General features: G+C 39.0%; 7 protein-coding genes and 1 non-coding gene across 13 annotated transcripts in view; 5 read left to right on the top strand and 3 right to left on the bottom strand.

Annotated features, from left to right (window-relative positions):
* Positions 1-45,518, top strand: part of LOC117985426 (uncharacterized) — a 77,904-nt gene extending 32,386 nt beyond the window's left edge. The window contains exon 2 of the mRNA XM_034972141.2: positions 42,855-45,518. Coding sequence (XP_034828032.1) covers positions 42,858-44,504 — 1,647 coding nt within the window. The 5' untranslated portion in view covers positions 42,855-42,857 and the 3' untranslated portion in view covers positions 44,505-45,518. The remainder of the gene's footprint in view (positions 1-42,854) is intronic.
* On the top strand, positions 24,628-24,700 carry TRNAS-CGA (transfer RNA serine (anticodon CGA)). The gene has a single exon. It is a non-coding gene; the product is annotated as a tRNA-Ser (tRNA).
* Positions 45,519-55,638: 10,120 nt separating the features above from the next.
* LOC117985430 (apolipophorin-3-like) lies at positions 55,639-59,741 on the top strand. Its single transcript, XM_034972147.2, has 4 exons — positions 55,639-55,799; positions 56,500-56,709; positions 58,812-58,970; positions 59,532-59,741. The coding sequence occupies exons 1-4, from the start codon at positions 55,758-55,760 to the stop codon at positions 59,679-59,681; spliced, it is 561 nt and encodes a 186-aa protein (XP_034828038.1). The 5' UTR covers positions 55,639-55,757; the 3' UTR covers positions 59,682-59,741.
* A 1,176-nt stretch (positions 59,742-60,917) lies between these two features.
* LOC117985304 (transmembrane protease serine 9-like) lies at positions 60,918-88,726 on the bottom strand. The gene is made up of 15 exons (XM_069500638.1): positions 88,611-88,726; positions 88,095-88,155; positions 87,050-87,206; positions 86,067-86,239; positions 84,778-84,885; positions 84,131-84,270; positions 83,723-83,831; positions 73,102-73,229; positions 65,838-65,901; positions 64,305-64,461; positions 63,657-63,829; positions 63,026-63,133; positions 62,246-62,385; positions 61,263-61,371; positions 60,918-61,114 (listed from the first exon to the last, which is right to left on the bottom strand). The coding sequence occupies exons 1-15, from the start codon at positions 88,659-88,661 to the stop codon at positions 60,993-60,995; spliced, it is 1,800 nt and encodes a 599-aa protein (XP_069356739.1). The 5' UTR covers positions 88,662-88,726; the 3' UTR covers positions 60,918-60,992.
* A 1,154-nt stretch (positions 88,727-89,880) lies between these two features.
* Prestin (prestin) lies at positions 89,881-136,981 on the bottom strand. Of its 5 annotated transcripts, none has more exons than XM_069500893.1 (18): positions 134,598-134,784; positions 119,267-119,501; positions 113,597-113,697; positions 112,446-112,607; positions 111,121-111,266; positions 109,985-110,048; positions 109,107-109,186; positions 108,232-108,396; positions 107,424-107,528; positions 106,550-106,683; positions 105,665-105,827; positions 104,896-104,976; positions 104,035-104,198; positions 103,188-103,268; positions 101,954-102,077; positions 99,971-100,156; positions 92,460-92,586; positions 89,881-91,767 (listed from the first exon to the last, which is right to left on the bottom strand). In XM_069500893.1, exons 2-18 carry the CDS (start codon positions 119,323-119,325, stop codon positions 91,622-91,624), a joined length of 2,088 nt encoding a protein of 695 aa, XP_069356994.1. In that variant the 5' UTR covers positions 119,326-119,501; positions 134,598-134,784; the 3' UTR covers positions 89,881-91,621. The 5 variants fall into 5 exon arrangements, with proteins under 5 accessions (XP_069356994.1, XP_069356995.1, XP_069356996.1 ...); XM_069500894.1 differs by having other exon boundaries at positions 134,621-134,777; XM_069500895.1 differs by having other exon boundaries at positions 134,661-134,777.
* Positions 127,185-129,441, top strand: LOC117985427 (uncharacterized). Of its 2 annotated transcripts, XR_004673980.2 has the most exons (3): positions 127,651-127,793; positions 127,961-128,086; positions 128,617-128,757. XR_004673980.2 is itself a non-coding variant. In XM_034972143.2 (2 exons), exons 1-2 carry the CDS (start codon positions 127,356-127,358, stop codon positions 129,424-129,426), a joined length of 1,248 nt encoding a protein of 415 aa, XP_034828034.1. In that variant the 5' UTR covers positions 127,185-127,355; the 3' UTR covers positions 129,427-129,441. The 2 variants fall into 2 exon arrangements, 1 of the variants encoding a protein (XP_034828034.1); XM_034972143.2 differs by lacking the exon at positions 127,961-128,086 and having other exon boundaries at positions 127,185-127,793; positions 128,617-129,441.
* Positions 127,835-129,991, bottom strand: LOC117985428 (uncharacterized). Its single transcript, XM_034972144.2, has 3 exons — positions 129,709-129,991; positions 129,440-129,543; positions 127,835-128,533 (listed from the first exon to the last, which is right to left on the bottom strand). Exons 1-3 carry the CDS (start codon positions 129,989-129,991, stop codon positions 127,916-127,918), a joined length of 1,005 nt encoding a protein of 334 aa, XP_034828035.1. The 3' UTR covers positions 127,835-127,915.
* Positions 135,755-141,994, top strand: LOC117985431 (mitochondrial fission process protein 1). The gene is made up of 4 exons (XM_034972148.2): positions 135,755-136,154; positions 136,889-137,016; positions 138,181-138,278; positions 140,293-141,994. Exons 1-4 carry the CDS (start codon positions 136,103-136,105, stop codon positions 140,468-140,470), a joined length of 456 nt encoding a protein of 151 aa, XP_034828039.1. The 5' UTR covers positions 135,755-136,102; the 3' UTR covers positions 140,471-141,994.
* Positions 141,995-144,179: the final 2,185 nt, after the last annotated feature.

The raw sequence follows: 144,179 nt of genomic DNA, 5'->3' as shown, positions 1-144,179 counted from the left end.
AGTCGCGAGCATAAGCTAATCTAAATATATAAAAGGAAAAGGTGACTGACTGACTGACTGACTGAATGACTGACTGATCTATCAACGCACAGCTCAAACTACTGGACGGATCCGGCTGAAATTTGGCATGCAGATAGCTATTATGACGTAGGTATCCGCTAAGAAAGGATTTTTGATAATTCAACCCCTAAGGGGGTGAAATAGGGGTTTGAAATTTGTGTAGTCCACGCGGACGAAGTCGCGAGCATAAGCTAGTCATATATAAAGATCTATCAACAAGCGATAAGGCACGTTGAGTGTTGATTCCATAATGAGTAAAATCTGCCAGTTTTCTTTCTCGGAACAGCTTTACAAGTAAAACAAGTCACTGCCGCTTATTTTGTGTTTTTGCCGCTGACTCGAAGAATACTGGCGACCATACATACTACTTATTATAATATATGTAAATGCTACTTAGCTACTTTTTGTATTATTTTACTTATATGATTAATAATTGTTCCATGTAAATTGTGTGAATGTGCATGTAGTGTTTGCTTTCAAATGATTTTACATACAACGTCATGTAATTTAACTTTACGTACCTACGTAATTTAAGATCGTTTTTGTAAAAATCGCTAGCGAACCTTTTCAATAAAAAAAAAATTAAAAAAAAATGCTACGCATCGACATCGATATATCTATCTGTTTGTCTATAATATATTAATATTGCTTTGAAAGTTGAAAATTCTTATTATTTGTTCATGAACACATTCGACAAAGAGTTAGCTTGCGTCCTGAAGATAGACATAAGAAATTTTTATGCCGGAAAATCAAAGATATCTCAATTATTTATTTAGGGCCGGTTGTTTCAAACCATTGGTCTTCGTAAGATACGTTCGTTAAAATTTAACAGACGTAGACAAATTTTAACATCTGATAATTTAAGAGCGTTGCTTCATTGTACAAAAAACTGTTTGTCATTGTTATTCTGGTTACGAAACTAACCCTAAAAATTAACTTACTTTTCCGTATCCTTTTTTATTTCATTTTATATTAAATTATATAGTTATTGATATTGCTACTTCGCATTTTAAACACTTTTTCTTTTTTTAAAATTATCTTTCATCTTCAAAAAAACTACCATTAAAAGCATTGAATTCAATTGATTCCATTATAATTTGTAAATAAAATATTCCGTTTGTAAGAAGTATGAAGTTACGAACTGATTTGACGATCACCAATGGCGCCAGCACTGGTTAACGTAAACGTAACTTTTTAACGAACGTTAGCGCTAATAGATGCTGAATCAACGCTTTTTTTTTCTTACGTTCGTTAGCGCCATATTTAAAGGTTACGTGTCCGTCAAAATTTGTTGAAACAACCGGCCCTTAATGACAATCTTATCCTACGTGGACTAAGTCTCAAGTCTACAACTATTAACCGTTTCTTTATTCCTTAGAACTTAGGGTTTATTATTGTGTGATTTGCAATGGTGCCAACATGTTACTCACGCGTCAAGTTACTATGAACGAACACTCGATACGTCACAAACAGCCGCCGTGAGTCGTGCAGTGACGCGGACGTGCTAAGGAATTTTAATAGACTTTTATAAAAGGATGATGATGATCTAAACAATATAGTTTTTACATCACATAATTACCATGATCTCACCTGGAACCGGTTGGAACCGGTTATTTGATCAGGGAGCTCGTCTAGTTCATTGGGGTCTATTAGGTCTGGAAACATGAGAATTTGCATGTTTATTTAGGTTTTCTCTATAATGTAAGCCCCACTATGAAAGGTTTTTTTAAAAATTCATTATATGTATACGCTTGACCACAATCACACCTGATGGAAAGTGATGATGTGGCCTAAGATGGGACGCGTTTACCTAGAAGATGCCTATTCACTCTTGTCTTGTTTTAAAGATACCCGGGTTGTAATTGGTAGGAAACACATATCGTGGAAGAGTATTCCAAACCTTAGCCATACGTATGAGGAATGATGACGCAAAATGTTTCGTGCGTGTAGATGGGATGTCGACGACATAAGGATGGAAACTCGCCCGATTTTCAGCAATGGCGCCCGAGCGAAGCCGGGATGGATTAGTTAGTGTTTCATATGGGAAGAAAAAGATAAATAACCATAACATATTTTTATCATTTACTAATACCCTTGAGAGATAATATAACATAGAAACCGCAATAGCTCAACCGGTAAAGGAGCGGACTGAAAACCGAAAGGTCGACGGTTCAAACCCCGCCCGTTGCACTATTGTCGTACCTACTCCTAGCACAAGCCTGACGCTTAGTTGGAGAGGAAAGGGGAATATTAGTCATTTAACATGGCTAATATTCTTTAAAAAAAAAAAAAAAAACCGGATTTGAAATATCCGTAAAACTCTGTCTTAAGTCCAAGCAAAGTCAAAGTGCGCTCTATAGATCTCACCCTGTCATCATAAAGGTATGATTCCGAACCACGCTGCACGCAGCAGCGCTGCCGCAACAGTGCTGTCACCAGCTGTCACAGTCCTGTCGCGCCACTACTGGTCCCCATACAATCTCCGATACATTCCGAGCTAGGCAGCAACGTCGAACATTGCTGCCTAGCTCGGAATGTAATGTCATATAAGCTTATAGAGATTGTATGGGGACCTGTAGGGCGATTGTCTAAAACCTGCATCAATCATTATTACAATCTCAATTGTTCTGATTGGCTGAATTTGTGCGATTCGTGTTGCAACAATGCATTGTAGCCAATAGTGAGCGAGCATTAACCAATCAGAGATGATTGCGATCGTGACATTGTAGCTGTCAAACAACCGCGGTAGGGCCACAGAAGTGGCGCGACAGGACTGTGACAGCTGGTGACAGCACTGTTGCGGCAGCGCTGCTGCGTGCAGCGTGGTTCGGAATCATACCTTAAGTGCCGTGGTGCCGCTACATCATGAGAGCTGTATGACCATTCACCGTAAGAAAAATATTGACTTACTTACTTACCTCTTTCCTGACTACCAATGAAAATACAACACCCAATATTTCTATAAGCGGTAATAACTTATAATCTTTATTAGGTTTTAACTTTTATGTCATATGGCCTAGGTAATAAGGTTGTTAATCTATTGGCTAATAAATTACAGTTATCGGCCCACTTTGGTTGCTGCCTCCGCGACCAACAACGGCTGTCTCGGAAAACTTCTCTAATAAATATTATATTAGACGCGATTTCGTCCGCGTGGATTTAGGTTTTTAAAAATCCCGTGGGACTCTTTGATTTTCCGGAATAAAAAGTAGCCTATGTCCTTTTCCGGTCTTAAACTATACCCATGCAAAAAATCACGTCGATCAGTTGCTCCGTTGCGACGTGATTGAAGGACAAACCAACAAACAAACACGCTTTCACTTATAAATGTTATCATCATTCGTATAGTAGGTGATTAATGTAATTTATATAAACAGTGTGAATAAACTATGTTTTAAATAGTCAAAACAGTGTTAATTTGAAGCAACATTTTTTTGTTTATCTAGACCTTGTAAAATAATAATAATTAAAATGTGATTGTGTAACTCTGTTGAAAACAAACAAAAAATACGATAAATTATTTTTATAAACACATTAGTATCATGTATAATATTAATTTCGTATAATGTAATTTTATTTGAATTTTGTATAATTTTTTTATTAATTATATTATACATCTAAATACATAAAACGAGAAGCTGACTAACTTATCGATCAATGCACAGCACACACTACTCGACGGTACGGGCTCGAAAAAAATCGCGAAGCTTCCCCAAAATACGCATTTTTACACAACCTTTAGGAGAAAAACCAGTTTTATTCGATTGATATAAAACCTACGTTCAACGTTTAATACACTAAGTGATTACGGTACTATTTTATGGTAATAGAGCACATAGAATTTTATATATAAATATTCATAAAAAGCGTGCAACAAATGCGCTCAGGCAACCCAGACTTTTTAATACATTTCGCCTTTGTGATCCCATTTCGCCTTAATAAAGAGAAAAAAATATCATAGGAGGCCTTTCTAGTCGTAACTATCGTAGGCAAACTGACATAACGTAATTTTAATAATAAATAAATAAAATAAATATCTGCATAATATATTAATGACATTTTAATATCTACGTTTATTAGGTACAGTCGATGTATAACATTAACATGCCTAATTTAAATTGTAAAATTAAAATTTTGCATTTTCGCTCTTAATTTAACGACTTCATATTATATTACTTAATATGCATTGAAAATATTATATTATGTATAAGTATAACAATTATTGTAAATCAAAAAAGAGGAGCAAAGGTCATCAAGCATAAAAAAGCGCGCCTTCCTAAAAATAACAATGACCTTGGATACCCATTTTTAGGGTTCCGTAGCCAAATGGCAAAAAACGGAACCCTTATAGATTCGTCATGTCTATCTGTTTGTCTGTCTGTCTCTCCGTCCGCCCGTATGTCACAGCCATATAATTTTTTTCTAAACTGAATAGTTTGCGCGAGAGACACTTCCAAAGTAATAAAATGTGTGTGGTCCCCCCCCGTCCCCCCCCCCCCCCCCCCTCCCTGTAACTTTTAAAATAAGAAAATGATAAAACTAAAAAAAAAATATGATGTATATTACCATGCGAACTTCCACCGAAAATTGTTTTGAACGAGATCTAGTAAGTAGTTTTTGATGATTTTATCGTGCAAAATGTCGATAAAATACGATTGTAGTACGGAACCCTCAGTGCGCGAGTCTGATTCGCACTTGGCCGGTTTTTTTAAATAAATCTACATAATAATATATCTAAGAATCTATTTTATTCTGATGGCTATATTTTAACAAACCACATTGGGTCTAAAAAAAATTACTAATTAATGAGAAAAGATTGAATATTTAATAAATAATAACATTGAATTCAAGATTCATAGCTAGTTTTTAGTACATTGATATAATAATTTATCTTGTTATATAAATCATCTTATACAATATTTTATAAGTCTTTCGTAATATAATTACAATTCAAAAGTTTAAAACTAAATTTAAAGTAAATACTTGAATTAATAAAAATATAATCTAAACCACAGCCAGTAGAGATAAGTCATCATCATATTTTATTTATATAATATTATGCGTTAGCTAGGGGTTGATACATAGATAAATATAAAACTTGGCCAATTTACCTTCATATGTATTTTTAGCTCCAATACTTGTGTAGGTAATAAGAATTATTATTACTTCTAAATCCATGCTTTGGATATTTACATACTTACTATATTTACTATTATAACCTGTTCATTTAAGTTTAATATGAAATTCTTACTGATAATCGATACATACTCGCACCTACCTAATATTACTCAATTATTAACAAAGAAGGAACTGATTGACATTATAACAAACTTAATTAATTACTGCGATCAATGTATAAAATAAAAATAATTTCGATCCAAAATGAATGCCCTATATGCAGTGGCGTGCAGCTCATAGAGGCATAAACGCACTGCTTACCCTCATTGTAATAAATCAATGCTTATTTTTCATTATAACCTGCCGTAAAATAAGTTTATACCTAAATGCATACCCTGGCTTGAACTCCTGTGCACGCCACTGCCTATATGATATATACCTACCTGATAAAATCTATTATAAAATAATGTAACACGTAGCTTGCATGTAATTGTATAATAATTATATATTATTTAGCATGTATGTATTATTAATGTACCTTCCTAACTTTGCAATGCCCTAACGGGACTTCATGTACCCATGAAAGCAAATGAATGAATAAATCATCTAGCTCATCATTTATTAATTTAGTGCATTGTGCAAGATGCGCTGACGTGACAATGCCATTTTGATAACAACTTATCATTTATCATACATAACATCTTATCAACTATAAAATATAAACATTATAATCCAAGAATAATTAATAAGTAAACTGTTTTACATACATATAAGTAGATTTTGCGATTAGATATATACATCCTTTTAGTTTAATGATGTTTGATATCCGGCAAAAATAAGTATTGTTGTGGAGAATTACCTATTTACATCATACAGTCGCAGGGAGCCGCTGGATTCAGGCGGCGCAAGACCGTGACGTGTGGAAGTCACTACAAGAGAGCTATGTCCAACAGTGGACGTCTATTGGTTGATGATGATGATGATGATGATGATAAATTAATTACATATTACGTTAATCCTTATCAACGGTTACATCGTATCGTTCTCGACATAATAATGAGCTCCTGTCTGTGTTATCTATTATACTTCAATAACGTAATGTCTAAACAATGGAGCTTACTAAGTTACTAAGCTTTCGACTTACGTAACAGCCCTCGTTGCAGTACATATAGATGTATAATGCACTAGATGATTGTTGTAGGTTACTTACTGGTTGTTATAACCTATCAGACTAGCGCTAGCTTTGTGAAAGCTAGCGCTAGTCTGATAGGTTATAAATAGTTATATATAATATAATAGCTAGCTAACTAGTAGCTTATTCCGCGTTTTCGTCTACGTGGACTACTACGCGTGAAATAGCTGTTATTGATACAACTTTTAACTTAATTACTTACCTGCTATATATTAATTACACCGACGGTTACATTGTATGGGTCTCTTGCCTCGACATAATAATGAGCTCCTGTCTATGACTGTTATCTGTTATACTTCAATAACGTAATGTCTGAACAATGGAGGCTGGAGCTTACTAAGTTACTAAGCTTTCGACTTACGTAACAGTCTGCGTTCAAGTAGATACCTATAGATGCTTGTTGTAGGATACTTACTGGTTTGTATGACCTCTTTTTCACCCCCTTAGGGGTTGAATTTTCATAAATCCTTTCTTAGCGGATGCCTATGTCATAATAGCTATCTGCATGCCAAACTTCAGCCCGATCCGTCCAGTAGTTTGAGCTGTGCGTTGATAGATCAGTCAGTCAGTTACCTTTTCCTTCTCTTTATTTAGATCGACGGCTACATTGTAACGGTCTCTTGTCTCGACATAATAATGAAGTCCTGCCTCTAACTGTTACTGTTAGTTAGTATGTTATACTTCAATTAACATCTGAACAATGGAGCTTACTAAGTTACTAAGCTTTCGACTTACGTAACAGCCCGCGTTGCAGTACATATTATAGAAGCTTGTAGTAGGTTACTTACTGGTTGTTATGACAATAATTCATACGAATAAGCGCTAATAGCCTAGTGGTTAAGACTTTAGACGTTGGCTTTCAAAGTGGGGGGAGGGGGGGGGGGGGTTTGGGGGGTGATCCCGGATATGCAACTCTTAACTTTTCGGAGCCATTAAATACAGGAAAAAATCGCGAAGAAACCATTATGAGAGGAGACTCGTGCTCACCAGTACGCAGGCGGATGGCAGTGCGGAGGAAAAAGTACTGGGCTGATTTGACTGAAATTTGGAATCGAGATAGATTATACGCTGGATTAACACATAGGCTACTTTTTATCCCGGAAAATCAAAGAGTAATCAGTTCATTAAGTTAACAAACATTATAAGGCACTGTGTACAAGCTTTAATTATTGTAGGTTCGATTTTAAATACAAAATGATTGAAGAAAAGTGCAGATTTTGCAATTGGTAAATATTTGGGTCATGCAAAGAAATAAATACCTACTATCACATGTTACTTAATTTTAATCCTTTCAAAATTATTGTTTTAAAAGTGCAGTAACGAAACCTACTTACTTTAAAAGAATTTAGAAAGAGGGAGCCAGCGCGTGCCAGACCTTCATTATTTTAAAAAGCTGAAAGTTTCTCTGCGTATTGTCCCCAACACTGGGAGGAACGTTTGTTTGTATGGATCATTGTGGCTTTGGGAGATAACAGGTAATAAATGTATAAAAAATCATACGTCAAAGTATGGCATGGCAAGTAACGGCAACCCCCTGCCAGATACCCATAAATCTTAAAACTTTAAGGCTGAGATCTATAGAGCGTACTTTGACTTTAACTTTAACTCTATCTTAAGTCTAAGCAAAGTCAGAGTGCGCTCTATAGATTTCACCCTAAGGGTGTTGCCACGACAATAATTGTCTGGCAGGGGTTGCCACGACACTAAGTGTCTGGCAATGCGTGATTTGATTTGTAATACTATTCCGAAGAAAATGTAAAAAAAATAGACTTTATACTTTGACGTAAGATGGTTTACACCTATCCCGATTCTCTAGTCTCTCTCTAAACTAAATTTAGAGTATCTGCATCCTTTTCTTTTTACTAATGCTAAAAAAGGAACGGAACATGACTTTCACATTTAAAGACTCTAAATTTTAGTGCACAATACAAATTTAAACAGTAGGTTCGCGAGTGCGTGCTAAAATCACGGGTTTACCATCTAAAATTTAAATTTAGAAATGTCAAACTGCTTCTGTCCTTTTCATATTACAATAGTAAGAAGAGGGTGCGAATACTCTAAAATTAGGTTGTGCTTAGAATCGGTGCCATTACCTGCCTATCTCCCAAAGCCACCATGATCCAAACAAACGTTTCTCCCAGTGTTGGGGACAATACGCAGAGAAACTTTCAGCTTTTATAAAATTACGAAGTTCTGGCACGCGCTGGCTCTTAACCCATTACATTAAAAGAATTGTGTCATTGTGTTTTGTAACTTGTAAAGTTGTAATACAAGGTGAGGTGAGGTGAACAAGAGCGGAAGCATTTTTTTCTCATGACTGACTGACTGACTCACGAGTTTTTGTGTCGACCGTTAGGTTCTCTACCTAATTATTATTATCAATTATGCTCCAAACTAAACAAATTCGTGGTTAAGATATCGGCCTCCTAGTCAGGGGGTCCAAGGTTCGATCCCGGGCACGCACCTCAAATTTTTCAAAGCTACGCGATGGAGGAAAACATCATAAGGAAACCTGTATATCTGAGAGTTCTCTATTATAGTGTTCTCAAGAGTGTGTGAAATATGCCAATCCACATTTGACCAGCGTGGTAGATTATGGCCAAATCTCATTCTGAGAAGAGACCCGAGCCGTTGATCATGATGATGATGATAATGCTCCAAGTACCTTTAAAAGTAGGTCAATGACTTTTAAAAGTTTTAAAATCATATTGAAAGTTTCATCCTCATTTCCTCATGGAAAGGCCTATGTCCAGCGGTGGACGCAAACAGGCTGATGGATTGGATTGGATCCTCATGTCCATCGATGGATGCCCACTGTTGGACATAGAGGTCTGTTGTATGAATCGCCACATAAAACGATCTTGTATCACTTAAGTCCAGTTACTCTAGGGCTCCTAGCGACTCGTTTTTCACCCAGTGGGGGGTCTCCAATTGCTGTTTCTGGTGCGAGGTCGCCATTCAATCACGTTCTCACACGTCCTTTTATATTTCAGCCTTTACAAATAAACAGTAATTCTTTTTAACCTTGAAAGTTCAATAAATAGCGATAAGTATAAATCTTTTACAAACTAGTTTCGGCGTAAAAGTAACACACGTACAAACATCCGCTTTTATACTACAAGTAGGATATTATGTCTTTCAAGGTGTCATTTCAAAACGGCTAAATATGTTACGTCAGTTACGACCAAAATGACCATTTCCGAAAATAAATCGATCTAGTCTGTCTAACGAAAGCTAAGAGTGGAACTATTCAGCGATTTTAGGGTTCCGTACCCGAAAGCCTCCGCTGTCCGTCCGTCTGTCTGTCAGCGGGCTGCACCTCATTAACCGTAATAGATAGAGTTGAAATTTTCACAGAATGTTTATTTTTATTGTCGCTATAACAACATGGCCGCCATGAAAATATAAAAATAAGAATTTAAAGTATTATTTAATGTACGATGGTTCAGAACCCTTGCAACTCGCACTCCAACTCGCACTTGACTGGATTTTTTTTATTTTTGTCGCCATTTTCCACGCTCTTCTTTATATTTAACTAGCAGATGGTTTTAACTGCTCTCTCCCACTATACAATAATACTTAGATACTTAATAACTATGAGCTAATAAAATGCTTGGCTCACATAAAATAAAAGTATATTACAAATAACAATCATTTGAATTACATAGGCACGAGTTAAATAATGTTAACGCGGCAGGGCTCGTGACGAGCTCGCTGTCTTGCGTGCGTGCACGTTGTCGAACATGGGAGTACTGAGGGGCAGACGGAGGAGCGGGACGCGCCTGCGGCGGTCACGGGGAAATGCTTGGCGGCACCCCCGCGCCCCACTGTCGCGTACAATGCCTACACGTTGCCTTACATCTCCCCCCTATAGTCCTGGTGGTAGCATGGTACCAATAGGACTAGCACCTAACTTACGGGGTCGGCCCCGTTTACGCTTTTCCTGAAGCGGCGCTTGGATGTGACCAACGAAGGGAGTAAGATCAGACGAGTGGTACTTACCAATAACCTCCTGATCGCTGATTTTCTCCAGCTGGAAAGTAGCAGGACCGCACACCTGGCGCACGCGGTACGGGCCGTCGCGACGCGGCAGTAGTTTCGGCGTTTGCCCTCTGGCAGCGTCGTTGGAGCCGTGGGTCTTCAGCAGGACCAAATCACCCTCCTTATACAAAGGCGCCGGCCGTCGCCCATCATCTGCGTACTTCTTTGATTCCGCTTGCGCGCGTTCATGCACATCTCTGGCTTGGGCTAGTACATTAGCCATCTTTTTCAGGTAAGGCGTAAAGCTAGGGACGAAATTGTCTTCTTCTAAAATGGCGCGGACGTCGGTGGTGGCATCGCTAGGAGCTCGGAGTTCCCGCCCGAAGGTGAGATAAGCAGGTGAGAATCCGGTACTGGCAGTCACAGCTGAGTTCATCGCAAAGCGGATAGCGGCGAGGTGAGTATCCCACGAGGTGTGATCTCGGCCGACTAATATAGCGAGCTGTGGCTTGAGGTCTCGATTCTTCCTCTCAATTGGGTTACTTTGCGGGTGATAGAGTGGGGTAAGTGCCTGGGTGACTCCCATGGCGTGGCACGCCTGCTGCATCACGTCACTGATGAATTGGACTCCGTTATCGGAAATCACCCGGCGGCTCGTCCCGTACCTAAAGTAAATTTCGTTGATGAGAATTTTAGCACACTCTGCGCTCGTAGCAGCTTTAAGTGCGAACAGCTCGACCCACCGACTACATACATCTTCTACTATAAAGATCCAGCGATTCCCTTCTTGGGTCTCAGGGAGAGGACCAAACAAGTCGATAGATATGACTTCGAACCTTCTCGCCGTAGCTGGCGTCTGTACTAGGCCAGCTGGTTTCCGGGTATCCACTTTATATCTCTGACAGGGAACGCATCGCTTGATGTAGTCAGCTACCTGGGCTCTCATACCTGGCCAGTAGTATCTGGCTCTCAGACGTTCCAAGGTGCGCTCGACACCAAAGTGACCAGCGGTCGGTGCGTCGTGTAGGTCGGCGAGGGCGCGCGCGCGCTCGTGCTGCGGCACCACGAGGCAGGGCTGCTCGACGTCCTCGTCGTCGGCTGAGCACCTGTACAGAATGCCGTCTGACATGACGTAGCCTTTGTCGGACCACACTCGCGCTTTAAAGGGATCGTTCGATTCCATGTCGTCTATAACTTTCTTGACTTCAAGATCTTTCATCTGGTTCTCTCTGATATCTGCTGGGTTTCGCGTGGGCATATCCACGATAGTATAACAGAAGTCGCACGCATCATCGTTAGCGCACGATGGACGCGATAGTGCATCGGCGATAACGTTCTTTTTACCTGGTGTATAATTTATCTCAAGATTATACTCTTGTAGCGACAGCGCCCAGCGTGCTAGACGACCACTCGGCGATTTCAAGCTCATGAGCCATTTCAGCGGTTGGTGGTCGGTCATCACACGTACTGTCGATCCTTCTATGTATCCTCTAAATTTCTGCACTGCCCATACGACCGCGAGCGCTTCTCTCTCCGTCGTCGTGTAGTTTTTCTCGGCACTATTGAGTAGGCGGCTGGCGTATTCGATTGGACGCTCGTCAGGCCCCTCCCCTTGCATCAAAGCAGCCCCGAGGGCGTAGCCACTACTATCAGTGTACAGCGAGTAGGGTTTTGTGCCATCAGCTTGTCGTAATATAGGTGCAGTTGTAAGTTTTACCTTTAACTGTTTGAATGCATCTTGCTGGTGTTGCTCCCATCGCCAGGTGCTGGCCTTCTTCAGCAGATCCGTCAGCGGTTTTGCTGTAGCAGCAAAGTTAGGGATGAAACGCCGGAACCAACTTGCGGCTTGAATGAAGCTCTTGAGATGCTTAAGATTTAGTGGTGGGGTCATGGCTGCGATGGCGGTCACTTTCTGGCAGTCCGTGGACAAGCCGCCTGGCACTATCACATGCCCCAAAAATCTTATGGAGTCTCTAGCGAAACAGCTTTTCCCTCGATGGACGCGCAGCTTGAACATCCGCAGGCGTTGAAAAACAGCCTCCAGGTCTTCCAGGTGCTTCTCGTATGAGTCTGAAAGTAAGCACAAATCATCAAGGTAAGCCCATATATTGATATCCTGTAGGTTGGATTTAAAACGGTCCATCAACCTTTGAAAGGTAGCGCCCGAGTTCCTCAGACCCATCGGCATTCGTTTGAACCTATAAGTCCCTAACGGCGTGACAAACGCAGTCTTATCCCGATCTTCAGGCTGTACTAAAGCCTGAAAGTATCCCGAGCGAAGGTCAAGAGTTGACATGTAGTTGCTCGCCTTTGCCTCGTGAAGGATATCTTCCATCCGAGGAAGTGGATACCGGTCGGGTTCGGTGACTGAATTAAGCTTCCTATAGTCTACGCATAAGCGCACTCCTCCATCTTTCTTTCCTACTAAAACAACGTTTGCAGCCCATGGTGATTCGCATTCTTCTATTATGTCCTGCTCGAGTAACTTTTGCAGCTCCTTTTCTAATATCTCCTTCTTACCTGCAGACATTCTATAGGGTGGTGACGCAATAGGTTGTTGACCCTTCTTCACCTTAATGCAGTGCATAGCGTACTCGGTAGGCGGGCCGTCAGCTGCGAACACGTCGGCATACTTGGACAGCAGCTGATCCAGCTGGGACCTCTGGTCACTAGTAAGCTTAGTACCCTCTTCATCTCTAAGGTAGACAGACTGATCATTATTTAAAGCGAGAAGTTCATCATTTTGCGATGGTGAGTGGTCATCGTTTTTAGATGGTAAGTGGTATGTAACAAAATCATACTTGGTACTCGGAGAGTCACTAAAGTACCAGACTTGTTGAGGCGCATCAACTATTATGCCTGCCTGAGTAATAAAGTCAAGGCCGAGTAAAGTTCTAGCATCGGCAGCATCAGGTAGTACCATAAAGGTAATGGGCAAATCGCGGCCTCCCAATTCGAGTTCTGTGTGACCGGTGAAAATTCTACTCACCCGGCGAGTCCCATCAGCGAGTCTCACTGATCGTTGCGACTCGTAGAACTGCACCCCTGCATCCAGCAGGATGTGATGCAGTCCCGGGCTGGCGATGCAGTGCGTCGCTCCGGTATCCAGCATGGCGACGCCTGCTCGGCCCGCGGCGCTCACCCGCACCACGGGGCGAGCCGGTGCAGAAGTAGGTTCGTTGACTTCTGAAAAGCTGTGAAAATCCACTTGTTTATCGCCTGCTTTATTATTGTTACTGGCAGCCCTGCAGGTAGTGCACCGAGATCTCACTACCCCTAGCTGGCCACATCCATAACACCGCAACGCACTACTATTGTCGCTCTTAGAGCTTGATTCAGATTTTTCTTTCTCTTTGTCTTTTAACCTACGGCATTCTGACACTACATGCCCAAAAATATGACAAAAGCTGCACTTGGGGCGACTTTGCCGTGGTTTAATAGTTACCTTGTCAGCGTGACTAGTACTAGGCAAACTTTCCATATTATTATTATGAGAAGAGTTCTTTGAAACAGGTTTACTACTTACGTTTACTAATTCTTCTATGTTTTCTTCGACTTCCCTAGCCCTACGTAACAACCCCTCAGTACTTACGCATTCCTCACGATTCAACCGTTTACGCACGCGTTTATGTAAAAGTCCATAACACATGTCTACTTGGATGTGGTCCTCGAGGTTGTACGGAAGTTTCGAAAGCGCCGCACGAGTGCGCGCGACGAACACGTCGGCACGCTCGCTGTCCTGTTGCTCGGCGGCGAAAACGTCACGGAAGATCTTGTATGGAGCTCGTGGTGCGCCGAACATGCCTCGTAGACACTCTATCGCAGCGGCCCACGTGGTCGTTGTTGCCTTCACGCCTTGCCACCAGACAGCTGCCTCACCAGTGAGAAGCATGGGTAGGCCTCGCAGAGCGTGTTCATCGGAGACGTTAGTGCAGTCCTTATACACCTCGACTGCATCGATGAAAGCTTCTAGCACGTCGGGATCGCGCGGCAAACTCCCCGCGAAGCGAGCCGAACACTTCGCGAACGTCCCGCATGGCGGCGGCGCGGGCGGCGTGCTGATATTTCCACCCGAGATCCCTCGGATGAGTGCGGCGAGCTGGCTCTCCGTTATCATCAGTGCAGAAGGCGACTCCCGGGTCGCGCTTCCGATGAGATCTTCTACTTCTTGCTCCCGGTCATCCGGGCTGGCCATCCCTTCGTTTTTCGACTCCGTCCGGGTCTTGCTGCGCGTCGTCATCGCGTCGTAGTAGGGTTAGGTAGCGATGTGTCGCTTCACAATCACCCAAAATGGCCGTTGGCTTCCCAGAAGCGCGACGGACCTCTCGTACGCGATGTAATTAACTCGACGCGATAGGTATCCCCGTTCGTTACGTAAAACGTCTATTGAGTTGACCTCACTTTAGCACGGCAGTGTTCATGGATCGTAACAAAATGTCCGTTGACGTTGGCCACAAGTAGCGCGACGGAAAAAATCGAACGAACGCGATTCCACGAAACCACACAAAGGTAGGTATGTATGTACTCCCGATTGAATGTTCTTTCCTCGTGCCCCACGTTGGGCGCCACTATGAGCTAATAAAATGCTTGGCTCACATAAAATAAAAGTATATTACAAATAACAATCATTTGAATTACATAGGCACGAGTTAAATAATGTTAACGCGGCAGGGCTCGTGACGAGCTCGCTGTCTTGCGTGCGTGCACGTTGTCGAACATGGGAGTACTGAGGGGCAGACGGAGGAGCGGGACGCGCCTGCGGCGGTCACGGGGAAATGCTTGGCGGCACCCCCGCGCCCCACTGTCGCGTACAATGCCTACACGTTGCCTTACATAACTTAATTTTAATTTGCGATCAATAATATTAATATTTATTTTTTCTGTTTCAGGTAAGCAATGACGACCAGTGAATAATCTTATTTCTTCGGACAGAGCCTTCGTATAATTATGATAGAACTTCACTTACAGGTAAGTTCGTTTAGTCATTAATTTATTTATGAAAACCTTAACCTAACCTTCTTTAAATGAGTAAGTACAGTGCGACAAGGCTCTCTTGGCACTTGAATGACATTGACAGGGGGGCGCTGTTGGAGAACAAAGGCTTAGAATATTCAAACAAGAACAAAGGGAACACTTGACGGCAACGTTAGTTTCGATTTTCACCACGCGCCAAGATAGCCTTGTCGCACTATACCTAATTAAGAAAGTCACAAAGGGTCTTTATAAACATAAAGATAAAATATAAATACAGTAGAAACTCGATTATCTGGACTACCAACCGAAAATTGTTCGGCCAAGTGCGAGTCAGACTCGCGCACCGAGGGTTCCATACTCGGGTATTTTTTCCGCCATTTTGTACGATAAATCAAAAACTACTAAATGCATAAAAATCTGTTTTAGAATGTACAGTCAAAGCCCTTTCATATGATATCCCACTTGGTATAGTTATCTTACTTTGAAAATTGAAAATACTATTATAGTGAACTACATAATATGCACAAAACCCGCTTTTCTTCATACATTCGATTATCCGGATTTTCGATTATCCGAATCCCTAACGACAACAATTAGTCCGGTTAATCGAGTTTCCACTGTAACTACGTACAAAGTACCCATACTAAAATACAAAGTTTACACAGTGAACTTTAATTTAAGTTTAGTGGGACTTCTCATATTTTTGTGACGCAAGGCGAACGGTAAATGCGAATGCATTCGATCGTTTATTATATACACGAAGTAAAAGCAACAAAACAAAACAAAACAAGATGTTGAACGCGAGTCAAGAGTCTGACTCGAAACGTTACAATGTTTTTATCTATTTTTGATCCACGTGGGCCGTCGTTATGAATAATTGGGTCGGTACAGTTGCCATCAAATAACTGCTGCGCGATTGCGGGAGGATGACAGCTACAATGTCACGATCGCAATCATCTCTGATTGGTTAACGCTTGCTAACTATTGGCTACAATGCATTGTTGCAACAAGAATCGCACGAATTCAGCCAATCAGAACAATTATTGAGATTGTAATAATGATTGATGCAGGTTTTAGACAAACGCCCTACTGGCTACATCAACTAATATTTAAATAATGAAATTAAATGAAAATGGAAACAGAATAGAAAATGAAAATGAAATGAAGTGATAAATATTTTATATAGGCCAACTAATGCTGTCGTCCTATCTTTTTGTGCATGAGTAGGTATGTATTTCTATAGTACGCGACAGGTGAGTACAATCGGGGTATGAGGCGGCCCTGGACTCCCCGCACACCACCACGCCACCCGCGCTATCCCGCACAGGGGCTGTGCGGGTGTGCGAGGCGTCCCCACCTCGATCGTCATCTCGAACTGTCACGTATTATATGGTCGCTATAGCAAAAATAATAAAAAAACTAAAATGGCGAATGTCAATATGACAGCCATGCAAATAAAACAAATAGTGTATATTAAGATATAGGTACACTATTTTTTTTACGATGGTACGGAACCCTTCGTGTGCGAGTCCGACTCGCACTTCAGATTTTTGCTATAATCACGATAATCCGAGTAACTGTAGGTAATTTAGCTGACTGTACCTACAACATGCGCCAGTTACAGACTTCGTTGAGAAAAACCTAACCAGTTGACATCGATATAAATGACAAGATGGTCAAGCGAATAAAAATTTTCACGTTTTGGAAACAAATAAATCAGCGCCACCTCTTAGATATTAATGAACGACCCGTTTGAAATCCAGACGTCACTGAGGTTGCATTGGTGCTAAAGCACCGCTGAGTCGGTGCCGTTTTGTTTGTTCAATAGCCCTGTCCATACGAAGTAATATATAAGTCAATGCCAGTTGACAATCACTTAGCTGCTTTGGTATTTCCTGTTCTAAACTTTTTTCTTTTTATTAGGTTTTGCAATATTTGCACTTATTGTGAGTAACTTTTAGTAGGTAATAATATTATGTTTTCTAAATGCCAATTATTATGTATCGTAAAAAACTCTAATTAACCTTAAACATCTGCTATTTGTATATCGATTTCCTGTGTTATCATTATTACAGTCTCCATTGTTCTGATTGGCTGAATTTGTACGATTCTTGTTGCAACAATGCACTATAGCCAATAGTGAGCAAGTCAACTAATCAGAGGTGATTGCGATCGTGACATTATACTTACCGCAATCGAGCAGGTGTGTTAATTGAACTTCAATCAAGTACCTACTCTTTAACGCTTTATGTTGCGAAGAAAGCTGATATCCTCACTTATCTAAAGAGCTGATCTTTATCTTTTCAAATGTCCCAATAAAATTGCGCTCCCACTTATGTTTTTTTTGTTTTATTTTTTAAAAGAATATTAGCCATATTAAATGACTAATATTCCCCTTTCCTCTCCAATTAAGCGTCAGGCTTGTGCTAGGAGTAGGTACGACAATAGTGCAACGGGCGTGGTTTGAACCGTCGACCTTTCGGTTTTCAGTCCACTCCTTTACCAGTTGAGCTATTGAGGCTCTGTTTAGTGTGATAGCAGTCTAGCCAACGACCTGAATACGTCTTTGAGCCAAACGCAAGATTCTTCTTTTTCCTTACCTTATCCCACGCTACGTGGGGTCGGCACAACATGTCTTCTTCTTCCACTCACTTCCGTCATCCACCCCCTTTACACGCATATCCTCTTTCACCCAATCCATACACCTTTTCTTTGGTCGTCGTCTCTCATTTTTCCTTCCACGTGCATATTTGACATTCTTCTAGTGACATGGCTTTCTAGTTTCTTCCCTCCGCATTATATGTCCATACCATGCCAGCCTGTTACCCCTCATCTTTTCTACCACTAGCGCTACTTTCAAACTTACCCTTATATATTCATTCCTTATCTTATCTTGCCACACATCCATCTCATTATTCGCATTTCAGTCGCATGTACTCGCCTTTCATCCGTCCCTTTTACCGCCCAACATTCTGAACCATACAATGTGACAGGTCTAACGACTATTATTTAAATTTTCCCCTTATTTGCGGGTCGCATATAACACTTGTAACACCTGAGTCAAGCGCGAGATTAAGACGTAAAAAAAACTATCTACAATTTCGAGTACAAAGTTCTCAGCAGATCTTTAAAACGCCTAAGCGTTATATAGATCTGCTGCATAATTTCAGCGCTACCAAGAAGCTGTTGGTGATCAAGGTTATGTATGTATGCTCGCGACTTTGGCACGTGCTATTATAACGCCATTCTATCCTAGTGACACACTTGGCAAACAGCTCTTCGCGTGTTGCAAGATCTAGTAGCACGTCGTTTCGCATCCTAAGCTTCAGCAACGGTATATGACTGATATGAATTCACTGATGCTTTCAACAAAATAAATACAAGTGGACAGTGGTTTTTGTACGATACACCGATTGACTGGCCAAATAAAATAAATCCTAATCTAATCTGGATTCTAACGTACACTACCTAATTGCCATTGTAAAAAGAAAATCGAGAATACTCCCTACTTAGATAAGGATAAAAGGGATATTTTGCTTAATCTTAACTAATAGTCCTGATTCACTGACAGGTAGTAGTGAGAAAGTGTGATCGCAATCACCTCTGATTGGTTGACGCTTGCTCACTATTGGCTACAATGCATTGCTGCAACAAGAGTCGCACAAATTCAGCCAATCACAACAATTGAGATTGCAATAATGATTGATGCCGGTTTTACGAAATCGCCCTAACCATAAAACTTCGCAAATAAGCCCTTCCTTAACTCTAACAAAGCTTAAAGGGCATTTCATAGGCACCTTGACGAATTGGAATACATTTACCAGCTGCCGAGAAATAAGTATGAATTTGTCAAGTGTCGTCATTTTGCTTTCAGTGAAGGTACGGTCTTTACGAATTGTCTCATATTTGCGTTTTTATACGCGCGCAGTTTTGTGAAACGTGCATCTCGTACGAGCGCGGATGTGATGACATATGGATCTGAGACATGGTCGCTAACTATGGGCCTCATAAGAAAGCTCAGAGTCACTCAACGGCGCTACAAGAGACCTATGTCTAGCTGTGGACGTCTATCGGTTGATGATGATGATGATGATAGTGATGCAGTGCCATAACTTACCACTATCACACTGAACTGAATACGCGTTCGATTTGTTGAAGCGCGAAATGTAGCGCGTAACAAAACGAGCGTAAAATGCGCAGAAAAAACGCTAGTCTGTAACCAGCTTTATCGTAAATCAAGTTATGTATTACGAAACCGTTGTATGCCGCCAAATCGCGATTCCTCGAATACCTACATCGCACATCGCATGTGCAGTTACAATACGCCATCTTGCAAAGATTTGCGGTCAAATTACAGCTCGAAATAACTTAGCATCCATTTATTACCACTCTGCTCATTGCCACTTCAGCTTCGTAACCCGTTTAATTATGTCGGTTACTCTGGTTCTCCTACGGATCATTTGATCACGTAGAGAAACTCCGAGCATAGCTCTCTCCATCGCCCGCCGAGTGACTCTGGGTTTTTAAGTGTTTAAACGCAAAAAAACTTAACAATTTTGTATTTTTATCTCTAGACTATAAGTATCCTAATTTAAAGTAACAGCTTACATTTGTTCAGACGTTCATGTTAATTTTTAAATCGGTGTGTTGGTATTTTCGTGGCTGGTTGTACTTTGTTTTCTTTTGTTTCATACGGTGGGTACGATTGACCTCGTTCCTAGCCTAATGAAGGTGTAGCAGAGGCTATTATACAATAGATGGGTATCTTAATGACAGAGATGCGTGGAAGCAATCAGCCCCACATCTACTTAGTTCACTAACCAAGTTAATTGTTAAAGTACAGAACTGCTGTTAAAACTTGAAAGATAGCAAGAAAGAAAAAATCGGCCAAGTGCAAGTCAGGCTCGCGCAACGAGGATTCCGTACTACAGTCGTATTTTTTCGACATTTTGCACGATAATTCAAAAACTATGATGCATAAAAACAAATAAAATTCTGTTTTAGAATGCACAGGTGAAGATCTTTCAAATGATACTGCACTTGATATAGTTATCTTACTACGAAAATTGAAAATACTAATTATTAGTTCATGACCACAATTTTTTTTGTGTGATGTAACTACAAATTCACGGTTTTCATTTTTCCCCGAATGACAGCTATAAGACCTACCTACTTGCCAAGTTTCATATTTCTAGGTCAACGGAAAGTACCCTGTAGGTTTCTTGAGAGTATGTATTCCTAAGTTCATTGAACTATGCCTATGGTACTTACTTCCTACCTAATAATGGGATTCCTCAAAGGGTGAGCAGCTACGGAACAGGTTATACAGTACAAAAGGTCAGGTGGCAATGACTCTTCAATACCGGAACTTTTACTATGACTTCGAGCTTTGCGGGGTGCACACATTGGTCATTTGACTTCTTTCTAGGAAAAGCATTTTCGAAGTAGTAGTAGGATAGGACAGACCTTAAAGGTGATTTAAAAATTGAAAATATACTTCGAATAAAAGTAAGTTTCTACATTTTTAAAAACCTAAATCCACGCGGAGGAAGTCGCAGGCATCAGCTAGTCACTCAATATAATTTGACACATTGTGAATTGTCTCATACCTCTACATGATATTAAAATTGTTAGCTTTTTACTAAAGGAGCGTTATTTAAGATAAAAAAAAGCCATCTTCAATAACCACAAACACTAAAAAGTTAAAAATAATTTAATTTATTACCCAATCTATTATGTATACAAGAGTTATTGTAGTTCTATAGTAATATTTTTTGGAACCGGTGCCAATTAGCCGCACGAACCGTCTATATACTCTTCATATTGTTTTGTGACTCCACATTGGCACCTTATTGGCACCGACATGTCGTTAATTCAAGATCAACCCGAGAGTTCTCTCACTATAGTTCACTCTGCTGCAGGTGCAAGCACAAGCACAGTCGGTGTGACGATTGATGTCAGACATTGCCAGACCCCTATCTGTTCATCATGTGGTCATGTTAGTTTTTTGCACGTCGCGTGTTTGAGCGACCATTGTTCGCCTGTCGGCCGCTGGCGAACTGTCGTGGACTCGCCAGACCACTGTACCGTTATGGAGACGAGGTTTTATTGCGACGACACTGATTCTAGATACCTATCAGCTGTACACCATCTCTAAACTAAACTAGACATCTCTAAACTAATATAACAGGTCTAAATTTTTTAGAGCCTCAATAGCTCAACCGGTATAGGAGTGGACTGAAAACCGAAAGGTCGACGGTTCAAACCCCGCCCGTTGCACTATTGTCGTACCTACTCCTAGCACAAGCCTGACGCTTAATTGGAGAGGAAAGGGGAATATTAGTCATTTAACATGGCTAATATTCTTTAAAAAAAAAAACTACATAATTATTGTTTTTGTAGTATTTGTTGTGACATGACACAGTTATTACTTCTTTGGGAACTAGTAGTAAAAAATATTGTGACTCATTGACTTATATTTTACTTCGTATGGACAGGGTCATTAAACAAGCAAAATGGCACCGACTCATTGGTGCATAAATGATGCACCAATGCGACCCTCAGTGACCTCTGGATTTCAAACGCGATGGCATTGATTTATTTGGTTTCTAAACCCTGAAAAATTTTGTTGGGTTGACCATATCTTGTCATTTATATCTCCGATGTAACTATAGGTATTATTTTTGCAAATAAAGATTATTTATTTATTTACAAAATTAAATTAAATTTTATTGTTATTTGCAGACAGTAATCCTCTCATTTCGAGAGGAGACCCGCGGGGTGATTACGTAAAACGTTGCAGTAGCGACAGCAACGTGATAGCATTAGCAATGCGACAGTACATTTGCTGTCTCTCTTCTTCTTCTTATTTTGTTTTGTGGCTATTGCTGTCTCTTTCTAGCCGCTGTTAAGAGTGACGTTTGATAGCAATGATCGCGAGATTTACGATTGTCGCAAGCCTGTCGCGAGATATATAATCACCCCGCCGTGCTCTGTAGTGAGCCGGCAATGGGTTGATCGTGATGATGACGAGTCGCTAATCGCTTCCTCGTCGGCGCGGCGCGGTGGGACAGCTGCCTCATGGTGTGGATGCGCTCGATTTACTTTACGTTACAAATATGAGAGAAAGTGCAATTCCTAACATCTTATTTCTTCCATCTCCAATACATGTGTGGTTTAACATAAAGAATAGTTGTTTATGCAAACAATCGTAATGTAAAGTGACTACTCTCTATACAAACATTGAGCGTAAACATGCGAGTAAGTCAACCACTCGGAACCGACTGTAGGGCTTATAATATTTCCTACTAGCGACCCGCCCCGACTTCGCACGGGTAGCTACCCGTTATATATTAAGGAAAATCTTGTATATGCAGCATGCGAAATGCACTTCCTGCCCTGCCACTGCTAAACATGCAGGAAAGGTAGCCACCAGGCAAGCAATACGCACCAACACCACGCAGCACCACACAAATCCCAAAACACACTCGACGCACGTTTCGCCCCGACACCGCAGCATCCTCAGGAGATGGAGACCTTACAATCCACAATTGTGGATTCATGTGTGGTTCATTGTATATCATGGACTTCCGCAAAGTAACGCCTGCTTCTATCTATATATTATAATAATAATTTATTTTACGATCAATGTTTCTTTGGCTCAATATAAATCAATTATTATAGCACAAATGTTGTACTTTCCTTCTTAAATTTAGTTATAAAACGAATTATACCTAACTACTTAATAAGAGATTATATTATACTATTTACTTACATATTACAGGAATGTCTTAGAAGTTACCTTCAGCAGTTGGGCCATTACGAACTATATATATATATAAAATTCAAAGTCCTGACTGACTGACTGACTGACTGACATAGATATCAACACACAGCCTAAACCGCTGGTCCTAAAGACATGAAATTTGGAGGGTCTATTCTTTATAAAGAGTAGGTATCCACTAAGAAAGGATTTTTCGAAATTCCACCCCTAAGTGGGTTAAATAGGGGATGGAAGTTTGTATAAAAGTCGGTCATTTTTCAAGTTATTTGCATGAAAATTGGTATTTGGGTTTTCGGTCACAAATGAAGAAATACGTGTTTTAGGATTTTTGGAAAATTCGCCCATAAGGGTGGTAAAATAGGGGATGTAAGTTTGTATGGGAAAGTTTTAATTATTGATATTATAATTGACTTGAAATTTGGAAAGTAGGTTTTTTCTTGAGGTTAGGTGTCAGCTAAGAAACGACTATGAGAAAATCCCTCCCCTAAAGGAGTGAAATGGGGGTTGGAAGGTTATATGTGTTATTCGGTGCTGTTCAGGGTGCGTGTCCTGATGTTATAATGTTTGTTTCTGAAAAAAATGCCATTTGTGTCCTGTAGGCCACGCGGGAGAAGCCGCGGGCAGAAGCTAGTACAATATATAAAAGGAAAAGGTGACTGACTGACTGACTGATCTATCAACGCACAGCACAAACTACTGGACGGATCGGGCTGAAATTTGGCATGCGGGTAGCTATTATGACGTAGGCATCCGCTAAGAAAGGATTTTTGAAAATTCAACCCCTAAGGGCGTGAAATAGGGGGTTGAAATTTGTGTAGTCCACGCGGATGAAGTCGCGAGCATAAGCTAGTCTTTTTTTATGAGATAGCGAGCAAACGAGCAGGCGGGTCACCTGATGTTAAGTGATTACTGCACATTTGCAGCACCAGAGGAACCGCCGATGCGTTGCCGGCCTTTTAGGAATTTGTTGGTCCGCCCTTTGAATAACCCCATGTTGTAATCTAAAGGGAACACCACCGATGTAGTTCTACTCATGTAGTGTAACTGCCAGTCAACGTCAATGAACCGAAGCGAAAAATTTCTGCTAAATTCTCCGCGCCTTTCGGAATGATTTGTCCTTAATTTTGGGCTATTAGTATTAGGCATACATAAATCTCTCGTTAATGGGCCTTACGTTTCTAATCGTAAAGTAACTGTCGATAGCCGCCTGAGGCGACAGACTACAATACTAATAGGGTTGCCACACGCACTTTGTAATAAAGTGTGTACCAACCACTTGGCACTTGAATGACATTGACAAGGGGGCGCTGTTGGAGAACAAAGACTTAATGACAAATATTTGTTAGTGCTGCTGAAAGCAATAAAAAGAATATATTTTTTATAATTTTTTAGTGTTTTACCTTTACACTTCAAGGAAATTACTAATTAATTTTAAACACATATCAAAAATTGCGTAAACAGTCGCTTCAGTACTGAGAGAACATACATATTATCACAAATTTCGTCACTGGCGGTAAGCGAAACCGTGGCCGAGTTGGTGAAGGCATCGGGCGCGAACCCGGAAGATGCAGGTTCGATTCCTGCCGGTTACGCAATTTTTGATATGTATTTAAAATTATTTAGTAAAAAGAATATACTTATAACATGGAAAATAATAAGTCGAATATATGACTTAGGTAGGTACTTTAATTTCACACATTTCACATTCTTTAAACTCATAAAATAAATGTACGTTACTAGCTGATGCCCGCGACTTCGTCGTGAAACCACGTGAAATCAGGTTTTTAAAAATCCCATTCGAACTCTTTGATTTTTCGGGATTAGCCTATGTCACTCTCCGTCTCCAGGTCTTTATCTATACCCATGCAAAAAATCACGTCAATTCGTTGCACCGTTGCGACGTGATTGAAGGACAAACTAACAAACCAACAAACAAACACACTTTCGCATTTAAAATAAGGGTACTGATTTACTTAAATTAAAAAAGGTGACAACCCTATGTACACTAAATAGCGACCGTTAGGCCTGATTCGCACGTGCCGACAAAAGCCACTAGGATATCTAACTAGTCTTAATTAAAAGTTCTAAATAGTTTCCTCAGCGGGCTAGTTGGGTGACCACAACATTTCATCTGCCGTTACTTGGAATTTATTAGCGTTTTCCGGCTAACTGCTTAGATAGTAGATACACATTACTTTGCGTGACTGCTTCATTTAGAAATGTATAAATAGTTTAAATACTAGATAAGTAATTTAGTGCCTAATAAAGAGTAGCTGTCGTTGAAAAAACTCTCACAGCAGTTCATATCATTTTTGTTAAAGAATATTAGCCATGTTAAATGACTAATATTCCCCTTTCCTCTCCAACTAAGCGTCAAGCTTGTGCTAGGAGTAGGGACGGCAGTCCACTCCCTTACCCGTTGAGCTATTGAGGCTCTTAAATTTATTTAAAAACTAGCTGATGCCCGCGACTTCGTCCGCGTGGATTTAGGTTTTTAAAAATCTTTGATTTTCCGGGATAAAAAGTAGCCTATGTCCTTCCCCGGGATGCAAACTACCTCTGTACCGAATTTCGTCAAAATCGATTGAACGGTTGGGCCGTGAAAGGCTAGCAGACAGACAGACAGACACACTTTCGCATTTATAATATTAGTATGGATATAAAAAACATGATATTTTAAAATTATTCTCTTTAACCCCATAAACTACCGCTATACAAAAAATTACATCATTTTATTACTATAATCCAAGACCCTATTAGATCTGCTGACTATAAGATGGAGCGCGCTTGAAGTAAGGAAAAACGAAAAACAATCATCTTGTGCGCTTTTAAGAATTTTTCAAAATATCTCTTATGTGGGCAGGTCATGCCTGTCGTAGAGGCGATGGCCGTTGGAGCCGGAAAGTCCTTGAGTGGAGACCGCGTTTAAGCAAGCGTAGTGTGGGACGCCCTCCAGCACGATGGACCGACGATATAAAGAGGCTGGCGGGAAGTGGCTGGATGAGTAAGGCCGAAGACAGGGTGTGGTGGCGCTCTTTAGGGAAGGTCTATATCCAACAGTGGACGTCCACAGGCTGATGATGATGATGATGATCTCTTATAGCAAAATGGGGGCTGGATCGGCTAGATGACTTTATCGTGTTGTATGGATGCGTTCAAGCAAGCGTAGTGTGGGACGCCCTCCAGCACGATGGACCGACGATATAAAGAGGCTGGCGGGAAGTGGCTGGATGAGGAAGGCTGAGGACCGGGTGTGGTGGCGCTCTTTAGGGAAGGCCTATATCCAACAGTGGACGTCCACAGGCTGATGATGATGATGATGATGATGATGATGATGATGATGATGATGATGATGATGATGATGATGATGATGATGATGATGATGATGATGATGTTGATGATGATGATGTTGATGATGATGATGATGATGATGATGATCTCTTATAGCAAAATGGGGGCTGGATCGGCTAGATGACTTTATCGTGTTATATGGATAAATATTTAAGGCGAAACATTTCTACTGGACAATTTTATGTAATAACATCTCGTTGTAAAATGTTTCCGCAAATAAAGAATCTTTGAATCTTTGAATCTTTGAATGGATACAGCATAGTAGATAACTCAGACAAGTACTGCATACCACTTCACCTCATTACTGCTTCGCCGGACTGTCTGCCCACGCGGCGTTGAAACGGGTTCTTAACCACTACAGTGTAGAAAGCATTCATCGGTTACCACTTGGTAGTTGGCACAGATACACTCAGCTTAGAGCTACGGTATCTCTATTACAACGTTATTGATAACTATACGTCATATTGGCGATCAATCACTTACGCAGGCGACCGTCGCATTGTCATCTGTTTATCTGTTTTACTGTTACGGTCGTCCCACTCCCACCGATAAGTTCACAGCACTCACCACTGCGCTAGAGAGGTCGTCAAACCGAAATAAATTTATATGACTCACACAAAGGACTAAGCTAAAAAAACTAATTAGAGACATCCTAGAAGTTAGTGATCAAGGAGACAAGTGAAGCTGTGAGATGGAAGACGTAATTAATGGCGCTGGCGGTGGGCCAAGAGGTTTGGAGTCCTAATGAAAGGCAATGAGAGCAACTGGATGCCACATTGTGGACGCGTTTATAATTATTTGTACCCTTCAATCAATCCTCTGGATGTTGTTGTGGCCGACACATCATTATTATAGATTCAATACCATCAACAACCGATAGACGTCCACTGCTGGACATAGGTGTATTGTATGGACTTCACACACCACGGTCTTGCGCCGCCTGAATCTAGCGGCTCCCTGCAACTCGCCTGATGTCATCCGTCCACCTAGTGGAGAGGTCTTCAAACGGTTGCCATTCCACCGCCTTGGGACCTTAACGTCTATCGGTTTTTTGAACTGTTTGTCCTGCCCATAGCCACTTCAGCTTCGCAACGTATACACTCATTGAAGACCTTAAAAACAAACAAACGACACCTAAAATGTGTTCCTTTTGTCCATACTTGGTATAAAATATTCATCTTTTTATCGCGCACCTAGTAGATAGGTATGTAGGTATGTACTATTGTAATCTTGCGCTAAGTTAGTTTGACGTGTAGGTAGGTATGTGTCATTTTAGAGCGAGTGCCCAAATATTTGCATAACATTGCATTATTATGCAAATTTGCAGCGAATAACAAGTGGGTTGCAGTTTTGGCAGGATTTTTAGGTCATCCATTCGTCAGCAGTGACTATTTTTAATAATGTAATCCGTGAGCATTTGTTTGTTTATCAAGCATGTTTTTTATATACTACTTAATGATAAATAATGATATGTTAAAAGTGGAGGAGACCACCGTGTTCCTGGGGATCACGTTAGATGCAAAGCTTCAATGGAACGCCCATATATCAACACTTGCTGGTAAACTCAGCTCTGCTGCTTATGCTGTTAGAAAGATTCGACAGGTAACTGACGTGGAAACTGCAAAAATTGTGTATTTTGCCTATTTCCTCAGTATTATGTCTTACGGAGTCTTGCTGTGGGGTAAAGCGGCAGATATTGGGAAAATATTCGTATTACAAAAAAGGGCAATACGTGCAATTTATAATTTAAAACCGCGCGATTCCCTACGAGATATATTTATGGAAATAGGTATTCTTACAGTAGCTTCCCAATATATTTACAATAATATAATTTTTGTACGACAAAACATTCACAGTTACGAAAAAAATCTGTGATCTCCATGATAGGCAAACTAGAAACAAAAATAAGCTAGCTACTCCTGCGCTCCGCCTCTGGAAGGTGCGAAAGTCATTTGTGGGAATGAGTGTAATATTTTATAATAAAATTCCACAAGCAATTTTAGACTTGCCTTTACACAAGTTTAAAAAATGTGTTAAAAGTATGCTCCTAAAAAAAGCATATTATACAGTCGCAGACTATGTAAACGATAAAAAAGCTTGGATTTGACTCGCTCCAGCAATGCACGGGGCTGCAATGGCTTGTATAGTACGGTATAATAACATTGTAAATTGAAAAATTAAAAAGAGCAACCGCCGAGTTTCTTGCTGGTTCTTCTCGGTAGGAACGGCATTCCGAACCAGTGGTAAGGTAAATTAAACCTGACTATTCATAAGCACTTTTAAAAAGTTAACATGAATAAAAAAAACATTCTATTCTATTCTATTCTATAATTATCGCGCGCATGCAGTTTCTCTTAAGAATAATAAGATATTTACCTATCACTATTTTGGGTAGTTCAGCAGGACCAATAAAAAGTCTTCAATGAATTAGTGATTTAATTAATTATATTCTATTACTTAGAATATAATTAACCTGCATGCCTGAGAGTTTTCCATAATGTTCTCAAAGGTGTGTGAAGGCTGTCAATCCGCACTTGGCCAGCGTGGTAGACTAGGTGTGACCTAAACCTTTCTCGCTCTGAGAGGAGACCCGTGCTCTGTAGTCGGCCGGCGATGGGTTGCTCATGATGATGATGATGATGATGATGATGATATACTATACCCATGTCAGTAGAATCAACAAGGACTCTAAAATAAAATGTCTGTAAAGGAAATGTTATGTAACCCAAGAAAGCCATGCTTATAATGGCGAGCTTGTTTGTAAGTTTACAATAATAATAAATCTTTTATGTGCAGCAATAAACTCGCCTTCCTGCCTTTAGCGTGCCTTGTCGGAAACCTGCCAACAAAACGACGAAGACCAAACCAGTAACGTGCGTCTTTTTGCTCATGTTACCCGTCTGACGTGTTTTCTGCTTACTGCCAAGGGGGAAGACAGCTCAAAGCTTCTATAGAATACTAGGTGGTGCCTGCGACTTCGTAAGCGTGGATTTAGATTTTCGAAAATCCCATGGGAACTCCTGGATTTTCCGGGATAGTCAAAGTCAAAGTCAAAATCAAATGATTTATTCAAAATAGGTAATAAATTACTCTTATTGATGGTCTGGTATGGTGTTAGATAAAAAGTAGTATATGCTACTCTCCAGTTCAACTATATCCATCCAAAAAATCAGGCCAATCCGTTGCTCCGTTGGAACGTGATTGAAGGACAAACCAACAAACAAACACACTTTCGCATTTATAATTGGGTATTGACACAGAGTATTGATGAGCCAATATGTCGCTCGGCTAATAAATAAATTTTACTTTTGATTTTATGTTGACATAAAATTAAAATTTATTTATTTCATCTAGTGTCTTGCTACGTTACGTTACGTCTACGACTGTGAGGCTGAGATCTATAGAGGGCACTTTGATAAAACGAGACAGATTTTTATGAGAGATATACGCCTATCTCGTTTTAACTCTGTCTTAAGTCTAAGCAAAGTCAGAGTGCGCTCTCTCTCATCTCTCATCTTACCCTCTACCACCAGATCTGAATACAGATTCTACTAAGAAGAGTCGGCAAGAGACTTGGCAGTAATTACTCTTTTCTTTTTAAATTTTCAATGTGATCCTCGTATAGACGATCAGACATTGACGTAGTTGGAAGTTGGCATGTCTGTAGATGTGTATATGTTAAGATTCTCAGAATAAGATGCGGGGCTGACAGAAAAACAAAATGCCGCGCCGCGCCGTATTCTAGTAAATGTGGTTTCAATTCACATCTCGAGGAAGCAGTTTTAATACAGTCATTCATAGCTTTAGCGCATTTACCTACATAAGGTTAATACTCGATATTATGCGGATTATTCTGTTATTTTTATGTTCTAGAATTCTCTAGTTCTCATCAATTTATGAATATATCCGGGGCATGCACCTCTATGCTCTAACTTTTCGGAGTTACCTATGTTACTTACTTTAACGGTGAAGAAAGTTATCGTGAGGAAACCTCCATACTTGAGAGTTCTCCATAATATTCTCAAAGATGTATGAAGGCTATCTTGGCCAGCGGCGTGTTGAACTGTTGTTGAGAGGAGACCCGAGCTCAGTAGTGAGTAGATAGGTTGATGATGATGACTAAGTTGTACATTGATATGGTAGTTAGTGAGTTTCTACCTTCCTTTTTAGGGTTCCGTAGTAAACAAGGAATCATTATCATCCAAATGGTAGTATAGGAACGTGAAAAAATTCACAGCATGAGTACCTATATATATTATAATCAATTTAAAAAGAAAACTATCATGGCTAAGTAGGGTTTTCACCACAGGTTAAGGAGTTATATCTGTTTTTCAGGGTAATTATTGTACGCAGATATTATGAGTTGCATATTAATGTATATTATAGTTTTATTGTATTTGTGATTGATCGTAATCCTATTCGTTACTAGTAGTAGTTTAGATTTATTGTTATACTAGCTGACCCAGCAAACTATTGACTACGGAACCCTACACTGCGCGTTGCCCGCCACGCACTTGGCCAGTTTTATACATAGGTATAGATATCGATTAGTCAATCGGCAAGTTGTTCTTTTCTTTGTGAGTAAAGATAAAAAATATAAAAGGTTACACAAGATGGCATGCAGCATGCGAACATGCGGTCGGGTGCAAGCCGCATGACAAGCGGCGTGCCCCCTCGTGCGTCGACCCCACCACTGTTGCATCCTACCGGATGATATTTTTATATACGTAACCACCTACCTACCTATAACATATATATATATATGTTTTTTTTTTTTTTTAAAAGTATATCAGCCATGTTCCATTCCCCTTTCCTCTCCGACTAAGCGTCAGGCTTGTGCTAGGAGTAGGTACGACAATAGTGCAACGGGCGGGGTTTTAACCGTCAACCGTTTCGGTTTTCAGTCTACTCCTTTACCAGTTGAGCTATTGAGGCTCTATATTAGGCACTATGGCAATGAATACGTTTTTCTTACACCATTTGGGTTTGGTTGGTTAGTTTTATCCGGTTTTACCTATCTGTAAAATGTAGCGAATACTAAAGATTTAAAAAAAATTTATATTTAAAAATTTATATTAAAAAAATCTTCTTTAGGCACACGCTTGTGGGAACTCTTTGATTTTCCGAGATAAAAAGTAGCCTATGTAACTCTCCATGGTCTTAAACTATACCCATGCATAAAATCACGTCGATCCATTGCTCCGTCGCAACGTGATTGAAGGACAAACCAACAAACAAACACACTTTCGCATTTATAATATGGGTAAAATATCAATAAGCCTGAAGAGAGCCAGGTCCGCCCGTGATTCGCTAACTCAGTGATATTGATAGCCACCGAGCTTATTTGACATTTATTTTTAGTCCATTGCGATTCTAGCACCTTGGGACCCCAAAGTCTATCAGTTTTTCAAACTATGTGCCCTGCCCATTGCCACTTCAGCTGCGCAACCCGTTGGCTATGTCGCTTATTCTGTTTCGATTCGATCACGTAGAGAAACTCCGCACATAGCTCTCTCCATCTCCCGCTGAGTGACTCTGAGCTTTCTTATGAGGCCCATAGTTAGCGTCCATGTCTCGGATCCATATTCCATATGCCATCACTGGCTACACGCACTGTTAGAGGACTTTGGGTGACTTTGGTCTTCAAGTACTGAGGAATTTCGGATGATAAGTCATCTCGAAGCTTCCTGAGCTCTCCATCGTCCGCCCATGAACCATGATATCATTTTGATCATTGTAAGTTCATGATTATGATTGTCTGAGCACACGTTAACCCCGACGTGGTTTGACGTCAGCGGAGATGCACGATCATCACGATTAGTGTGATCATCATTTCCTAATTACCATTTAAATTACCGATTCAAGGTTTTGGTTAGTTTTTATACTTACTACTAAAATGCAATGCCCATTGCCACTTCAGCTTCGCAACCCGTTGGGCTATGTAGGTTACTCTAGTTCTCCTACGGATCTCCTTCATTTCGTCTCGATCACATAGAGAAACTTCAAGCATAGCTCTCCATCTTCCGCCCATGATAATGATCATTTGATCATCATCATTTTGATCATTGTAAGTTCATGATCATGATTGTCTGTTTTCGGGGATAAAATGTAGCCTATGTCACTCTCCAGGTCTTTAACCATGCATAAAATTACGTCGATCCGTTGCTTCCTTGCGACGTGATTGAAGGACAAACCAACAAACCAATAAACCAACAAACAAACACACTTTCGCATTTATAATAAAGGTACTGATTTCGTTCCGTTTAGATCAAGTATTTTAGTACCTACCGTCACATACATATTATGTAGATAAAAGAAGTAAGGCACATACTTTTACAGTATATATATTTTAGCACCTACAGCATTTATAACAACATTAGCTGCTCTGTTGTTTCGAGGAAGCTGGTTTTTGCTCTATCGGTAATTATATGTACCTATAGCTATTTTTGTGTCCTTGAGGTTTAACTCTACAATTGAAATATTATTCATAAATTTGACGACCTCCCTGGCGCAGTGTGAGCGCTGTGGTCTTAATAGTGGGAGGTCCCGGGTTCGATTCCTGGCAGGGGTTTGGAATTTTATAATTTCAAAATTTCTGGTCTGGTCTGGTGGGAGGCTTCGGCCGTGGCTAGTTACCACCCTACCGGCAAAGCCGTGCCGCCAAGCGATTTAGCGTTCCGGTACGATGCCGTGTGGAAACCAAAGGGGTATGGGTTTAATAAAAAAACTGCCATACCCCTTCCAGGTTAGCCCGCTATCATCTTAGACTGCATCATCACTTACCACCAGGTGAGATTGCAGTCAAGGGCTAACTTGTATCTGAATAAAAAAAAAAAAAAAAATCATACCGTAGTTAGGTATATCTATCTACTAATATAATATAACGAAATAATACAAAAATGAAGCGCATCAGCATAGTACATGGTTGCATAAGATTCGAAAATTCAATACTTGGTCAGCTTCACCAGGTTTATTTGACTATTTTGTTTAATACTCACATAATATAAGCATAGACCACGCGCGCACACACACACACGCACACACACACACACACACACACACACACACACGCACACACACACACACAAATACACACATACATATATCTATCCATACACTTACTAACTCACACACGTTTGCTTGATATCGCTGATGATAATATTGTTAAGGAAGAGCGGTGTCTTCTGACACAGGAGTAGTTCGCCTACTCCTAAAAGAAGGCTCCAACCTCCTACAGCTACTGTAAACTCAAGTTATTTGAAATAAACAATGATATTAGAAGAAAATAGGTAGATACGTTATACGCGGACCGCAAGTGGCACGTTAAAACTAAGCTAATTAGCAAACCTGAGCTCAGTCGCCCGCTGTCGTCGCGCTATCGATGACGTCGTTGATAGTAATGTGTATTTTGTTTTCGTCTCCCAAAACAACCGAAAATGCCGTCGTGTGTGATGAGATTCTGCACAAACTACACAAGCAAGGTTTCCAAAAGTCAAGGAATCATATTTCATTCGTAAGTAAAACTATTTCTTTTATATAATTCGTATTTTTCACTTATTTAACAATAACAAACTCGTGCACGTTCGTGTAAAATGCAACTCATTGCAATTTGTACCTTATGTCACATGCCATAAGTACGTATCAAGTTATCGTTGTACGTATTTTAAAGTTTCCGATCAAAGAATATAAAATAAACAGATAGGTCTCTTCTGAGTATTGACAATTCAAATAGTGTGCATATTTCCTGTTTTAGGGAAGGATAAATTAACTATGGTCTAACATCTTTTTACGGTCCACTGCTGGGTCTCTTCATACAATGAGGGAATTTTGGCTATGGGTATGTAGATTGTGTAATAGTAAATATTTTCAAAAATAAAAAATATTTTCATTTCACATTTTATTCCTTTACCTACCTTCCCGCGGCTTCGTCCGCGTAAAATTTAGTAATTTTATTTCGACTTCTTTTCCATGTATGGGAGCCCCCTTTATTTAATTTAATTTAATTTTTATTATTTTTATTATAGCGGCAATAGAAATACATTCTGTGAAAATTTCAACTGTCTACCTATTACGGCTTACGAGATACAGCCCGCTGACAGATGGACGTACAGACAGCGGAGGCTTAGTAATAGGGTCCCGTTGGCACCCCTTGGGCACGGAACCCTAAAAACGAGCGGAACCGCGGGAAAAAGCTAGTTCGTAATATATTAAATACCACAGTATAAGGTTTTTATTTTACTATACAACTACAGTGTAGGCATAAATCGGCATTAGCCGAAAAGACTTTACTGTTTTTTTTTTCTTTGGAGTTTCTAGTTTACCGTCTCGTCCCGTCTCTTTTACGCTCGCATTATTAGGCATATATCCGTCCTTCTTCCACTCTTCTGTGCAGGACGAGGTAGTGCAAAATATAACCGTCTCTTTTTCGTGCGCGACTGAAGCTGAGGTTATTAGTTCACCGTCCTTTACTCTCTGTTGTGTGAGGTTAAAATACTATCTATGCGTTTATGTGTGTTGAGTCTTTCGGCGCTGACGCAGCGTGCCATTAATAAACATCGAATTTGATATAAGTAACCTATCTACCTCTTTTTCTTCTAATATCATTGGAAATAAACCATTAAACTATTAAGCTTTATCAGGTTTTACCTATCTGTAAAGTTTGGCGCATATGACTAAAAATTTTTTTAAATTTAAATTTTAAAAAAATCTCCTTTAGGCCACGCGTCACCAAGTCACACCTGATGGATGGTGTGGTGATGGTCCTAGGGTGAGATCTATAGAGCGCACTCTAGCTTAGCTTAGACTTAAGACAGAGTTAAAACGAGACAGAACTTTATCTCTCACATAAATCTATCTCGTTTTAACTCAAACTTAAGTCTGAGCAAAGTCAAAGTGCGCTCTACAAATTTCAGCCTTAGACTTAGACCATCTAAGATGGGACACGTTTACCTAGAAGATGCCTATTCACTCTTGTTTTAAAGATATCTGTAGAGATTACTTAAAACAACTAACAAAATATTATTATTTTGCTTCAGCCTCAAATATTACAACAAAGTTTCCGGAAAACAATTTTCCGGTTGACGTCGTCACTTATCTGATAACTCTCGTTTAGATTCAAGGAGCGTCCAATTTTCACGTAAATAAAACGATTCAATGTTACATTGTATAATAGACTAAGAGCCAGCGCGTGCCAGACCTTCGTTGTTTTATAAAAGCTGAAAGTTTATCTCCCCCAACACAGGGAGGAACGATCAGCGACTATGAAGTTTGGATCATGGTGCTTTTAGGAGATAACAGGTAGTAAAGGTGTAAAAATGATTTTAATTATTAAAAATATTTAACTGTTTCTAATATCTACTATTTTCTTCGGAATAGTATTAGAAATCACGTCATGCATTGCCTGATACCTAGTATGGTGGCAACCCCCTGGCAGACTCCCTTAAAGTTTGATAAATTATTATTGAAGTTTATTAAGGTGATCGTTTCTCCGTGTGTGGGGGGGCATCCATAAATTACGTGACGTGTTTTTTTTTTAATTTTCTGTCCCTCCCCCCCCCCCCCCCCTGATGAGATGTCGTGAGTTTTTATTAGACCCCCACCTCCATCCCCCAATCTCACGTGAGATTTTTCAAAATGGGTTTCTTACGTAAACGCGTTGGATTGTTATTATAAAAAGAAAAAAAAATTGCTTGGTGCTTTCATTTACGACTAGTTAAGACTAGTAATCAATATTGCTGAGAGTTATAAGTGTAATAAAAATTTAACAATAGAATACTTAAATCGTATTACGATCACGCTTAAGATTAAATCTTAAGCATGTACAATCTGGATTAAAAGGACCAAAATAGTATAATTATTTTTGTTTCAATCAGAAAAAAAATTGCGTGATATTTGCCGAGACCCCCCCTCTCTGCAACGTAAGATTATATGAGATTTGACTCAACCCCCTCCCCCCCTTAAACATCTCACGTAATTTATGGACGCCCCCTGTTGAGTTGGTACAATACGAAGGTCTGGCACGCGCTGGCTCTCTCTCTTTATAACATTGTGTATGGTTTATCTGTATTGACGTCCTGTCTAGCACAGCAGTTAATATGTCGCCTTGCAAATCAAAGATATTGAAAAATTTTCCGTTTGGTGAAGGTGAAAGGAACGCCTTTACCTTCCTTCGAATGCAAAGAGTTTCAAAGTTGTATCCTTTCTTCCAACTTGGCTGAGCAGCGTTCGGGAAGCTTCGAAATGTCTTCTCGTCTAAAATTCCTTGCTTGAAATCCAAAGTCTTCTGACAGTGCGTGTAGCCAGTGATGGCATATGGCATATGGATCCGAGACAATATGGTCGCTAACTATGGGCCACATGAGAAAGCCCAGAGTCACTCAGCGGGCGATGGAGAGAGCTATGCTTGGAGTTTCTCTACGTGATCAAATCAGAAATGAGGAGATCCATAAGACAAACAGAGTAACCGATATAGCTCAACGGGTTCTGCAACTGAAGTGGCAATGGTCAGGGCATATACCTAGTTCGTTGTTGTTTCGGATTGACTATGCTGCGTAGGCCCTACTGGCCGCTACAGCGTCACCGGGGGGGTTGGCGAGTGCGAAGCTCCGCCTGGGGGTGAGCCCTAGGGCTCGAAGAAATAATTCGAGAGGTCGGGGGGCAACGTCGTAAGGGCCTCCTGTGAGGCTTAGGATGACGTTGGGATGGGTGGAGCAGTCGAAAAACCGATAAATGTTGGGGGTCCCAACTCAAGGCGCTTGAATGGCGACCTCACGCCGGAAATTGCATATTGATCCCACTTGATGGACAGGCGACATCATACGAGTCGCAGGGAGCCGCTGGATGGCGGCGGCGGCGCAAGACCGCGGCATTTGGAAGTCTCAAGAGACCTACTTACGTCCAACAGTGGAAGTCTATCGGTTGTCGATGTTCCTTCCTTGCAATAAGAGCCATTTTGAGTTACCTTCCATGTAATCCGAAGAGATGGAAAGTATCTGTGTTTCAGTAAATCACTTGGATTAAAAGGAAAAGTGAAATATTTCTCATAGAATTTGATTGCTGTCTACATATTAATACTGCAGTCACACCAACATTCTAAACAACCTGCAACATCCTACAAAAAACATAAAATTATCATGCAACTGTAACCTCTAAACTTTAAGACACATGACACAAATTAGCATGCGCTATTTAGCATTTTTGATTAATGCGTGCGCACGACACAACCTGCAACACTGTAATAAAAACGCAAAATTGGCATGCAATTTTATTCATTAACCTCTTATACATAAGAGGTAAATTGGCATGCATTATTTAGCTTGATGTGTTTACTACGTAGGTCGTCGACCGTGACCGTTCCATATGAGCTATTCGGCAAAAGGCCACCTTGCATCTTTTAATAACTTCTATCATTTTATATATGGAAGACTACATAGTAGGTTTTACTTTAAATAAAAATTAAGTATATTTTGTATTATTTAATAGCTGCACTCAATAATAATATAATTTAAATATTTAGCACGTATTTTAAATTAAGTAAGTACTTAATTATAACTTTATAACTCAGAGGACACTCGTGATCGAGTAGGTACCTAGTGAGTCGAGGCCACGATGGTCGGGGGAAATATTTGATCATGATGTCTTGTCTTTGGAAGCAGCATTCGGATTGTCTAGACCCATAGAATTTAATGCTCTTCTATATTTTGCACATTCATCATCATTATCATTATCAACTCATAGCCGGCTCACTACAGAGCACGGGTCTCTTCTCAGTAGAGACTCAGGCATGTAGGTTTCCTCGTGATGTTTTCCTTCATCGATAAAGCAAGTGATAAATTCAATTGCTCAAAACGCACCTAACTCCGAAAAGTTAGAAGCATGCCCGGGATCGAACCCCTGACGTTCCGAATAGAAGGCTAACGTTTTAACCACTAGGCTATCACCGCTCGTTTACTTTTACAGGTAAATTACATGATCGAAATAACCCGTTCTCCGTAAAGTCTAAACACCGAAACACACACTAATAAGTGAACCATTCACAATTAGTCACGAAATACGAAATAGGTACCTACTTTCCTCGAAATGCAGTCATTATCGAATTACTGAGAATTTGAACTGCGTAATCAAAATAATTCAAATGGTTATGGTCATTATTTACACCGGACGACCTCTCTGAAGTCTGATATTAACAATAGTCTATCTTTGGAAGCAGTGGTGGGATTTTATGGGTACCTACCATTTAAGATGATTAGGTTCAATTCCAGCTTTGGACAGTTATGATACTTTATCTAAATATATAAAAGGAAAAGGTGACTGACTGACTGATCTATCAACGCACAGCTCAAACTACTGACAGATTGATCGGGCTGAAATTTGGCATGTAGATAGCTATTATGACGCAGGCATCCGCTAAGAAAGGATTTTTGAAAATTCAACCCTTGAGGGGATAATATAGGGGTTTGGGAGCATAGGCTAGTTAATAATACCTACCTATCTTTGGAAGCAGTGGTGGGATTTTTATAGGTACCATTTAAGATGTTTAAGTTCAATTCCAGCTTTGGACAGTTATGATACTTTATTGGGTATATTTTTTTAATAGTGATTTTTCTGTATAAATATTTAGTCTATTTCACTTTCGTTTTTAATTGTGCCCATGCAAAAAATCACCTGTTGCTCGCATTTTCTGTGGGTAGGTACAGTAACAGGTAATGATTGGTGAAGGAAACTTTCGTGAGATACCTGCATACCTGAGAGTTCTCCATAATGTTCTCAAAGGTGTGTGAAGTCTGCCAATTCACTAAACCCTTCTCATTCTGAGAGGAGACCCGTGATTAGCAGTTTATTCTGAGAGCAGTCAAGACTTCAGGAGACTCCGCACCGCACCGCACGCCACCGCAATCAATTCCACCCTCACCACCTGGGTGTCTGGTGCACTTCGACCGTCCCCTGTGCCAGATCCTTCTTTCCACGCACGTGCAAACTGTGGAACCAACTCCCATCGGCGGTGTTCCCATTAGATTACAACATGGGGTTATTCAAGGGGCGGACCAACAAATTCCTAAAAGGCTAGCAACGCATCGGTTCCTCTGGTGCTGCAAATGTTCATGGGCGGCGGTAATCACTTAACATCAGGTGACGCGCCTGTTCGTTTGCTCGCTATCTCTTTTAAAACAAAGACTCGTGATCAGTAGGGCGCAACGATGGGTTGATCATGATGAATTATGGTCCTTGGAAACAGCAGTCGGATTTTTATGGCTAGCAAGTTAAGTTAAGGAAACCTCCGTCTAGACTCTAGAGTATATTATATAGCCTAGAGTCGAATACTCTGTAGCCATGGACTTATTGCCCCCCTTCTATATTTTGCAGATTGCTATTCTTGAACTGTTGCGCATAAAAACAATTTACTATTATTTAAAATCAAATTGCTTTATAAATATTGATTTGATTGACGAAAAAATAGAGCAAGTTGCTTTATTATTTATTTCATTACGCCATTATGTTAATTTATTGTTATTCAATCGGCATTTTTTACACCGTTTGAGGCCTTGTCTTTCGCAAGTGGGCCGGAGTGCAGAGGGCGGCGTAAGCGCAGTTTAGCGAATATACAGTCGGGAAACTTTCATTTCTATGACGATATACAGCAGCAGCGATAGCCTAGTGGTTAGGACGTCCGCCTTCTAATCGGAGGTCGGGGGTTCGATCTGGGACGAACCTCTAACTTTTCGGAATTATGTGCGTTTTAATTAATTAAATATCACTTGCTTTAACGGTGAAGGAAAACGTCGTGAGAAAACCTGCATGCCTGAGAGTTCTCCATAATGTTCTCAAAGGTGTGTGAAGTCTACCAATCCGCACATGGCCAGCGTGGTAGACTATGGCCAGAATCCTTCTCACTCTGAGAGGAGACCCGCGCTCTGTAGTGAGCCGGTGATGGGTTGATCATGATGATGATGATGATACAGGACTGTAAGCAGCTGAACGCGGAAATGAACTCGTGAAAAACTTCTGTGTGCTTGAAAGACCGTTTGTCAAGTTGTGGAGACAACGAAAGAATCTATGGCATTAACTATTTGGTTCGGGTACTACATATCTCATTAATCAATGAAAATAAATTCAACAAAATATTAAAAAACTTTTTATTAGAAAAGGGCTACTATGCCGTAAATGATTTCCTAAACGACGAACATAAAAATAAATAATAATATCGGTCTCCCTACTAAGGTCTAAGGACCAAATTGCGACACCCAAACTGAGTATCCATAATACTTTGTACATACTTAATATGATGGAAATGCAATAAATGAAAATTGAAATTGAAATTGAAATCATAGGATTTATGAAACACTCTGTATATTATAATGTTTAGGGTTCTGTACCTCAAAAGGAAAAAGGAACCCTTATAGGATAACTTTGTTGTCTGTCTGTCCGTCAGTCGTGTCTGTCTAGAAAACGTATACGTAGGTATACCCTGAAAACATTGGGTACATTCCTTTTTTCCGGCATCGTATGCTTTACACTCACCTCTCTTGCGACGGTATGCGAACTGCCATTAAAAGAAATAGCATTAAAAACAATCGTTCAAGTGCGAATCGAACTCGCACACGAATGGTTCCGTACCATCGTACAAGAAATAACACTTATTTTTTTTAAATATTTGTTGTTATAGCGGCAATGAAAATTTCAAGTCTCTACCTATTCTGTGCTGTTACGGTTCACCAGATACAGCCCGCTGACGGACGGACGGACGGACGGACAGCGGAGTCTTATTAATAGGGTGATCTCTTTGGGTACGGAATCCTAAAACATTTATATTCAATGTTCAAGCGTTTTGAAGATTATTATTTTAATTCAGTATTTCCCGGCGATGGATGATGCGATGATTTCCCGTCAAATATTCAATTATATTATTATATTATTATTATAAAAATTATAACACAACCTAAAGGTGTGATGAATAATATAAAAAGGCTAATTAAGTGCGTATCAGAACAAGGATAATGTAAGGTTCCGTAGCCATGCTATGTCTATCCTCGCAAAGAAGTTAGTCTAGCGCTCTCTCTGTCAGTGTCAGACTCAGTTTTCATGTTCAGCAGTTTTTGTTTTAAATTTATATGCCTTTGTTTAACAGCGGTAACAGCAAACAGGACATAGACACTGCAGCTTATATAGTTTATTTTTAAAATGGCTGTGAGATAGTTGACAGACAAAGAAACGGACTGGACTTAACTATAAGGATTCCTTGTTTTAATAAAGAACCCTAAAAATGTAGATTTTTCAGCGGATTATAACCAAACAAATAAGAAAATAACAAAAAGTTAGGTTTAATCTTGGCTTAATAATTACGGATCTTTGCCTGTTCTTAAATGAAAAAAAAAACAACATGATAATAATATGATCTGTGGATGAATGCAAAAATGACAGATGCCGCCAATTTTTATAGTCAAGCAATGATGTAAATTAATTTTTAATATTTAATTTATTAAATTATTTTTAGATTTTAGCTAGGCAATTTAAGATTTGAATGATTCTAATCATAACGTCATAACCATTTAGAATTATCTTAAGAAAATTACTTAAATGTTGGAATCAGATATGCGAACCGAAGATATAATAATGTGTGGACCAGCCAGACTGAGGAGTTAACCTCGAATTAACCATGAATACATCGATGCATGAACCATATTTTGAAATTTCGTTGTGGCGTTGTTTTGCTATGTCAGTCAACGTCTTCCTTGCCATGATGTGAGTTGATTACTGATTGTTAGTAGATAGTAGGAGGTACAGGTTTTATTACCTCGTTGGTCTTTTTAGGGTTCCGTACCTCAAAAGGAAAAAGGAACCCTTATAGAATCACTTCGTAGTATGTCTGTCTGTCTGTCTGCCCGTCTGTCGTGTCTGTCAAGAAAACTTACAGAGTATTTCCCGTTGACCTAGAATCATGAAATTTTGCAGATAGGTAGGTCCTATAGCACAAGTAAAGGAAAAAATCCGAAAACCGTGAATTTGTGGTTACATCACCAAAAAAAAATTAAAATGTTTTCATGGACTAATTAGTATTTTCAACTTTCAAAGTAAGATTACTCTACCAAGTGGGGTATCATAATATGAAAGGGCATTCTAAAACAGATATTTTTTTGCATAATAGTTTTTGATTATTATTTACTTTTAGGCATGGAATAGGGAGTTGTAGAAAAGTTGCAAGGTTTTGGCCTAGTCGTGGAACAGCTCACCACGTATCATAGCTTCACTAAACTCTCGGATTTGGAGTCAAATCGCGGGAGGCATCCGGGACATGCTCTGGGCGCATAAAGCCCGTACTGTACCAGTCTTAGGGAGCTAATTTAGATTAGAGTAATAAAAGAGCTATTTTATTAACAATGTTTTGTTTCTTTATTTTAGGCCATGCGTGGGTGGTGCGCGCGATGGAGCGGTTCGGGGCGCGCGCGTCTTCGCTGGCTGGCGGCGCTGGTCTGCTGGGGCGCCCTCGTCGCTCTGGCCCTGCCTCGCCTGCAGCCCACCCCCCCGCGCACGCGCCCCGCACCCCCGGCCCGCCTGCTCCTCCAATCAGAAGCCGCCTCCACCCCTGCCCCCTTCCCCTCAACCCAAACCCCCCCAAAACCCGCGACAGACACACGCGTCCTGACCGAAGACGAGCTCCGAGCAGACGCTGAACGTAGACTCCCTTCCCTTCCCCTCGCATACTGGCACAAACATAAAAACGACAAGAACAAATTCTACAAGAAGAAAGATTGCGCTCCTTTCCCATCCATATACGACATCGAATTCCACAACACCTACTGGCAAAGTTTGCGAGCAAAAACTGATGTTTTCCACTTCTATGGAGCATACCTCGACGCTCGAAATACGTCTCGAATCGGACCAGCAGTACGAATACTAGCAGTACACGATCGTATCAAGCCAACTATCACAACCCACTGTCAATTATGGTTCGAAGAACGCGAGGCACCAGTTGTAGTAAGAAATCTCGAATACAAATACGTGTGGAACAGCAAATGGGGTAACTACAGAGATGGAGTGCTCCAGCCTTACCTGATGGCATGCGTCCTACCCGCTGAAGTACGCCATTTAGTTCCCGCGTCAGTATCCATCGTTACAGACCCTTGTGACCGAGCTACAAATAATTTAAGAGTGCATTACGATCGACCCAAACCACCAGCAGTTCAAAAAGAATTTGCTGTTTGCGTAAAAGGGTTGGATTTCCTCCACGAGGATCTATCAGTCAGACTTGTCGAGTGGATCGAAATAATTCGCCTCCTGGGCGCTGACAAAATCTTCTTCTACGAGCTCCAAATACACCCGAACATTACAAAAGTCCTGAACTATTACAATGAACTTGGAGTAACTGAATTGACTCCCATAACTTTACCTGGAGGACAGCCAAATTTACCAGGTCTCCAACACATGTATTTGAAGAAGAAAACGACACATAAACGACAGATGGAATTGATTCCTTACAACGATTGCTTGTACCGACACATGTATCAATACAAGTGGTTGGCACTTCTTGATATAGATGAAGTCATCGTCCCATTGGAAGACAACGATTGGAGTTCTTTAATGAAGCGAATTCTACCACTTTCTACTCCTGCATCCGGGAAGCCACCACGCTCATCTTACCACGCTTCAAACCTATATTACCTGGATTCGTTGCAGCATGAGCATACTTGGGAAGAAGGCATACCACGATATCTTCACATGTTACAGCACGTTTATAGGACGCGGAATTTCACGAAGCCAGGACAGTATGTAAAGGCTTTCCACGAAACGGAAAGGGTGTTAGCTCTTCATAATCATTTCCCGCTGGCTTGTCTAGGAGGAGCGTGTTCGTCGTACGCGATCGAGACGAAGCATGCTCGCTTGCAGCATTATCGTGCAGACTGCGTGACAGCGCTGAGCAAGACCTGCGCAGAGCTTCGTCAGCAACCCGTGCGTGACACAGCGATATGGCGTTGGCGAGCCCCTCTCATACAAGCAGCGGACACAGCGCTCACATCGCTTGGTTTTCTTCCCCCCCAACCGCATCGGTGACCAAAATTGCGCGCGTCCGTTGCGTATACGCTTAGTTCTTTAAACCTATTAAATTCTAGTATTATACGTATTTTTATAGTTGCCTCGAGTTTTTATTTTAAAGGCGTAGTGAATTTAGGTCGTGGACTCGAAAATATATTGATGGAACTTCTTTGTTATACAACACGAAATTAGTTTATAGCTTGATCGCATATTTCAGCAAAAATAATAATGTATTGTACTACTTACCTACTGACGAAGTCATTCGAGTTTTCGGTACCGAAAAATGCCTTGTAAATGTGCGTTCAACATTATATCTATAGAAATCTTATAAGGAGTACCTAGTTTATCAAAACCAATACTTTTTATTTTCTGACAAAATCCAGTAATATTTTTCTACTACAAAAAATATTTTTCTACTATAAAAATCTGATTCGAACCATGAGTTCCATTAAAAAAAATGTATTTTTTAAAATAATCATTAAAGTAGGTATTGGTTTTCGATTCGAACTCTTAAAAATATACCTAATAAATAAAACCATCTTGCTCAAAAAAATAATTATATTAACGATTTTTCGTCTCGATTTTATTTAAGTTTCGACTCAATCAGGGTTTACAAATTCTAGTATTTATCTAGTAAATTAATGAATACTGTTTTATTAAGTAATTGTCAAGTACTCTCAATAATTATTTATTTTTAAATTGATCATCACTGGCAATGTCACCTGATGGTATATGATGATGCAGTCTAGATGGAATGGGCTAACCTGGAAGAGGTATGGTATTTATAAAATCCACTATACCTCTTCTTGGTTTCTTCATCGTACCGGTACGCTAAATCGCTTGCTGGTATATCCTAATTCCTAGTTATATTAGGTAAAGTCTTTGTATAGACGAATAATTGTAATTATCAACTAAAGTATATCGATGGATCGTAAAAAATTATGATAGAAAAGACTATTTGCATTTCATATACAAACTTTTTATGTAAATAACAAGTGTTGTTTGAACAAATAAATTTGTAAATATAAGTGATATGATAGTTTTTATTTATTTACCTGTGTTTTACCAACGCTCCCCTGAATGGTGATTCATTATCAAGCTCATTTTGATATTTCTTTTTAATCCATTGAAGGATATCTATGAAAATTTATTTTTATATCGCTCAGTGAAGCAGCAATGTATAAGCAACCAATGTCAAATTAGTTTGATAGCTTTCATTTAGGTATTGATGTTCCCTGAGTTAGTGAACCACCTGAGGATATAGTGGTAAATGGGACAATGCAGTCGAAGATGAAAGCCAGCTAACCTGGAACTCCTGGAAGGGGTATGAAATGAAATGAAGTGAAAATGAAAATGAAATAAAAAAATTATTTATGACAACAATGTCGGGTTACAGCTTAGTGTCGGGAACCCTGAAGTAAGTTTGATAAACCTGTGTCTCAGGGTCCCCGCTCCTCCTCCTCCGTCTCAAACATAATAGTTGTGTTAACAAAAACTATAAATAAGTCTCAACAATTAGCATGCAATGTGTCGTGCGGGTATGGCAGCTTTATTAAAGTCAATTGACTTATAGCAGCATCGTACCTGAACGCTTAATCGCTCAGCGATAGGTAGAGCAACAACAAGTTGTCCAATCTAAATATGTCACTTGAAACATATGCTGCGCATTGTACCTACAGAAACGAAACAGGGTTATTTATTCCCGTTGAGTCACACCCCCGTGTGTAACACTGTGACACAAGGTGCCAACAATTTCAAAACATTCCCGTTGAGTAACACTGTTACACAATGGGGGTTTTTTTTTTTTTTAAAGAATATTAGCCATGTTAAATGACTAATATTCCCCTTTCCTCTCCAACTAAGCGTCAGGCTTGTGCTAGGAGTAGGTACAACAATAGTGCAATGGGCGGGGTTTGAACCGTCGACCTATCGGTTTTCAGTCCACTCCTTTACCGGTTGAGCTATTGAGGCTCTAACTTGTTGGCACCTTGTGTCACACTTACATAAATACATATTATTGCGCGTGAATCAAGTATTAACTGATTGTGCACTTTTCCGGGATGTTATTTATTTATAAATCCAAGATGGCGGAAACAACAGATATCAGCCGAGCTTGAGTACCTATATTTTAATCCTTAATCTATGACCCGCGCAAACCGCCAGGTTGCAATTATTTCAGATTGGACTACTAACTTAACTAGTCACAGACTACAGAGTACAGAAAAATTGTAGCGAACACAAATTATGAAACATAACCTTTCATACGTAAGTACCGTAAGTACCTATGATTTATTTTGTTGATTTGTCCCTTTCGGGTATACGCGTCTGACAAGTCCACCTTGATCCTTTGTCTGAGACTTGAGCCAATGTAGAAATATATTCTCAAATTGACTTGCTTGGTGGTATCCATGATGGATTTTCCTCGCGGAAAAAAGGAGTTGCCTATATTATGGTACTAACAATAAATTAACCCTTCTATTACAGTAAACAGTTTAAGATCTTAACTGCACATTTTTACCGGCCAATCTCCTCTGTGTCTCCTTCAAGCTACTTGAGACTGGCAAAGTGCATTGTGCTGACATGGCACTGGAAAAAGCCATATATTAAGAGAAGAAGAAGAAGGAGTTGCCTGTGATTTCAATTTGGTTGATTTAAACGTATTGAACAGTTGCTATAAAAAAAATGCAGGCGTCGATGTGATTTTTTATTGCAAATGATCTTTGAGTAGATGTTGCCATTAAAAAATACAGGCGTTACCTATTGCACCTATATTATTAGGGTTCTTTTACAGACAGATCCCTGAGGGCCTGATATTCATTTTTCAGGGTTTTTGTTTTTTTTTTAATTTATAGACTAGCGCTTGGCTGCAATCAGACCTGGTGGCAAGTGATGATGCAGCTTAAGATGGAGCGCGCTTGCGTAGAAGATGCCTATTCGTGCCTGATATTATTTATGTTGTTGATTTTGAACCCCCGACCCAAAAATTAGCAATTTGCGGGACTTATAGCATGCAGGTATAAGTCCCGGTCCCGGGGTATAAGGCATTTGACGACCTCCCTGGCGCAGTGGTGAGCGCTGTGGTCTTATTAGTGGGAGGTCCCGGGTTCGATTCCTGGCAGGGGTTTGGAATTTTATAATTTCTAAATTTCTGGTCTGGTCTGGTGGGAGGCTTCGGCCGTGGCTAGTTACCACCCTACCGGCAAAGCCGTGCCGCCAAGCGATTTAGCGTTCCGGTATGATGCCGTGTAGAAACCAAAGGGGTAGGTATGGGTTTAATAAAAACTGCCATACCCCTTCCAGGTTAGCCCGCTATCATCTTAGACTGCATCATCACTTACCATCAGGTGAGATTGCAGTCAAGGGCTAACTTGTATCTGAATTAAAAAAAAAAAAAAAAGGTGTGGTTTTGCGGGCTTGTACTTTTATACCTTCTCAATTGAAATGGCACAAGTGCTCGTACAATAGATTACACAGGCACAAATTGGGATGATGTAATCATTAGTATTTGGTACGTGAAGCGTTGTCGCATTAGGCTCGACAGGGTCTGGTGAGTTGCAGGGCATATAGACGCAGGGCTGTCCACCGTGTCGTTCCGGAACGTTAAAGAGCCTCGATAGCTCAACGGTTAAAGGAGTGAACTGAAAACCGAAAGGTCACCGGTTCAAACCCCACCCGTTGCACTTTTGTCGTACCTACTTCTAGCACAAGCTTTACGCTTTATTGGAGGGAAAAGTGGAATATTAGTCAGCATGATAAACTTGGCTAATATTCTTTTTAAAAAAAACTATAGTAGTCCGTGCCAGGGACGTTCAGTACTATGACGTTTTGTCGGTCTCAACGACAGAGACAATGCTCTACAAATCCACCATCTCCTTCTAAAGGTCGATGTACATTATTTTTTGCCGCGTACACCAATAAAATGCAGACCTTATATTTTATTCTCAATGTAAGATTAATTAATCAAATCACTGCACCTGAGCTAAGATAAGTAGGTACTGAGTTAATTAAGTAAATACCTTATAGTAAGCGACAGGTCGAGATGGCGATCGGAGAGGGAATGCCCCGCACACTCGCACAGCCTCCGTGATACCTGGTGCGGAAGAGCGCGGGTGACGTGCGGGTGTGCGGGGCCACCCCCCGCCTCATACCCCGATGCCATCTCAACCTGTCGCGGACTATACGTATTCATCATCATCATCATGACCAACCCATCACCGGCTCACTACAGAGCACGGGTCTCCTCTCAGAGTGAGAAGGGTTTTGGCCATAGTCTACCACGCTGGCCATGTGCGGATTGGTAGACTTCACACACCTTTGAGAACATTATGGAGAATTCATCGTTAAAGCAAGTGATATTAAAAATTAATAAAAACACACATAACTCTGAAAAGTTAGAGGTGCGTGCCCGGAATTGAACCCCCGACCTCCGATTAGAAGGCGGACGTCCTAAGCACTAGGCTATCACACTACCTATTATGTCCAAATAATTATTTTAGAATAGTGGGACAGTTTACCAAGATAACGCTGTAGAATCAATATTGATTGTAAAAATTTCTAATTAATTTAAATACGTTTCTAAGAGATAACCTACATTTCAAGGAATATTTTTACCTACCTACCTAAGTACTAGGTTACGCTTAGTTTAGGATATTTGCGGTACCTAGTCTAGGTACCACAAATATCCTAAACTAAGCGTAAAAATCTATAGTTTACACACTAGTAAAAAACTCATAGACAAACTTTAACAAAATGAAAAACACATTTCCTGCTTTTACTTGTTATCTAAATGTATAAAAGGAAAAGGTGACTGACTCACTGACTAACTGAGTGATCTATCAACGCACAGCTTAAACTACTGAACGGATCATGCTCAAATTTGGCATACAGATAGCTATTATGATGTAGGCATCTGCTAAGAAAGGATTTTTGAAAATTCAACCCCTAAGGGGGTGAAATAGGGGTTTGAAATTTGTGTAGTTCCACGCGGACGAAGTCGCGAGGATAAGCTAGTTTATTATAACTTCAACCGGATGTAGATGAATCTCATCCTTTATTATTTTATCCAAAGGCATCTTGCAGAAATCTCTTTCAGCTGATTTGAGATGATAACAAATTATATACTTAGGTATAAAAAACAACATTTAAAAATGGTGTCATACAGCGGCCATATTGATTTTTTTTTCAAAAAATACCAGCCAAGTGTGAGTCAGACTTGCGCACCGAGGGTTCTGTTCTGTACTACAGTCGTATGCTTGCATCTCATTTTGAAAATGAAAAATATTTTTTATTTTATTTTATTAGTCGGCATAATTAACTTGGCTAAAAAAATTGCTAGCCCTAACATATACATAGCTATGTTATATTGATTGGGCACGTTCACTGTTCAAGTAAGGTGCGGCGGACAACGAGGAAGTCAGGTACTCGCACATGACTGTTGACATCACAGCAGAGGACCAGCAACGCTGCACGGTGCTTGTCCTGTTGATAGATAACACAGCCCAAAGGTCATACCTACTGGTAAGTAGATAGATAATAGCCGTGACTTCGTCCGCGTGGATTTAAGTTTTTTTTTAAGTCGCGAGCATCAGCTAGTCTATTTAATTTATTTATTCTTATTAATTGTACTTGTTCTTCTTCAAGTGCCATCTCCTACCGGAGATTGGCAATCATTAAGGCTAACTGGATCTTGTTTACTGCTGCCCTAAACAGTGATCTTGTACTCATGTTAAACCACTGGCGAAGGTTCTTGAGCCAGGAGATTCGTCTACGGCCAGGTCTACGTCTGCCTTTTATCTTGCCCTGTATTATAAGCTGCAGTAGATCGTATTTTGGGTTGCGCATAACATAGCCCAGATATTCGAGCTTTCTCCTTTGCACACATTTGAGTAACTCAGTGGACTTCCCCATTCTTAATACATTCCCCATTAATTGTACAGGTCTCTTAAATTTATATCTCGCCAAACTGGTGGGCCAGTTTGTTGGCGAGGTGGCGCTCTTAATAATATGTACATAATTTCAGCTTTATCTATTCTTATAATAAGATTTATGCTCGCAACTTCGTCCGCGTGGACTACACACATTTCAAACCCCTATTTTACACCCTTAGGGGTTGAATTTTCAAAAACCCTTTCTTACCGGATGCATACGTCATAATAGCTATCTATCTGCATGTCAAATTTCAGTCCGATCCGTCCAGCAGTTTGAGCTGTGCGTTGATAGATCATTCAGTCAGTCAGTCAGTCAATCAGTCCCCTTTTCCTTTTATATTATACTAGCTTATGCTCGCGACTTCATCCGCTTGGACTACATAAATTTCGAACCCCTATTTTACCCCTTAGGGGTTGAATTTAAAAAAATACTTCCTTAGCGGATGTCTACGTCATAATAGCTATCTGCATGCCAAATTTCAGCCCGATCCGTCCAGTAGTTTGAGCTGTGCAGTAGATATAGATAGTGTGATAGATAGATATGTGTGATAGATCAGTCAGTCAGTCAGTCATTCAGTCAGTCAGTCAGTCAGTCACCTTTTCGTTTTATACATTTAGATAATATTTTACCATGGGCGTGCGAGAGTGTTCAAATGAAATAGATAAACCATATGTTAACAAAACAATAACAACTAGCGTATTAATTAATGCATTAAGTATTGACTCACTCCTTATTACTTGTTATGCTCATCTCTAATGACTAATGAGATATGCGTGACCCCACCATTAGGAGGCAGCCTCAGCTGAAGAATAAAGTTCAAAATCACTACATAGTAAGTACCTAGCTCCCTTATCATCATCATCATGATCGACCATATCCGGCTCACTACAACGCACGGGTCTCCTCTCAGAGTGAGAAGGGTTTTTGGCCATAGTCTACCACGCTGGCCATGTGCCGATTGGTAGACTTCACATACCTTTAAGAACATTATGGAGAACTCTCGGGCATGCAGGTTTCCTCACGATGTTTTCCTTCACCGTTAAAGCAAATGATATTTAATTCAGTACTTAAAACGCACATAACTCCGAAAAGTTAGAGATGCGTGCCCGGGATCGAACCCCCGACCTCCGATTGGAAGGCGGACGTCCTAGCCTTTAACTTTTCAGAGCTATGTGCGTTATCGTGAGGAATCGAAAGAGCATGCAGGATGCCTCAGAGTTTCCCATGTGTATCCGCACATGGCCAGCGTGGTAGACTATGGCCAAAATCCTTCTCACTCTGAGAGGAGACCCGTGCTCTGTAGTGAGGCGATGAGTTGATCATGATGATGATGATGACTCACGATATGTAGGTACTAGGTAGGTAGTTGCATTGTAATTTGTAAAATTGCTTAAATAGAAGTTTACCCTTGACAGTTGTTTAATGAAGTCGACGAAATCACTAAATTACTGAACTCTGACGGATCGAATGTCGTGGATGTGTCATGCCGATTGCAGAGCTCGGCGTTCTGTTATCTCAAAGTGCCCGCAATTCTGCTTAATATTAGCTAATTAGGTACAATTTTCTGACCTACGACCACGCAAAATCAATGTCACAAAAATTACAAAGCTACCTAACGTGAACGCAACTCGTAAAAGTCCAAGCTCAAGGTTTGCCAAAGAGCCCACCACCTCCCATGGCCCCAACATCCTCTCGATTATAATATAGGCTGAATCTCGGGAGAGCGCTCGTTCGATACTTGCTCGGTGGCGCCTTCTTGACTCCCTACAAATTCTTTCTATCCTTTCCTTGTCCCTTTTAGTCTTTCTCCCCTTTCTGCGGCAGACGTTCACGAAAACGCAGATCCCCACGTGCCCAGCGGTCCACGATCGCGGTCCGAGCTGTTCCGCCTCTTGTGCCAGTGGTGCGCGAACTCCCGTAGCTTACCGAAGGTTTCCACCGATGCAACGATACCTGGTAGTAAACCGGACCCTCTTCCTCACGAACGATCCCGGCCAGCAGGGCGCACCGGAGGTCCTCATACAATGCACACTCCCACAAGAAGTGGTGGAGGTCCTCTTCCGCCAGTCCGCAAAAGCACACAGCACTCTCCACGAAACACATGTCATGCAGGCGCTTGTTGAGCCGCTTGTTGTTGTTTGTTGTTGCCAAAGAGCCATGGAACGCAGCATATTTGGTATAAGTAAAATTAGCAGATCGCGTAAGGAATTCTGCTATACGTTCCAAAACGCGAGTAGCTGACGTTGGCCTTGCAGCCGCTTCCAACGCTGCGTCTTCCGGTGCGATGTCGCCATTCCAGCACTTTGCGACCCAAACGTCTATCGGTTTTACGAACTATGTGCCCTGCCCATTGCTACTTCAGCTTCGCAACCCGTTGAGCTATGTCGGTTGCTCTAGTTCTCCTACGGATCTCCTCATTTCTGATTTGATCACGTAGAGAAACTCCGCACATAGCTCTCGCCATCGCCCGCTGAGTGACTCTGAGCTTTCTTATGAGACTATACGAGTTAACGACCATAATTATTGTCTCGAATTTTTTCGCGATTTTCGCACAAACTATTCAATATGTTATGTCATGTCCTTGCCCCTGATACCTACCTAAGTACATCGGAGTTCCGGTAAAGGGCTATAGGTACCTATCGTTATAGGCATCATAATAACTAGAGAGGTTGTGATCCGACACTTATCGGCAACCCTCAACCTGCATCAGGGTGCATCAATGTACTTTTCCGTCATTAAAGCTAATTATAGGTAAGTAATTAATAGATAATGCGTAAGAAAATTAGTTGTGCCTACTTCCTACTGGGTACAATCAGCATCATCATCATGATAATCAATATCAAATATTGAGAAGTGAGAACGGATCTTATTTCAGAATGTGAATGGTTTGTCTATATCTACCACGCTGACCCAGTGCGGATGGCAGACTTCACATTTATACACCTTTGAGAACATTATGGACAACTCTTAGACATGCAGTTTTCCTCACGACGTTAAAGCAATGATATTTAGGTAGGCTTGAAGCGAACATAGCTCCAAAAAGTTAAAGGTGCGTGCCCAGGATCGGACCCCAAACCAACCAACTAGGAGACCGAACGTCTTAATTAATTTATTTATTTTTAAGTTTCCGTACCTCAAAAGGAAAAAAGGAACCGTTATAGGATCACTTCGTTGTCTGTCAAGAAACCTACAGGGTACTTCCCGTTCAGCAGGTAGGTAGGTCTTATAGCACACGTAAGGAGAACAATCCGAAAACCGTAAATTTGTGGTTATATCTCAAAAAAAAATTAAAATGTAAATTCTAAAACAGATTTTTTTTTTTTTAATTCAGATACAAGTTAGCCCTTGACTGCAATCTCACCTGGTGTTAAGTGATGATGCAGTCTAAGATGATAGCGGGCTAACCTGGAAGGGGTATGGCAGTTTTTATTAAACCCATACCCCTTTGGTTTCTACACGGCATCGTACCGGAACGCTAAATCGCTTGGCGGCACGGCTTTGCCGGTAGGGTGGTAACTAGCCGAAGCCTCCCACCAGACAAATTTAGCATAATAGTTTTTGATGTATCCTGGAAAATGTAAAAAAAAATACGACTGTAGTTGTAGTACGGAACCCCTCGGTGCGCGAGTCTGACTCGCACAATTGGCTGTTTTTTTTTTTTTTCACGCATAAAAATCAAGGCTATCACTGCTTCTGAAATGGCCTAAATCCCTATATGTTTTTAAGTACTAAGTCGTCTTTCCACCTAGTTGGGGTCTTCTATAGGCTGCGCTTTCCAGTGCGGGACCGCAATTCTAGCACCTTGGGAGTTGGGACCCCAACACACATCATCACACCCTAATTACCGTAAATCCTGCAAAAGCTTCCAAACCAAAAGACAAGTTTTGGCTAGTTAACTTACTTTTCAGGGTTTCGTTCCCGAAGGTAGCCAAAGAGACCCTATTACACTGTCTGTCCGTCCGTCTGTCTGTCAGCGGGCTGTATCTCATGATCCGTCATAGGTAGAGATGAAATTTTCACAGAATGTGTATACTTCTAGCTGCTATAACAAAAAATAATAAAAAATTCAAAATAGCCGTCAAAAAATTTAAAAACAATAATGGTGCTATTTTTTGTACGATGATGGTACGGAACCCTTGACCAATTTTTTATTAATTCTTATTAACCGTTTTCAGAAAAGGAGGGGGTTCATTTTGCGCGTATTTTTTGAGACACAACCATACCGTCCATCCTGTTTGATTTAGTCTAGCTACACTAATGTCATTAAGAAATTACCTACATAGACATCGGCACAATTAGAAATTAAACAAAGACACTTACAAATAATAGTCATAGATAGGACAAAAATCCCAAAAAAGGAGCCATTTAGCTAACTTTTCATCTAGGGCTTCCCAAAATTTTCAGGGCACGGAACCCTCAATTACTCTGCCATGATTTATAGAACCCCAAATCATAAATAAATGACACATAATGCAGTTTTTGGGGTTCCGTACCTCAAAAGGAAAAAAGGAACCCTCATCACTTCGTTGTCTGTCTGTCTGTCGTGTCTGTCAAGAAACCTACAGGGTACTTCCTGTTGACCTAAAATCATGACATTTGGCAGGTAGGTAGGTCTAGTAAAAATGTAAAAACCGTGCATTTGTGCTTACATAGCGAAAAAAAAATTAAAATGTGTAAGTGATGATGCAGTCTAAGATGGAAGCGGCTAACCTGGAAGGGGTATGGCAGTTTTTGTTAAAACCATACCCCTTTGAAAACCTTGGTTTCTACACGGCATAATACTGCCTTTATCGAACAGAAGCTGTTCTATTTTTATAATTTTTAACAGTCGTTTCAGTACTGAGTGAACATACATATTATCACAAATTTCGTCACTGGCAGTAAGCGAAACCGTGGCCTAGTGGTCATGGCATCGGGCGCGAACCCAAAAGATGCAAATTCGATTCGCAATTTTTGATATGTATTTAAAATTATTTAGAAGCTGCTCTATCATTTAAGCAACTCTCTTTGTAAACGATCAAGCGTCGGTCACATGGCACTCCAGTAGGATGTAAGGTTCAGGGCCGACTTTATCTGCAGCCAATGATGATCTTCGGGTCATTATGCACTTAGTGCAGTTTACCTAATTACTAATGTGTTTGTAACTTTGTACTTTGTAAACAACAGGGCGTGTTTACAGTGCGCAGGAAAGTTCCCCCGGAGACGTGCTATCTACAACCCTCCCCTCCCCGCACCCCGCAGATCTGTCAGTCAATATATACCTCGAGGGATCCCGAATCAGGCATAACGTTCCGGGCTCTCTAACCATCAACATCGCCACATAACCAGTACTAAAAAAACAAAATGGCCAGATTCGTCGTTCTGTTCCTTGCCTGCTTGGCTTTGGTAAGTTTTACTAATCCTTTATTAAATCCTTTTTTATAAGCCTCGATAGTTCAACGGTTAAAGGAGCGGACTGAAAACCGTAAGGTTGCCGGTTCAAATCCCACCCGTTGCACTATTGCCATACCTACTCCCAGCACAAGCTTTGCGCTTAATTGGAGGGGAAAGGGGGATATTAGTCAGCAATTAACTTGGCTAATAATTCTTTAAAAAAAACAGCCCGGTCACCATGAACATCTTAGATTAAATTATATAATTTTTTCTGCATTTTTATTTAGATTTTGGAATCGAAAAGTTACTTTTGTTAGTATTTTATTTCTTCTTGTTTCGTGTTAAAGTTTGACCAATTTTCAAGGGACAGGATTCACCAAATTTTTGAGGATCGTTTTTTTTAAAAAAAATCGCTAAGACAGTATCTAACACTGAATGATAGCCACTGAGCTCGTTTGACATTGGTTGGTGCTACATTGCTGCTTGACTGAGTGATAGTAATAAAATATTTTTTCATAGAAAACTTTTAATGGATTAAAAATATATATCAAATGGGCTCAGATTATCATTCATTGTTAGAAATTGAGTAAGCAAATCAGTAGGCTGATATTGACTAGTGTCGTCTATGAACAATGGAGGCATCAGTGATTGCCGGTTTTTCAATAATTAAGTTTGGTTAAAAATGTATGTAAAGATGTCAATTTTCTTCTAGGCCGCAGCGAGACAAGTGAGAGAGGCTCCGGCATCATCCCCCTTGCAAGAGCTCGAGAAACACGCGACCGAGTTCTCAAAGACCTTCACAGAACAGATAAACTCCTTGGCCAACTCCAAGAACACCCAAGAGTTCAACAAGGCGCTTAAAGACGGCTCGGACTCAGTTCTGAAGCAGCTGTCTTCTTTCTCAAGCTCTCTTCAGAACGCGGTAAGTGTTCATCATCATTTTTTTAGGGTTCCGTACCTCAAAAGGAAAAACGGAACCCTTATAGGATCACTTTGTTGTCTGTCTGTCTATCTGTCTGTCTGTCTGTCTGTCAAGAAACCTACAGGGTCCCGTTGACCTAGATTCATGAAATTTGGCAGGTAGGTAGATCTTATAGCTCTTATAGCTGGCATTTGGGGAAAAATCTGAAAACCGTGAAATTGTGGTTACATCACACAAAAAAATTAAATTGTGGTCATGAACTAATAATTAGTATTTTCAATTTTCTAAGTGAGATAACTATATATCAAGTGGGGTATCATATGAAAGGTCTTCACCTGTGCATTCTAAAACAGATTTTTATTTATTTTTATGTATCATAGTTTTTGAATTATCCTGCAAAATGTCGAAAAAATACGACTGTAGTACGGAACCCTCATTGCGCGAGCCTGACTCGCACTTGGCCGGTTTTTTTATTATATAAAAATGGCGAACAAACGAGCAGGCGGGTCACCTGATGTTAAGTGATTCCGCCGATAAACATTTGCAGTACCAGAGGAACCACCAATGCGTTGCCGGCCTTTTAGGAATTTGTTGGTCCGCCCCTTGAATAACCCCATGTTGTAATCTAAAGGGAACACCGCCGAAGGGAGTTGGTTCCACAGTTTGCATGTGCGTGGAAAAAAGGATCTGGCACAACGGGTGGTCGAAGTGCTCCAGAAACCCCAGCTGGTGATCATGGTCGCCCCATTACCGGTCTCCGTCAAATTTCATCATCATCAACCAATAGACGGTCACTGCTGGACAAAGGTCTCTTGTAGGGACTTCCACACGCCACGGTCTTGCGCCGCTGCCATCCAGCGGCTCCCTGCGACTCGTCTGATGTCGTCCGTCCACCTAGTGGGGGTCTTCCAACGCTGCGTCTTCCGGTGCGAGGTCGCCATTCCAGCACCTTGGGACCCCAACCACCTTTATTTTACGTCACCAAAGCTTAATATTTGACATATCGTCGATTCGAACCGAGAGTTCCCGCACTCTAGTTCACTCTGACCAAGTTAAAAGTAATTTTCTCGTAACCTCAGTGGTTTTAACTATCTCCCGTCTAAAGTGATAATTGTTATCAGTCCTGCCCCCAAATGTCAAGGTTAGCGCAATGTGTGATAATGGCAATTTCCAGTTTCTATTTATCTTGGCACCATTCCACGCGGTCATGATTTATATAGTATATATAAGGCTAGCTTTAAGTTTTATTGTATTAAAAAAAAAAAAAAAAAAATTAATTAAATTTATCTAGTTTATTGCCACCAATATGAGATTCTGGAGGGGGTTATTCGTTGTACTTATGCAAATCAAATAATCAAATCAAATTATTTATTTTTAATATTTTTATCAAAGAAGTAATTAAACTATTAATAAACTTAAATCTAAAAAAAAACAACATTAAACTAAACTAAAATAAATTAAATTAAATCTAAAACCTCGTCGAGACCACCGCAGCGAGGCATTGTACCCAAGATGCTGGCAGCATTACCCCTTTGGATGGCCAAACTAATTCTTTGACCAAGGTAGCTGCCAGCTCTCGGGTCCCCGGTTGACTCGATAACTCTTTTCGCAATTTCTTCAAAAAGAGCTCGAGCCCCCGGGCCCCACGGCCCCAAGGTCTCCACACCAAAAGGCACGAATACGAAGCTCCCATCGAGGTTTTCATATTTGCGCCTTTTGGCCTGTTCGGCGCTGATGGCCGCTGCACCCGCCATAGAGGAGGTCGCCTGAATGTGGGATGCAGCTAAAGTGTCTACACAAGTTGCATCCCAAATAAGCGATATTAATTATTTACTTATTTATTCAAAATAGGTAATAAATTACACTTTTTGATAGTCAGTTGTTGTATTTGTAAGATATAGTGGTGATAACTGATAATTTTTACGCAAACTTAAAACTAAAGCTACGAGGGTTCCAAAACTATGCTCCAAACAAATTTATAGTCCGTACAAAATGACTCCTCAAGAGAAGTGCCAAGAGACCCTTGTCGCACTGTAATAATATGCGTAGTGCTGTCAGTGGTGATCCTTTACATCATGTCTTTGATGGTGGCATACTTCTAGATCAACGACGCGAGCGGCAAAGCGAAGGAGGCGCTGGAACAGTCGCGCGCCAACATCCAGAAGGCCGCAGAGGAACTCCGCAAGGCGCACCCCGAGGTGGAACAGCACGCCAACGCGCTGCGGGAGAAGATCGAGAGCGCTGTCAAGTCCACTGTTGCTGTAAGTTTTATTTTCATACTTTTTTTTTAGTAAAACTTCTTTAGGTCGGACTTGAAAAGTTATTTTTAATTGTGTGATAGGCTTCCGCTTGATGACAATCATGCCTAATTAAAAGCAATGATGAGATCTAGGTTGGAGCACGCTTGCCTAGAATTTTTTTTTCACTCTTGCTTTGCATTTTTCACCACGGACGCAGGAAAGGCATTCCACACCTTAGCAGTTCGTACCAGAAACTTTGAGCGAAAACGATTCGTACGAGTAGATTGGCTGTCGCTACCTTTGGCTTAGGTTATTCAACTCTAAAGAAAGTATAAATTTAACCTGGATTATCATCATTAGCATTGTCTCAACCCGTTACGTCCTCTCAGAATGAAAATGTCATAAGCCACCACGCAGACCAGGTGCAAACTGGCAGATTGTACAGTCCTTTGAGAACATTATAGAGAACTCTCAGGCATACAGGTTTCCTCACGATGTTTCACTTCGTTAAAACAAGTAATATTTAATTGTTTAACCTGGATAGTGTATTGGTACTAATAAAACAAATTGCTTTGTCTACAGGAGAGTCAGAAGTTGGCCAAGGAAGTCGCATCCAACATGGAGCAAACGAACCAGAAGCTGGCTCCACAGATCAAGTCCGCGTACGATGACTTCGTGAAGCAAGCCGAGGAGGTGCAGAAGAAGTTGCACGAGGTCGCCACCAAGCAGTGAGCTGCGATCCCACCGCTGCCATCACATGTTACACTACAATAAAATAGCTATATTCTTCTAGCCTGTGCATCTTATTTAACCCCTAACCTAAAATAAATTAGCTGTCATATTCCGAAAGTAAACCCTGGTCAGACAAAGAAAATTGAAGGAATAAGATAAGGTAACTGTGTCCTCAGTGTCAGCTGCTTTGCTGAAAGTGCAAAGCTAAAGCTTTCAGATATTTGTGGATGTCCATATTGCTAGCTAATGCTGAAGCAGTTAACACAACTCCTTACCTTATGAAACAGAAAACAGAAACAACCCGACTTTTAAAATTTCCGTATTGTGGCAGGAAAGATTCTTAATTTATTGGTAAGCTCATAACTTCAAAAAGAGATATCAATGTTTGGGTCAATTTCTCTAGAAAAATGCTGGTCAAATTCCTTGACTAAACGCTGACTAAAACTTGGCCAATGAGGTTGCCTCCAGCATAAACCAAACCTATCAACCAAAAATGGGGATATGCGGGTGTGCGGGATGTCTCCACCCCGATTGCCTCGATCTCACCCTGTCGAGTACTGTAGAAGATCCATGTTGGTGTTTGGTTGGTATAAGTAAGTGTCCAAGAAAACCTTGTAATGCTATTTCACGGTTCGACGTTTGTCATTCTTAATTATTAACGGAAATTGGTTAATTGCAATCCAATTGTTATCTTCCAATATAGATAATTTACTTTTACTTACTTCAATGTGCCAGCCAATCAAAAAGATTTTCTTGATTGGAGAGTCTCCAAAAGAAACTACCATGTTTAGCTCAGTTTGATAAAGAAAAAATTAATAAGGTTTTGGGCCGTAAAAAAAATGACGTGTTTTTATAGCGGTAGTTTATGGAACTAGAATTCATTAAAAAAAGCATATTATACAGTCGCAGACTATGTAAACGATAAAAAAGCTTGGATTTGACTCGCTCCAGCAATGCACGGGGCTGCAATGGCTTGTATAGTACGGTATAATAACATTGTAAATTGAAAAATTAAAAAGAGCAACCGCCGTGTTTCTTGCTGGTTCTTCTCGGTAGGAACGGCATTCCGAACCAGTGGTAAATTAAACCTGACTATTCATAAGCACTTTTAAAACGTTCACATGAATAAAAAAACATTCTATTCTGTTCTATTCTATTCTATTATTAAAGAGAATAATTTTAAAAAAAAACCATGATTTACATTAATTTTTAAAATAATTAATTAATAACGTCGTAAACGTGAAACATTTTTCAATTATTGTTAATCTTGGACTCTTGGATGACATTTTAATGAAGTTTTTCATCAGTTTCTCATTGGTCCACAACTTGTACTTCGGATTCAGATTCTGCCGCAGGTTCAGAGCTGTCCCAGTCAAAGTCGATGCCGGTATTCTCATGGATCCAGGTGTGGTAGTGACCTGGACGCACGTACGCTGGAAAACAAAACTGTATTCATGATCATCATTTCAACCTTTGTCCACAGCTAGACTTCGACCTTTTCATGACGAAAACACCTGCTTCAATCCAATCAAAGACTTCTCAAGGGGTTTTGAAGCTAGTTTATAATAATAGAGTCATTACCAGTCGGGAATCCAACAGTACAGCCCCGAGAAGACCCGAAGCTGACGATTCCAATCATTGTGAGTTGACCATCGTCATCCACGCGGGTCAGCGGGCCACCACTGTCACCCTGCAATACAAACAGGGGCTCGATTACGGTTAACAATAATAACGGTTAATGATAATAATCTTTATTTAATGCAACTAGGGCTCAATTTGTTAGTAGACAATTTGAATTCTTAAAAAACTATTGTTAGTAATAAAGTGCACAAAAAAGAGACGATTAATTATCCATACTAATCCATACTAATATTATAAATGCGAAAGTGTATCTGTCTGTTTGTCTGCTAGCCTTTCACGGCCCACCCGTTCAACCAATTTTGACGAAATTTGGTACAGCGATAGCTTGCATCCCGGGGAAGGACACTTTTTATCCTGGAAAATTAAAGAGTTCCCACGGGATTTTTATTAACCTCAATCCACGCGGACGAAGTCGCGGGCATCAGCTAGTTTACAATAACTGTGGCCTCACCAACACTTGAATGATGCATCATCTCCTACTGTTTGGGTGATTGCAGTTCTCTTTGCGTGTTCTATCGCCTTTATAATGGAGAGTGCTCTGAAGAGCTTTTTGAGCTCATTCCACTCTCCTTTTTCTACAACCGCACCGCATGCCACCGTACGCAATTTCACCCTCACCACCTGGATGCCATTCGACTACCCGTTGCGCCAGATTATTTTTCCACGCACATGCTAACTGTGGAATCAACTCCCTTCAGCGGTGTTTCCATTAGAATATAACATAGGGACCATTCATGTATGTAGGTGAAAGAGACCATTCATGTATGTACCATCATTTACTACTCACATTTGGCAAAAATAAATAATTTCATTACATTTCATTTAGGGGCGGACCAACAAACTCCTGAAGGGCCGGCAACACATTGGCGGTTCCTCTGGTCCTGATACTCGTTTGTTCGCTATTTTTATTTAAAAAAACTAACCGAACAAGAGGACTGTCTGGTGTTGTTGTAGTACTGCGCGCACACTGTCTGCGGGTGGATGGAGAGGAACCACCTGCGGCACTCCTGGTTACTGATGCCTCGCAGATTCACGAACATGAGCACTTCTGATGTGGTTCCACCTGAACAAAAGAGGATTTAAGAAATCAGAGAGTAAGACAATTGGTTTCAGTACCTTATAGCCTCAATAGCTCAACGGTTGAAAATGCGGACTGAAATCCGAAAGGTCGCCGGTCCAAGCCCCACCCGTTTGCTAAGCCCTTTGCACTAAGTCAAAGTCAAACTCAAATGATTTATTCAAAATAGGTCTATTGTCACTATTATCGTACGTACTCCTAGCACAAGCTTCACGCTTAATTGAGGGGAAAGGGGAATGTTAGTCAAGGGCAATGCCTAATATTCTTTTCAAAAAAGAAAAATTATCAAAAGTGACAGAAAACATTTCTTAGATAGAAATGAGCATAAAGGACATGCACAAAAACTCGACGATCCTTGATAAAACAAAAATCAGGCACTGGTCAATAGCAAAGTGAATATACCAATTTACTCTTGTCTTAAAGACAAGTTAATTAGTAAAAAGGGTAGGAGGGGGGGGGGGGGGTGAGGGGGAGGGGATGGAGGATGCAGCCGGCTGGACTCACGAGATTAGGCAAAGTAAGCCCGACTAGTAATAAGAGGGGGAGGAGGGGGGGGGGGGGGGGAGGGGGATGTAGGTCCAGGCATTCGGAGCTAATTCATTAGTTGAAAAGCTAGCTTAGTTACCAAGTGCGCGGTCTTCGGTCAGTCCGTAGCCGCTGACGGTGAGGAACTCGTCTTCGTAATTGGTGTCCTTCTGCTTTGAGCTCTGCAGGCGGATTGGCTGGATCGTAGCTGTACACAGAATGTTTTATGTTTAGCAGTTCCTTCCTTTCTATGTCATGTAAGATGCATGATGCGGTAGGTATTGAATGAAAGTTTCCATGCACCAACTTTGGAGAAACGAGAACGACACATCAATAACTGTTTCCTTAGTAATAGTTTTTTGTTAATTCATAGACTAGCGCTTGGCTGCAATCAGAATTGCTGGCAAGTGATAATGCAGCCTTAGATGGAGCACGCTTGCCTAGAAGATGCCTATTCACTCTTAAGTCTTGACTTGATATTAATAGGGAGGGAAAACTGAAGCTGGAGGGGCGTTCCATGTCCTAGCTGACTTTATACACCTTTGAAAATGGAGAACTTTCTGGCATCAGACTCTCAGGTACAGAAGGAAAACATCGTAAGAAACATCGTGAGAAAATGTATATAGGTTTGCTCACGATGTTTTCCTTCACTGTTAGAGCATCATACATCGCCGGGGCAGCTAGTTTCATATAAAAACAAATTATTACTTAGTATGTACTATAAAACTTACGTCCCCAAGGGATGCTCTGGCTCAGTTTTAGCAGAGCAATGTCATCCCGCTGGACTGTTCCCAGCGTTTCATTGTAGTTGGGATGCATGACACGGTTGTCAATGGGTTCCTCCGTTATGAAGGTCGGTCGGGTGAGGTTCTGGGCTCCTAGGCGCACGACGAATGTATGGCGGCTGTAAAAAAAACATAATAAGAGGTTAGGTATGTAACATAGCAACTGATCGGAATGGAATCAATTACAAATTGAAATGAGGCCTCCTGTAACTGAAATATTGGTTAATAGATCCTTCAATGGGGTTAGTCATCGTATCACATCAGCCTCTCAACGTAAAAATTTGGTATTAATGTTGAAATACAACTTATGGTGACTCTGCCAGATTAGGAAATGCTGCGTAGAGAAGACTTCGTTAGCGCGATCTATGCCGAGAGATTAAAGATCTTGTGGAGACATCTAGTTTGTTAGCTGTTGTAAGTCACTTCGTGCAATGGAAGTAGAATAATTCTTCGTATGAGTAACGTAACAATACGAACGTAATCGTTCAAGTAACGTTATCTACATAGTATCTGTACCATAATATCTGTACCTAGGTAGAGACTAGTGACCATTCTACTAATGGTAATTTAACTATATGATAGGCGAAGGCGTACTTAGCCAAACAATGTGCAGCTGTGATGATCCACTCAGGGTGTATGATGGAGCCGCCACACGAGGAGACGGCTCCAGCGGCGTTGATCATGCGCAGACTGATCTGGTGGGGGATCTGCGCTTCTCTCGCCTCCCAGCCTCCCGTGATGCGTTCACCATCTAATGAGAAAAATCCAGGAAATATACCCCAACATCACTACGACGCAATAAGGCCCCGAATGTCAACATTTCCTGAATATTTTTTTCTGGAATTACACAATGGCGATTCATTGTTTAATTCCAGAAAAAAATATTCAGGATTTGGCATCCACGATTGGATGCCAAAGCAAACTTGGTGGCCTACCTACCTACCATCCTACTCTTTTGCAATAATTCTAAAATAATTTATTTGCTTTTCTTCACAAGCCCCGATCTTACTGCAAACCATGGACATGCTGCAAACTAAATCTATACTTATATACTTATAATATTATAAAGAGGTAATCTCTGGAACTACTGAACCGATTTTGAAAATTCTTTCACCAATAGAAAGCTTCATTATTCCTGAGTGACATAGGCTATAATATATTCACGCGGGCGAAGCCGCGGGGATCAGCTAGTACTGAAATAAATGTTTAGCTGAACCCCTTTGCTTGGGTATTTCTCTAAGAACTTACCCACTGGACATTTGTTAAGGAAAAATGGATTTTCACAGAAGAAATTATATTTTAAGGCTTGGCTGTAATCATACAAACCAAGTAAGTAGCAAGTGATGATGTAGTCTAAGATGGAGCACGCTTGCCTTAAGCTTGCCTATTTAGTATTTACTCTTGAATTGTAGCTATAATATTAACAATGGATGGAAAAACGGAAACATGCCATATGGAAACGGCATGTCAGCGCGTTCCAATTAGGATCGCGGAAGCAATTATCGCTTCGTACGTATGCATCCTTGGTATTTCGTGGACTACGTACGGGTGCAGACCTTGACGATGCCTAGCGATGGTTGAAAAGTGAGGGAGGATTAAGAAACCAGATTTAAAATCTATAAATATAAAATTCAAAGACCTGACTGACTTATATTATATCAACGCACAGCCTAAGCCACTGATCCTAGAGATATAAAATTTGGAGTGTGTGTTCTTTGTAAAGAGTAGGTATCCACTAAACAAGGATTTTTCGAAATTCCACCCCTAACGGGGGTAATTGGGGGATGGAAGTTTGTATGAAAGTCTATCATTTTTAAAGTTACATCGATGAAAATTGGTATTTGGTAGTCCTTCGGTTAAGAATTTAAAAAAAAACATTCTTTATGATTTTTGAAAAGTCTAATGGCAAGAGAGTTAAATAAGGGATAAGGGAGTTAAAGTTTGTATGACATTCCGTCATTTTTCAAGTTATTTTCATGAAAATTGATATTTGGGTTTTCGGTTACAAAAGAAAAAAATAAGTAGGTGCCTATTTCAGGATTTATGAAAATTGTACCCTCACGCCGATTTTCTAAGTTCCACCCAAGCGAAGCCGGGGCGGGTCAGCTAGTAGGTAGATAAACTTACTACTTGGCTTAATGTCCTCAATGTAAACGGGCTTATCCTCAATCACTGATGGGTACTCGTAGGCCTGAAAATAATAATAATATTGTTATCATGATACCTTATTTCACTAAAACATTGACTGCAGGGAAATTCCTGTGGCACTCTTTTGAAAACAAGCAAGATAGGCCCATTAAAGTCATGGCCAAAAAGCTGCATTTTACCTGTAAGCCAGAAAGAATAATCGAAGACCTTCAGAATAAAGGGTTTAAGGTTGAAAATGCCGTCAATAAGCTAAGGTGGAAAAACAAGGAACCACTAAACATGTTTCTGCTAAGTTTCAAAAATGGAGAAGACATCGACAAAATTTATGGAATCACCTCGATTCTTGGATGCAAAGTGGAAATACATCCACTGAGATCATCGAAGCTCATACCACAGTGTAAAAAATGTCAAACGTATGGGCACACCCAGAAGTATTGCTCCAGAGAGCCAAGATGTGTCAAATGCACTGGAAAACATCTAAGTGTTGAATGCAAAAAACCAGCTGAGCAGAAACCTAAATGTGTACACTGTGGGGAAGCTCATCCAGCTAACTATAGAGGCTGCATAGTAGCCAAGGAAATGCAATCCATCAGGAACAGGAAATACAAAAAACCATCTTCTCAAAACACTCAAGCAACAAGTGATATTACAAAACAAACTCCAGTTGCTAAGAATGTGCGACTTCCCGAAATTAACAAAGAAAATCCTAGTAAAAAGGTAACATATGCACAAGTAGCCTCAAACAAAATGTCTAACAGTAATAACACGAGCGATCCTACCTTAAATAAACTAAACGAGATCTTGAAATTTATGTCATCATTTGATGATCGCCTGCGAAAACTTGAAAATGGCACTAACAAAGCCCCTTTTAAAACCAAATAATGGAAAAAGAACTAAAAATATTGGCATGGAATTCTAATGGACTATTCCAACATCAACATGAGCTACAAGTAGTCCTAGATACTGAAAATATCGACATATGTTTGATCTCCGAAACACATTTCACAAAAGAATCCTACATCAAATTTAATGGATATAAAGTATATCACGCCCTACATCCTAATAATTCAGCCAGAGGAGGTAGTGCTGTTATAATAAAAGAGAGTATTTATCACTACGAAGAAAGTAAATATGAAGAGTTAGAAATCCAAGCAGTGGCAGTAAATATTAAAACAGAACGATACCCAATTACAATTGTAGCCATATACTGCCCACCAAGGCATTCTCTAAAAAAATATGAATACTTAAGTTTCTTGAAACAATATGGACACAGATTTATAATTGGTGGAGATTTTAACGCCAAAAATATTTTCTGGGGCTCTAGACTAACAACAACAAAAGGTAAAGAATTGCTGAGTGCGATCAAAGACTTGGGATGCGACGTGATCAGTACAGGTATGCCGACCTATTGGCCTACTGATCCTCAAAAAACCCCAGATCTGATAGACTTTTTTATATCTAAGAACATCTCACCAAGGTACCTAAATATTGAAGGAAAATACGACATGAATTCGGACCATTCACCAATATTGTTAATATTGAATAAACATAACATTGCATTCAAAGAAACCAAGATAACTCTAGTGAATAATAATACAGACTGGGAAAGCTTTAAACTAGAGTTAGACAGTACTATAAACCTAAAGGTCCCCTTAAAATGCCAAGACCAGCTCAATATGGAAGTAGCTAAATTTATAACAGACATACAAAAATCAGCCTGGAATAATACGCCATCGATAAAAAAATGGAGTAAGGGTACCACCTATCCTAAGGAAATTATACACCTCATTAGAACAAAGAGAAAGCAGAGAAAAAAATGGCATGCTTCGAGATCACCACAAGACAAAAGAATACTGAACAAACTCGCGAAAACAATCAAGAAAGCAATCAAAAGTCATAATGACACTAAGTTAAATGATTACCTACGAAGCTTGACCAATGACCGAGAAACTGACTATTCTCTTTGGAAAGTAACAGGTAATTTAAAAAGACCCATCACACATATACCACCTATTAAAGAATCAAATGGAAAATGGGCTATCAATAACATTCAAAAAGCTAATAGATTCGCTCAGCATCTGGAAGATATATTCCAACCAAATGAGGGCCATACAATTGATTTCAGTGAGAATGAAGAAAGACAAGATGATCTGCAAAATATCAGACTTGTGACACCAAAGGAAGTAACTGAAGAAATAAAGTTCAATTTAAGCAAAAAAAAATCTCCAGGATATGATCTCATTACCGGAGAAATTTTAAAAAACCTACCTCGGAAAGCTTTAGTGAAACTTACCAATCTCATAAATGCATCATTTAGACTGAGACATGTACCTGAGTTATGGAAAGTTGCTGAAGTTATTATGATCGCTAAACCGGGGAAACCACCCCATGAAACAACGTCATACAGACCAATCTCTTTATTACCAGTTATTTCAAAATTATTTGAAAAACTGTTACTCAAGAGACTAAAACCTATACTAGAGGAGAGAAAATTAATACCAGATCACCAATTTGGATTCCGTGAAAAACACTCAACGATAGATCAAGTCCACAGAATTACTGACATAATAGAGAAATCATTAGAAAATAAGAAAGTGTGTTCTACAGTCTTTTTAGACGTAGCGCAAGCTTTCGATAAAGTGTGGCACGAAGGGCTTATCTATAAACTCAGAAATATGCTACCAAAGTCATTTGCTGATATTCTTGAATCATACATCTCAAATAGGTGGTTTAGAGTTCGTCAAGAAGATGCGTATTCTGAACTCAAGGAAATTAAAGCTGGGGTACCACAAGGAAGTGTCTTAGGTCCGGTCCTGTACTTATTATACACCTGTGATATTCCAGCACTAGAAAATAACACTATTGCAACATTCGCTGATGATACTGCCATAATAGCAACTGGAGAAAGTCACGAAGAAGCAGTAGAAAAAGTTCAAGCTGCCATAAATAAAGTCAACGATTGGACTATAAAGTGGCGAATTAAGCTAAACGAGTCGAAATCTATGCATATAGATTTTACCAATAAGTTACCAAAATATCACCCAATTTATCTAAATCGGCAACTTATTCCCTACGTAAATACAGCGAAGTACTTGGGTATGACGCTAGACACAAAGCTTCGATGGAAAGCTCATGTTAAAAAGAAACGTGAGGAGTTAGAATTACGCTACAAAAAAATGTATTGGCTGCTTGGAAGGCATTCAACGCTCTCATTACATAATAAACTTATGCTATACAAGCAAGTTCTGATGCCTGTATGGACGTATGGTATACAACTCTGGGGGTGTACTAAACCGACCAATGTTCAAGTAATACAGAGATTCCAGAACAAAGTACTCAGGGAAATAACAAATGCACCCTGGTATGTTAGAAATCACGATCTCCACAGGGACCTTAAGATAGAGTTCGTAAACAAAATCATCCAAAAGTACGCAGAAGCTCACCAACATCGACTTCGCCATCATGTTAATTTGGAGGCTGTGAAGCTTCTAGATAACATGGACATCAAAAGGAGGCTCAAAAGAACCAAGCCGTTCGAATTAGTGTTAAAAAGTACATAAGTGCAGCGTTTGTGTATTAGTGCTTGTGCTACTTTATTTTTCTAGGTCACAAGAACATAGTGAACTGTAAGTACGTGTTAGAATAAACTAAGGACAGTTACTGGACTGTAAATTAGATTTAAAAATTAATCATAAGTAGAAGTTTAAGCTAGAATAATATTACTTATTAGCCCATAGGCTAGATGGTAGTAGCAATAAAGCTACCATTTTATAATGATGCTTTATGGTAGAAAAAAAAAAAAAAAAAAAAAAAATGATACCTTATTTGACCTAGTGTTATCACGTATCATCATAATTAGCTCTAGTTTCAATGGATTTTATAGATAAAAAATAATATTAAATTATCTGGGGTTTTTACCTAGCAGATAAGGGATAGTATTGATTGTTTATCATCTCATGGAAAATGAGCTGTAGAAGAATGTTTAAATATTCATGACCAACCCATGACCGGCTCACTACAGAGCACGAGTCTCCTCTCAGTATGAGAAGGGTTATCTTAATCGGTGGTTGGGGTTCGATTCCGGGCACGCACCTCTAACTTTTCAGAGTTATGTGCATTTCAAGCAATAAAATATCACTTGCTTTAACAGTAAAGGAAAACATCGTGAGGAAACCTGCATGCCTCAGAGTTCTCCATAATGTTATCAAAGGCCATACTCTGCTCTCTGAACTCTGCCAATCCACAATTGGCCAGCGTGGTAGATTTTGACCCAAACCTTTCTCATCCTGACAGGAGACCCGTGATATTTAGTGTAGTGACTTGGCGATGGGTTGATCATGATGACGATGATTGACTTATGTTAAAGATTACCTGAACTAGTCCAAAGACTAGAAGTCCTAAGACGTATATTCCCAGCATGGTAGCTAATTCACAACTGAATACTAAATTCCAATACTTTGATTTTAGACCAAAGCAGGATTAAAAGATAAAGTTAATTAAGTACCGAATTATTATATAGTTATCTACTTACGTACATATTATATTATACTAGCTTACGCTCGCGTCTTCGTCCGCGAGGACTACACATTTCAAACCCCTATTTCACCCCCTTAGGGGTTGAATTTTCAAAAATCCTTTCTTAGCGGATGCCTACGTCATAATTAATATCTGCATGCCAAATTTCAGCCCGATCCATCCAGTAGTTTGAGCTGTGCGTTGATAGATCAGTCAGTCAGTCAGTCAGTCAATCAGTCAGTCAGTCAGTCGGTCAGTCACCCTTTACTTTTTTTTATGTATTTAGATTTTAAAAAATTGATTGTCAGCGTAATATCTGCTACGTCACGTCATGACGTCCTACACAGTGCACGGTCCACTAGTCGCCTGGCAACTCAGTTTTTTTGTTGTATCGGATTGACTATGCTGCGTAGGCCCTTCTGGCCGCTACAGCGTCACCGGGGGGGGTTGGCGAGCGCAAAGCTCCGCCTGGGGGTGAGCCCTAGGACTCGAAGAAATAATTTGAGAGGTCAGGGGGCAACGTCCTCCTGTGTGGCTCGGACCACGGCTTAGGATGACGTTGGGATGGTTGAAGTTTTTGGACTACTGGTTAGTCCGCAAGCCCCCGAGGCCGTGGCGTGAGTCCACGTCCGGGTGACGTTAGAAACCTCGTCCTCAGTCCTCGTCCTCGACCTCGTCTTCGCCGGCGAAGATATAGATAGTAAAGATGGGCATTATTGGCTATTCATGGCAACGGTTAATCAACAGTTATTTAGTTTCAATACCGATATTGATAACTGTTGCCGAATATCGGTATCAGAGTTGTGTTTCAACTAATTTAATATGCGCAACGCGCAGCGGTTTCCGTAGTAGTAACTAAGCTAGCTGCCGTATCAATACCGTCTGTAGGTATAGCTAGCGCGCGCATATTCACTAAAATAAAACCAATTTTACTTTCATGAATATCGTGAAGTAATCACAACCTTAAGTTCATAACAGCAAAGTTTAATTTGATCATTGACATAGGTCAAACAATAGTGGACGCCTGCAAGAATAGTTTGCCACAGTCCAGTTAGGTAACCAAAAACATTTCACGAAGATTGATAAACCAAAGAGGACCTTATCTCTATTACTCTAAGGCTAACTGTATTAAGATTGAGAGATCAAAGTGTAATGGACAAGTACTTGTACAGTTAAGCCTTAGCGTAATAGAGATAAGGTCGGCTTTGGTTTACCAAGTTCTTAGTTACTAAGCCAGTAGCCAATAACCGCTCCTTCTCAGCTTTCAGTGAAAGAAAGAAAGAGAAGGCATAATTATTGCGTTTCTAGTTACCAAAAACCAAACAATGCATTGTCAGTTGCCAGTTGGCAGCGTTGCGTTGTCAGGTGGTTCGTCATAGATGATAACTGATAACCGTTGTTAGCTACGACAATAACGCTACGGTACGCTATAGGCGCGGCAGCGGTTTTCAGTTAAGTTAAGCTATAGCGGACACATGTCTAAATTAGATAGGGAACATCGTCGGGATCGTTAAGGACGTGCTTAGGGCGTCTTTTATCGGGAGGGTGCAACTCAGTCGACGGATCTATAATTTATAAGGAAGACGCCGTGTCTGTCTTCTTTTTTTTAATACATAAAATTCAAAGTCCTGACTGACCTGGTCCTAAGAGACATGAAATTTTGAGGGTATGTACTTTGTAAAGAGTAGGTATCCACTAAGGATATTTCGTAATTCTACCCCTAAGTGGGTTAAATGGGGGATGGAAGTTTGTATGAAAGTCCGTCATTTTTTAAGTTATTTGCATGAAAATTGGTATTTGGGTTTTTGGTCACAAATGAAGAAATACGGGTTTCAGGATTTTTGGAAATTCAACCCCCACCTCGATTTTCAGGGTTCCGTATCTCAAAAGTATTTATTTAAAAATCACCTCGCCTGCTCGTTTGCTCGCTATTTTTATTTCAAAACAAGATTAAATGTTGCGGTACAGTCCTTTCTCGTCTAATCCTCGCTTCTAGGGTTATTGGGAACAACTTTAATGTTTAGGGATCGTTTTATAAATAAATGTACACATACATAAGCTGTTTTCAATATACAAAACTTTATTTCATTCATCGTGTATAACAGAGGAACACTAAAGGATGATTTATGCTTGGCTGTGCCGTACGTGCCTCGGCCCATACGGCCAAGCCACGTCCGAGATACGGACACGGCACGGTGAAGGGCTTTCCCTAACATAAACAAACGGCAAACTAACAAACTGCTCCGCCTGGACAGAGGTAAACCCAGGAAGGTGGTGGGACTCATAACAAGGCATAGCCCACTAAACAAACACCTTTTCGTTATAGGTGTCACCGACAGTCCTCTGTGCAGGGCCTGCATGGACGTCGATGAAACACCGACGCACGTGCTAGAGTGCACGGGCGTAGCAGATTAACGCGAACGCCATTTGGGTTCCCCGACCTCACTCCATGAAGCCCTCGGCAACCTGGGCGGTCTACTCGGCTTCTGGAGCGAGCTTGGATGGCTGGAGTGAAGACTTCAGCGGGGAGGGGCGATGCACGCACAACAGACGAAAACGTTTAAGTCCAGATACCAGCCCAGAGTGAAGAAGAAGAATAAGAAGACAGCACGGTGCAGCATAAACTGCTTCATATAAAATGTTCGTAATGTTTTGAATCCGTGCCTCATCCGCGCCCCGTACTTGGCACGGCTCGTGCCCGCAACGTATTGACATAAATCATTTCTTATTTGTCTACAATGTGGACCTCGGAGCCTGATTCTGGCGCAGCCGGTTTAGCTGCAGAACTGTCCCAATCGAAGTCAATGCCAGTGGTCTCACGAATCCATGTGTGGTAGTAGCCTGGACGCACGTGGCCTGGGAAACAAAATCAAATTATTTCTATTTCATGTGGGACAACTACACTGGAATTCATAGTCAGGATAAGGGCTTCTTTAGTGGACCATTCAGATGGCATATGTCATATTCAACCTTTATGCTATAGGATGTAACCAGAACGCTGGCAAAAATGATGACAGGTGATAGTACTGATGATTACTGATATCATACCACAATAAAACGCGAAAATTCCTATTAAAAATTCTATAATTTTGTAAAAGTTTACGATAAATTACAAATAAAACTTCTGACTGACGCTAGAGGTCAACGAACGTTAGGAAAGAAGGTCACTCGGAGTCAATGCCGCGTCGTAGGCGGGGCATTGACCTGAGTTTTGTACGCTATACATTGCCGGTGCATTTGTAAGGGTGGTAAATTGGGCGGAATGGAAATATACCCGGATACGGAATAATCTACCACCTTACAAAGATTAGAGGAAAATAATAATTTACTTTACTTGATCTATCTACCTAGTAAGAATAGAAGCTAGCCGTCGACTCCCTTGTAATGTATATGAGGTGTTATAAATGAAATTTGCTAGATGTTAGGCAAAATTGTTTTTAATGTAACTTTTACCGGGGTCGCTTAATACATAATGATGGCTAATAATGCTTAGTTATTCTAGCTTAATGCCAAGACTTAATTTAGATACATTAGAATGCCTTAGGTAGATAGTACATAAAATCTATGTTTTAAATTTAAGATGCCATTGGCATGGAATAGACAATGACACAGTAAAATTCATAAAATTGTTTCAAAATAAAAGCTCAGTAGTAAAGACAGGGTTCTTACTGTACACATACACTAAGAAGGTTCACTAAACTGTTCCAGGATACAAACATTTGCTTACTTGTAGGTGCGAAGACTGCAATGTAGCTGGACGGCATCGGCCAAGATCCAAAACTCAATTTAACTTGATTCTTCACAACCGAAATGTTTCCTTACAAAGATTTTCACCAAGTCTTATCCATAGAAATTAAGTTGCCAACGTGAATGTGCAAAAGAAATAAATACGGAAAACGAAAGCGAAAAAACGGAAAACCGAAAACTAAAAACGGAAACGCAAACGGAAACCCTGTAACAAAGAAAAACAAGATTATAATTTGTGCTGTGTGAAAATTTCGACACGTGGACTTTTCCCGATCAAACACAACTCACCTATTGAACTCCTGGCCACCAATGGTTTTCAGGAGTCCACCCACAACCCATTATCCTCATTTATTTGGGAAGGTAAAATAACTGGAACTGAAAGGGAAAATCATGAAATTAGGATTTTCTCTAACCAAACCGCCATTTTGTCGAATCCACATTACTTGATTTTTCACTCACCATAATTGATGAAACATTGAAATACGTTAGGATGACTAAATTTATAACTATTGTATTTTCCCAGGCGAAGCCATGGGCGAAAAGGAGTGAGATTTTCCTGGAACGAAAAAATTCGTCTTCACATGTTGACTCCAGAAAAATTCTAAATCTCACCAATCGGTGTTGCCAGACGCAACCCGAGTGTGGCCGCTCTCATTTAGTTTGATCATGAAGCCAATTCATTTTTGAATATTTGCGGAACCTAAGGATATATTATAAGAACCGTTTTGTTAATGACTTAACAATAAACAAATGATATTATGGTTTTATTTAATTATTTTGTTTTATTTTTACGACAATTGACAACGAAGCAAACGCCATCTATTGTGGCTCGAATGAACTCTGAACATCGACCCACGCGTAGTTCTGCACCTTGATGCTAGGTGGCACCAACATACTTTGAACAAAATTGATTTTTATTAAAAGCGAAACGCTAGTTAGTAGTTCAAAATTTACAACGTCACAATACTTCCCCTCCTACGAAAAGGTTCAACAGGTTGAACCACGCTGCCCTCAGCGTCATCCAACAACTACTAACAATTTGCCTGAAACAAACAAAAAAAACACAGAAGTTACGCGTGAACGCACATCTACTACTAACAAGGAAAATTGTCTAACAAAATAAATATACTGAAAACAGTGTAAGGTTTTATACATTATACTTAACTACACAACCCTAACTTCTAAAAAGAATATATACAAAAAAACTTCATGGTGTCTAAGACACTTGAGTGGAAACATCTTGGCATCATTCTTCAGCTGACTGATAGAATGCGTCTAGGCCTACGGTGGTTCACTCTTTTAAACTACCATCTTAATATTTGTTACTCAACAAATACGGAAAACTGGTTGTGAACGGGTCCATCTGATATGGCAACCGTTCTCTATCCCATTCGGAAAAATAAAACCGAATCAAAATCGGAATATGAGAAAAAAAAACGAAATAACTCTCCTAGAAAATAGATCTCGGAACAGAATCGGAAAAATAACAGAAATGATCCATTATCTAGAAGGAAAACGAAAACAAAACACAAAACCCCCCCCTTTTCGTTATCCCCAAAGTACGATATTTGCATTTTTACTTTCTCTACCGGTTGGTCTACCACAAGCATTCCAATCATCACATATTCATCCCTACATACATCCACTACATTCATCCTCAACTGAACCATGGTAATGTAACTGTTAATTCAGAACATCACTACACTCATACAAATTCCTAATTGAATATTGATAACTTAAATATTCAAACAGTTTAGACCAAACTAAGTAATGGCAAATATCTACTTCTTAATATCCTTAATATGCCAAGTGCCTATTGGGTGGTTGTCAGCTACTCTAACTAGTTCGTAAACCAAAGGTGACAAAACCTTGACAACCCTGCACTTTTCATACTTAGGTGCCAGCTTAGCTGCGAAAAAATTTGTAGCGTCGCTTTGTGGATAGGTCTTTTTCCACACTATGTCCCCAACAGAATAGCTTGCAGACCTACGCCTTAAGTTGTAATGCGTTGCATACTCTGCATGAGCCTGAAACAAATTTCTCCTAACCTGACCAAATATGTCCTCCAAATTTCCAAACTTTCCTGCGTATTCCTCCCTTGGAATTCCGGCCTCGTACTCCTTATCCGTGTCCTTATAGAAGGAACCATTTAAAACCGGTTCTCTAGCGTGGACAAGGAAGAACGGGGAGAATCCAGTGGATTCATTAACCGCACTGTTTATGGCGAACTGGACCTTGTACAGGTTTTCGTCCCAGGACCTGTGGTTATCTTTCACAAAAGCGGCTACAGCAGTCATAACAACCTTATTGTACCTCTCAACAAGGTTAACTTGCGGAGTGTACAGTGGTGTGTAGTGTAATTTCGGAATATTATAACGCTTAATGAGATTACGGAATTCAGATCCTGTAAATTGGGACCCATTGTCCACAATCACAGTCTCTGGAACACTATGGTTCAAAAATACAAAATTCTCTAGCGCTTTAACAACAGCGGCACCTGTGGCACGCCGTAACGGAAACAACATTGTATATTTCGAAAAACAACACGTCACCACAAAAAGAAATGTAAATCCTGATTTAGACCTAGGCAAAGGTCCGACTAAATCAGCCGAAATGACCTGAAAAGGTCTCTCGCAGACTTTAGGCTTCCCTAGCAGACCTGGAGTGGCTGATGTCGTGTGTTTATACGCAGAGCAAGTATCACAATTCTTAACGTACTCAACCACGTCCTTATACATACCACGCCAAAAATATCTGAGGGATAATCTGCGATGAGTTTTGAACACACCAAAATGACCTGCAGTTGCGTCTGCATGGTTTTGTTGCATAATTCTAAGGATGTCGTTCTTGTGGACTACCTCTTTCCAGTCGAACTCACTGAGAAGCTGGTATTTACATTTACTGTAACGATATAGTTTATCGTTCAAAATACTAAAATTCGGAAAATTTGCTGGATTGATTTTACAGCCATTAAATGTTTTGTCATACCAGTCATCTACCAAAACTTGTTGACTAGAGTTATCATTACGATCACCAACTACATCTACGTGTATGAGTCTCGACAAGGTATCCGGAACTACATTATCACAACCCTTCCTATGTTCGATAACAAAATTATACTGTGATAATCTACAACCCCATCTGGCGAGTCGTCCTGAGGGATTTTCTAAATTTAAGAACCACTTTAGGGATGCATGGTCTGTGATAATTGTGACTGGCTTGGAACCAAAATAAGCCTGAAATTTCTCCACTGCAAAAATCACAGCTAGAGCCTCGCGTTCCGTCGCGCTGTAATTCCTTTCGTTTTTATTTAGGCTCCTACTGACATACGCAATGGGATGATCGCAACCATCGGTTTCTTGCGTTAGCATACCGCCAACACCATATGCAGAAGCATCACAATGTATTTTGAATGGTTTTTCAAAATTCGGTACCGCAAGAACAGGTGCGGTTACCAACGCATTCTTCAATGTATTAAATGCTACCTCTGCCTGTTCGCTCCACTCAAATTTAGGTGCGTTCTTTCCTTTACTCGTTAGTCTATTGAGTGGTGCAGCGATGGTTGAAAAATTCCTAATAAAGCGCCTGTACCAAGAACAAGTGCCTAGGAAAATCTTTACCTCCTGTGCAGTTTTTGGGGTCGGAAAGTTCAAAACTGCGGCAACTTTTCCAGGATCTGTGCGTAAACCAAATTCATCCACTATATACCCTAAATATTTCAAAGAGTTTCTAAAAAAATTACATTTATCAAAATTTATGGATAGTTGAGCCATTTTTAGTTTATCCAGAACTCTGTTTAATAAAATTAAATGGGTTTCAAAATCAGCAGAACAAATAACAATATCATCTATATAACAAAATACTATTCCATTTTCAATATCACTACAAAAATTTTGATTAAATAACTGGTCCATTAACCTCTGCTGTCGTGCTGGTGCACCGCATAGGCCAAACGGCATGACTTTAAATTTGAATAACCCTCTACCAGGAACTGTAAAACTGGTTTTTTCCTGAGAGTCGTTAGCTAACGGAATTTGCCAGAAACTTGAACTTAAATCAATCGATGATAAAAACCTTGCCTCTTTCAAGCTATCTAGAATTTGTGGAATGTACGGTATTGAGTATGAATCCCCCTTTGTCACTGAATTTAATTTCCTGCAATCTAGGCAAAATCTCCAGTCTCCATTTGCCTTTTTCACTAAAATTGCTGGGTTATTCCAAGGGCTTTCACTCGGAGTAACTACGTCCATTTCCAGCATCCTATCTAACTCTTTACTTAAGGCTTCCTTCTTTTCGGGAGAAAGTGGATATTGTTTTATTTTTATTGGCAAGGCATCACCGGTGTCAATAACATGTTCAATTAATTTTGTTCTACCCAATCCAATTTTCTCTGAAGAAATATCTAAAAATTTATTTACTACAGACTGGGCTAATTCTTTCTGTTGAGATGATAAGTTTTCAAAAGAAGTGATGGTATGAATTTGTTTATTATCAATCGCACAAATATTGTAAAATTGAGAAGGTGCCTTAATTAATTCTAAATTATCAAAAATGCCAGGGGCTAACTGAAATGTTTTCCAAAAGTCACAGCCAAAAATAACATCCGCTATTATAGAGGGTACTACAAAAAATTTTATTATGTGAGTTACGGAATTATAAGTAATCGGAATAAACATATAACCCATGCAATCAAGTTTGTCTCCATTTGCCACTGAAAATGTGGTATCAATACTGCTATGCAATTTATAACCGAATCTCAAAAAAACCTTGTGCGCCTGGTTACCCAAAATTGACGCGCAAGCACCGGAATCTAGTAAACCTGTAATCTCAAAACCGTCAACAAAAACCTTTAAATATGGCCTAAAGTCTCGTTTATCCACTGAATACAGAACTGTGTCAGGTAAAAGGGATGTTTTGTTGTTAATGACCAAGTTCTTTACTTGTGTCTCTGCACAGTTCTTACTAATTAGTTTTTTGAATTTTTGTCCGGAGCGGGCTTACTAATCGCCTTTTTACTACAACTTGGACATGTCTTTACTGTAAAGTTCTGACGTCCACACGAAAAACATCTAATAAATTTCGGAACTGTCCTGCAAAATTTAAAGGAATGGTTACCCTTGCCGCACTTGTAACATAGTTGTTTATTTGTTTTCGTAAAATCAGTGCCTTTACTTGTATCAACCTTAGGTGCAGGTGTGACTGAAAGTGTGTTTATCTGTTTTGTCACTTGTTTGTAAGCAAACTCTGAACTTAAAGTTGCCTTACTGTTAGTAGGCTCAGAAAATAAGGCGGAACGCTGCCTCGCAGCCTCTAGTTTGCGACACTTTTCCTTCAACATTGCGACAGACTTAATGTCAACAAGAGCTAATTGTTCTGAGTAAAAAGGGCGAATATTATGTAATAAAATTTGTAACTTTTGTTCTTCGGAAAGTGGTGTTGACAACCTTGAAAACATGCAAAACATTATAGCGAAATAGATAGACACAGGTTCTTCAGAGCCTTGTGTTCTTGCTCGAATTTCACCTAGCAACCTGTAGTCATAATCTACTGCATCAAATTCCTCTAAAAATAAAGTTCTCAATTCTGACCAAGACGAAACTTGACATTTGTTGCCTCTGTACCATAACAATGCTCGGCCTGTAAAAAGATGAAATGCAGAAACAAATAATTTTCCATCTGAAACGCCATAAGATCTTTTATATTCCTCAACGCGTTCGATGAAACTGCGCGGATCACCCTGTCCGTTGAAATGTAACTTCCACTTGGCAACATTTTTATCACCAGTGCAGTCAACGGCGGTACTCTCGGAATCCAGTGATTCGTCGTGAGACGACTCATTGTCAGCATCTAATCTGGAAATCAAACTCTGCAACTTTGTATGTAATTCACTCTTCCTACTTATTAAGCTGAGTTCGGAACACTGTATTCTCAAAATTCTAAAGTACAAATGTGAAGCTAAAGCTTTAGACCTACAGAGGGCATGTCTATCTTTAGTGTCAGAACACTTTTTTAATAAATCTTCTAAGTCTTGAAGTTTTTTAGTAATAACCCCTAACTCACTTTCAGAAGTGAAATCCGTCTCTAAAATTGATTCAGAAGGAATTTCCTGAATTAATTGTTTTAACTGTTTCTTTAAACCTAGCACTGTAGGTGCTGGAGTTTCGGAACGAATGGATACCTCATAACACAATTCGTCCTTCAAAAGTGAATGAAACTGGGCAAAAGTCTGTTCCATTGTGTTAAGTCAAAACACATTTAACAAAATATCGAGCTTGTGTAACTGTCTATGTTTAGCCTTATACCAATTGGTTAAACACAAACACAAAAGAAGTTATTTAAACTATTAAATATACACAAGCAAAATACACAACAAAAACAATATTCTTAAGTCTATCCTAACCTATTTTATCAATTATGTTCCTATTCCAAAATATTGTTAATAATACAAGCACATATTATTACTATAGTAAACAAAATATAACAAAATAAACTTCCCAAAATTGAATAAATGATTGTAAGGTGCAGTATCACCTTTATGAGTACACAGTGTGTTACAACCTTTACAATTACAAAAGTAAACAGGCAACAAAGTTGCAATGAACTCTGACTAGCATATTATCTTTCAAAAAAAAAAAACAAAGAGATTGTGCAATGGTTTGATGACTGTTACTTTACACTTTTAACACATAACCTAAAATACAACAAAATCTGTTTCTAAATGTCACTTTAAACTACCAGCATTCACTTAAACTTAACATGTTTTGTGTGTGAAGTAGCTTTTATCATAACCTTAACACAGCTCTAAACAAAATTTCAACAAAATAATGAAGTATCAAGTCACTGAAAAAAAAATTGTTCATAACTTCATACTTGAACTTAATGTAATCTCTGAATATAGTTTATATATTTAGTTTCACAAGTTGTAACTCTTAGTATTTATAAATGTATGTGTGTAACTAGTTAACAGCACATAGCGTTTCAAAACTTTAATTATACTAAGTTACCGGAATTTTCAAACATAAGATGTACTTACTATTGAAAGCAATACCCAACAACAACTCAGTTAAGCAATGTTTATTACTAAACTGAAGGCAAACATTCACTTATACACCTCCAAGGTAAGTCAAATAACATAATTGAACGGCATAAGCACCATTTATAATGTGTTAATTAAATAAGAAAAAACCAATGTTGGACTATACTCAGAAAATTACTTAACCTATCAGACAAAATTTCTAACTATTAGTTATTATTTAGTTAGTTAACCATAAAAAAAAACAGCTTAGAGCTCTTTGCAATGTGTCACCACTTAGAAAATTGTACAATCAGCGGAGTACATTTCATAAAATTCACAAAATTTCTCAAAATATACTGAAATAACTATATAAAAAAACGTTCGGGCGCCATTTGTAAGGGTGGTAAATTGGGCGGAATGGAAATATACCCGGATACGGAATAATCTACCACCTTACAAAGATTAGAGGAAAATAATAATTTACTTTACTTGATCTATCTACCTAGTAAAGAATAGAAGCTAGCCGTCGACTCCCTTGTAATGTATATGAGGTGTTATAAATGAAATTTGCTAGATGTTAGGCAAAATTGTTTTTAATGTAACTTTTACCGGGGTCGCTTAATACATAATGATGGCTAATAATGCTTAGTTATTCTAGCTTAATGCCAAGACTTAATTTAGATACATTAGAATGCCTTAGGTAGATAGTACATAAAATCTATGTTTTAAATTTAAGATGCCATTGGCATGGAATAGACAATGACACAGTAAAATTCATAAAATTGTTTCAAAATAAAAGCTCAGTAGTAAAGACAGGGTTCTTACTGTACACATACACTAAGAAGGTTCACTAAACTGTTCCAGGATACAAACATTTGCTTACTTGTAGGTGCGAAGACTGCAATGTAGCTGGACGGCATCGGCCAAGATCCAAAACTCAATTTAACTTGATTCTTCACAACCGAAATGTTTCCTTACAAAGATTTTCACCAAGTCTTATCCATAGAAATTAAGTTGCCAACGTGAATGTGCAAAAGAAATAAATACGGAAAACGAAAGCGAAAAAACGGAAAACCGAAAACTAAAAACGGAAACGCAAACGGAAACCCTGTAACAAAGAAAAACAAGATTATAATTTGTGCTGTGTGAAAATTTCGACACGTGGACTTTTCCCGATCAAACACAACTCACCTATTGAACTCCTGGCCACCAATGGTTTTCAGGAGTCCACCCACAACCCATTATCCTCATTTATTTGGGAAGGTAAAATAACTGGAACTGAAAGGGAAAATCATGAAATTAGGATTTTCTCTAACCAAACCGCCATTTTGTCGAATCCACATTACTTGATTTTTCACTCACCATAATTGATGAAACATTGAAATACGTTAGGATGACTAAATTTATAACTATTGTATTTTCCCAGGCGAAGCCATGGGCGAAAAGGAGTGAGATTTTCCTGGAACGAAAAAATTCGTCTTCACATGTTGACTCCAGAAAAATTCTAAATCTCACCAATCGGTGTTGCCAGACGCAACCCGAGTGTGGCCGCTCTCATTTAGTTTGATCATGAAGCCAATTCATTTTTGAATATTTGCGGAACCTAAGGATATATTATAAGAACCGTTTTGTTAATGACTTAACAATAAACAAATGATATTATGGTTTTATTTAATTATTTTGTTTTATTTTTACGACAATTGACAACGAAGCAAACGCCATCTATTGTGGCTCGAATGAACTCTGAACATCGACCCACGCGTAGTTCTGCACCTTGATGCTAGGTGGCACCAACATACTTTGAACAAAATTGATTTTTATTAAAAGCGAAACGCTAGTTAGTAGTTCAAAATTTACAACGTCACAAGTGGTTTGACAAAATTCTAAATCACTAAAAGTACAAAACGAGACAAATGGTTATTGGTTTTGGATTGTGTTTAGGTAGTATAACAATAACGCAAAGTTTTTGCTAGCGTTCTGGTCACCCTGTAAGGTTGAATATGACACGTCATGTCGTCTGAAAAGATTCTACTGAGAAGAGCCAGCAATAAACTTAGCAGTTCCTCTTTTGAAATCTAAAGAAAAATAAAATAAAGGCACATCATTCCGAAAAATGAGAGGTGCGTGTCCGGGATCGAGCCTCCGACCTCTGATTAGGAGGCGGAAGACGTCCGCTTCCTAATCGGAGTAAACCGCTAGGCTATCACAGCTACGCAGCATCATCATCATCATCATCATCATCAGCCTGTGGACGTCCACTGTTGGACATAGGCCTTCCCTAAAGAGCGCCACCACAACCGGTCCTCAGCCTTCCTCATCCAGCCACTTCCCGCCAGCCTCTTTATATCGTCGGTCCATCGTGCTGGAGGGCGTCCCACACTACGCTTGCTTAAACGCGGTCTCCACTCAAGGACTTTCCGGCTCCAACGGCCATCGCCTCTACGACAGGCATGACCTGCCCACTGCCACTTCAGCTTGCTAATAGTTTGGGCTATGTCAGTGACCTTGGTTCTCCTGCGGATCTCCTCATACGCAGCATACTCAACCCGAAACTATAAATCCGTGGATTGCAAGAACTATACTATACCTGTTGGTATTCCATGGGTGCAGCCCTGTCGGTGACCGAAGCTGACTATTCCGACCATCGTAAGTTGACCGTCTTCGTCCACATGGGTTACTGGTCCTCCGCTATCACCCTGCATTCGAAATCAAACAGTTTATTGGTTGCAATGCTCCCTGCGCGTCAATACTGCACTAAGCCATAAGAGTCCAGGAACTGTTGATGGTAAAGTAATATTTTAGGTGCCGATAGACGTTTTTAAGGTCCCGTAGGTACAGAGGTAGCTTGCATCCCGGAAATTGACATAGGCAACTTTTTATCACGGAAAATCAAAGAGTTCACACGCCGATATATAAAAAAAACCTAAATCCACGCGGACGAAGTCGCGGGCATCATCTAGTTGTATATAAATAGAGAGATTAATATGATACTAACTGCACAAGTAGATTGTATAGTTGTGTTAAAATACTGTGCGCAGAGGGTTTGTGGGTCCATATAGAGGTACCAGTTGAGGCATCGCTGGTTACTGATGCCACGGAGGGTCACGTACATGAGGACTTCGGAGTTTGTTCCACCTGAAATTAATGAGAAGAAATGAGGAACTTTCCAGGAGTGTTTATTAAAAGCGTCATAGATGGCGCTATTCATGCCCTTCCAAAGAAAGCCGTAATTTTTTCTTGAATCGGATTTTTGTGATAGACACTGTTTAATGAAAGCTAAGAGTGATTATCTTACGTCAGAAGAAACCTGAAACACTGCCGAAAATATGTCACTTGTTGTTTTTATAACCTCAACTGTTACTTAAATACCAAAACAAAAATGTGAGAAGGATAGATTTATTCACTGTAGTGTACCAAGAAAGAGATGGCAATAAAGCAATGTTGGCCGAGAATTATGGCGGTTATAAGTCCCGCACATTGCTATTGCGCTGGAACCATGTCTCATTACCATCGAAATGACGTCATTTTGACGTCAGCCGAAATAAAAATATACCATCAGCTCGAAACTTCAGTCTAGTGCTGACGTCACTAAAATGGTGACCACGCGCATTAGCAATTTGCGGGACTTCCAAACAATATTACCTTGCGTTCGATCATTAGTGAGTCCATAACCGCTGGCCGTCAAAAGTACATCAGTATAGTCGTTGTCCATCTGCTTTGAGCTCTGGAGACGAACTGGCTGGATCGTACCTGTGAACAGAATATTTTGTTTTTGACAGGTTATGGGCCCAGGTGAATGTATAGCGGCTACAAAAGTTGGGTGTAGAAAGCGCGGGTTGGTGTTATCAAAAACACCAACCGCTTCCCTGACTTCCAGTGACTTAAGCGAGTATCATAAGTCCCCAGTTATGATGGTCAGGTAAGTCACATTATTGGCCCAGGTGCACGAGGAATGTGGCTACAAATATATTACTTACGTCTCCAAAAATGGATTCTTAACTTGAGCAGCATGGTGCTGTGAATATCATCAGGCTGCACAGACTCAGAAGTAAGCGGCTAGTAATGAAGTCCTGTGTAATGGTCGGCCGAAACAGGTTATGGGCCCAGGCGTGCGACAAATGTACGAAATAATCGAGCTCAACTTAGCAGCGTGATATCATCAGGCTGAACATAGTCTCATTGTAGTTCTGGCGCAGGAAGTGTTAGCATAAACTCCTCCTTTATGATGGTCGAATGAGTCAGGTTATGGGCCCAGACTCACAACGCATGTGACTACAAAGAAATAACTTACGTCCCCAAGAAATAGTCCTGCTCAGCTTGAGCAATACAACATGCTGATGTTGTCTTACTATTCGAATGCAGTAAATAATGAATTTCTCTGTAATGTAGGCTACGTCAGATTATGTGTCCAGGCGAATATTATGGAGGCTTTTTTTCTAGGAGGAGGAAAAATCCCTAACGGACTTCTGTCTGTCGACAGGGTGTGTCCAACTTGCACGGGCTAAAAACACGTGCTGCGACATCAGCACGAAACCGTATTACATTACATCGTGCTGACCGTCTGGTTGCTCTCTCTCCTTTTTTTCTTGCTTTTCTCTGTCCTCCCTTCTATCATTGTTGCCCTCAGCATCTGACCGTATCTGTGGCACTCATCCTCGCTTGACACCATACGGGCTACCAAATTTTGGGCGTTAACAGTGTCACTTGCTCCCTGTGCTGCTATTCTAAGATCCGCGCACGCGGGACTCTCAAGAATCGCGTGTCTCGGGATGTCCTCCTCTTCGCAAAATTAGCCATTTTCAGTAGGTGCTTTCCCTATTGCGAAGAGGTAGGTGTTAAACACCCTGTGGCCGCTGAGTGCTTGTGCCAGCCAGCGGTCTACTTCCCCATGCTTGCTCGTATATAATATTGGCTATAAAGTTATAACTTACGGCTCCAAGGAATGGCCCAGCTCAGTTTCAGCAGTGCAATATCATCAGCCTGCACAAACCCCATGGTCTCACTGTAGTTAGGATGGAGGAAGCGGTTGTTGATGAACTCCTCCGTTATGATGGTGGGCTTGGTTAGGTCATGGGCCCCCAGCCGCACGACGAATGTTACGCGGCTACAAAAAGTACAACAGATATTTATATAATTTTTTTATAATAGCGTTTTTACCTACACTTCAAGGAAATTACTAAATAATTTTAAATACATATCAAAAATTGCGCAAGCGGCAGGAATCGAACCTGCATCTACTGGGTTCGCGCCCGATGCCTTGAGTACTAGGCCACGGTTTCGCTTACTGCCAGTGACGAAATTTGTGATATGTACTGAGTGAACATGCACATAACTAATAAATAACCTGTCCTTGAATAATGTGGTAGATCCAAGATGGCATCTCGTATGAGAGCATGCTATTTCGATCTATATTTATTGGCGAGACACCCTGAAGAACGCGATGTGCGATGTTTTGACAATGCAAAACTATGATTTGAATTTGTTACGTTATTTTTTGTAAGTAAAATGTTTAAACAAACATTTGAAATTATTAATAAGCAAGTAAACACCTCGTCCTATTTGGGAGGTCGGGGGTTCGATCCCGGGCACAAACCTGTAACTTTTTGGAGTTAATGTGCGTTTAGCAATTAAATAATGAAGGAAAACATGGCAAGGAAAGCTACATGCTAGAATGTTCTCCATATTGTTCTCAAATGTGTGTGAAATCAGCCAATCCACATTTGGCCATCTAGTAGCGACACTCTGCTGCAAAGTGTCACTACTAGATGGCATTAACAGTCACTTCAGTACCGAGTGAACATATGTATATATCACAAATTTCGTCACTGGCAACAAGCGAACCGGACAAAGACGCGGGTTCGAATCCTGCCGGTTCGCAATTTTTTTATATGTATTTAAAATTGCTTAAACGTACTTTCCCAAGCAATGCGCAGCCGTGACGATCCATTCAGGGTGTATGATGGAGCCTCCACACGAGGACACGGTGCCCCAAGGGTTGATCATGCGCAAGTTGACCTGGTGGGGGATCTGACCCTCCTTGGTCTCCCAGCCTCCTGTGATACGCTGCCCATCTAAAATACATTCAAATTTTGAGATAAAACCGGCAACGCGATTTAGCGTTCCGGTACGATGCCGTGTAGAAACCTATCAGGGATACCCCTGATAGGTTTAATAAAACTACCCCTGCCAAGTTAGCCCGCTTCCATCTTAGACTACATCACTTACCATCAGGTGAGATCGCAATCAAGGCCTAACTTGTATCAGAATGAAGAAATATAATATATACCTATCGCATCCTGCGCGTTGTAGGCTAAGTTTATACCATACCTTAATGTCATTGTACCATACCCAGTGGCGTGCAAGTCATAGAGGCACGAAAGCATTGCTTACCCCAGTTGTTATAGCTCAATGAATATTTTTCATTATAACTTGCCAGTAAACAGGTTCTACCAAACTGATGCCTAACGGCTGATGCCTGATGGCTTCAAACCCTGTGCACGCCACTGACCATACCCATACAAATATGTCTGTTTTGTAGGGTCAGGCAAATTAAGCTTGTGGTTCCTTGTTGCAATATGATAAAATAAAATATTATTATTAATTAAGATTTTAAACTTATTTCGTGGTTTAACGAATTGTACCGGTACCTAGTAGTAACGGTTGTATTGTATAAAATGGGTAGGCGATTTTTACTTAACTGCCGATATTTCAACTTATATTTAAAGGAAAACCAACTGGCCACAACTGGAACGAAATTTATATTTAATTTAGGTATGTTCAAACCAGAAGTGGCTACCAAATCCAAAATGGTCGTGACTCGTGAAGCTTGAAGTGGTCACTATTTATTTGCATGTATTATTCTGGTAATTTAATTATGTAGGTATCTTCTTTTATATAACTAAAAGTAAGATTAAAATAAGTAAGTACCAACTTAATAATATAAATAATAAAATACGTACTGTTTGGTTGTATGTTCTCAATGTATACAGCTTGTTCCCTTACAGGACGATTTTCATAAGCCTGTAATCACCGATATAGAAGGCGTGTAATTTTTATAATTAAGTACTACTTAATATGTATTTGGAATTTAAAGAAATAACAAATTAAAGAAATAGTACGAGGCCATCTCGACCTGTCGCGTAATATAGATATTTAGCTCGCGTACTATTAATATTTTATTATCATTTATGTTCATATTATCATTTATCTAATGATCCAGACGATATTATTACTGACTAGCTTATGCCCGCGTCTTCGTCCGCGTGGAGTACACAAATTTCAGCCCCCTATTTTACCCACTTAGAGGTTGAATTTTCAAAAATCCTTTCTTAGCGGATGCCTACGTCATAAAAGCTATCTGCATGCCAAATTTCAGCCCGATCCGTCAAGTGGTTTGAGCAGTGCGTCGATAGATCGCGTCACTCAGTCTGTCAATCAGTCACCTTTTCCTTTTATATATATAGATATGCACATACCTTCACAAGTCCACAGACTAGGAGAAGTCCCAAAAAGTAAATCCCCTGCATGATAGCCAGTTAAAGACTGATCATAGCTATATTTTTCACGATATATGTACCTGCCAGGTGACAATATTTAGGTTTAAGGACAAGACAGCGGGATTAACAGATAAAAACAATAAATTGTAGTAAGCATCACTATCTATAGATTTTACAGCTCGTGCGTGAAGTTTAGGTATAATTATAATAATAAAATAACCGTCGTAAATATCTTCCTACGTCACTTAAACACAAAATTAAATGGGTACTTATGTACCCCTTGTAATTTAAAGTAATAATAAAATAGTCGTAAAATTCATCTTATTGACGGCATCTACTCAGTACCCGGTAGCGTGCATAGGATTTAAAGCCAGCAGGGGTGGTTTGGTAAAATATTTATCGCATAATGCGCTATTAGCAGTGCCATAAGCAGTGCTTTTATATGTATTTATAACCTGCACGACATTGTACCTACGTAAACAGGCAACAGTTGCAATTTGTGTTTGTGCAAAACCTCTTCTTATATTTTCCTTCGCTGATATAAAAGACAAGTCGTTCTTCGTAGAAACGCCTAAGCGACACGCTACCCGCACTGCATGGAAGTTGTTACATTGTTAGTTCCCGGTAAGAAATCGGGAACTAAGAGTAACTGTGATAAAAGTTTATTTCTTATTTTTTTATTTATTTTTTTGAATCGTTAAGTACTGCCACCAGTACTTTACTCTGATTACAATCTAGCATATGAGAGAGGCTAAGTAATACTATATTAACCTAAACTTATAAACGTACTTATACCTAAGAGTCGGTCCATCGACTTAGGAAACTCGTAAACCCCAGACAATGCACGTCGCTTACGTGTTTCTACGATAAGTACTCTGCGATTTATTTATACTTTGAGTCAGATAAGGAAAAATAGATTATATAGGACGTTCCATCTTATTTATAGCCTGGCTCACATAATAATTTAAATTTTATACTCTATCTTATTTTCTATATTATATGAAAATATTTTCAAAAATCATTCAAAATTCAATTCGAAAACAGTTTTGTTTGCGATTGGTTGGTGACTCAAAATAATTAACGCCCACTGAGTTTTTTGTCTTTATCATTTGTATAGGATTACGCAACAGAGAGAACCCTATACTAACTTTTCTCCGTGGATAGAGTATAGTCACTGAACAGTCTGGTACTGGAAATTGGAAACACTGAATGGACGTCTTAAGTATTCGATTCAATAAAAATGCAAAGATGATTTCTATTAAAATACTCTTTTATTAACTTTTAACAATTAAGTACAAATACTTCATTACTTAAAGTACAAAATATCACAATGACACAAAAATATAATATATTTATTTATTGTAGTTACAGCCTTAATTATATTATTTTATGACACGATAACTTACTATTATAAAAAAAGAAGACTATAAATTATTCTATACAAGGAACTAAGTACTAAAAAAAATAAGTAGGATTTTAAGTATGATTTTTTTTCTGTGCTAACTGTCACTGAAAAAGCAATTTAACGTGATATCTTCAATTAATAATATACTAGTTAAACACTACAATACAAAATGTAATAGAAAAAGTGTCGGCTTCGAGTTTGTTCTTTTATCTTTTATAGTGGAAAATAAAATAAATAAAAGTATTTTTTTAGCGTTTAAACTACCGTGAGTGATTTCCATTATAAATACTATTAGTAAACAAAATAAAAAACCCTTAAAATTACAAAACTTAACCGAGCCTCACAAAATTTTGTACTACGATATTTTTAAAAATCTATCAAAGGCCGTTCTGGGTTCAATTTTATTTAACTTTATTTATTATTGCACTTTATCACATAATATTTTGACGGAATTAATGTAAGTACCAAAATCGAAAAGTATTTAAGTATCTACTATAATATATTCAAAATTATTATTCGATTATAATATTGATTCGAGCTTTTGTTCAAAAAACATTCAGTATGACTTGATATTGTATTAAACAACTTCCCATTTCGAGGAAATATAATATTAAAATTAGTTGAAAAATCACAATTCAAATTACGAGGAAATATAACATTAAAATTCGTTGAAAAATCACAATTCAAATCAAGTTAATTCGAGAAAACAATAAAATAATTGATTAAAATCTTAAAGCCCCTTAAGAAAAGAAAATGTCTTTTATCTTAATTAAGTTCGACCATTATTCTTTGAAATCTGAGATGGCCACAACTCATAAGGCACTCGTTACGTAAAAATCTAATATAAAATTGATGGTGCTTTGGTCATTAGAATTCACAATTCTTAATGATCAGAGTTTTGAAAATAAAGTTTAAATATACAAACAGTCCCTTATCAAGTATCTTGAACTTGTTACATAGAAAAATACTTGCACCTCAGTACAATCTCGCTTGCTCCAAAGCAATCGTTGCTATACAAAACCTCATCACTAGACCAGGTTATCTTGCCGTACTTAGACATGTCAATATAGACGAAAGGGACAAGACGGCATACTTATGAACTTTACGAAAATTATGACAAGATATAAAAAAATTTGAGAATCGATATAATTTAATACTGTAACTAAAAACAAAATAGTGGCAATTTAGACGATTACATAAAGTCAATAAAGCCTTACAATTTTGAGACCTGTTACACTTTCAATATCATCGTAGGATATCGTGATCCTATATTGAGGAAATATTGACGGTATCAACAGTATCACAATGTATCCGGATGTCCTTAAAATGATACGGTATTGATAGCTAGCTAAACAATAGGTAGTTCAACGGCTAGTGTAAAATCGATGGATTGCAGCAAGTGCCGTCAATGCCGTCAAGTGCCGTCAATGGGCATCGAGATTTATTTATAAATTCCAAGCTGTACCATCTTGTCCCCTATCTTCCCTATCGAAATGTGAATGAAAGAAGAAAACGGAGTCTCTTTAATGTACACGAACTGTACTGCTATTAAATTGATCTACTGGCTCATTGGTTGATGTTACGATCACGAAGATATAGTGAGGACTGGTTCTTTCTTGGCCTCCAACATTTTGTAGGACACTACAGCATCATGGACAGTGGGGAACGTGTCTAGTTGGAGTCTTTCGGATTCTAACGAGTTGTACCTCTCTATCATTTCTAATACGGGCCCTGGAATAGATTGAATAGATTAGTTTAGTTCAACATAATATTATTACACAGTTAACGATTTTATATAAATGAAAAAAGAGTATGGATTTGAATCGCAGCTCGCTCCACTAATGCGCGGGACTGCAATTATTTTTACAAATGGCGTAGTATTGTAAATCAAGTCTTTGAAAAGAGTAACCACCGAGTGTTCTTCTTGGTAGAGTGGGCATTCTGAACCAGTGGTAGATCCATTTGACGATTCAAAATTACTAAATTAAAAGTTTAATTGGAAAGTTTAATTCTATTTCTATTTAAAAAATACTCTGGTAAAATACAAAAATAAACAGAGGAGTAGAAAACAGTATATGTAAAAAACTAGAGGCAGAAAATCTAAAGTGGGCAAATTTTAAAGTGGTCGGATAATGGTCAAGAAATCTAAAACTCAAAACGTTAAGAAATGCCAACCAACTGAAGGCTTATGGTAATTACTCTTTAGGTATGAAAAGTTAGTAAAGGTGAGGGGAGCTCGCGAGTGGATGGAGGGTATGCCTCGGCGGACGTCACTGGCTGGGTCGCAGTTGATTGCTTCGGTGTTCCCGTGACCCAGTCGTCAGGTGACGCGCAAGAGCGCCGTTGGGTTTTAGTGAGTATTCCAGTCTCCTCTCAGCCGGCGAGTCCTACATACCCTCCCCTGATAAGGTGAAGTTTCTCACCATTAGCTCCCGCCAACAGCACTGTGATATTGTTTGCAATAAGTTCTCTTTGCGCGGCCACCAGACTCTTAATTCCCGGCGCATCCACATATGATAAGGCTGTGGCATCTATTATTACGCAGTAAACCTGGAAATTAAAACAGATATCCTCGTGAGATGTATTTTTATTTTATTTTATTACAAGTTTTTTTTTTTTTTTTTCACAATGTAATTTTTTTTTTTTTTAATACAATAAAACTTAAAGCTAGCCTTATCTAATTACTATATAAAACATGACCGCGTGGAATGGTGCCAAGAATACTGGCTGCATTTCCGCGCTGGACAGCCAGGCTGATCCGTTGCGCAAAAAATGAGCCAGCCCTTCTGTCACCAGTTAGGCGTTGACTGCGATCTCATCTGGTGGTAAGTGATGATTCAGTCCAAGATGGTAGCGGACTAACTTGGAAGGGGTATGGCAGTTTTTGTTACACCCATGACCATACCCATCGGTTTCTACATGGCAACGTACCGGTACTGTACTGTCTTGCTCACTCATCCGAGCCAATACGTTTTTCACAGCTTCGAGGCGAAAAAAATTTCTTTCATTCTTTTCACTTTTGTCATTCAGACGCCTATCCCAAACGTCAATTAAGCAGCAAAAAAACTTAAATTCGGATACCTACGAAACTATACAAAGCCTGAATTCTTTCGTGAAGTAAGTATTAATTGAAAAGTATGGCAATTTTTACATCAAGGACCGGAACGGACTTTAGGAATTCGAAGTGGTTGGGAAATTAGAAATGGTTGTCAACCATAAGGCATATTTCTATAATACGTGGTCCCCAAATGGTTGCGAGGCAATATGTGATTTCCAAATCGGCAAAAGTTATATTATAATTGGCTTTAAAATCCATACTTCCATACTAATATTATAAATGCGAAAGTGTTCACAGCCCATCCACTTAACCGATTTTGATGAAATTCGGAACAGTGATAGCTTGCATCTCAGAGACAGGTATAGGTTTTTTAACCCGGGTCATCAAATAATTCTCCATAATGTGTGCATGAAGTCTCCCAATCGGAATTTGGTGAATCGTTCTTATTCTCAGAAGAGACCATGCGATTGGTTGAAAGCAAAGATGGAGAAAAATAAAACATTTTTAGTTCAAAACATGTTTAAAACTATTTTTTCTAATTAAAAACGTGTTTAAAACATGTTCACCCTGGTTCCCCTTTACCCTGGTTGAAAATAGTACTTAGTATTAATAAAAATATCCTCAACTTATAGGAACTGACTTTATTCCATTTAGACAATACTTAATAAACTTCAATCTTAGTTCTAAACTATTAACTTCTTCAAGACATAATTATAAATTCTAATTTTCCCTGCTTCAAATCAATAGCTCCCGCTCTTATTGCCGCCATTTTTTACCTCTCCTCATAATTCTTTTTTTAAATTCAACTGTAGGCAAAGCAATGTCGCTAACAATCGGCCATTCTGACTTCATGTCTGTCCTCAGACATTCAGGCTCAATTGAAAGAGATTCTCATTCTATCAAACTCATAGTTTTATCTTGATTTCATGATCACTAACTTTTCATTAATCAAACCACTTCTTTGGTTGAATTCGAAAAATTTCATCTTTTCTTGTCAGGGTTTCTTATTTTATCAAACTTTATATTAATTTCATAATCACCTAAACATAATTACTTAAACCAAACTATTTCTTTGGTTGATTGTTGCATTCGAAGTATTTCATCTTTTCTTGGCAGGGGTTCTCATTTCATCAAACTCATACTTATATCTTAATCTCATAATCACCATCTTTGTTTAACCAAACCACTTCTTTGGATGATTGTTACATTCGAACTTGTCAGGGGTTCTTATTTCATCAAACTCATAGTTTAATATTAATTTCATAATCACCATCTTTACTTCAACCAAACTATTTCTTTGGTTGATTGTTGCATTCGAAGAATTTCGTCTTTTCTTGACAAGGGTTCTCATTCCATCAAACTCATAGTTTTATCTTAATCTCATAATCATCACCTTTGCTTAAACTAAACCGCTTCTTTGGTTGATTGTTGCATTCGAAGAATTTCATCTTTTCTTGGCAGGGGTTCTCATTTGATCAAACTCATACTTATATCTTAATCTCATAATCACCATCTTTGTTTAAACCAAACCACTTCTTTGGATGATTGTTACATTCGAACAATTATTTCGTTTCGGCCATCCTTTTCTTAGAATGTCCTCATTCACACATCAGACAGACATAGACATCAGTTTAATATTCATGATCATTGTCAATGATGCCTAATGGCCGCAAACTAATAGTCTCAGTCTCTTATTATGATCGTCATCATATCCCCAACGTCATGACATCAGTAAAACATCCATGATCGTTCGTCAATAATGCTTATTATTACTTGTCACCTTAATTAACTATATCATTTACGCCATGACAGCCCGCTCACTAGCCTATGGTCATTCTCTTATCATCTTAATCATCATCTTAATTAATTATATCATTTACGCCATGGTGGCCCGCTCACCATCCTGATGGCCGCAAACTAATAGTCTCATTCTCTTATGGTGATCGTCATCATATCCACAACGTCATGACATCAGTAAAATATCCACGATCGTTACGTCAATGATGCCTGAAAGGAACAAAATAAAAACAATTAAGCAGTATCTGAGTTCTTTAAATGTGTAAATGCAGTGTAACTTAAGAGATATACTCACTTATTATTAATTGTCATCTTTAACTAACTATATCATTTACGCCATGGCAGCCCGCTCACTAGCCTATGGTCGCAAACTTAATAGTCTCATTCTCTTATCATCTTAATCATCATTTTAATCATTATTTTAATCATCATCTTAATTAACTATATCATTTACGCCATGGTGGCCCGCTCACCATCCTGATGGCCGCAAACTAATAGTCTCATTCTCTTATGGTGATCGTCATCATATCCACAACGTCATGACATCAGTAAAATATCCACGATCGTTACGTCAATGATGCCTGAAAGGAACAAAATAAAAACAATTAAGCAGTATCTGAGTTCTTTAAATGTGTAAAATATGCAGTGTAACTTAAGAGATATACTCACTTATTATTACTTGTCATCTTTAACTAACTATATCATTTACGCCATGGCAGCCCGCTCACTAGCCTATGGTCGCAAACTTAATAGTCTCATTCTCTTATCATCTTAATCATCATTTTAATCATTATTTTAATCATCATCTTAATCATCATCTTAATTAACTATATCATTTACGCCATGGTGGCCCGCTCACCATCCTGATGGCCGCAAACTAATAGTCTCATTCTCTTATGGTGATCGTCATCATAGCCACAACGTCATGACATCAGTAAAATATCCACGATCGTTACGTCAATGATGCCTGAAAGGAACAAAATAAAAACAATTAAGCAGTATCTGAGTTCTTTAAATGTGTAAATGCAGTGTAACTTAAGAGATATACTCACTTATTATTAATTGTCATCTTTAACTAACTATATCATTTACGCCATGGCAGCCCGCTCACTAGCCTATGGTCGCAAACTTAATAGTCTCATTCTCTTATCATCTTAATCATCATTTTAATCATTATTTTAATCATCATCTTAATTAACTATATCATTTACGCCATGGTAGCCCGCTCACCATCCTGATGGCCGCAAACTAATAGTCTCATTCTCTTATGGTGATCGTCATCATATCCACAACGTCATGACATCAGTAAAATATCCACGATCGTTACGTCAATGATGCCTGAAAGGAACAAAATAAAACAATTAAGCAGTATCTGAGTTCTTTAAATGTGTAAAATATGCAGTGTAACTTAAGAGATATACTCACTTATTATTACTTGTCATCTTTAACTAACTATATCATTTACGCCATGGCAGCCCGCTCACTAGCCTATGGTCGCAAACTTAATAGTCTCATTCTCTTATCATCTTAATCATCATTTTAATCATTATTTTAATCATCATCTTAATCATCATCTTAATTAACTATATCATTTACGCCATGGTGGCCCGCTCACCATCCTGATGGCCGCAAACTAATAGTCTCATTCTCTTATGGTGATCGTCATCATATCCACAACGTCATGACATCAGTAAAATATCCACGATCGTTACGTCAATGATGCCTGAAAGGAACAAAATAAAAACAATTAAGCAGTATCTGAGTTCTTTAAATGTGTAAATGCAGTGTAACTTAAGAGATATACTCACTTATTATTAATTGTCATCTTTAACTAACTATATCATTTACGCCATGGCAGCCCGCTCACTAGCCTATGGTCGCAAACTTAATAGTCTCATTCTCTTATCCTCTTAATCATCATTTTAATCATTATTTTAATCATCATCTTAATTAACTATATCATTTACGCCATGGTGGCCCGCTCACCATCCTGATGGCCGCAAACTAATAGTCTCATTCTCTTATGGTGATCGTCATCATATCCACAGCGTCATGACATCAGTAAAATATCCACGATCGTTACGTCAATGATGCCTGAAAGGAACAAAATAAAAACAATTAAGCAGTATCTGAGTTCTTTAAATGTGTAAATGCAGTGTAACTTAAGAGATATACTCACTTATTATTAATTGTCATCTTTAACTAACTATATCATTTACGCCATGGCAGCCCGCTCACTAGCCTATGGTCGCAAACTTAATAGTCTCTTTCTCTTATCATCTTAATCATCATTTTAATCATCATTTTAATCATCATCTTAATCATCATCTTAATTAATTATATCATTTACGCCATGGTGGCCCGCTCACCAACCTGATGGCCGCAAACTAATAGTCTCATTGTCTTATCGTGATCGTCATCATATTATCCACAACGTCCTGGCAATAACATGGCACATTTTGCTATAAGTAATATCTTCTGCATATTTCAATAGCTTATAAATTTTGTTTCTTGTATGACATCAATCTCTTTATCAAACTATGATCTTTAAATTGTACCGCATTTACATCTTGATCATCATTACAGATTCTTGCTGAAACAGAAATAAAAACAAAGCAGCAACAAAATCACCATTAAAAGGTGGTACATAATTTATTATTGTTAATTGTCGTGTTTTAAAACGTTTAACTTTCAAGAGTAAAAGATTAATTTTTTTATTACGATTCCCGCGCATAATTTTTTGCGCAAATATATATTTTTTCAGATTTTTTTTAATGTGCTGTTTAGTAATTTTTTTTTTAATTTTCCATAAAATTATATCACAATTAAAATATTTTAAGTCATCTACGATTCACCAGGCTGCATGATCTACGACCTTTGCCTTTTCGAGGAACGAATCGAAATATGCATACTACACCTATACAGCTGCATTCCAATTTATGATTGATCCAAAAAGATAACAAATATGGCGATACTGATCACGTGACTTTATTTTGACTTGACCTCTAGTGATGCGCTATTGCTGAACTAACTATATTGGGAATGTGGACGTTTGAATGAATTAACTCTGATGTAAAGAATTATATTTTCATTTTATGTACTTGCAAAACTTATAAGTCCGTAAACATTATTACGAGAACGCAATATAAAATAACTTTATATATCTATTGATGGTTCGTAAACAATGGGGCCGATTCTGTTGTACACAATGCTATATTAAAATAATTTGATTTAAATAACTCGATCAATTTCCGATTCTGAACGAATTATCGATGTGTACGGTCCCTAACATTCATACATTTTTCGTCTGTGGTTGCAATGTCTAAAGAAATTAAAGAATGCGAAACGTCAAACTAGCATTTTAGTTTACTCTGTGGATCTTAATTTTGTTTTCATTTCATTTTTAATAAAAATTTTGCTTAAATCATGGATAAAAAGAATGAATTTTACGTGTAGGTATATTTGATATGTTGTTCGTGGACCACAAGGCGTTAGTGAGTGTTTTAAACTGTTTTATCATCGGGAAAAGTGTTAACGACGTTTATGTCACGGTGCTTTTTACTTCGAACAAAACTATGGAAATATGAACTGATATAGGTAGTTTGTACATCAACAGCTAATAATATTTGTAGTAGCAATACCAAAGATTATTTTTAATGCCGGCATACTTTTTCTCTAGAATTGTTACACGTTTCGTTATACGCATATATATTTTTTTTTTGTTAAAATAATCAAAATATACCTAGTGTATTATTTTAATAATTTCGACTGTAATATAAATTCTTATAAACATTTTATAAATCAATAAACTGATTGATTGCCTCCTAATGCCCTATTCATTTTAAAATTATTAAATTTCTACATTTTGATGAAATAATAAATCGACATTAATTAGTTTGACATCATACAACTTTTCTCACTTCCCGATTCTCCCGGGTTAGGTTATCCCATAGATTATCTACTAAGTATATTGTTATCCTATAAGTTATTGGTAGGCTCAAAAGAGCTAGAACCCAGAGCCGTAAAACCAGTAAAAAAAAGTTATCGATCTGTGGTCAATGAAGTGTAGTTAATAAATAAAGGCCTTAAAGGACTGTTATCCAGGGCCGTAAACTAAAAAAGTAAATAAATAAACCTTTATTTTATGTTTCACCCAGTTTTTTTTTTACCCTTTTTTTTGGTCGGTGTGTTTTACTACATTTTTCATTCGGATTCGTCCAGAATTTGGACAGTAAACACTAGACACGACGTTACTGGTTTTTTTTTTTAATTTAAAATGCTATGTTATACTTTATTAAGTTTAATAAAACAAAGATATTGTGATGATATTACTTTTGTTTTAAATAGTTCACACTCAACTTAGACACAAGTTTTACCTCTTTCATTGTTACTATGTTAAATATTAAGCAACAACAATGAAAGAGATAAACTTGTATCAAAATAACCTCGAAAAATTATAACAACAATAGGTGTAGGATAAGGGCTATATATAGCAGAACAACAGAACCATAGTTATGGGTATATCTAAGAAAATTAGTTCGTACACCAACTACTAGGAGCGCTGATTTCCTTGATGGTTTCGTATAATATTTTCCGCGAGTGATAACTCTATACCCTAATATAATACTACTCTATTGTTTATGATTCCGGACTTTTCCTGAAGTCCATTTGAATATTTTAAAATATAAATTATTATAATATCTATGTTCTGCATTTTAGTCGAGACAAAATCAAAACTCAATTTAACACTCAAAGTACATAGGTACTTTAATAAACGAATAAAAATAGGTACTCACAAAATTGTGGGCGATGAGTAATCCCACTTCTGAACTAATAAAAATATCCTCAACTTATAGGAACTGACTTTATTCCATTTAGACAATACTTAATAAACTTCAATCTTAGTTCTAAACTATTAACTTCTTCAAGACATAATTATAAATTCTAATTTTCCCTGCTTCAAATCAATAGCTCCCGCTCTTATTGCCGCCATTTTTTACCTCTCCTCATAATTCTTTTTTTAAATTCAACTGTAGGCAAAGCAATGTCGCTAACAATATAATATCTAAAACTGCCTACCCTATTCCCAATACTGGAGTCCCACTCGAAGTCAGTCTTGCTGTAATTGCTCTCATCATCTGCCTGCTGATCCCTCTTCTTCAAGTACCCAATTCTTCGGAACAGGGTTGCACGGAACAGATTCTTACTCGCGAAGTTAAGCCCTCCACAATAGTGGAATATTTTGATGCCTGGGATTTCTTCGGCCTGGAAAGAAAGTTGGTATAAGTCCCGCAAATGCGCGTGGCCGCCATTTTAGTGACGTCAGCACTAGACTGAAGTTTCGAGCTGAGGGTATATTAATTACTTGAATATACATCAAATGACATCAAAATAACGTCACTCGATGTTAATGAGTCATGGTTCCAGCGCAATAGCAATTTCCGGGAGTTATATAACATTCATACTAATATTATAAATGCGAAAGTGTGGCTGTCTGTTTGATAGTTTTTCACGGTGCAGTCGTTAAATAATTTTGATGAAATTTGGTACAATATAGCTTTCATCCCGGGGAAAGACACAGGGTATACTTTTTGTTTCGAAAAATCAAGAGTTCCCACGGGATTTTTAAATAAACCTCACATTTTAAAAATCCACGCCGTCGAAGTCTTGGGGATCTTCTAGCAGGTTTTTAATAAGAAATTTTGTCTAAGAAAATTTTTAGACACAATTTCTTACTAAAAGGTCCCAGGCATAGGCCACTGCGATTATGAAAAGGCTATTTTTATGAAAATTAAGACAAAACTAGGTAACTGAAATATTTATGACAAATTGTCAACTATCAAAGTGAAAATGAAGTAAACATAAATAAACATCGAAGTCAGTCACGGAACCAAAAAAACTTATTACAACAAACATGAAATTAAAATAAATTAAACAAAATGGAATTAGATACATCCAATTTCTGTGTTTGGTATATAAACAGACATTATTTTCTACTCTGACGAAGAAATAATAATATTTAATACCAGTCATGCAAAGAAAAACCAATTATTTTTAAATTTTAATCACAAGTATGGACGCAATAAATGATCTGATCACAAGTTAGATCTATCCATGAGGGTTCATTCAACAGGAAAAAGCACAATATAACTAAATCCCACACGAAAGTTTGGTTAATTTTAATACAAGAGACATTTTGCAAGAGTTTTGACAAGGATATCGTGATAAAGTTTTTTAAAGTACATTTTGTAAAGAAGATTTTAAAAGATATCTTGCAACAAATTATCCAAGAAACATTTCGCAAAAGAGTTGCTATAAGATACTGCAATATTTCCCAAAAGGTTTGCCAGAAGATACTGCAATATTTCACCAAAAGTTTACCAGAAGACACTGTAATACTTCACAAAAGGTTTGCCAGAAGACACTGCAATCTTTTCCAAAAGGTTTGCTAGAAGACACTGCAATAGTTTGCAACAAAAATGCGTTTTTTCGCGGACAAAAGATACCCGTATGCTTTGAGCTATGAAGTAGGGTTTTTCGACGTCGTGAGATGGTGGATGTTCCTGTTATTGAACGTTTTGCTGATGTGCACTGTGCAGTTCTTTATACTGTGTATATATGATAACAATGAAATGGAGTGGGTGAGTCGAGGACTACTTGTGTCAGAACAATGAAAAGACATCTTGCAACAAGTTACACAAGAAGCATTGCGCAAAAGGTTTGCTAGAAGATACTGCAATACTTCCTAAAAGGTTTAAAAGTCGCTGTAATATTTCCCACAAGGTTACAAGAAGACTGCAATATTTCCCAAACGGTTACCAGAAGACTGCAATATTTTCCAAACGGTTACCAGAAGACTGCAATATTTCGCAAAAGGTTTACCAGAAGACGCTGCAATATTTCACAAAAGGTTTGCTAGAAGACCCTGCAATAGTTTGCAACATACATGCGTTTTTCGCGGACAAATGATATCGCTTTGAGTTACGAAGTAGGGTTATGCGACGTCGTGAGATGTTATCCAAAAATTCTTAGAAAACCCCCGAATATAAACGAAATACTCACACCACGGTATCTCTTGATGTCCAGATACAAATCCGTTTCCAGAACTCGTCCCAGCAGACACGTGTAAGGTTTCTGTGAGCGAACGAACAGCGCACCCACACTCGCTAGTAACCCTGCACCCAGTCTACAAAACAATGGAAATTTTATCTTTTCATCCGACTACAGCAAAGCCAAAAGGAAGAGTTATGATTTTAACGTCTATGTAGGTATGTATGTATGTTTGTATCAGATTCTGTGTGTTCCACCGTAACGCCTGAACTACTGGGTCGATTTTAATGAATAAGTTGTTGTTATCTAGGCTACATTTATTACGAAAATATCTACCTGACGGATGTTACATCTAAAAAGTGGGGGTCTCTGAATTTTTTGTTTGCTTTCGTATCGAGCGAGATATTAAATGAAAGAGAAGAAAATTCTGCGTTCATAATTAGTATAATTATAGTGCAATGCGAAAATTCACCAAGCGACAGAAAATCACTTTTTTTTTAAATATACAACGTTAGTTTTCATGTCATGTCATGATCAACCCATCACCGGCTCACTACAGAGCACGGGTCTCCTCTCAGAGTGAGAAGGGTTTTGGCCATAGTCTACCACGCTGGCCATGTGCGGATTGGTAGACTTCACACACCTTTGAGAACATTATGGAGAACTCTCAGGCATGCAGGTTTCCTCACGATGTTTTTCATCACCGTTAAAGTAAGTGATATTTAATTAATCAAAACGCACATAACTCCGAAAAGTTAGAGGTACGTGCCCGGGATCGAACCCCCGACCTCCGATTAGAAGGTGGACGTCCTAACCACTAGGCTATCACAGCTTGTTAGTTAACGTTAGTTTTAGTATACGCAAAACCTGAAAATAGTTTGTTCAGAACCAGTAACAGAATCGATTGCAATCATTTTTACTACAGGTTATATTTTGACCAAAAAATACTTTAAAATCCTGCAAGTTTGGACACCTAGTTGAATGACCGCATGCACCAGCTAATTCAAGCCGCGCGAGCGGGAGCGCGCACGATCGACGCCAGCCGTCCCGTTCGCTCACAGCCGCTCGCTTGGGGTGACCATGTTTTTACGGGACAAGGACTCAACGCAAAAACCTTATAACTTCCTGAGTTTTCATTAAATATTTTTGAAAATTTGTGTATTTATTCATTATGTAAAAATATTTTACACGTGTTTCCGTTTTTGCGTATACTAAAACTAACGTGGCATATATACATTATACATACCCAATATCGATGTTAATCAGCATTGTAACTAGGAAGGTGACGAGCCAAACTACAGCATCCAGCTTGCTTAACTTCCAGAACCTGCATTACAGAATACATTACAATATAGATTACAACATATATTCTAATGATGCCAATTTATGTGTATGTCAGCTGCGCCGTCGTTTAGTTGTAAGAAGCTTGCTCATTAAATATAGCGTCATCGTCCCCACCGTCGTTGTGAGACTATACAATCGGACACGCTGTGCGTAGCGATTCATTATTCGTTTGGCTCCGGCCAGAGGCGGTCCTCAGTAGACACGGGGTGTCATACTGTAGGTTTTATTATTATTGTTGCCGAATGTGGTTCCTGTTAGTTGGACTAGTTGAGGTTGTGTGCTAGGTTAACTGGTTGGTCTGGGGCCGGTATGGGGATGGAGGAGCCGGTGTGGGTAGGGTTAGTTAGGGTTGTCTGTCTCATTGGAGACGTTGGTGTCCTGACTCATAAATAAGGGTAGTCTGTGTTGTCTCTCGTAATGCGAAAATATTGTTAGTGCGCCCACGTAGGCTCGGTTAAATCTAAATGTTGGACATTCCGGTTAATCATCAATCATCATCATCTTACGAAGGCGGCAGTCAGTCTAGCCTTCATGTACAAAACAAAGTATCATATGTAATTTTTTTTATTTATTTATAGACTAGCTTTTGGCTGCAATCAAACCTACTGATACGCAATTATGCAGACTAAGATGGAGCGCGCTTGTCTAGAGATGCTTTTTCACTCTTGACTTGAAGGTATCCATATTAAAGTTGGAGGAGAAAACTGATGCATTTAGACTCTTCCCCTTACATCAAAGTCTTCACTTACTTGTTAAGCTCCTTGACTTGCATAAACATGCCCTTAAGGGAGACTACGATGATGGACGCGAGCACGCAGCGCGGCAGTTGCTCGAAGAACGGCCCGACCCACAGCAACACGCACAGAATCAGCACGGCACTCACTACTGACGTTATGCCGGTTTTGCTGCCAGCCTACAACGAAATTATACTTTAGTTTTCCTTAGCCCACTTAGAAGATTGTGGCGGTTGTATAAACACACACACAAACCACAGTATAAACTAGATGGCGCTGTTCAATCGATAATATTTCATGACGTAGTCCCGAACAAATGTACCGCCGACAGTACTCGCACTAATGGAGTTTTCTGCAATCTGGACTATATTAAGAAGTGTCAAGATACAACGGTCGGCCCAGCTGGCGCTACGGAGCACGACAAACCGCTCGGTGGGAGATCTCCTTTTGGTACGGTCGAGCCTGCACACCGCTCCCGTACAAGATAAACAAATCGCAGAAACCTTCTCGGCGAAACGCGTAAGCGACGCGATTTGAACAACTTTACTTTTGCTATTAGACCTAACTACCCGCCAAATTTCATGATTCTAAGTCAGCGAGAAGTACCTTATAGGTTTTCTTGAGAGACAAGACAGACGGACAGACAGTGATCCTATAAAGGTTCCTTTTTCCTTTTGAGGGACGAAACCCTAAAAAGATCCGAGGTACCTACTCCTAAGCAATCTCACGTAGAGAAGAGTTTACGGCATGTTTAAATTTTTATGCAAGAATACCTGAAATGTACGATGCAGCAATATGGCAGCAATACGCTGCTTTAAAATTGGTTTTCAAAAAGTTCCTTTGACATTTATTACAGTACTTTCATTAGAAACTTACCTGATACTGTATGTAAGACCTGGACAGACTGGCGCAAAGCGGCGCGCAGCAGAAGAACGAACCGAACACATTGCTTGCTCCCTGTGGCAAAAGAATTCTAAAGTTATCCTTTGGTATAACCACAATAATTATTTATTAGATGACGATTTCATACAATTTGCATTCCATGAAGGTTCCATAGCGGGGCATAGATAATCAGTCTAGTAGAAGACAGAAGAGACAGATTTTGAATTTGGTACTAAATATTCCAAAGTATGGGTCTCCAAACAAAAAGCCGGCGTCTCTCCGGATACCAGCAGCGCAAAACTGCGGCGTGTGAATGTCCCTACAAGAGACCTATGTCCAGCAGCGCACGTCTATTACTTGAAAAAACTAAAAAGCCCTATAGGTACACCATCTTGATCAGGTGTCAGCGGACAGGCTTTCAAAACATTCCGAAACGTGGGCAAAACCAGCGGATAGATGGCGCTAGTAGTAGAATAGAACGCGCTAACAGTATCCTAATTCATTTTAGTCACAATAGTTCCTGTCGTCGGTAGTTTCTGGTTAGCACTTCGCACTTTTCCTTGGCGGAGAACATGAGTGCTATGGGTCCCTAGATATTGAGTAAGTTACCATGGTGAACGTGTCTAGAGCATGAACTCTATGGTACCATACATATACCACACAACAGGCTAAAATAACACTAAAACCGCGGATAGATGGCGCTAGTAGTAAGATAGAACGCGCTAGCGATGGAAAGTCTAAAATCAAAGCGTAAAGTGCTTACCAAAGCCAACAGTTCCTGGTTAGCATCAACCTCGTACTTATCCTTGGCAGCGAAGATGAGAGCCATAGACATGGATATGGTGTAGGTTACCATGGTGATGGTGAACGCGTCTAGAGCGATCCGTGGCATTAGCTCTATGGCTGGCACGTTTGGTTCTGGTAATCTGTGGAAATCGATATAGAATTAGTACCTACTAGATCTCAGTTGCGGTAAGCGCTTCCAAAAATTGCAAGAAAAATAATAAAAGACCTTTTTTAAATACATATGCATATTATTTTTGTATAATTTTAATTCACTTTTTACATTATTATAACATAGTAAATAATATAAATATTGTTTGAAATGCTCAATTTTAAAAAAAAATTAAAACATTGCTAAAATTTGATCTGTTCAAAAGCCGCCATTTTACGCGTTCTGCGACAGACATGACCTGCCCATTGCCACGTCAGCTTCAATTTTTTTTAAATGAAATTTAAAACATTGCTAAAAGGAGAATGACAGATCCTGACCCACCAATGAACCTAGAATTATTATCATTATCTGTTCAAAAGCCGCCATTTTACGCGTTCCACGTTCTGCGACAAACATGACCTGCCTGTAGTAACTAACTCATGTATGAGTATTTAATTATAGCGTGTAAATATCGGCTCGAGAATCTCACTTGTCCACGTCTTCACTGTGCGGAGGTCGGAGGTCGACTGACTCCGCTCACGTCGTTCATCCCCCTCTCTGCACTTGGCGTGGGGGTGTCGATCCGAGACGACAAGCGTCTTAAGTGTGTGTGTGTGAGTATGAATGTAAGTTTGTATGTATTATTTGCCTGTATGCTACACTGCCCATTGCCACTTCAGCTTGCTAATCCTTTATGTAACATCTTTCACTCACCCAGTAGGAATAGTTCCGACTAGTGAGATCCCGTAGTTCTGCTTGAGATTGCCCAGGCTTGACGCTAGAGTGCCGATGACGATAGCTAACAACTCTATAGGCACTGGGACGCGGCTTCGCTTGCTTACCCACGGCTGGACAAAAAGAAAACATCACTGTAGTGTTAAAGTCACCCTGTATTTTTATTCTCTGACTAGCTGATACCCGCGACTTGATCCGCGTGGATTTATGTGTTTAAAATCCCGTGGGAACTCTTTACTATACCCATGCAAAAAAATCACGTCGATTCGTTGCTCCGTTGCAACGTGATTGAAGGACAAACCAACAAACAAACACACTTTCGCACTTATAATATAGGTAGTGATAGCTAAAAGTTGTAATAAGTTTCAAGTGATATTGTGAATAGTAAAAAGAATATCTATAATATGCTCGCGACTTCGTCCGCATGTACTACACAAATTTCAAACCCCTATTTCACCCCCTTAGGGGTTGAATTTTCAAAAATCCTTTCTTAGCGCATGCCTACGTCGTAATAGCTATCTGCATGCCAAATTTCAGCCCGATCCGTTCAGTAGTTTGAGCTGCGCGTTGATAGATCAGTCAGTCAGTCAGTCACCTTTTCCTTTTTAGGGTTCCGTAGCCGAATGGCAAAAAACGGAACCCTTATAGATTCATCATGTCTGTCTGTTTGTCTGTCTGTCTGTCCGTATGTATGTCACAGTCACTTTTTTCAGAAATTATAATAGCTATACTGTTGAAACTTGGTAAGTAGAAAAAAACAATAAATTTTGGGGTTCCCCATACTTAGAACTGAAACTCAATTTTTTTTTCATCAAACCCGTTTTCCTTTATATATATTTAGACAAAAGCTTACCTTCAGTACTTCATTGTTCAAAGCTATGATGACGCAAGCGATGACGGATATCATGAATGCAGTCCAGTTTGCGCTCGGGATGTTTTTGATTATTTCTATGACTGTCTGAAACAATACAAATATAATATATATGTATGTAAATTAAAAGATTTCTGTCATCCAAAAAACCGGTCAAGTGCGAGTAAGGCTCGCCCAACGAGGGTTCCGTACTACAGTCGTAATTTTTCAACATTTTGCACGATAATTCAACAACTATGATGCGTAATAAAAATAAATAAAAACCTGTTTTAGAATGCACAAGTGAAGACCTTTCATATGATAGCCCACTTGGTATAGTAATCTTAATTCGAAAATAGAAAATACTAATTATTAGTTCGTCATCATCGTCATGATCAACCCATCACCGGCTCACTACAGAGCGCGGGTCTCCACTCAGAGTGAGAAGGGTTTTTGGCCATAGTCTACCACGCTGGCCATGTGCGGATTGGTAGACTTATTAGTTCATGATCACAATTAATTTTTTTTTGTGTGATGTAACCACAACTTCACGGTTTACAGATTTTTCCCCTAATGTTAGCTATAAGACCTACCTACCTGCCAAATTTCATCATTCTAGGTCAACGGGATAAGTACCCTGTAGCTTTGGAACCCTTGGTGCGCGAGCCTGACTCGGACTTTTCGTTCTTTTTTCTCTCGTCTTCTTTCGTTTCTTCGTTTTTTTTTTTTTTTTTAATGTGTTCCTTCCTGTTTTTCTGCCAACACGGTGGTCGGAGACTTTTAATCTATTCTATTCTAAATAAGTACTTACAAATACAACTTTATAGTTGGATCCCAGTTTAGGCAGCCTAATCCCGAAGAGATCTTTCAACTGGGATGATAGTACATGGAAGGATGCTGCGGTGGTAAACCCAGATACCAGAGGTTCTGACAGTAAGGTAGATACCGCGCCTAGCCTTAATATCCACATTGCTACCTGGGAACAAAACAGTTATTAAAAACAATCATCATCATCATCATCATCATCATCATCATCATCATCATCATCATCATCATCATCATCATCAATAGACGTCCACTGCTGGACATAGGTCTCTTGTAGGGACTTCCTCACGCCACGGTCTTGCGCCGCCTGAATCCAGCGGCTCCCTGCGACTCGTCGTCCGTCCACCTGGTGGGGGGGGGTCTTCCAACGCTGCGTCTTCCGTCTCCCAATGCGAGGTCACCATTCCAGTATCTTGGGACCCCAACGTCCTACCTACCCGTCAGAAAAGAATGCACTTCGAACTTTATAAAGAGAAAGCCTGTGAGGGCCAGAACTTCGTCATTTTATAAAAGCTGAAAGTCTCACTGCGCATTGTCTCCAACACTGGGAGGTTGTGCCCAACACTGGGAGGAACGAATCATAATGGCTTTGGCACATAACAGGTAACAAAGATGTATTTCGTCAAAGTGTATTTTTTTTTAAATTATCTTCGGAATAGTATTAGAAATCACATCATGCATTGATCTTATGCTTAGCTCCAAGCAATCCCCTTCCTCTGCTCTACAACCTCTTTTAGCGGTCTCAAAAGAGCTGTTCTATTTGGCAGCCACTTTCAGCGAAAATGGCGTCCGAAAACAGATCTGAGTTACTCACAAATCGCGCCTACAGATCTCAAAAAAAAAAAACTTTAAGCCACGTACCTGTATCAGACCAACGGTGAGGGAAACCACACAAAGAACTTGAAGCGGTGTGTATCCAACTGCCATTAAAGGAAACGGATCTAAAAACCATAAAAACAAAATTATTAATAACTAGCTTATGCTCGCGACTTCGTCCGCGTGGACTACACAAATTTCTGCAAATTTTAAACCCCTATGTCACCTCCTTAGGGGTTGAATTTTCAAAAATCCTTTCTTAGCGGATGCCTACGTCATAATAGCTATCTGTATGCCAAATTTCAGCCCAATCCGTCCAGTAGTTGAGCTGTGCGTTGATAGATCAGTCAGTCAGTCACCTTTTCCTTTTATATATTTAGATTTATACTTCGTCCGCGTGGATTTAGGTTTTTAAAAATCCCGTGGGATCTCTTTGATTTACCAGGATAAAAAGTAGCCTATGTAATTCCCCGGGATGCAAGCTATCTCTGTCCCAAATTTCGTCAAAATCGGTTGAACGGTCGGGCCGTGAAAGGCTAGCAAACAGACAGTCAGACACACTTTCGCATTTATAATATTACTATTGACGATACAAATAAAATTAACTATACTCATTCAGACCACCAGACCAAACCAAACAGTTTAATAAAACTGCCATATCCCTTTCAAGTTAGCCCGCGACCATCTAATGCTGAGATCTATAGAGCGCACTTTGACTTGGCTCAGACTTAAGATTGAGTTAAAACGAGACAGATTTATGTGAGAGATATAGCTCTGTCTCGTTTTAGCTCTGTCTTAAGTCTAAGCAAAGTCTCTGCGCTCTATAGATCTCACCCTTAGACTGCATCAAGGCTTAGGTAAGATCGCAGTCAAGGGCTAACCTTTAATCGATACAAAAATTTGGATAAATAAATAAATCTTACGATCCGTGGATGTGTCATTCGTTACACTTATTATTTCAGGACGAGTTGCATGCTGGGTCACCACCTGAAAATAAAATTAAGTATCAGAAAAATGTAATAAATCAAATCAAATTAAATAATTTATTCAAAATAGGTAATAAATTACACTTTTTGATTGTCAATTGTTGGATTTGTAAGATATAGTGGTGATAATTTTTCTTCTTCTTCTTCTTCGTCGTGACACTCTTGGCAGAGCGCTCGTAGTCATCACGAAGTGACGTTTTTGGGGGCAGATGTTATATGCCTCACGAGCATTCGCCACTTTTCGATAATTTTTACGCAAACTTAAAAATAAAGCTACAAGGGTACTAAGCAAAAACCTGCACATTTTTCATTGGTAGACAATCACATATAGCATTTTTCCCTTTAGAACAAACCCGGTCAAGTGCGAGTCAGACTTGCACACGAAGGATTCCTTGTCATTGGACAAAAAATAACGCTTTTTAATTTTTTTTCTGATGTACCCACAATGGCGTGCTCTTGGGAAGGCCTATGTTCAGCAGTGGACGCAAACAGGCTGATTGATTAATTGATTGATTGTACCCACAAATTCACGGTTTTCGAATTTTTCCCTTTACTTGTGCTTGACGACATTACTAACTGCATATCATGATTCTAGGTCAAGGAAAATTACGCTATAGGTTTTGATTCCCTTAACGGGTCTTGACAGACAGACAGACTGATAGGCCTAGGAAGTGATTCCATAAAGGTTCCTTTTTTGTCTGGAAATACGGAACCCCAAACAGCAGGATTATGTAATATCTGTTTTCTGTCTGTTGTACAAAACTACTACCTTAATGATGCTCGCTATCTGGTACGTTTACGTGTGATCTGCACTGACTTTGAGAAGGCTTTCGATCGTGTGGATCACATTATGTTTCTGGCGAAATCATAAATCCTTGGTAATTTATTCAGTAAAATGTTAATTATATTTTAATAAAGGTTAACTCAAGATATTAGAGGTTGCATATGATTAATTTTAAAATAACATCCGGGATAGGTCAAGGATGTCCTCTTGGGCCCATACTATACATCTTTTTTCTCTTTGGCATTGCTTTAACAACCAAACTGGTAAGAGATACTTTGCAAAACCTTACCTTTCCTGCCATAAGGCAAGCGACGGCGAAAGTCCCCATGGAGACATGGGGGGAGGTTCCGAATATAACATAGATGAGCACTGGGAAGAATGCCATGTAGAGACCAACTATGGGAGGCACCTCGGCGAGTAACGCGTAGGCCATACCTAAAAAAAATTAAAGGATGACTTTCAGTATGTTCCTATTTGGTACACTTTTATATAATAAAACAAACCTTTTGTGTTTGGGTAAAAATATTAATAACTGTTGATTTCCCGGGATAAAAAGTCTAAGTCACTATTCAGGTGCTTCCGCGCAAAAAATCATATCGATCCGTTGCTCCTTTGCGACGTGATTGAAGAAACAAACAAACAACATACAAACACTTTTTCGCATTTATAATATCAGTAGGATTATTAATTCGCTGTTTTGTTTGCGGATTTAATTTTACATCTTATCAATGTTAATTCCGTTATCCATACTCCATACTAATATTATAAATGCGAAAGTGTGTCTGTCTGTATGTCAGTCTGCCTGTCTGTCTGCTAGCTTTTCACGGCCCATCCGTTTAACCGATTTTGATGAAATTTGGTACAGAGATAGGCTGCATCCCGGGGAAGGACATAGGCTACTTTTGATACTTAAAGAGTTCCCACAGGATTTTTAAAAACCTAAATCCACGCGGACGAAGTCGCGGGCATCGTCTCGTATTAGAATATACTAAGTAGATAATATAAAACGGATTCGGCATCTTTCTTTGTAACCTACAAAGAAAGATGCCGAACCAGCCAGCGATTAATTAATTAATAAGCTAATTATGATACCTATCATAATTAGCTTATTAATTAATTAATCGCTGGCCAAACATGCCTATCACAGATCGTTTCAAAGATATTTATTTATGATCGTGTTCCATAGAGCACATACGGTAAGTAAATATTTTTTACTAGACTATGCTCGCGACTTCGTCCGCGTGGATTTCAGTTTTTAAAAATCCCGTGGGAACTCTTTGATTTTCCGGGATAAAAGTAGCCTGTCCTTCCCCGGGATGCAAGCTATCGCTGTACCAAATTTCGTCAAAATCGGTTGAACGGATGGGCGGTGAAAGGCTAGCAAACAGACGGACAGACAGACAGACACACTTTCGCATTTATAATATTAGTATGGAGTATGGATAAAGGAATTAACATTGATAAGATGTAAAATTAAATCCGCAAGCAAAATAGCGAATTAATAATCATATTTTCTATTTTTAGTATGTTTGTTCTATTTTGTATGTGTGTAATGTGCTATGGCCCAGTTCGCACGTTCGTAATGGTTCAACCATAGTACTGTACATAACTAACCTTGTGGTATATGCATGACGGCAGTGGTAGCCCCGGCGACCAGGTCTCCAACCAGGTACTTCTTGGGGCTGTACCGAGGCAGCCATCTTGCGATCGGTAGGGAATTCAGAAGGCACTCGCCGAACCCACAGCTTTGAACTGCTTGCTTGCATCTGTAGCTCACTGGAATTTAAAAAAAAATCTTTTTTTTTTTCAAAATTTAAGGGGACTTAAACTTTTATCAGCCAAAAACAACAAAAAACGAACAAAATAAACAACAACCATTAAAATTCAAAATTAATACTGTAGGTAGTTTTTGATGTCGGAACCAAATTCGATATCTGGGTACCTATTCTTTTTTTTCATAATTTAAGGAGAATTAAACTTTTATCAGCCAAAAACAACAAAATACGAACAAAAAATAAACAACAACCAACAAAAATCAAAATCTATATTGTAGGTAGTTTTTTGTCGGAACCAAATTCGATATCTAGGTACCTAGCTAAGTAAAGCAAGTGCTTAAAACGCACATAAAGGTCCAAGCGCACTTACTAAGACAATGTGCGGAATGAGGGTACCTAACGAGCGTGGGCCGACTTTTATGCTAAGCAACTGCCTAAGCTTTGGATGTGTCAGGCTATTAGGCGTCTATAGGTATGGTCTGTGTTCTGACAGGAGATCCATGCTCAGTAGTGAGCCGGTGATGGGTTGATAACGACATAATGAAAAACCGGCCAAGTGCGAGTCAGGCTCGCGCAATGAGGGTTCCGTACTACAGTCGTGTTTTTTCGACATTTTGCACGATAATTCAAAAACTATGATGCATAAAAATAAATAAAAATCTGTTTTAGAATTTACAGGTAAAGACCTTTCATATGATACCCCACTTGATATAGTCACTCACTTCGAAAGTTGAAAATACTAATTATTAGTTCATGACCACTATTTTTTTTTGTGTGATCTAACCCTAAATTCGCGGTTTTCAGATTTTTCCCCAAATATCAGCTATAAGATCTACCTACCTGCCAAAGTTCATGATTCTAGGTCAACGGGAAGTACCCTGTAGGTTTCTTGACAGACAGACAGACAGACAGACAGACAACAAAGTGATCCTATAAGGGTTCCGTTTTTCCTTTTGAGGTACGGAACTCTAAAAATGAAATGACACTTACATGGTTTCTCAGGCACTTGATAGTCGGCATCCTTGTTCAGCGCCTCCTGTTGGTAGACCCGTCGTATGACGTTGAACTGCTGGCTGGGACGCGACTGGAGCCTGCAACAAGGAGTAACTAGTGTTACAACTTAAGGAGTAACTAGTGTTACAACTTAAGGAGTAACTAGTGTTACAACTTAAGGAGTAACTAGTGTTACAACTTAAGGAGTAACTAGTGTTACAACTTAAGGAGTAACTAGTGTTACAACTTAAGGAGTAACTAGTGTTACAACTTAAGGAGTAACTAGTGTTACAACTTAAGGAGTAACTAGTGTTACAACTTAGTTATACTACCCTTCTACTATCGTACAGGGCAGAAAGTAATGTACATCGACCTTTAGAATGACATTTCGGCTTTGTAGAGCGTTGTCTCTATATGACGTTTTGTCGGTCTCGACAACAGAGACAACGCTCTACAATAATCTGCTTTCTCCTTCTAAAGGTCGATGTACATTACTTTCGGCCGCTTTCGCAATGGTATCCAATTTGAATAAATGATTTGGTGCGTACTAGCTACAATTATATTATTACTTGCTGATGCCCGCGACTTCGTCCGCGTGGATTTAGGTTTTTAACAATCCCGTGGGAACTCTTTGGTTTTCCGCGATAAAAAGTAGCTTAATGCCATGCAAAAAATCAGGTCAATATGTTGCTCCGTTGCGACGTGATCGAAGGACAAACCAACAAACAAACACACTTTCGCATTTATAATAAGGGTACTGATTAAATGTCATTGGTCAAATGAAATGTCAAGAAATTGGGTACAGTGACAGAGTTTCCGTAAGTCATTCAACTACTTATCTCCTTATCAATAATTATTACAGTACACGGCACAAAGTAATGTACATAGACCTTTAGAAGGAGATAGGAAATTTGTAGAGCACTGTCTCTGTCGTTGAGACCGACAAAACGTCATATAGGTATGAGTGACAGAGACAACGCTCTACAAAGCCGAAATGTCGTTCTAAAGGCCGACGTACGTTACATTCGGCCGCCTACTGTATTTACTTACTCTTCACAAATTTATTTTAGCACTATACATAATTTTTCTTCTTAGATGTATACCTACATCATTGGGTACCTACTTGTTTTTTTTTTCAAATTTTTAAGAAATGTTTTCAAGGGGTAGTTTTTGCTTTTATTTAGAAAATTAGAATTATACTCGCCATTCTTCATCACTCTCAGATTCGCCCTGCAATAGGGGCGCATTTTCACTATCAACGCTATTCCGTCTGAAATCCTTTTCGAAAAACAAAAACGTTTTTTTTATACGCATTTTTTGAAAAAATTACCTTATGACCTTATTACGTGAGATCAAGTTCTATCTATCATGATACTTTCGCACAAATAAATTTTATATAGGTAACTATATCGAAAAGAAATATTAATAACAACTAGGCACTTAAAAATTATTCAAAAAAAATGTGAATTAAATATCCAAAACCAGAAAAACAATTTTTCTATAAACACTTTCAAAAATTTTTCACAACAAAATTTTATTTTAATTTTACTGCCACGATAAAATTGTTCCTAGTTTTTCCAGATTTTTTTCATATATTTTTTTTAATCAGGATTTTTTTGAACAAAAAATATATCACAACACTACAGAAGCCCGAAGCGTGATAATTTTCGGATAGATAAACTCATTCTGTTCTATATTTACGAATCTATTAATTATTAATCAACCAGTTATGTAAGTGTATCTATTTTTAATTGTTTATTAATTTAACACTAATAACACAGTCGTAAGTCGAGATAATTATTTAGTTACTGGTATAAACTGTGATCAATTGATAGTTAAGATGTAACGGCCGAATGGCCAACAGTTGGTAACATATTTTAGGCAACACTAGGTTGCACAAAAATTTCGCTATACTTATTTAAGGGGCCATAACTGAAATTGATTCTTAGGACAAATGTGAGAAAGGTAGATTCCTACCGAGAAAGAGAAGGCAATAAAGCAAAAAAAAGTAAGTACTTAGTTAAGTCGTTATAATATTGTTTTAAAAATAAACTATGCAACAACGAAAGTGAAGAACATGTCAAGAAGTGACCCTTATTATAAATGCGAAAGTGTGTTTGTTTGTTGGTTTATTGGTTTGTCCTTCAATCACGTCGCACCGGTGCAATGTATTGACGGGATTTTTTGCATAAAGACCTGGAGAGTGACATAGGCTACTTTTTATCCCAGAAAATCAAAGAGTTCCCACGGGATTTTTAGAAACCTAAATCCACGCGTTCGAAGTCGCGAGCATCAGCTAGTTGATAAAAAAATAAAAAATCAGAAATATTAACTACCGTTTCTGATTCAAACTAAAAAATCTAGTTTTCCGTTTTTTTCTGTCAATTTTTTTAAGAGAAATTATTGCATCCAGTCGTGTTTCTAAAGCAATTGGCGAATTTAAATTGAGGATAAATACCTACAAGGTATAAGTAATTAGTTCAATATCGAAGTTATAGTAGTTTTCAAATAAAGCTCTTCTAAAAATCACACAATTTTCAATATGGGGCCTTAAATACTCTTACAAGTTTCAGCGACATTGGATTTTTGCGTGAAACTGGATCAAACTAGATAAAAGCCATTACAACCACCTAGATCTAGTTTGCGCGCCCCGGCTTCGCTCGAGTGGCATTTCTGAAAAGCCTTTCTTAGTGGAGGTCTCCGTAGAGAACTTGTAACATAACGTCAAGGCATCGACGTCACTGACGACGCGACGTTCGTTCGTGCAGGCGTCAAATGTTCCTACATTTGACTATTTTTCTTTGATTATTATTAGCAATTTGCGGGACTTATAGAGAAAGTTATCAAGTATGTACTTATTTTTTATTTATTTTGACAAAGTGTTTCTAACCCCTCTCTTCTTATCAATAAAACCTACATCGTATTATTATAATGTTTTTTACATTATCGAGCCAACTAAAAGTTTGCCAGGCCAGTAAGTAACCTTAGGTCACTACAAACAGCAAAACATACAATATTTCCGATAAGTATAAGCATCGACGCATACCTACGGAGTTGAGTGGGAATGAGGCATAGCGTCTTTTATACACGACTGCCCGTAAAGAAGAGTGTAATGCTTCAAGGGTTCATGCATAATTACATACCCAGTATGTATGTGAGTTTTTACATTTATTTTTATTTAATAAGAATATTAGCCAAGTTGCTGACTAATATTCCCCTTTCCTCTCCAATTAAGCGTAAAGCTTGTGCTTGGAGTAGGTACGACAATAGTGCAACGGCTGGGATTTGAACCAGCGACCTTTCGGTTTTCAGTCCGCTCCTTTAACCGTTGAGCTATCGAGGCTTAAATTTCTTTTTTTCACGACAACTTCTAAATGCCTGATCAGCCCCCCAATTGTGTAAGAATAACCATTTCATGGCTATCGCAATCGTCAAGAATTCTGCCCTTTGATTGGCTGTGAAAAAATGTAAACAGCGAATCAACCAATCAAAGGGCAGAATTTCTTGACGATTGCGATAGCCATGAAATGGTTATTCTTACACAATTGGGGGGCAGATTTGCCTGTATGGAGACATTTACAAATGTGATTTTTTTTTTACTTTTTCGTTCGTTTTTGCCAGAGCAGTCTTATTAAATTTTTTTTATTATGACTTGTTTGACTTAAGTATACTCAACTTTATTTCCTTTAGCACACGGTTGAAATTGATATAGTGAAAATCAAAGGGCACGGCGCAGCATCCCTCGGCCGCTATGCAAATTAGTTGTTATAAAAAATCACTCAAGTACAAGTCGGACTTGCACACGAAGGGTTCCGTACCATCGCACAAGAAATAACATAGACTGACATACATAAATGTAAAAGCCTGTCAATAAAAGATTTAAAAAAAACACTTTAAATTTATTTTTAAATTTCATGGTGGCTGTTTTCAAATTTTTATTATTTGTTGTTATAGCGGCATAGAAATACACATTCTTTAAAAGTTTCTACTCTCAGCCTTATACGGTTCACGAGATAGAGCCCGCTGACAGCTGACAGACAGATGGACGAACGGACGGACGGACAGCGGAGGCTAAGCAATAGGGTCCCGTTGACAGCCTTCGGATACGGAACCCTAAAAAAGATGCTACGCCTCGGCTCCACTCCACACTGCACTCAGCAGGTGTGCGTTGCGCCTAACTGTCGTGTCTTTGTTCTTTATATTTTTAAACAACCATTCAGTGTCGGTCGTGTATTTGGCTCACGGTCAAGGTAAACGAATGTAAATTCAATTACTTAGGTCAGTCTTATATTTCTAGATCCACGGGTGAGTACATAGACTTATATATTACTTAGTATATCGATGGGTGTGTAGGTATTACAACCCGGGTATATTTAAAACAAGAGTGAATAGGCATCTTCTAGTTAAACGCGTCCCATCCTAGGCGCCATCTCAACGCACGAGAGAATCGCAATTAAAACATATTTTTTTTTATTCAGATACAAGTTAGCCCTTGACTGCAATCTCACCTGGTGGTAAGTGATGATGCAGTCTAAGATGATAGCGGGCTAACCTGGAAGGGGTATGGCAGTTTTTATTAAACCCTTTGGTTTCTACACGGCATCGTACCGGAACGCTAAATCGCTTGGCGGCACGGCTTTGCCGGTAGGGTGGTAACTAGCCACGACCAGACAAAACTTCGTCCGCGTGAACTACCAAACCCCTATTTATTTTGTTGTTTTGTCCCTTTCGGGTATACGCGTCTGACAAGTCCTTGATCCTTTGTCAAAATATCCTTTATGTCGCGACGAGCTATGCAACGCCGCCCTAGGCCCTAGCCTGTGGCCCTAGCTGGGCCCACCAATGTACTCTGTGGCTGGGCCCTAATGACATACGAAACGTGCAGCGCTGCGCAGCGCCTAGGCTTGTCAAAAAAATATCGATACATCGATATACTGACATTATTTGTCCTAATATCGATGTTTATCGAAAAGGTATAGAAATCGATATTTTTTCGGACCGACAAACAAAATGATTTAGGTTTTTATCTACTTATAAATTCGTCATGTCTGTTCGTCCGTATGTCACAGCCAGTTTTTTCTGAAACTATAAGAACTATACTGTTGAAACTTGGTAAGTAGATGTATTCTGTCAACCGCATTAAGATTTTCACACAAAAATAGAAAAAAAGCAATAAATTTTGGGGTCCCCACTCCCCATACTTAGAACTGAAACTCAAAAATTTTTTTTTTCATTAAACCCATACGTGTGGATAGGTCTTTGGACAGAGTTAAGACATATCTATGGATAGGTCTTTAAAAATGATATTGAGGTTTTTAATATAATTTTTTTCTTAACTGAATAGTTTGCGCGAGGGACCAAATTGGTAAAATGTGTCCCCCCCCTGTTACTTCTAAAATAAGAGAATGATAAAACTAAAAAAATACCTATATATGATGCAGATCTATGTACAATTACCATGCAAACTTCCACCGAAAATTGGTTTAAACGAGATCTAGTAAGTAGTTTTTGATTTATCGTGCAAAATGTTGATAAAATATTGTAGTACGGAACCCTCGGTGCGCGAGTCTGATTCGCACTTGGCACTCGATGGTGGATCGGATTAGACTTAGGCGTGTATGGCCACTGGCCAGTACACCCATTTTTGTGTGGTTTCGTTCTACTCACCATCCGTTGGGATTTAATTTCTCCTTTTCAGAGTCCTTCTCTTCGCCACCGGTCCGCATTTTACTTAACACTTCACTTATTTCACTTTACTGCACTTACTTCACAACATTGTCACTGGCTATAACTTATCTAACTTCAGTCTTTAAGAATTAAGTATCTAGTAAGTAGGTATATGTTTGTATAATTTTGTGTAACATATATTTGAGTCACTGGGGTTAATAATATAAGTGATTTTCTGAAAATGAAATAGGCAGGTAATGAAGAGTTGACGCACAAAACCACCGACATATTATACCTATTGTACCTACGGTAAAAACGTTGCACGAAATTAAATTTTACAAGAGGAGCAAAAACTGAATGAAAGCTGCTGAAATGTTACTGTAATTGTACTTAATTTTAGAACAGTTTTAGGCCGTTTTGCTTGGAAATGAGTTCAGATTTCTATTCGTGATCGAAATCACCAATTCAACCATAATTTTAGGGCGATTTTCTCGGAAATGAGTTTATTTGTCCCGATTTAAAAAAATCGATCAGAAGCGTAATTACACCGTTTTGTTCGCCAGATCCTCTATTTTTGAGTAAACTCCCAAAAAAAAAAAACTTGCAACTCCAAATAAAAACGGATCCAAACAGCTTCAATATCTGTTACCAGACTGTGTCGGGCCACCAGGGTTCCGTGGTTACATACTGTGTCAAGGGGCTCACGCCAGAGTCACGCTGGCCTGTGCTGGTCATCGATCAAGTTTACCGTCAAGTTTGCAGCGGACTTGAAGCGGCGTCCAACTTGACGGTCAACTTGATCGTGTATGGCCAGCGTCAGAGTGAACTATGAACTCATGGTACACGTAATAAACTCACTATCGTATATTAAAAGTTTACTGGACGCCGCATCAAGTCCGTAGCGAACTTGACCGGTAAACTTGATCGTGTATGGCCAGCGTCAGAGTGCACTATGAACTCATGGTACACGTAATAAACTCACTATCGTATATTAAAAGTTTACTGGACGCCGCATCAAGTCCGTAGCGAACTTGACCGGTAAACTTGATCGTGTATGGCCAGCGTCAGAGTGCACTATGAACTCATGGTACACGTGATAAACTCACTATCGTATATTAAAAGTTTACTGGACACCGCATCAAGTCCGTAGCGAACTTGACCGGTAAACTTGATCGTGTATGGCCAGCGTCAGAGTGCACTATGAACTCATGGTACACGTGATAAACTCACTATCGTATATTAAAAGTTTACTGGACGCCGCATCAAGTCCGTAGCGAACTTGACCGGTAAACTTGATCGTGTATGGCCAGCGTTAGAGTGAACTATGAACTCATAATATATGATAAACTCACTATCGTAGTTGCCCTGAATATAATATGTAATTGCACAGTCAACAATAATAATTGACATGTGCAGTTTTAATTTACAGCGAAAGCAATTTATAATGTCATTGAACAAATAACAAAGACGGATATAAATCAATTAATGATGAGAATCACGTATTTGTTGCTTTTTAGGGTTCCGTACCTCAAAAGGAAAAACGGAACCCTTATAGGATCACTTTGTTGTCTGACTGTCTGTCTGTCTTTCTGTCTGTCAAGAAACTTACAGGGTACTTCTCGTTGACCTAGAATCATGAAATTTGGCAGGTAGGTAGGTCTTGTAGCAGACAGTTGGGGAAAAATCTGAAAAACGTGAATTTGTAGTTACATCACACAAAAAAATTAAATTGTTGTCATAAACTAATGATTAGTATTTTCAATTTTCGAAGTAAGAACACTATATCAAGTGGGGTATCATATGAAAGTTCTTCACCTGTGCATTTTAATACAGATTTTTGTTTATTTTTATGCATCATACTTTTTGGATTATCGTGCAAAATGTCGATAAAATACGATTGTAATACGGAACCCTCAAAGCGCGAGTCTGACTCGCACTTGACCGGTTTTTTTTCAAGTAAGTATGTAGTTTCAAAGTTAAACTGGCTCAAAAATTTGCATGCTAATCTTTGAGACCATGTAACTTTGAAACTAGAGCACATATTGTTAAGGAAATCGAATAAACTGCAGACATCTATACTAATATTATAAAGAAGTAAAGTTTGTAAGATTGTCCTACAAACAATCTTACAAACTTTACAAGGATAATCCCCTACAAGGATAATCTCTGGAACTACTGAACTGATTTGGAAAATTCTTTCACCAGTAGGAAAGCGACATTATTCTTGAGTAACATAGACTATATTTTATTTCAAAAACTTGCGATAAGCTACCCGTGCGAAGCCGGGGCGGGTCGCTAGTAATTATATCAATTTGTAGAGCGTCTACGACTGAGTTTGATTATGATTGGTTAGTATTCAAATAAGAATCCAAAGCTCTTTTGTATGGAGGACGCTCCGAATATACTCCTCTTAAGCACCTGTGATTTCGTAACTCAGTGAACGAACGAAATTGATGTGTTACGTGTAGATACCTAATGTTGACGGATTTGGTAAACGAAAAAACTCAAGCTTCGAGTTTATGATTATACCTGAATTTGTTGTAACCTGTAAATATTTTTCTTACAGGAAAAAAGAAGAGAAAAATTTAAAAAAATTGAATCGACTGTTAGGCGGTACGAAGTTCGCCGGGGCAGCTAGTTAGATATAAAATAAATAAATAATAATAGTTAGGTATATTATATTCCTTACATATTTATCACGGAAATCCGCTAAGCTGCTTCTAACCGTTAACTGTCTTGGACGTCGGTTAATTTAGAGTAACTTTAACTATGATTTCTCTAATAAAGTCCATGTTATATAACCACGATCCCGAGTTAGACGACTATGTTTCCCATAAGAAAGCCTTCCGAGTTTTATAAAGGCATAAAGTTTACACTGCATGGTGTTATTCTTTACCCAACAGTGTCCATGTTAGGCCTAAAGCAGACGAACGACATCGGTGCTTGTTCGGCTACTGTATACAGGTGTTAGGTATTCGTAAATATATTTCTCTCTATATATTTATATTTTACTCATGCATATTTAAGTACATCCAAATATATAAAAGGATAGGTGACTGACTGATCTATCAATGCACAGCTCAAACTACTGGACGGATCGGGTTAAAATTTGGCATGCAGACACCTATTATGACGTAATCAGTCGCGAGCATAAGCTTGTTATATAAAGCCCTGATAGCCTAGTGGTTAAGACGTCAAAGTCGGGGGCACGCACCTTTTTTTCGGAGTTATGTGCGTCTTTAACAATGAAGGAAAACATCGCGAGGAAACTTACATGCCTAAGTCTGAGTTCTCCATCATTTTCTCAAAGGTGTGTTAAGTCTACCAACCCGCACTTGGCTAGTGGCGGACTATGCCTAAGCTTTTCTCATTCTGAGAGGAGATCTATGCTCAATAGTGGACCGGCAATTGGTTCAGAAAAGGCAAAATAGCTTCTGAGAGGAGATCCGTGCTCAATAGTGGACCGGCAATTGGTTCAGAAAAGGCAAAATAGCCTAAGTCCAAAATACTATTTCTGTAACCACAAATTTCAGTTTAAAAAGAAGAGGTAACAAACAGACATACGAATTGGAAGACATAATATTTAAACCGAGTACTGACGACACAAAAATACATACTATGTAACAAGTAATTCCGAATCATATGACTGCGCATTGTACAAAAACAATAACAGCTGCTCGATTGCGGGAGAATGACAGCTACAATACATTGGTTGACGCTCGCTCACTATTGGCTACAATGCATTGGTTGCAACAAGAATAGCACAAATTCAGCCAACCACAACAATTGAGATTGTAACAATTATTGATGCAGGTTTTACGGAATCGACCTACAGGTCTCAGTCGGGATTGTTTGTGTATTTAATCCAGTCTATCTACCTATGAACTGCGCAAAACCACCACGTTGCAACTTCACATTGGACTACTTCTTTAGCGCGCACTATACCGACATTTTTGTCTCACTAATTTTTGTCGTACCTCTGCTTTAGGTCTTACAAAGAATTTTTAAGGCAATATTATCGCATAGGTATTTTATCTTAGTCACAACTAAAATATTTATCACGATTCTGAAATCTAGAATAGTATAGAATATTATTGTTAACATAGCTAAGACTATAATCTCTACTTAGGAAATCTTACAAAGTCTTGCAGGCAAATATCCTTAAATAGTGTACAAAGTTACATAAGATTTACAAGCTCGGTATTTTTTTTTTTGAGTTATTTACTGGCTTTAAAATTTAAACAAGATTATTTTTAAGAACCTACCGGTCCTCCAGTACCTATAACGCGACAGGTCGAGATGGCAATCAGGGAATCGCGCTAACACGGTGCGGGACAGCGCGGGTGACGTGCGGGTGTGTGGGGCCAAACCCCCCCCCCCCCCCCTCACACACCTTTGAGAACATTATGGAGAACTCTCAGGCATGCAGGTTTCCTCACGATGTTATCCTTCAGCGTTAAAGCAAGTATTTAATAATAATTATTACTTATAACATGTCATTGTAATTAGAAGAAATTTCCCCAAAAAATAAAGCCATCGTAGGTGTCGTCTGTCAAGGCTTCAACTATAACTATTTTCATTTTTTCACACATGAATTAATACATATAGGTACCTACTGGCTACCTACATAAATCATTGGGAAACTGAAACACTCGATTTCACATCAGCATCACAAACACCATTAGTCATGGTAATTAGAAGAAATTCACCCAAAATCTAAGACACACTAACTTTAAATCACTTTTTGAAAACCCTCGAATTAAACGTCATTGGACAGTGATAAGGGAAAAATACAAAACACTGACTCAGCTATAGAAATAAGGATAATATTATATTATTATATACATAAGGTATTGTTAAGTACACGGCTGTCGATCACAAGGATTCAAGACCGACTATTTATAAGACCTTGTAAACTTACCGAGAAATTAGTGCCTAGTGCGAAAACCGTTTAAGAAAACATAGAATTATTTAAACAAACACCAAATGACGAGACAGGTATGGTATCGCAAATAAACTAGGAAGAACTCTTTATTTGCATAAGGAAAAATAAAACCGGCCAAGTGCGAACCAGACCCGCGCAACGGGGTTCCGTGTCTTAGAAGGAAACATATAAATAGGTCGCGCTCTTTTGCACGCGTTTTCGTAAGAAATTCGGACGTGCGAGCAAACACATAAGAGAAGGCACGAACGATCCCGACTCTTCTACTATCTATGAGAGCTCTCACACTGTATCCGAGTTTAACTTTTACACTCTTATTAATAAACATAGACTAGAGCGGTATTAACTTTATTCCAAGTTGTAAGTCTGCAGTAGCTACATTTCGTATTAATAAACATAGAGTAAGGAGGAAGTAAAATAATGCGACTCTACTCTCGGTGTAAAATTTACTCCTCGGTGCCACATGGTTTAACGACTGACTAAGCATAATCTACGCACTAAGTATGCATATTTTGACCATCAGCCATAGCGTTTATGTTTGTTGTGTATGATAATAATCAATAAAATTATTTTTGATTAATGATATTTGTGTTTTCATATCATAAGTTTGTAACGCAAATTAGAAATGTGCTTACCTACAAGATCAATTCAGATTATTTCATTGATAATATAAAGTGAAACTGCAGCGTTTTCTGAGTAATTAATTGCCATCAATACTTCCAAATTCCCAAACAAAAATGGCGGTGCAAGTTATCAGCTGTGAAGTCAATGTCAACAAGAAATACTGTCACAGTTATAGGTCCGCTGGTCTATATCGTCTGTCACTGTCACACACAGCATTCAGTTCGTTCGCTGACTCTCTCTTTTACTTTTTAATAAAGGGGCTGCTACACGTGCACGCTGTCATTCTGAAGTAAGGCTGGCATTGTTAAATCGGGCTTATTCCATGTTTATTAATAAGATTGTTAAAACGAAGCTAATACTACGTTGGTCCTGGAAGTAACTAGTCCAAGTGTAGCTTAGGATAATGCTTGAAGTAAGCATTTTTTATTAATAAGGGTTTTATAGTTTAACACGATTAATTTGCATCAGCCTTATTCCATTAAAACAAAATTAGTACTATAGAAAGGGCTATTTAAAAAAACATGTTCAATGCCTCCATAGCTCAACGGTTAAAGAAGATAACTGAAATCCGGAAGGTCGCCGGCTCAAACCCCACCCCGTTGCACTATTGTCGTACCTACTCCTAGCACAAGCTTTACGTTTAGTTGGAGGGGAAAGGGGCATATTAGTCAGCATAATAAACTTGGCTAATATTCTTTTTTAAAAAAAGCTGTCAAAATTAGTACGATGCAGGTTTTACGAAATCGACCTATAGTAGCTGTGAGACCTGCATTAATCATTATTAGAATCTCAATTGTTGTGATTGGCTGAATTTGTGCGATTCTTGATGCAACAAGGCATTGTAATTTGTAGCGAATAGTCAACCAATCAGAGGTTGGTTGAGGCGAGGCGAGGCGATAATTCTGTTGTACACGTAGCTTACGTCCAGTGGGTCGTATAAACAGTTCACGACAGATACGAAACTTGTAACAAAACGCCGAGGCTTCCCGTACTCTGGCAGGCGTCAAATGTTACCTACATTTGACGCTAGGCAGTCTATGAAACAACTAGGTATCTTTGATTTCACATCACCCCTAGCCTGATAATAGATGTCGATTCAGGATCATACCGAGAGTTTCCTCACCCTAGTTCACACTGGTGTACTACCAGAGTGAACTAGAGTGAGGAAACTAATAAATAAGTAGCTACGACCGAATGACGAAACACGAAGCTTAGCGGTTACCTTTTATGTAGGTTATATTTTTGTACGGAATCCTAAAAATGGTTAAGATTAGTGTTATCATTAACGCATCATTACTTACTAATTAGATAGGTACTACGACTTGAGACGACCATGAGTTTGAGATGGAGGTCAAGTGCGAGCCGTATCATCAATTAAAGTATTAACCTTGGCAACTTCAAGTGTTATCTACTTTAATCCGATATTATGAATTCGAAAGTATTTGTCTGTTTGTCACCTTTAAACCGTTAATTAGTTAAACGGATTTTTTGTAAAAAAAAAAAACTGAAAGTAACAAAACCTGTGTAGAAATACCTACATTATGTCATTTAAAAGATGAATAAACAGTTTTCAAAACAGAGATTACAAATACGCAAGTGACAACAACAATCGTACAAAGCTCCAATGTGGAAAGCGACTTGTCTTTTAACTCAGCTAATGAAAAACAGATTTATAAAGCTAGTATATATTTGAAACAGTTTTAAATAATAATCAGTACCTACCCTTGTAATAAATGCGAAAGTGTGTTTGTTTGTTGGTTTATTGATTTGTTGGTTTATCCTTCAATCACGTCGCAACGGAGCAAAGGATCTGGAGAGTGCAGAGACATAGGCTACTTTTTATTCCGGAAAATCAAAGAGCTCCCACGGGATTTTTTAAAAAACCTAATTCCACGCGGACGAAGTCACGGGCATCAGCTAGTTTGAATAAGAGTACTTGAATTTGAACAATACAGTAAAATAAGTATAAAATGAGTAGTTAACCGAACAAGTCATTACCATCCAACGTTTAGAGTAACGAATTCAACAGAATTGTTAAAGTAAATTGCAACACAAAATACTTGAGATATCACTCAAACAAGACTGGACGATAAAACTGACAAGTACACACTGAAGTGTTAAAGACATCATGGAGATCAACTATCAACGTTGATAATAGCATAATCACTTAATCTTATAACGAAATCATTTCATCACAAAGTAGTATGATTAATATTACAAAAAAAATAAAAACCGACTTCGATACACAAACACTAAAAATTGAAAAATAATTTAATTTATTACCGAATATATTATGTATACAAGAGTTAATATAGTTCCATAATAATACTTTTTGGTGCCGGTGCCAATAGCCGGGTCCACACCGGACGATCCATCGATCCCGCGATCCGCGATCCAGGATCGCGGAGCGTGGATCGTGGATCGTGTTATGCCGATCCACTCTTGGAAACTTGCGATCCCAAATATGCGCTCCAAGCGATCCTAAGGCGATCCGTGATTCAGCCAGTCTAACTCTTGTACGATATGGAGTCACACGTACAACGGCGGCGTCTTGCCGTTGCAGCAGTAACTTTTATTTTGCTTAAATGCTTGCGCAAAAAATCACAAAAAAGAAAACGACGGTTTTGGGTGAAACAAATTTACAAAAATCGCTTGGAATCTGGGACTCAGCTGTACGCAGAGTTAGTGTCAGATAAAGTTGAACACAATTTTGCAAGAATGAATGCTAATCAATTTGAGATATTGTGTTCATTATTAAATAACAAGCTAAGAAAGAATGATACAAATTATAGAGATGCCATTACTGTGAAGGAAAGATTATTACTAACATTGAGATTTTTAGCAACTGGAGATTCGTACGTCAGTTTGCAGTATCTGTTCCGCATTTCCAAACAGTCTATATCGATAATTATTCCTGAAGTTTGTGAAGCCATCATTGACCTGTTAAATGATTATGTAAAGGTAAGTAAAACCATACTTTATTACTCAATAAAAAAGTAGTGTATTACAATCATAATTTAAAGAAGTAACATGTTTACAATTATTAATTATTTTTTGAAAACATGATATAGGTAGGTACTTATTTAATTCGGTGGTGACTGTGGAAGTGAATAATCCTGAGGTTTCAGAAACTGGGACTGCGATGAATTGGAGGCTAGATGAGCAGACGGTGATGTCTGTGGAATTGGAGCTGGATAATTTTGAGGTTGTAGAGACTGGGACTGTGATGAAGTGGATGCTATTGGTGTGCCAGGGTATGAATTAGTGTAATATCCATAATTGCTATCCCCATATCTTCCTGTGTCAGCTTGAAAAATAACTTGGCATATAGCATTTTTGACATTAACTAATGTTACTGCATCATATTTCCGCAATTCAGTAGATATATACTGCCCGAAAGCAATGTAAGAATCAGTTTCCGGTTGTGGTGGCTGAGCACATTGTTGCAGAAGTTGGAAAGCCTCTGAAAGAGTTTCATCTGATATGTCATCTGCATTATTAGAAGTAGTTTTCTTTCTTTTTTTTGTTCTTTTGTTTGTTGTTTGGACACTGGATTGTGCATTCTGATCATTCTGCTCTCTACTCTGATCTGTGTGGTGGTTGGCTCTCTCCGGTTGTGTGTCACTAGTAATGTTACTGTTCTCGTTTTCGCTCACTGTAGTATTAACTTCAAGTTCCCCATCAGTCGTATCAGATTCTACCTGTAACAACAATTATTATTACTATTTACTGCTTATTCTTATTTTCAGCTTTATATTATAATTAAGATCTCCTTTATTTTCAGGTGCCGTCAACTAAAGAAGAATGGCGTACAGTTTCTCAGCAATTCGAGAATAAGTGGAATTTCCCACACGTGATAGGAGCGATGGACGGCAAACACGTCGCTATACAATCGCCTTTTAATAGTGGCAACGACTTTGATAATTACAAATTATTTCCTAGTATTGTTCTTTTTGCATTAGTAGATGCAAATTATAGGTTCCTGTATGTGAATGTTGGGACTAAAGGCAGAATATCAGATGGAGGCGTGTTCAAAAGCACAAATTTATATAAAAAACTTGAAAAAAAAGAGCTAAATATTCCTCCACCGGAGATATTGCAAGTTCCCTATAAAATTGAGGTACCCTATTATATACTAGGTGATAAAGCTTTTCAGCTTAATGATTATACTATGAAACCATACGATGGTACACGGGAAAGGGGTTCTTGTGAAAGAATTTTCAACTACCGACTGTCAAGAGCACGTAGAGTAGTTGAAAACGCGTTTGGAGTACTTAGTTCTGTCTACAGAGTCCTGCGTAAACCTATGCTTTTGGAACCAGAAACTGCGACTAAAGTCGTGCTGGCAACGGTTCATCTATATAACTACTTACGCAGTAATCCTAACTTTATATCGCCAGGAACGTTTGATACAGTACAGGAGAATGGAGATGTAATACCTGGAAGCTGGCGAAATGAACCGCCATCACAATCGCTACAACCGATGGCCGTCGTACCAAGAAGAGCAACAGAAAATGCCACTACAATACGGTCCCACTTAGCAAGACACTTTGTTACAAACCATACAATAGTTTGGCAAAATGAATATCAGTAAACTAATAGCTCACAATATGTTCCAATGTATCGCGTGTGGTTCCGGGTTCATTTTTATCCGCCATAAAGTCGAAGTCATCATACGCAAACCACTTTGATTTATATGTATCTTGAGCACCTGAAATAAACAAGTTACTCATTAAAATAACCACGTGTATTTCTAACAGCTTAAATGTAAAAAGCGAAATCACGTGAAATCCACAGTAAATATTATGATGTAATTACTTATAATAAAATATATAATTTTAATACCTACAGATAAAAAGTAGCTTTGTTTTCTTACCGGATCCAGTTATACGGCTTTGCTTCTCTCTGTGTTTCTCCCTTCTGTAGCCTCCCGCCAGAGATCGCATTTTTTTCTTTAGGTTCTCGATCGACTTATTCCCCATTTCACGAGAAATCTGACACCAAGCATCATCTCTAACACCTCTATTGGTGTAATTAGAATCTTTGGGATCCCATAAACATTTAAATTCTTTATAAAGCGATATCAAACGGCGACTTTCTGAGATGTCCATGGCGAGGTGGATCGCGCGAACCAACACAACCGTCCACACCGCGCGCATCACGCAACTGAGGCACCTTTGAGGCTGGCACAAAAACCGACCGCACACGGATCGCGCGAGGTAGGGAGCGCGCGCTCCAATACGTGCGCATGGATCGCGCGCGGCACGTCCACACCGCCTGCATCTTTGGATCGCGCTGCTGCCGCGCGCGATCGGAGCGCGATGGATCGTCCGGTGTGGACCCGGCTAATTAGCTTTAGCTGCGCGAATCGTCTAGACTTCATATTTTTATGAGACTCCACAATGGCACCTCATTGGCACCGACCCCAAAAAATATTATTATGGAACTATATTAACTCTTGTATACATAATATATTCGGTAATAAATTAAATTATTTTTAAATTTTTAGTGTTTGTGTATCGAAGTCGGTTTTTATTTTTTTTGTAAAAAAAATTTATTTCACAATTTTTAGTGGCCCCATGGAATTATGCTATGACTGGTTAAAAATCTACTGTTTACTAAGCTATTACACTGATCGCGAGCAATTTACTCTTATCCGTTGAGGAGTTCCAGTATCTATCTTCGAAGATGTTCATCAGATCTTCACCAAATTTAAATGGGACCAACTTTGAAGTATACCCTTTCAAACAAAAAAATAATTTTCAAAATCGGTCCAGGCGTCTTCGAGTAATCGGGGACCATACATAGAAAATAAAAAAAAATAAAAAAAAGATTCCGACGAATTGAGAACCTCCTCCTTTTTTTGAAGTCGGTTAAAAATACATACATTCATAAAAATATAGTGGTAATTACGTCCGGGTTCGATCCCGGGCACGCACCTCTAACTTTTCGCAGTCTTATTAAATGTCACTCGCTTTAACGGTGAAGGAAAACTTCGTGAGGAAACCTGCTTGCCTGAGAGTTCTCCATTATGTTCTCAAATTTGGCCCGCATGGTGGACTATGGCCAAACCCTTCTCATTCTGAAAGGAGACCCGTGGGCCGTGCTCAGAAGAGACACTGGAGATCAACAATCAACGCTGATAATAGTTGATAATCTTATAACGAAATCATTTTCATCACAAAGTAGGCACATGCTTTAGTATTTCTTACTTCGCAGAATCCTACTCAGAGAAACGCGTAAGCGACGCGCGACGTGATTTAACCGGCACTTTAGACATTCTGGAGGCACAGAATATAATATAATAATAGTACTAACGTACCTACCTACTGGAGGTAAGATTTCATTGTCAATTCGCGCGTAACAAGGTCGAATGAAATGCACTTTGCGCCTCTTGCGCATTTTAACGACAAACTTTACGTTTAAGTAAACAAAAGAAAACTAAAGTATAGTATATGATGATGATGATGTACAAAATACATAAGATATTCAAACCACTACATTACTGCAGAACCATAAACTCAGCTTAATACTTTAAATGTGTACGCAAACAAAAATGTAATATTTTAGTGATAAGACAAAGTCGCAAAAGTCGAGAAAATTGAGTCATTTGGCTACTTTTTTCTATGGGCTATCACCGCCTGAATTCAGCGGCTCCCTGCGACTTGTTTGATATCATAATCTGTCCATCTAGAGTGATGGAGGAGGGTGCTGTTCCAGCAGCTTGCGCCCAACGTTTCTACGAACTGTGTGCTGCCTTTTGCCACTTCAATATCGTAACTCGTTGAGTTATGTCGGTTACTCTAGTTCTTCTACGGATCTTCTCATTTCTGATTTGATCACGTAGAGAAACTCGGATAGCTCTTTCCATCGCCCGCTGAGTGACTCTGAGTTTTCTTATTTAGATTAGATCTGATTGCCCCAACAACTTTTCTCAGTAACCATATTATTATGTACTAGTTGATGCCTGTGACTTCCTCCGAGTGGATTTAGTTTTTTTAAATCCTGTGGGTTATAAAGTCTTTGATTTTCCGGGATGAATCCTATATCAGTTTCCAGGACTTCAACTATATCCGTGCAAAAAAACCGGCCAAGTGCGAGTCAGGCTCGCGCAATGAGGGTTCCGTACTACAGTCGTATTTTTTCGACATTTTGCACGATAATTCAAAAACTATGATGCATAAAAATAAATAAAAATCTGTTTTAGAATGTACAGGTGCGACTTCGTCCGCGTGGAATTAGGTTTTTAAAAATCCCATGGGAACGCCCGGCAAAGCCGTGCCGCCAAGCGATTTAGCGTTCCGGTACGATGCCGTGTAGAAACCAAAGGGGTATGGGTTTAATAAAAACTGCCATACCCCTTCCAGGTTAGCCCGCTATCATCTTAGACTGCATCATCACTTACCATCAGGTGAGATTGCAGTCAAGGGCTAACTTGTATCTGAATAAAAAATAAAAAAATAAAAACTCTTTGATTGATGAAAAGTAGCCTATGACCTATGTATGTCACTCTCCAGTTTTTTATCTATACCCATTACCCATACAAAAAATCAGGTCAATCCGTTGCACCGTTGCGACGTAATTGAAGGACAAACCAACAAACGAACATACTTTCGCATTCATTATAATATGGGTAGTCATAGTTGGTATGAGATAGAACGTGCAGGGTGCGTGTTCACTGTCGGTTGACGTTTGATAACAGATCATTCCTACTCGTATGTTGCAACTTGATATCATGAAATGTTGCTGATAGTGATAGCTCGAGATTCGAAATGCAGAGATGAAAGGTTAATCCTCTTTCAATTCTGTAGTCTAGTCTGTAATCTACACTATGATAAACTAGCTGACGCGTCCCGGCTTCGCTCGGGTGGAATTTAGAAAATCGAGGTGGGGGTCGAATTTCTAAAAATCCTGGAACATGTAGTTATTTCTTTATTTGTAACTGAAAATCCAAATACCAATTTTCATGCAAATAACTTGAAAAATGACGGACTTTCATATGAACTTTCATCCCCTATTGAACCCCCTTGGTAGTAGAATTTTCAAAAATCATGAAATACGTATTTTTTATTTTTAACCTAAAGCTTAAGTACCAATTTTCATCAATGTAAGTTCAAAAATGACCGAGTTTCATACAAACTTCCATCCCCCATTTAACCCACTTAGGGGTGGAATTTCAAAAAATCATTTCTCAGTGGATACCTACTCTTTACAAAGAACACACCCTCAAAGTTTCATGTCTCTAGGACCAGCGCTTTAGGCTGTGCGTTGATATATATGTCAGTCAGTCAGTCAGGACTTTGAATTTTATATCTACACTATGATAAATAATAATTCTGGTACCTATTTGTGTTAAGATTTCGGCCTGCTATTTGGGAGGGTCCAGGGTTCTTCGGAGATGCGCCTATGTGCGTTTAAGTAACTAAATAAAACATCGTGAGGAAAATAATCGTAGGCCGCCGCGCGCCGTTAAAAATACACTGGTTCTTGAATTTCCCAATTTTTTAGGATTCCATACCTCAAAACGAAAAAAGGTACCCTTATAGGATCACTTCGTCTGTCTGTCTGTCAAGAAACCTACAGGGTACTTCCCATTGACCTAGAATCATGAAATTAGGCAGGTTTACATACTTGTTGTTATATCAAAACGTATTGTATCTATCCAGATTTCAGTTACACCGCAACCATATTTAGCGAAATCCATAAGGAAAATACAAGTTTTTTTTATTTACTCGAAGTTGTAACTCAACTTAAGACACGTCGTCATGGAATTGTATGTCGGTCAAAGAAAATTATGCATAATTTCACAAACGTTAAAAAAAATACCCTTGAGAATAGTGACTATTTTGTGAACAAATAATAATCCATACTATCCATACTAATAATATAAATGCGAAACCCTCTCCAGGTCTGAAACTATACCCATGCAAAAAATCACGTCGATCTGTTGCTCTGTTGCGACGTGATTGAAGGACAAACCAACAAACAAACACACTTTAACATTTATAATAGGGGTAGTGATTCCTTAGGTGAGTTCATAAGAAAAAAACCGGCCAAGTGCGAGTCAGGCTCGTGCAATGAGGGTTCCGTACTGCAGGCGTATTTTTTCCACATTTTGCACGATAATTCAAAAACTATGATGCATAAAAATAAATAAAAACCTGTTTTAGAATGTACAGGTGAAGACCTTTCATATGATACCCCACTTGATATAGTCACTCACTTCGAAAGTTGAAAATACTAATTATTAGTTCATGACCACAATTTAATTTTTTTTGTGTGATCTAACCCTAAATTCACGGTTTTCAGATTTTTCACCAAATGTCAGCTATAAGATCTACCTACCTGCCAAATTTCATGATTCTAGGTCAACGGGAAGTACCCTGTAGGTTTCTTGATAGACAGACAGACAGACAACAGGAACCCTAAAAATAAATAAATGTATATATGTCAAGTCTGTAACTCAATCAACAACCTTCGAGTAACAACATGAATATTTATCGCGGGGAAATTATTTCATCCAGCAAGTTTTAAATATCGATATCTTACGTACCTAAGTACGCACATCACTAAAAATGACAGACAAACAATAATAATATCAATACTTTTATACAAGTAAAAGGCTTATAAGTTAAGCTATCTCAAAAAAATTAATATAATTTTTAAAATAAAATATTATGTTCTTGTGTACGTGTGTAATAAAAATTATTTCATCAAAAGGTTAGGTGTTAATTATAAAAACAATTGCCTATTTGCGTAACTTACAAAGGGAATTTCACATGTTTTACTTTTCGAACACTATCAACTGTTCGAATTCCTTGTACGTACAGGTAATTTTCACGTAATAGTTACTCTATTTTCCATTATTTTCCACAATTAACAACATTTTATACTAAAAACATAACCTAAACACATCACTATCACATCACAACTTGTCAAATTATTGAAAGACATTGAAGCGTAGTGAAGGTTGAATGAACTAACAGCTGATCGTGACACTGTGGTGAATGAGATCGTGACAGTGACAGATCATGTGATCGTGTAAATTTCTACCAACATGGTCGGTAATCGTGATTTAAATTGTACCATTACACTGAAAAACCTTTTTTTAAGATTGAGACACATTCGATAAAATAATATCCTGAAAATTTTAGCTTTCTAGCGTCATCCAGATCGAAGCTATGACTGCTTGAAAAAACGACGAAACGCTAACGAGAAAAGGTACGTATTGCCCCGTCCTTTAGTTTGGCTCGTCTTGGCGGGGGCACTGCCGTTCCCCCTGATGCACAATTATAGTGTAATAGGTACTTTTACACCATACCATGTTCCATACTAATATTATAAACGCGAAAGTAAGTCAGTCTGTATTTCTGTAACTCTATTTTCTGTCTATTTGAGAAGTGAGCGAAAAAAAAGTTACTTTTCCATTATAGAAAACTCTAGAGAAATCAATGAAAACAAATATAAGCTTTGATATGGAATATTTTTAGCATTTTTCTTTTAAAATATATGAAACCTATATACCTCAGGTTATTGATTGCTGAATTCATTATATTTTTAAGTGTATTAGCTATTATATTATTTATATTTAAAATTTGGAAAAGTAACGTTTTGTTGGATAATATTAGGTTAATATAGCGGACCTGAATTGCACTTTATTGTGTTGAAGCAAAAGTTTGCTAATTATCTAAATGATTTTGCGGAGTGAACCTTCTGTACCTGTGTTACGTATTCTGAATCTGTATTATGTATTCTGATTCACAGAATATAAAAAAAATCTAAGTCCACAATATGGAGAAGTCATGGGCACATCTAGTAAAAATTATATCTATATTGGTAGGAATTTTGAAAGCCTAGCAACATTTCAGCCATTCTTTATGTCAAATTCAAGCTTTAAAATGTCATTTCAATGTAATGTCACTGAAAAGTGAAAAATGAAAATTGAGCGCGAGTCTTAATTTTATTGCAATTATATTTTAATCAAATAACACTGATCTGAGTTAAAATTTGTTCAACTACTGCTCCGTACCTACCTACCTACCGCTACCGTGCCTTTAGCTGTTATGTTACTTTAGTTCTCGTACTTGAAGATCCAAATGTTGACTTTGCTTGTTACCTAACCATTCCTAGCTATGAAAGTTTTCCGTAAATAATCTAGCCCAATTTTAGTCCTAATGTATAATAGGTTAACTGTGTGTGCTGGACGCTGCTACATCTAGACTTCTAAGAGTGTACGAATCTTACCAACGCAGTCATTGAATTTCATCGCAATGACTGAATGTGAAAAGGACTTGTTTCGCGACACCTGGGTACGATTTATTGGTAAGAACAAAATTAATTATTATTTACTTAATAGTTTGTATCGAACGCATGTACTTTATAGTTAATAGCTTACTAGCTGTTAATGTCTGCGACTTCGTCCCCTTTTATTTAGGTTTTTAAAAATATCGTAGACTCACATCGCGACACTCAAATGCAAAGCTAGCAGCTCGCAACGACTCGGCAAACAAAATATGATATAGGCGCGAAGTTCTACAATCTGGGGCCAGAAAAGCTGAAAAGATTGTTGTACAATATTTCTTGCGCTACTCCAAGTGACTACATTTTAAAACAGTGACTGTCCACTAGCTTAATAGGTATTCTGAACAATGGCGCCGATTCTGTTGTCTTTCTCTTAACTTAGAGTGTCTGCATCTTTTTCTTTCTAATATTGCTAAAACGGGACGGAACATGAATTTTACATTTAAAGACTCAAAATTTTAGTGCAGAGGCAGCTAAAATCACGAGGTGTAACAGCTGTAAATTAAATTTACAACTGTCAAACTGTGTCTGTCCTTTTCATGTTACATTAGTAAGAAGAGGATGCGAATACTCTAAAATTTAGTTGTGTTCAGACTTCAGATTCAGTACCAATATCCAAATAGTTTCTTACAGTGCTAAAATTGCACTCCCAGTATGTTCTCCTAAAGAGTACAAGTGGAAATTTAAAAAAGTTTAGGTCACTCACCCCTCATCCCTGATAATGTAGTGGTCGCTGAACAGATCCATGGTCGCAGGTTACTCCAATGAGGTGGGCGAGTCCTTCCGTCCGGTGGTGCCAGTCAAGCTGGTGAGAGCCACGTACGGTATGGCCTTCGCATACGTCCTGGCAGACACTGGGGACAAGAGTTGGAAGATGTTTAGGGTAAGAAAAACCGGCCAAGTGCGAGTCAGGCTCGCGCAATGAGGGTTCCGTACTACAGTCGTATTTTTTCGACATTTTGCAGGATAATTCAAAAAGTATGATACATAAAAATAAATAAAAATCTGTTTTAGAATGCACAGGTGAAGACCTTCATATGATACCCCACTTGATATAGTTAACTTACATAGAAAATTGAAAATACAATCATTAGTTCATGACCACAATTTATTTTTCAGATTTTTCCCCAAATGTCAGCTATAAGATCTACCTACCTGCCAAATTTCATGATTCTAGGTCAACAGGAAGTACCCTGTAGGTTTCTTGACAGACAGACGGACAGACTGACAGACAGACAACAAAGTTATCCTATAAGGGTTCCGTTTTTCCTTTTGAGGTACGGAACCCTAAAAAAGAAAAGGGTAAAAAAAAACAGCTAAGTTTATTGTCACCTTCTTCATTTTATTTTGACACAACTTAGCCCTTGACTTGCAATCTCATCTGGTGGCAAGTGATGATGCAGTCTAAGATGGAAGCAGGCTAACCTCGAAGGAGTATGGCAGTTTTTTTAAAACCCTCATTTGGTTTCTACGCTGCATCGTATCAGAATGCTAAATCGCTTGGCAGCATGGCTTTACCGGTAGGGTGGCCACGGCCGAAGCGTCCCACCAGAAAACTTTCCAAGGTTTTACTTTCAATACCTACCTACTTCAAGCAACGCCTAATTATAGTATAGTTAATTTAGTTTTTTTTATCATGCTTATTCATTTTACAATATACTTTACTGCACTGCACATGTGTTACTGTATTTAGCCATACCTACAGATATACTGTATGGAATATTTACTCTAATTACTTATTATACCCTTTGTAACTGGTATTTATGCGGAATTTGCATGTAAAGTTTTCTCATAGGTGTGCATGATAAAAAATCTAGGTTTTCATTATAGTTATTAAGCTCAATATATAGCTCAACGGTTAAAGGAGCGGACTGAAAACCGAAAGGTCGCCGGTTCAAATCCCACCCGTTGCACTATTGCTGTACCTACTCCTAGCACAAGCTTCACGCTTAATTGGAGAGGAAAGCCGAAAGGGGAATTTAAAGGGAAATGGCTAATATTCTTTTTTTTTTTAAAAACAACAATCGATTGTTTAATTTATTTGCAGAAAGGTGGTGGACCAAAGAAAGTTTTTGTGGAAACTGGTGATGCACTTATTTGGCAGACGTTGGCTTCAGTGGCAGTACCAGGTCTAGTTATAAACAGGTAGGCTATTTTAAAAAAAAAAACAAAAGAAGAGTGATTCTTCACCGTGGGCTGCATTGTCACCTACTATTAGATGTGATTGCAGTCAAGAGCATGCCTATATAGCAATACTGAATTACCATCACTACTTCATATTATAAATGCGAAAGTGTGTTTGTTTGTTGATTTGTCCTTCAATCACGTCATATTGGAGCAACGGATCAAGGTGATTTTTTGCATGGGTATAGTTTAAAACGTGGAGAGTGACATAGGCTACTTTTTATCCCGAAAAATCAAAGAGTTCCCACAGTATTATGATGTAGACATCTAAGGATTTTTGAAAATTCAAACCCTAAGGGGGTAAAATAGGAATTTTGTAATTTGTGTACTCCATGTGGCTAAAGTGGCGAACATAAGCTAGTATTATGCTATGAATAGTTTATAAGACGCTCATATTTTGATTCATGTATTATATTTTGTATAGCTTTTTCTTTGGTAAGTAAAATTGCTATTTTAAAGTAACAGGCAACTGTTTTGGGCATTTACTTTGGGTTATACTTGTATCATAGGTATCTACTATTGTTTGTTAGGGTTCTACTCCAAGTAGGCTATATTATGTCGTCTGGTCACATAACCTACACCGGCCGGGGTCTGGGATTCGATCCCGAGCACGTATAGTAAGGTATTTATATAAAAAATTGCACGGGTATTACCCATTTATGTATCCCACACTCCAAGGGCACTTGGGTTTCCACTCGCTCAAAACCCGAAGAGACTGCGACCAAATTGGTACAATTTGCAAGATTCTTAGGGGTGTGATTGACTGCTCTGAACTACACAACAAGCTCTGCTGCGTTTATGCACCCTCTAATTACAGCTATCTCCGCCACCGCTCCAAATTTTTTGTAAGTCCGTTTAGTCGCACGGTAGCGCGTTCCAGCAGGGTGATTCGCTAATTCAGTTTCTAACACTGGATGATAGGCACGGAGCTCATTTTTTAATCCGTCGAAGGTTTTCTACGAAAAAATATTTTAATATCACCCAGTGAAGCAGCAATGTAGAACTAACCAACCTCGGTGGCTATCATTTAGTGTTAGACACTGATTAAGAGAATCACCTAGCTGGTCACCCATACCGCGCACTTTGGCTGCGCTCAACGCACTGCTGAAGGAGTCCCCTCGCTGTGACATATTTGCTGACAAATGGGCTGACCTCATGGGTCAGATCTTGCACTTTTGTGAAAATTTATAATTTTGCTTTTTAAAATTTATAATTTTAAGTTGTTAATTTTTGTAAGTATGTTTATGTTAGTTTGTACTCGTATTTTAATTAGTGTAATTGGCTTTATGGCCGTTCTAATTAAATAATAAATAAATAATAATAATAGTACGCGACAGGTTGAGATAGCAATCGGGGTATGAAGCGGGGGGACACCCCGCACACCTCCGGTGTGGACGTCCGCACCGGGTTAGCGCGGGGACTGTGCGGGTGTGCGGTGCGATCCCACCGTGATTGCCATCTCGACCTATAATTGTGTACCTCTAACTTTTTGGAGTTTTGTGCGTTTTAGGCAATACCACCTTGAGCTGCATCAGCACCTAATATTTAGTACTAGCTTATGCTCGCGACTTCGTCCGCGTGGACTACACAAATTTCAAACCCCTATTTCACCCCCTTAGGGGTTGAATTTTCAAAAATCCTTGCTTAGCGGATGCCTACGTCATAATACCTATCTGCATGCCAAATTGCAGCCCGATCCGTCCAGTAGGTTGAGCTGTGCGTTAATAGATCAGTCAATCAGTCAGTCACCTTTTCCTTTTATATATTTAGTATAATTGCAGTCAAGCGCATGCCTATACAGTTAAAAAAAATGGCGATTATAACAAACAAAATTAAAGAAATGAAAGATCTCTTCTTAAAACATAATTATTGTAATTCGTGTATTTAGTAGAAAATATATGTTTATACGTTAGTCTGTGGTGATATTTTTTTTGAGAAATCTTGTTTTAATTTTTAAACTCAATTTTTTTTTCAGAATATGCCATTACACCCAAAGGTATCTTGAGAAGAATGTACCCAAGATATCCCATGCCCCAAGGAAAGTGGCCGCAGTAGCAGTCAGCCTGGCTTCTATACCCATCATTGTATACCCCATAGACAAGGGAGTCTCTCTTCTCATGGACGTCACTTATAGGAGGTGGTTCCACACGTAACGACAGGTTTACGGACATAGCTACAATGTGAAAGGGGCATGGCAGGGGCGTGAAGCTCATATAGGCATAAAACCACTGCTTACCCAAGAAACAGTATCTAAATATGATGATAGAAATCGCTCAGTGCAGTCATTTCTTGTTTTATTGTAGTACATACTGTTTGCACGAAAATGTTGCTGAGTAATTCTGTTACATAATCTCTAAAGTAAATTAAACTGAAACATAATTTTAAGTTCTCACTCGCCATTTTTACTGTGTCAAATTTAGTGCCCCCCCCCCCCCCCCCCCCCCCCTCGCGTCTCACCTCATACCCCCACTGCCATCTCGACCTGTCGCGAACTATAATACAGTGTGAAAATTATGACGTGTATGCCATATTGTTTTTAGAACTTATTACACATTTTGTGATATAATAATAATTAATAGATCTATTATGCAAGAATATTTTATGAGAAAATAGGGTAATTTTATTTTATAAAATGTATACAATTTTAAAAGACATTAGTTAATAGAAATATGATATAGTTAGCATAGATATCGATTAAGTTACGCCATCTAGTGGAATCTAGCTGCATTAAGTACATAGCAACATACAATGCGCTGTGCGACAAGGCTCTCTTGGCACTTGAATGACATTGACAGGGGGGCGCTGTTGGAGAAGAAAGGCTTAGAATATTCAAACAAGAACAAAGGGGGCACTTGACGGCAACGTTAGTTCCGATTTTCGCCACGCGCCAAGATAGCCTTGTCGCACTGTAATACCATCTGTTAGTGTAACTTGAAAATACTCGCTTTTTATAGAATTACTAGCGGATACCCGGTGTGTTAAAAAAACGCTAAAAAGGCTACGCAAAAAAAAAAATCTTCGCATTATTGTCTTTCTAATGAAACCGGTTTGGGTCACATCGGTTAATCAGTACCCTTATTATAAATGCGAAAGTGTGTTTGTTTGTTGGTTTGTCCTTCAATCACGTCGCAACGGTGCAACGGATTGACGTGATTTGCATGGGTATAGATAAAGACCTGCAGAGTGACATAGGCTACTTTTTATCCCGGAAAATAAAAGAGTTCCACTGGATTTTTAAAAAACCTAATTCCACGCGGACGAAGTCGCGGGCATCAGCTAGTGGTTTATATAAAGGACTTTTAAAAGACATTTTAAGATTAGTTGTTTTGTTTATTTGATTAAAGTAATAAGACATATGGGCTGATTTTGTTATGGACAGATTTTTCAATCGTCAAACTGATTTTGCACACAAATAACTATTAACTATCTATAGGGTCAAAACATATTTCGTCACATCTAATATAAATTTAAAAAAAATCACAAATTAATGGTGGTTGGAACATCAGCCCTTAGTAAAACTCTATTCTATACAAATAGACATTAAATGCTTTGCAATTTAATTGCAGAAATTTGTATTCATTTGAATATTCAATATTCTAGTTGATATGTGATATTGCTGATTATATCTTTATAGCCATAAATATACCTATAGTTTATTAAAATATTGTTGATAAAAATCCAGTTTTTTCTTCGTTTCCTTTTGACACCGCTGGGTGAGAACTGTGGTCTTATAAGTTAAAGCTTCCGGGTTCGATTCCCGACAAGGGCAATTTGTAAAATCATTTCTGCATTTGAAATGTGCTTATGGACAAATGCCTAATTACTTAGTATTTTCAACTTTCAAAGTAAGATTACTTACTATACCAAGTGGGGTATCATTTGAAAGGGCTTTACATATACATTCTAAAACAGATTTTTATTTATTTTTATGCAAAATCGTTTTTGATTTATCGTGCAAAATGTCGACAAAATACAACTAGTAGGGAACCCTCAGAGCGCGAGTCTGACTCGCACTTGGTCGGTTTTTTAGGGTTCCGTACCTCAAAAGGAAAAAGGAACCCTTATAGGATCACTTCGTTGTCTGTCGTGTCCGTCGAATTAAAATTACTACCTAATTCTACGCGAAGTCGCGGGAAAAAGCTAGTTAGTAGATAAAGGAAAATAATTTATAAGACGTAAATTATCTTATCTTTCACCTGAATGGATGTTGCAATATCAATAAATGTACATAGGTACGACGTCACAGCATAGGTATTATTACCTAATGTAAACTTAGGAAGAATACTAGTGTTCTAGGTATTAATCTACGGCCGCATATACTATCTGGCAGCACTGGCGAGTCATGAACGAGCGATGCGGGAGCGACCTCCTGGTGCAGTGATAAGTGAGGTCCCGGCTTCGATTCCTGGCAGGAGTTCAGAATTTTATAATTTCTAAATGTCTGGTGGGAGGTTTCGGCTAGTTACCACCCGGCAAAGCCGTGCCGCCAAGCGATTTAGCGTTCCGGTACGATGCCATGTAGAAACCAAAGGGGCATGGGTTTAATAAAACTGCCATACCCCCTCCAGGTCTCAGACTGCATCGTCACTTACCACCAGGTGAGATTGCAGTCAAGGGCTAACTTGTATCTGAATAAAAATAAAAAAGACCCATGCCACGAGTCTAATAGGCCGAATATACGATCGGTACCAACCACCAACAGAGGTCACCTTGGATGAATCAACCAAATTGGATTTCAGTCTACGCGGTGGTGCGGTTGGATCAACTTGTCAGTGTAGACCTATCAAGTACGTGACAGGTCGAGATGACAATCTGGGTATGAGGCGGGGGGACGCCCCGCTATTCCGCACCGGGTTTTTTTTTTAATAAGAATATTAGCCATGTTAAATGACTAATATTCCCCTTTCCTCTCCAATTAAGCGTCAGGCTTGTGCTAGGAGTAGGTACGACAATAGTGCAACGGGCGGGGTTTGAACCGGCAACCTTTCGGTTTTCAGTCCACTCCTTCACCGGTTGAGCTATTGAGGCTCTAATGAGGGTTAGAGCGGGGACTGTGTGGGTGTCCGGGGCGTCCCCACACCGATTGCGATCTCGACCTGTAGGTAATCTAAGAGCGACCCACAACACGAATCTAATAGGCAATACTGTGAATAGGCCGAATACACGATCGGTACAAACCACCAACAGAGGTCAAGGTGACCTCTGTTGGTGGTAATAACCTTTAGGTATTAGTACTATTATATTATTCTGTGGTAATACTTTAATATTAAATATAATTAAAAATATGCATTATTTAAACTAAATCTCTATAAATATTAATTGATATACCTAGTGTCGTGCGAACCATCGACTAGCAAACTTTTGTTAATGAATCGATATTCTCTTGAATCTACCTACCCACTCTTAAAGGTACGGTAACGGTTTTTTTTTTAATTGTAGCAATTGGCGCATGGCTGTGATCAGACCCGCTGGCAAGTGATGGAAGATGCCTATTCATTCATGATTTGAAGGTACCCATATTAAATTTGGAGGGGAAAACTGATGCTGGGTGGGCGTTCCATATAGGTACTAGCGGATCGAATTAAAAACGAGGAGGCAAATCGCTTCGTACATGCTTCTTACGTGTCCGTGGATTTCAATACAACATTACAACACCGCTAAGCCTTATGAATGTAATGACTTACTTTACCTTTAGATATCGAAGGTATTGTCGAGCCAATGCAGTGGTACGAAAGTTTCTACTAACGAAAAGCGTGAAAACATGTTGAATACTCTGTTTTCTGTTAATATATCCTTTGCATCATTAGTAACTACCTACCTACCCATTTCTAAATATTATGTAAAAGTAAAAGGTGACTGACT

This window comes from Maniola hyperantus, chromosome 9 (assembly GCF_902806685.2).
Source record: "Maniola hyperantus chromosome 9, iAphHyp1.2, whole genome shotgun sequence".
Classification (NCBI taxonomy): domain Eukaryota; kingdom Metazoa; phylum Arthropoda; class Insecta; order Lepidoptera; family Nymphalidae; genus Maniola; species Maniola hyperantus.
The sequence above is the reverse complement of the archived record's forward strand: the minus strand, read 5'-3'. Positions and strand labels throughout refer to the sequence as shown.

What these genes read in the sequence shown, in the direction of transcription:
- LOC117985430 (XM_034972147.2), top strand. Translation starts at nt 55,758, where the DNA reads ATGGCCAGATTCGTCGTTCTGTTCCTTGCCTGCTTGGCTTTG. An exon ending in CAAGCTCTCTTCAGAACGCG is followed by an intron (nt 56,710 to 58,811) that starts GTAAGTGTTCAT and finishes GCATACTTCTAG; the next exon opens with ATCAACGACGCGAGCGGCAA. An exon ending in CTGTCAAGTCCACTGTTGCT is followed by an intron (nt 58,971 to 59,531) that starts GTAAGTTTTATT and finishes CTTTGTCTACAG; the next exon opens with GAGAGTCAGAAGTTGGCCAA.
- LOC117985304 (XM_069500638.1), bottom strand. Translation starts at nt 88,661, where the DNA reads ATGCAGGGGATTTACTTTTTGGGACTTCTCCTAGTCTGTGGACTTGTG. An exon ending in CCAGAGCATCCCTTGGGGAC is followed by an intron (nt 63,134 to 63,656) that starts GTAAGTTTTATA and finishes TTCTGTGTACAG; the next exon opens with CTACGATCCAGCCAATCCGC. An exon ending in GACCGAAGACCGCGCACTTG is followed by an intron (nt 62,386 to 63,025) that starts GTAACTAAGCTA and finishes TCTTTTGTTCAG; the next exon opens with GTGGAACCACATCAGAAGTG.
- Prestin (XM_069500892.1), bottom strand. Translation starts at nt 114,913, where the DNA reads ATGCGTATAAAAAAAACGTTTTTGTTTTTCGAAAAGGATTTCAGACGG. An exon ending in TGAACAATGAAGTACTGAAG is followed by an intron (nt 106,684 to 107,423) that starts GTAAGCTTTTGT and finishes CTTTTTGTCCAG; the next exon opens with CCGTGGGTAAGCAAGCGAAG. An exon ending in GCTGTTGGCGGGAGCTAATG is followed by an intron (nt 91,768 to 92,459) that starts GTGAGAAACTTC and finishes AATCTATTCCAG; the next exon opens with GGCCCGTATTAGAAATGATA.
- LOC117985427 (XM_034972143.2), top strand. Translation starts at nt 127,356, where the DNA reads ATGGAGTCACACGTACAACGGCGGCGTCTTGCCGTTGCAGCAGTAACT. An exon ending in TGTTAAATGATTATGTAAAG is followed by an intron (nt 127,794 to 128,616) that starts GTAAGTAAAACC and finishes CTTTATTTTCAG; the next exon opens with GTGCCGTCAACTAAAGAAGA.
- LOC117985428 (XM_034972144.2), bottom strand. Translation starts at nt 129,991, where the DNA reads ATGCGCGCGGTGTGGACGGTTGTGTTGGTTCGCGCGATCCACCTCGCC. An exon ending in AAGCCGTATAACTGGATCCG is followed by an intron (nt 129,544 to 129,708) that starts GTAAGAAAACAA and finishes TGTTTATTTCAG; the next exon opens with GTGCTCAAGATACATATAAA. An exon ending in GCGATACATTGGAACATATT is followed by an intron (nt 128,534 to 129,439) that starts GTGAGCTATTAG and finishes TTGTTGTTACAG; the next exon opens with GTAGAATCTGATACGACTGA.
- LOC117985431 (XM_034972148.2), top strand. Translation starts at nt 136,103, where the DNA reads ATGACTGAATGTGAAAAGGACTTGTTTCGCGACACCTGGGTACGATTT. An exon ending in AGAGTTGGAAGATGTTTAGG is followed by an intron (nt 137,017 to 138,180) that starts GTAAGAAAAACC and finishes ATTTATTTGCAG; the next exon opens with AAAGGTGGTGGACCAAAGAA. An exon ending in CCAGGTCTAGTTATAAACAG is followed by an intron (nt 138,279 to 140,292) that starts GTAGGCTATTTT and finishes TTTTTTTTTCAG; the next exon opens with AATATGCCATTACACCCAAA.